Source organism: Lepeophtheirus salmonis, chromosome 4 (assembly GCF_016086655.4).
Source record: "Lepeophtheirus salmonis chromosome 4, UVic_Lsal_1.4, whole genome shotgun sequence".
NCBI lineage: Eukaryota > Metazoa > Arthropoda > Copepoda > Siphonostomatoida > Caligidae > Lepeophtheirus > Lepeophtheirus salmonis.
In genome coordinates, this window is record NC_052134.2 from 37,299,332 (window position 1) to 37,443,510 (window position 144,179).

Here is a 144,179-nt window from a genome sequence, read left to right on the forward strand (position 1 = left end):
AGTCTCATCTATTCGGCATTCGGGTGTAGATGACCTTAGTGCAAATACACTCAAATTTTACGAAGGACCCGGATTTATGGGAATTGAGCAATCTGTTTATAAAGATTCTCCTAAGCTCAACTATGACAAATTTGATAAATCCATCATCATTACTGGATGCAAACCATTTACTCTCTATGAGAAGGAAAACTTTGGAGGAAAAAGGATTTGTGTTTATCCAAATTATATTTCATTCCCATACAAACCGGGCTTCTTGGAAAAACCCTCAGCTTTTGGCCATTTTGCCGATCAAGTCTCAAGTGTCAGACTTGGATGCTTCTCAAAGAGTTCCTTTGTTGCTAGACCATTTATTGAAGGAAAATCAAAATCCATTAATCTCTTTGACAATTAATCATATTATTGGTAAATCCAATATGTGAAATACAAGAAGAACGAAAAAATATATTATTAGTTTTTAGATTCTTAATATCAATTAAATAATGATTGTAAACCATTTAAAGTAACTAAATATTAATCTAAGATTTTAATATATATAGTGCTATTCAGGGTTACCGATTTTATTTGTAATTATTTATAAATATTACACAGTTAAATTTTAATTCCTTCTACAAATTTCAACTTTACAAAATATGGCTCTTATTAAGAAAATTATATAGAATGATACTCGCATGACTGCTAAGGGTGTTCCAGTCAAGTCTGGTCTTTCAATGATTACATTTTTTGTTTCTTTATCACTGCATGCTCCATGAAAGACTGCATGTCAGTAGGATTTGCCTTGTGTGGGCTCGTCTTCAGTGTATTTGCCTCAGATAAATGCAGAATTGTTTAATTATAATAAACCTTCTCCAGGGTCCTTTTTTAATCAACTTTTACCCCCGATCAAGACCACTTGATGTGCGAACCCACTTATATTCATAACAAAATCCATTATAGTTACAACATATAATTTCATTTTAACCACTTAATATGTTGTTTATTGTATGTACATTTTATTTCTTATGTAACTTTGGGCAATTATTTAAATGAATTAATTTTCCCAATTAATATACTAAAATTCCATTGGAAATTCAATCATCTCAAATTATAATTCTCATCAAAAGTGTATTATTATTCATTTAAAGAGCTTCATACTATTTGTTGCGTGGAATTTATACCCCAGTTTCAATAAAAATTCCAACTTCTACTTATCAAATAAATAAACATATGTCATTTAAAAGGGGATATTTTATAGTAGCTGTTGCTTGTATAAGCAAATTGTACAAGTTGCTACCAAAAAAATAAGACGAAGAATATATAAAACATTCATTGAAGATAATGCAAAAAATGAATATTCTCTCTATGGTTGAGAAATTAATAGCATAATTGAAAATTGTAGCTGAAATATGGTACTCAACTGTACGGGTTTTTTCCCCGAGTAATTGTTCTTATTGTGTGTTCATTATGTAAGTTTTGTATAATAATATAAGTCAATTTTCTTACTGTTTTACACTCAATGCTCGATAACTTCTCAAAGAGAAGAGGGCATGTTCTAAGAAAATGTGAAAAATATACCCTCAATACGAAATCAACTGAACAATGAACATAATGGGAGGTGCTTTAATAATAAATTCGAGGAATTATAACGTCAGTAAGTCTTGTTGAATCTGAGTTAAATTGAACTATAAAAAATCTCAGATTTCACCAAAAATTTTCATATTCGTCAATTAAATTTGTGCTAAACTATTTTTTTCGAATGAATAGAATATGGATGTGCCTTCCTCGGAGAGAATCTGTTATCTTGTCCAAAATTTGATTCCAAGTTGTTAAAGGAATGTTTCATATAGCTATTGGCTTTTGCTTCTCAGTATTAGTTATTACCGTATGCTTTTAACTAAAAATAATCCGTAATGATTAATAAATTAGCAATGAATTTCAAAATATTGGACGCAACTTGAGTCATCATATTAATTAAACAGTTGGTATGTTACTTGTAAACTTACAAAAGTATATCTTGTGAACTATTAGAAAATATATTTAATATAAATTTTTTATTAATTGATTATATTAATTTCCTTATCATTTTTTTTTTGGATGACAATGTAATTGAAGTTTAACCACACTTTTGGTATAAAACTAAATTGACCTAGATTAAATCCCCAATAAGGATTACTTATTCACATCTCTTTATAGGTATATTCTTGGAGTATTAAACAAATTTAAAAACAATACAAAAATACAAGTAAATTAATGTTTCGTTTATTAATACAACTAAATATAATATTTTACATGAAAAATAACTTAAATAAGTATAAAAAATTTTGTACTGTTGTATCCCATCAAAAATAATACAGAAAAAATTTCTTGTAAAATTTGTGCTACACAGTTTCTTTATCTAAACTATCGTATCCCGAAAAGATACGATTTCCTTAAAATATTAACCTCACAATAGATTTATGTAAATAAGTAATTCTTAATATAAAATAAATATTAATTTTCTTTGATTAGTGTTATTTTCCTTTCATAATCATATTTGCTGTTAAAAATATAAATTAATCCATTATGGGGTTAATGAGTTAATTAAGATCATAATTATTGTTAGAAGAAAATTTAGGGGTAATTTTTCTATGTATTAATAGTTTCAAATATAACTAGCTTGAACGCTATTTCAATATTCTAAACTACCTCATTTCAAGCAATATTGTCGATATGTCAGTAATCAAGAAACAAATGTTACTATTTTTAACTAAGTTAAATATGACGTACATAAAGATAAAAAAAAACGAAAACACTGATATGGAGGGATAAATGCCATTTGTTGAAAATTTGAAATTTAGAAGTAATTCCTAGAAATAGATTTCAAAGGGAAAATTATTAAAAATTTGGTTCCATAAAAAAAACATGTTTACATAAAATGTACATTAATTCCATCCAGAGGTTATCAGTGGTATTTCGTACATATAAATCTTTTGCAGGATCTTTTTAGATATTTTTTCCTACAATGTATATAAGTTTCACATTTTTTAATCTCCTTTTTCAAATATTTATAGTGCAAATCACACGCTTTGCATAAAAAAACGCATGAAAAACACATTTTATATTGACAGTAATATTGAAGGATTATCAATCAACTAACCAAAAAAAAAAAAAAAAAATTGAAATCGGTCGAAAACTTTTCGAACAGCGGTTCACTTGCACAACCTATGGGCTGGAGTGTATTAAACGATACTGAAAGGGTTCCTTGATGGTCAGGGAAGCGGTGGATAATGATCCAACTTTTGGACCATTGGTTCAATTGTACAATCCGGGGGTGTATTATAATATATTAGAATAGGTCCTTGGTACTCATCATAGTGGTGGCGATAGATTTTTATCCCCATTGTGGACAAGCGGTTCACTAGCGTAACATGTGGGCCGGTGATAGGTTTTGATCCACCTTAGAGTCAGCTTCCCATCTGCACAACCTGTTGGCCGATGTATATTTTGCTATTAAAATTGAGTCTCTTATGATAATTTCTTATTATACTATAGTTTGATTATCTGAATACATTATAAATTTCAATGAAAATGCACTAGATCAGAGATGTCTAACATTTTATAATAATTGTCTGCATTACCACTAAAAATATTTTAATGGTCCCAGAGCCTATTAAGTTAAATTACTCGAAAAATGTCTACAAAAATTACAACTATTAAAAAAATGTATTTCAATTTTAGACCAAATGTAAAAAACTGCAAAATCTAATTCTAACTGCTTAAAAAAGTTAATCTGGTTAGAAAATATTAGATGACGTCAAATATTTTTCAATGTTTCACTGTATTATGAATGTTCTACCCCTTTTGATGATATTGCGACAATTTTGCGTCCATTGTTATGTTTTTGCAAAGGCAGTCAGCATCAAGAAAGGGGAGGGGGTATCAGGCTTAGAAACGTTTCAGAGCAATAACTATAAAATGCAAAATATCATTTGTTATATTTGTAAAGTAAAATATACAAAATCTGATAAATTTTAGTCCCTTCTGAATCATTCATGATTCTGTGAGAAAAAACCATTTTTCCCTTACATACATTCTTATTCTTTGGTCGCAATGTTCTCTTTTCTTTGTATTCGTAGTCGTAATATGTGAATATTTACGTATTTAATTCATTTCTATTAATTCTTTGAAGGCCCAGTTGTTTTGCAATATTGTTATTATGGCCTCATAAAATTTTGATTTACTAACTAGAGAATATTTGGTTAGAGCCTGCATCAGGTATCTTTCATTTAAGTAAATAGGTACTAAATACCCCTCTTCAAGGGGGAGGGGGACTCTGAAGAAAAAGTTGCGAATATAACAATAATTAATCAGAATGAAATTTTTCTGTACTTATTTTTTTTCAAATTTGACATCTCATATAGATTCGAACTCGAAGATGGTGAACTAGGAAAGTGAATTAATTTGTACATATGTAAAGGTTTTTGTATAAACTGCATGTGAGTTCATAATTAGCAGGTGGAAAAATAAAAGGAATATTGCTCACAAATTTTTTCCAATCACTAGCACCGATATTTTTATTGTCTGTTTTTTTTTTTGTAAAAAAAAACCGTCTTAAAAGTTTATGATTAATAAATTATAGAATACCATACAAATTAAATACGTAAATATTTGCCAATTACGACTACAAATACAAAGAAAAGGAACATTGGCCACAGAGAATGAGAATGTTTGTACAAAAAAGAAATAAATATATATAATTTTGAAGTTTTCTATTAAAAGACGCCATCAATAATCATTAGTTAAATGCCTCGCTTAAAAATATACATTAATGTGTACGTTGTTGTCTGTTGTTTATGTTTCTGCTTCTTTTTACAATCAGAAATCCAGACGTTAATTTTTTGAATAAGAGTTAGTTATTTTTAAACTGTGAACAATTTCAAATAATTATAGAATAATAATTCCATACTCGAGGAGAATTGATTTACCACCAACTGATTTTGGGCCTTTTTTATGTTTATTTTCAGAAGCAAGGTTGGATGATAAAATAAAAGCCCTTACATGATTAGTATTGTTCTTTTTCCTTGTCATTATAATACTAAAGATTAAAATAAAAATAAAATGATCCTAGCTGAAATAAAGCTAGCCCAAATAAATTTCGATAAGAAAACTTTGCAATATCGAGCCTCACTGAAAAATATTGCATATCAAAATCAGAGACCGTACTTCCCTTTTCTTCTTTAATATATATAACACACTGAGTAACTACTAGCTACACAAGCTCAATTCTGTACTGTTATTTCTTAATTCATGCAGTTCTAAGAAATTAAGCGCACAATCAAAAATGAGTTTTCCAAAGACAGATGGACAAACTTTGCTCTATTATTTTAAATTATACCTTTCTAAGGAAGATACCTCGTAATAAACACATTATTTACAATGAAGGTAAAAAATAATGCCTATTCCTCCAATGAGTTTTAATATTAAGTGTTAAATTTGAAACTTTTGAATACAAAAAAGTTCGTTGTTATTATAAAGTAAAGGCGAGTTACCACATCAATCGTGCGTATATAAATGATATCTGACGAAGAATTGCTCTTACCATGGTTAATAGAAATATAAAGTTATAGACATAAGTGATTATATTTACCTTGGTTCAACTTTGCCTCATCTCTATTACCCTATTTCCCTTTTTCAATTTTTGTTGCATAAACTCTGCCCTTTTGCCCGATTACGACACTTTTGTGGGTCACTCCCCTAGTGAGACTGAGGATGCTGTCAATCTCTGCTCTATTCATTCACGAAACCTCTTGATCCTTTTTCATACGAAATGCGAATTACTCAGCAGAGGAAGGAAGGTGAGAGAAGAGAAAAAAAATGTCGGAACTGCGTGAAAAGACAAATTCATTCACAGTGATTTGGAACAATCCTAAACAGACGTATAGATCCACATCGATCCACCCTTCCCATTTCCTAGTAAATCATACTTTCCCATTCGGATAACCAATCTACACTCCTTCAGATCCTCTCTTCAACTTCATGTTCCAGGGGATATCCACACTTTAGAACTCACTCGATAAATCTCATCTCCTCTAATAGAAGGATTGTTCACTGTGCAGATGTTCATTGACTTGAAGTGTTAAGGTAGTCATATCCGTACCTCTGACTGACTCCGTCTCCGGAAGAAATATAGTGAGATATCAATACAATTGATTTTTTTCAATATTTGATCCTTTATGAACTATTTGTTCCTCTTTCTAGATTTTTAATCTTAGTCAAGTGGTAATGTCAAGTCGCCAGCGGCGCTCCCCTTCAACTCATCATGTTGTCCGTTAGGGAAATGAAATATCAGCTCCTCTATACTCCTTGCCTCATGATTCCTACGTGACTAAGAAAACTCTTAGGTTTCATCAGATGACGGGCAGTGATTTAATTAATTATTCTACCAAAGGACTTTATATTTGTGAATCCATCCCATTTATTTATGAGAAAAGTACGTTTGTAAAGAGAAATTCACTGATTCGTCTCTTTGTCTAAGATTTCCTGTTTATTCGGAAAGAGTTTTGTCAGGCTCTTATCCTCGTTTAGATGGTAATGTCCAAGAAGTTCAATCCTCAGAATCTGTATCTTTACCAACCAAGGACTGAATAACGAATAAAATGGAAGAGCTGATATCGTTTTGGATCAAGATCTTTCAAGAGAATATGAATATATTTCATTCATAAATGTCTCTTAGGTATGTCGTGACAAATTATCAAGTTAAATAGTGTTCTATGTATGACAGTAATTTCGAAGAGGTTTTAAGAAAGTTACCAAACATTTCTTCCTACGATAGTCAAGATAATTTTATTGAGGAATAATTACTTTATAGCTAAATAAAGGGAACGACAACAGACACCAACATCAATCAAGAATTTCTCTTCATACAATTTATAGAAATATAGATACTATGCTTATCAGAGACCTCTGATCTCTTGTGCAATGGAAGCAACTATCGATGTTTTAATCATTTATTTTAAATTTCTAAGCAATTTTGAATTTCTTACTCTTGACTCATACTTCTGATCAATTTTATGATTATATTTTTCTTCATAGAATTTGAATATTTAATACATATATGATGACATCCAGATGGTATAATACATTATTACAATTTTATATCTTCAAAGATACGTTAGAAACAAATGGGATGATGTATTACTTTAAATTTTGTTGTGTCAGTTTTATTTAATTCTGTTAGTATAAGTATTACTTTTTTTCTGCATTTGGAATATCAGCATGACGCATAAATTTAATCAAAATGACTTTTATAATTTTTTATACACTTTTGCATGAGTTATACAATATACGTACATTATTAATTTTGCACACATTTTTATCGTTGTTTGATTTTTTTCAATGCCCCCAAAGGTACGATAATAAAATAATAATAAAGAAGATGCATTACTTTGTTAAGCTTTCTTCAGTATTATATTATTCTTTTTATTCTTCATTTGAGGGAAAACTTATCAAATCAGTTTCTTTTTAGTTGTGTCATACAACATCTCATTTGTTTCTAACGTATCTTTGAAGATATAAAATTATAACAATTTATTCTGCATATAAAGGATAAGCTAGGGTTTCTCATTTCCTGAAAAATTGTCTTTAAGGGGGCTCCTGGAAAATATCCGGATACTAATAGGTAGCAATAACTTCAGTCAAATTTTTGATGAAGCTGGGGGTTCTATAATTGTGAAATATTCCCCATAGTCTAAAATCCCAGATAACTCTTAACTGGACCTGGGATCTCGGGAGAGAAACCTTAGTACATACCATTCATATGTAATCAGATTTGTCTAGTGACTCGACTTTCCCATATGTAACCCTACAGATTTGCAGAAATTGGTAGCCCTTTTTTTATTTTTATAAAAGTAATTTGAAATCTTCTTTCGAATGGAAATCCTTCCGAAAATTCGATTTTACAAAAAATTTATGCTTGAACATTTATACATTTCAAAGCACCTGGTGTTGCTGCTATCCTTTGTAAAGAAAAAAAGCTACCCTTTCGACATATAAATGATGTTATTATACCCTTGCACCTGATTCAAGTTTTGAGTCAAAAACCACATCGTTGAACTAGAAAATTTTATGAGCTGCCCCAATAAAAGAAGGGAATTAGACAAGTTGTGAATTTATTATTTTCGTTCGAAACAAAATCCACTTCAAAATCCTACTCGAGGAAATACACAACCTCTAACCAACATAAGGGTTCACAATTAAATCAAGAAAAATCTTTTTGTAAATTTTACACAAGACATTAGAAATTGTGGCAAGTCCACCTCAAAGTTATTATTTGTTTCTTTTTAATGACAGAATGTATGATGTATAAAATAACTTCTCAACTTAAGTTTTTTTCCTCTTAATAGAATGCTCTCTGATTATCGGAGACGAAGTAGCTTTATACAAGATATTTGAAATTACTTGTGTGTTACATAAACCGATCCTTTTTTGTAAGTTAATATTTCTCAACTCTGCTAATTTTGTTTATATCAAACTATTAAGGGAAGTGTTCTTAACATTACTCCGTGTCTGCCCCACTCAATCCCAAGATCTTATAAACTTTCTCGTATTATGTAACGTCAAATTTTGGTGTAAGATATAGGAGTCCCCTTACCAAAATTGCTCTTTTATACCTATTGACTGCGTGGCCATACTTTATCTCAAACTTCTCTAAGCAACCCAAGATAATTTCGACACTTCTAATAAGTTGCTTCTCCGATTTAGCCTCTACCATAAGAGTCGCATCATCTACATACAGATAAATTATTTCCTGCTTGCTCCTAGTGGAATACAAAATCCTTCATATTTCCTTTTAATAATAATATATAGTTCTTTAATTGCCGCAACGAAAAGTGAAGGAAATTAAATTTTTTATTAACAGCTGTGGATTATTGATTGTTATTTTAAAAAAATTTAATTTTTTAGAATAATTATGGATTATTGAATTTTTTTCCGAAAAATTTAATATTTGAAATTAAATTTTTGAATTTTTCCCAAAAAATTGTTAATTTATGAATAATTGGGGAGTTTTGAAAAAAAAAAATTTGAAATTAAATTTTTGAAATTTTTTTCCAAAAAATTTAATTCCTTGAGTCCATACTTATGCACATCAAATTCCACTATTAACATGCAAGAAAAAATAAATATATGTTTTTATCCATTTTACATCGCATATACACAAAAAAAGTCAATATCTCTTTATATAATTCAAGTTTTATTATTTATTCATGAAAGTGTTCCTTTATTCTTTTTAAGAGGCAGTGAAAGTTACGTATCCATTAATGTTACATGATGTGAAAACAACAAAACTGTGGGCTGCACAAAAATAATATCTTATTTATTCTCTCGTTAACACATTCTATCCTTTTACAAAACTAACTTTTTGGGCTAAACAAAAATATGTACTAGGATGTACCCGTAATATATATTTTATTTCTAATTGTTTTATTAATAAATACCAAGATAAACTCGCTAATCCTTTCTCTAATTCCCTTTTTGTTTTTCGTATTTAACATATGTAAGTTCTCCTTTTTCGTTTTTTTGGATTTTTAATTATTTTGGGGCATTTTTGAATCGTACTTTAAAAAAACTTTAAGGTACGGAGAATCGATCTTGTTTTATGAAAAAAATCAACTTATGTGCCAAAAAGCAAACTTACCTTCCAGAACCCAGGAATCTGGTATGACTAGAATAAAACATAGTTTTAGATACGTAACTCAGAATTTTGAAAAAGTTTGATCTTATGTCCAATGTCTGTATCTGTTTCAGTTTCGAAATATTTATCCTAACGGACGGACAGACACGCAGTATTATATTATATTATAGTAGATTTTCTTTTGATCCGTTATTTTCAATTGACTTTTTCTAACTGTAATTATTAATTCAATAGGGTATAAATATGTACATCTTCGCTTGCACAAAGATGTATAACAGGCCAAGACTTTACATAGCTGCCATAAGTTTTTATTCTTTTTTTCCTTCTTTTTGAAAGTCGAGATTTGGAGTAGACAAAAAAAAAAGAAAAAAAGAAAGAGCTTATTGTGAATAAATTATGTAATACATTATTTAGAAGCAGTTTAGTTTATAATCAAATAAAATAACAATACATACATCTGCCTCTTATTCTTTCTTTGACTATCAATTATTTATTTATTGATATTGATTGACATATATGAAATCAGATCAGAATATATATAAGAAATAAAATTTAAGATTTATGACTCATAGATAGTCAAAATAATATGTAAATGTTTCTCAAACTGAGATATACAGGATCCCGTTAGTGGTACATGGAGGACAACTCCTGTGTTACAAGTGTGTGTGTGCGTGTGAGGTGAATGTTTTCCTTTTCAAAAATTAAGTAACATACAACTAATATTTTTGGTTGAAATTAAAAATATATTTTTCAAATCAGTACATAGATGAAATTAATTTTGCCAAAGAATGTTTGGTTTAAAATAAACGACTAAAATTGTTGAAACGAAAAATTGTAGTCACTGCCTTGCATTGAGGAACTACAAAAATAGGTTACGCCTCTACTTTTGTAGTTTTAGTTTGATCAAAATGGAGGCACCTAATATATTTTTAATTGGTACACACTCTATAAAGTTTAAGGACCACTTTCATTGTATGTTAAAGAAGATTGTAAAATGTGAGTATGGAGAAAAAATAACTTTTACTGAAAATGTCATCATAAATCATTTAATTGTAGGAATTCTTAATTGTAAGAAAATAAACTATTTTGGATCAATTTATGATTTGGCTAATATCCAATAGCTTTGGGTACTTTTTTTTTAGAAATAGGGTAGGCATAGATAATGGAACTTCAGTCAAAGGTGGAATCGGACATTTTAATACCCTTGAATAATTGGTTGCTACATACATAACGTATGTATATAAAATACGTAGTCTTCAATAAAGGAACCTTCAGAATTATATAATAATGCAACTAATAACGTGATGCGTGGTGAACATAGGGGCCACAACAGGGAGAGTCCTCACTTTTTGAAAGCTAATAAAATTAAAAAGTTGTTTGATTATGACGTCATTTGTATGAAACTACGTATTCTTTATTTTTGTATTGGATCCGATGGGCAGTGACTCAGGTGATGAAAAAAAAAGGGGGAGGGAAGCAAACAATGTATATATTCTACGTGACGTACTCGTAATCTAAACAGATGACTTTATCGTTATTTTTTATTTTCAATTTAAAAATACATTCTAAAATATCTAGTAAATATGTATATAGTTAGTATTAAAAAAAAAAAAAAAAAATCATTTTTAGTCTGATTCATCCTTTCTTGATCAATTATTATAAGAAATTATCTCTTATCATATGTAAACATTATTAAAGTGTATCTTTTTACCAGACTACTAGATTCAACCCCTCTTGGTAACATGAATATATAATAATATACATGTATTAAGAAAGAAAAAAAACTGTTGACCAATTATTTAAAGCAGATAGATAGGTAAGTTTCTAAGAAAATTTATTAAAACATTACATATACCTGTTTAATATATATATATATTATTCATTCTTAAATTTTTCCTTTGAAGAACTGTCAACTCGTCATAGTATTTGCGTTTAGACTTTATCTAATTTAAGAACGTACTAATTAAATTAGTAACCAATTCTTCCAACATAACTGAGAAATTATGTAGCTTATAATGAAGTGAAATTTAATATAAAGGTATCATATACCTATATTTAGTTTATAGACCACTATGTACTAATGAGAAGATATCTTAAATATCATTTACATGGATATCAGTCATGGTGTTATAAACAAACTACAAATAAGTAAACATTGCTCATACCCTTATTGAATCACATTTTTAACGCACCGAATAGTTTTATGGAAGGCATTATAAAAGATTTGGGGGGTCATAAATTATTTGTTCTTTAGTACAGTCGTAGGAAACAATTTATTTAGAGGAGAATGTATGTTTTTTTATGGCGGGGTGTATAAGGCACATCCTATGGGCCATATTTGGCCAAACTCTTGCTTCATAAGAATATCATTCATGGGGTTTGAGCAATTGATAAATAAAGGATGCAATCAAATTTTTCTCCAAAAAATTTCAATTATAAAATTTTTTGAAATTTTTTTTTCAAATATTAAATGGATCGAATAAAAATTTCAAATATTACACTTTTTGGAGAAAAAACTTAAAAATAAAAAAAAAGATCAGATATAAATTTTCTAAGAAAAAACAAAAATTCCTTAATTTTGGGAGCTACAGCTATCTATCTACAAAATCTATAGTACCCCCTGGGGTGCCTCCAAGTACACCAGGGGATACACGTACCACAATTTGAGAACCAGTATTCTAGACTACCACCCTTTAGGACAGTGGTTCCCAACATGGGGGTTGCAACCCCTATAGGGATTGGGGGACACAACGGAGGGATCCTGAGATAATTTCTAAAAAAAAATATAATTAAAATTGACATTACTTTGAGTGGAATCAAAAATTAAATAATAATGAATGTACATATTTTGTACAAGTCTCTTTTGGATCTTTTTAAAAAGTATTTTCAAAAAGTTAGTGCTCCACAAAAAAAATAACCGGATACGCACCTTCTACAACAACAACTAATTATCTTCGTCTTATATGAAAGATGTACTTATTGCAATTTCTTGTGACCAAACACAAAAAACAGATTTAGATTCTAAAACACTTGACAAATTATGAAATTCTGTTATGGATATGCTAAACCAGCTTTAGATTTACTTTCACCATTGGACTCAACTTATTTAAGTGAGAAGACATTTTTCTTATTAAATTATATGAAAAATAAATACAGCTCGCTGCTACACGTGGAGGATGATTGTCGAATTTCTTTGTACACAATTAAACCTAGAATAGACTTACTTTGCTCAATGCACAGTGCACATCTGCCATATTATACCTCGATTTGCTTATAGACCTATTTGCACATGTACGGCCATTAATGTTATTCTCAATTTTGCCTTTATTTACTGCAATAAGACAATCGATAGTATAGAAATGGTTCCAAGTAGAACATAAGTGTATATTGTTTATTTTTATATTTCCAATATATTCGATTATTTCGTTGTTGTGTTTCTTATTTTTCAATATATGTAGAAAATAATCTATAATTTTATTCCAAATAGACAATTAACTTATATTACTTTCCTCTGACTTGAACTTTATAGGTTTGATATGGTATTTAAGTCATATATTTGAATAAAATGTACTCTAAATTTGATATTATTCATATCTCAATGAGATGTGATGGGGTTGCACATTGTCTAGGCACAAATTTTTACTCAGAAAAGTGTGGGAACCACTGCCCTAGGATATTCCCTCTCAGCTCATTTATTTCCTTCTCTCTTCCCCTGATCCGGTTTTATACTTACATAGGTCATATAATATTTAGATTGCTTAGCTTAATCTATAATTTATGATCCGATTAAAAAAATTACCTTAAAATGAATACAAGTAACTAAAACAAGTCATATTCCCAATACAATTACAATATTAATTTCTTAAGTAGGGATTGGAATACCCAGGAGTGACTTTCAGAATTATTTACAAGAATTCCCAGTTTACAAGTCGCAAATCCTACATCTTGAGTTAGATTCCTCGTAATCTTAGATTAAAATACAACGGGTCAGAGTTTTTCATATAAGTCTGACCATACAAAACTATATGGTCAGACTTTTTCATATATTTGTTATGTCATTAAATGAACCTGCTTACTGCTGTCAAATTATAAAAGTCATGAGTGACATAACTTTATCATAGTAGTAGTATCATTGTATGTTCTTTTTTTTTTGCACATGAAAAATAAAAATAAATGAAATTTCAATTTTCACAAATTTCTTTTTTACCCATAATTTTTTTTTTTTTGATTTTGAATTAATTTTGGAAACGTTCTTACTCGTGTAGTATTTTTTTGAGACGCTTGTCACTTTTTATTTTTAACTCAGCATCACATACACCAAAATTCTATTATTTTTGCAGAGAATATAATTATTAGAGTGTAAAATGAGGGCGTTGAATGATTTCATGGCTGCCTTTGCTTTTTTTTATGAGGGGGGGGGGCTGAGATTTTTGAATTCTTGGATAAATATCAAAGATGAAAAAATTTAATCAACCTAAGTATTTCATCAAATGACTTTTACCATTACAATTTTTCATCCAATTCATTAATTTTTTCTTCGTCAAGACAAAAATGATTGAATTTGGAGGGGAGGAGGCTACAGCCTAACTATTCCTTGACTTTGCATGCACAAGTTATAAAGGTATTTTAAAAATTGAATGTAAAAGTATAAATAACTTGAAATAATCGTCACAAGGAGTGATAATTAAATTAGTAATATATCTATATTCAATTTAGGAGAATCAAAATATCTTAAATCTATAGAGCAAATTGTTGCAATCTGTAGTTAAGGGGTAATTTAAGTGTTTCGTTAATCTTAAGTTCTTATTTATATTAGAAACTTATTTTCAAAGATAATGAGTATATTATTGAATAATTAAATCTTACAATTAAAAAGTAAAATGAAACTCTATATCATTGTTGCTTATTTTTATATTAAGATATATTCCAAATGCATGTTTTGTTGGGGATGAATTTTCCTCGTGATGAACTTTCTCCAATTATATTCAAAATTTGATTGAAAATTCGTGTCTGCTCAGAAAAGAAGGAAAGTCACCTTGAAGATTTGTTGTGGAGTTATAATTTTAAGTCCTTGTTGGACTCAGAAAAGAATTGAGGATCTAAATTGGATAAAATCTTGCCAATAATCTTGTTATTTCCTTATCCCTCTCTTCCCTCGATACAACTGATTATAGCTGATCTAATGAAGCGTCTAAGCTACTCTCCTCAAAAACATTCTTCAAATGGTTAGGGTTGCTATGTTGATTTTCGTTTTCTTTTAACATGTTCAAAATACAAGTGATTTTCATCACTAAGATTAATATTATGTACATATATCCTTTTTCCATTTCAGTCCTCTTTATTTGAATTTCTTCTGAGGCAGTGATTATCAAACTATTTTAATTGCATTCTCTTATAAATAAAGATAGATTGCTTGAAGGAGATTTTATCGCACGTTTTCATGTCAGTTGTTGCCGGTTGAGTATTATGTTGGCTATATCGACAAATATAAACGATAAAAATATTACAGTAAGAGAAAACTATTAAAAATAAGACTCAGTACTTAAAATTGCCCATCAATGGTGCCCTTAAGTAAAACTTTGTCACTCTATCTGTTATTCCCGGATAGTGTTTGAGCATGCCTGTTCCTAATTCTAGGATTTTAATATAAATCATTATTAATTAAAATACAACAAGATACTTCCCTAAAATTTTAACGTTTCCAACAACTTTAGAAACACTTACTGAATCAAAAAATTAAAAGTGCAGAATTAAAAATTTATTATTTATTTTATTTTAAATTTAATGTTCAAGCATTGATACACAATCAATACGAACCCAATATTTTTGATTTTCAAATAACTTGAAATAATTTATAACAATGAAAATTAAATTATTTGTCCCTTAATATAACATTTCACAGAGTATTAACTACAGGTACTCTTAAATGCATGATATAAATTGTTTTTCCTAGTTAATTTGGCAACTTTATCTCTTTATAAATATAATATATATTTTAAATAAAATGTTTCATGAGCTAACATTAAAAAAATAGCGTAGATGATAAGAATATTTATTTCTACAAACATTAATGTACAAATCTAAGTTCTTTTATACAAGTACACAAGTTTATCTAAATAAATATTCTTACATTTTCAATTAGTATCAACTTGATGTTGTACTTGAGTGTACATAAATGTACGGGTTTGAATACATATTGAGGGAAAACGTCCATCTCATTCCACTTCTAAAAGATAAAAATATCAATGGAGTAACTTTCATACAACATTTTAATAGCTAATAATTCTTTTGTCTTTTTTACAATTTTTTTTTCGTTTTTACTTACATTCATGTACTGATCTGATGGAAAATTAATTAATCCTTTTCTCTGTAAGCCAATTATTTTATAGTTCGTTTTTTTCCCTGTGCTAGCTCGTACAGCTTATTTGATCTATGTGATCAAAGTAATGGATTACTGTAATACTTTACCACATTTTGGTACCTATACATAAACATGTATTGTTAGTTAATTACTCTCTTTACTGCTCAATGTTCCGTTTGTATAGCACGTTATTACTTTTATTGTATCTCACAAACTTTAATTCAAAAAGAACCAGAAAAAAGGGCCTAGATCGGTTAGTAGTTAGCCAATCCTTCCTTTTTGTGGAAGAAAATTTTTATTGTAATTGTTGAAAATTGTTCACAGCTTAATAAGAATTAATTTAAATTTAATTTATCATTATTCAGAAGAATAATTAGGGAAAACAACGTAGAACAATCGACATCTGATCACATTATACAAGGGATCATTTTTATCTCAGTTTTAACAGTGATTGAAATCAATGACTTGGAAATTTTTTAAGCTAAAATAATTAATACTATATATTTTTATTTAAAAGTTTCTGCCTAAGCTGTTATTATTGTGTAATTTTAGACCTGCGGTTTCGATTTTTGACGCTATCAAATGATAAAACATATAATTTCCTATGCTTATCTCAAATGATAAAGATAATTATAGTGGAATACCCAACAAAAATATTTAGTCAATAGTTGTTTATTATGATGTCTAGTGTTATGTTCGTCCTTATTTAGGATTGAAGACTGCAGTCCTTTCAAGTTCAGCCCTAAAAACTTATAAAGTTCGGTCATTGATGACCTCACTCAACTTTTTTTTTTTAATCAATTACAAGTATTTCCAAAAATAAAGTTTTTGCTTTTTGTTGAAATGATGAATAAAATAGCTAACTCTACATAATTAAATATGAAAGACTGACTTCTAAAAATGCTCAAAAAGTCATCAATCAAGAAAAAACTTGAAAAATGAAAGTTTATTTGGATTTGTTTGTTAAAGAAACAAGTTGAGAAAATGTCATGCATTTATTTTAAACATAACTTATCCGTTCACCATTTAAATATGTATACTACATATACCTACCAACAGCTGTATGACTTCTTCCTTCCACCATAAATAATATCTTCTGTAGAGTAATATTTGAAAAAGACAATATATGTAATTTCCTGAATCATATCCTTCGAGAAAATAACAATGAAACGAACAATATTTTACAATTTACATACATACAAAAAGGTATGTATTAAACTGCATCAAAATGATCTTGTTCTACGGAATTCGGTATTGCAGCATATTTTTTTTTGTATTTTATTCCTATATAAAATAACCTTCTATCGTTGGGAAAAAATGTCTTATATGAACACGTTTTGATTTTAAAAACTTTAATATATATATAATGATTTTTTTTGATGTTGTTCCTTTAAAAATTATAAAGTTGAATCAAGATAAAGGAATCATATCAGCTAAAATATTGTAAGTTCAAATTATATTTTTCAACAGTAAATGAAAAATACTCCTCTAAATTGCCGTAGGTTAATATTTTTTTAAGCCTAAAGATGTTTCGAATAAATATATACACACTTTTCGTAACATGTATTAAACGCACATATTTAGATTTGTTTCTTCATTTTTACTACTAAAATCTACTGTTTTTTGATACCAAACGTCTGATTTATTATTATCAAATATACGTGCAGAGTTTTTAGTCAAATAAAAATTAATATTATACTTATTTATCATTTTAGATATATAAATTATATATTTTAAATTCTTAACAACACGACATTTCATTTATATTCCCTACATTTATTGAAAATGACATATGTACTATGTTGATTTTTGTTGCATTAACGGGTAAAGTAGAACTTTGTCGCATTGCCCTATGGAGTAAGTTAATGTATTTTTTTTTGCTATACAAACACAAGGGCATCAAAATTTGCGTAATTTTAGGAAATATGAAATTATGAAAATAGTAAAAAAAAAAATTTTTTGTATCGTTTGGAGGGCTTTAACGCTCATCAAAGTTTTGTAAAAATTTACATCTTCACAGATTTAAACCGTGTGTCAAAAATAATACAAAAATGAATTGTGGGAGTTGTTTTATGATTAAAATAAGAATGGACATTTGGTGAGGCACAAAATCTCCACGTATAGTCATTTTTTGGTGTGACTTGACCATGGAATTTGACCTTGACCTCTCAAAATGTAATGGTATCTTTCTGTCACCATATATAATCTTACTACAATGTTTGATTTTATTATTCCAGTTTACACGTTTAACATCTCTTTCCACTGATTGTGTGTGACAAGGAAAATCAACAATTTCTTATCTTTGGCCATCATTTGAGGGTCCTAATTATAAATATTTCGAAGAACCGGTGATATTGGAAATTGACATTCGTGCCACACAATAATTTCGGTGTAGTCTCTTGCATAAAAGTTTACTTTTGGTGGTTTAAATATTCTACTATTAGTGTTAATTTCAGTTTGCCTAACTTTTAATATTCTTAACAATGTCAACTCCCAAATGTGGTTCCACTCATCAATCTACATACTGACAAGTAGGTTTTCTGGATGCGCAATTTTTTTTTTTTTTTTTCAATAACGGGGGCCAAGACAGACCTAATAAACAGTCAATCAGTTCAAAAAAAAAAATGCATAAATCCATACTTAAAATACGTTTTTTGCTTGATTAGGAACCACACTGGAGTGTAAACTTTAAGCACGTAGTTGTCAAGCACTTGAATTTTTTTTGATGGATTATGAGTACTTGTGTAAAGTCTGAGTAAACGATTAGCAATAGTAAGCCATCTTGAGGGTGCCAATTTTCCAGACTTATAGCTTGCCAGCTTAGGAGTACAGGAACCAATTGAAATGGCTTGACATATTTTACATAGATATTTTTGATCTGTACTTAGTTGATCGACCACATCGACAAGTTCGACAAATTACTAGTCACCGCAGAAAAATGAACGATAGTTTCATTTTCACAGCCAGTCAATTGTTTTTCAATTAGTCCTGGAATATTCTTTAGGACCCAAAGTGCCCCTATATAAACTCAAAATAAATGACTAAGGGGTAACTCATTGGCATGAAACATACAAATGTACCATTGTAATGGTCTCTCTAAATAGTTTTCTAAATAATGAATCACACCACCTTTAGTTGCAGTTCCGTCACATCCGATTGAAATTATACCAAATAAAATCCAACCTTGTCCCTCTAATAATTTTTGGATCGAAGTAAAAATGGCCCTACTTGTAACACGACTTTTGCTCTGTGTCTTAAATAAAATTATCCAAGTTCTGATGAAACTGAGATGTGATCTTCTATAACTTCTTTGCGATGGTAACGGTCCCCTATTTTCTATTTATCTGAGTTTCGTCTTTTCGCCCATCAATGTGAATACTTCTAAAGACAGCTCCTTCAAAAAGGTTCTGAAGCTTCTGCACGAGCTATAGATACAGCTCTATGAATCTTGTTTTGGAAAAAAAGTTCGAAAATTTAAGAATATTATGTTATTATTTCTGAAGAGGTCTCCAATGGAGACGAAATTTATTAAATGTTACTGATCCTCTTAGCATCTATTTTTTTATTGTGTTGGTTGAGTCAAGCCCGTTTTCTTTAAAATATTGTTTTTATGTATGACCAGAGTTGAAATTTTGACAGAAACTAAGCCAAAATCAGCCAAAACTGCAGCAGCAGATTATTATAGCATAAAATAAAGTATAATAATAAAAGTTACGGATCAATTTTGATCAAACTTGGTACTAAGATTATATATGCTCACAGTAAAAGGGCATTATATTTTTGAGAGGATAAGGTCACCCCAAAGAATGACCATATGCAGAGGTTTTGTGCTCTACCAAATGCCTATTCTTGTTTTAATTATAAAACAACTCTCAAAGTTCATTTTTGTATTATTTTAGACATTCGGTTTAAATCTATGAAGACGTATTTTTTTTTTTCTATTTTCATAATTTGTGTAAAATTTTGATGCCCCTTGTGTTTGCGTAGATCAAAAAATACATTAAAGGGACACCCATCTATGGATCCCTCTCCCTAATGCGGAGTATGATTTCCTGGTTTTACTATGCCCCTTTGCCCAATACTCTTCTAAAATCGACTTAACGGTTAAACGACAAACGATACGAGATATTGGAAAGGGGCCACAGAACAATGTGAGCAATGTTTTACTTTGCCCCTTTCTCCACTAAAAATGACATAATATTTCATTAATAAGGATTTCTATTTTTGACTTTTTTAACCATCACTTATAATGAGGCTTTCATTTCTTCATTTAACACTCAAAATTTTGTGTATGACATTATTTTTTGAAAAGTTGAACCCTTGAAGAGAAAAAACGACAATGTTGACTTTGATGAATGGTTGGCGTGGTACGAGGCTCAGTAGTTTTGTTCCGATTCTAGATATGCTTGATAGAAGTATGGATTCGAGTGATTAGTATGGGTGTACACTTATTTCGTGCACTTTTCTAAAATTTTTGATAATACCAAATTTCCTATCGTTTTTAATCAGAGCTTGTAAGTCAAAGATACTCGAATATGCTCAAAGTGAGCATGCCACGCGTCTTTCACCCCAAGTTTTAATTTTATGAAGATTTTCAACTACATTTAAAAGAAGTTAAATATTTTTGGAAAGCGATAAGTATAAAATCGGTCATAAAACAAATCATCAACGTCACTTTCAGTCTATCTACACAATGGGATAGTTGTATCTATTTTCGGAATTTATAATCCAATTTTAAATCGTGTAAAACAACCGATTTTAGTCTAATAAAGTTCAATGTTTTATCCATTTCATTTTCCCCCGATGCACTCGTCTTCATATATTCATACAGAAAGAAAGACAGAGAGACAAGTTTTGCTTTATCAATAATCAATTTAAACGTTTGTAGCAGTGGGAGGGGCAGCTTGTATGGAAACACAACTTGTTGAAATAAGATAGGATTTTCAATTCGATTTTGATATAATAATTTTTTATGACATAAATGTAATAATTAGAAAAAAAGTTTATTTAATTCCTTCAGACATTCATTATACGATTTTTTTAATGCAATTCCCTATGCCATTTTGTTATGTATCGTTATGTTTGGTAGATCTAGACGGGATCTATGTCCTGGTTTCACATGTGTTCTTTTAAGTGTCTACTTTTTATATTAACGTATTTCATTTGTACATCGTTTTTTAGAGTCAGTTTCTATGATAAGCTATTTTAACATACTCCTAGAATCACCTTTATTTCTACTTTTACTTTCTATTTCTAGTTTTACTACTCCGTGGGGTGTTCTCTAAATACATTAGGAAGTTAAACACGAGACGTGGGGACGAAGATGGTTAAACTTCTACCTATCTTGAAGCTTGCTGAGCACCGTGATGGATGCGTGAGTATGGAACTTGTGGAGAGCATGGAGAAAGTAGAAGAGAAGAAAAGAGTTATTCATGTCTCGTCCTATATACTCACTTGCATGGTTTGTTACCCAAAATGGATCAAAATAACCCCCCCCTAATAAATTTGTTTCATTTATGGATGTATGGGCTAGATGTTTTGGTAAAGGCCGTTCTAAATGGATGCCTGGTCGGCTACATTGACAATTGGGAAAAACAGTATGGATTATGAAAGCAGGCCACAACGAAATGACTGGTTTATAAATCAACGTCGCCCTCGACGGTCTCCTTGATTGGTGAATGATGTGATGTATTATCTAGATCTAGACGGAATTTATGCTCAGTTTTACTTGTGTTTTTTTATGTGTCTACATTGCATTCATGCATAGAAACATTACCCTTAAGTTCGTCAAAAATAAAAAAAGAAGATAATAAAAGAAGAAAGATAGAAAATAGGTTCCATATCTAAATTATTCTTCAGATGTTGTCATATGAATCAATTTTATAACCCTCTATTAGTTTCCTTTTGATCCATAAAAATTATTTATTTATGATGATTTTACGAATTATGGATATTTAAACTAATACTTATCAATAAGCAGGTTTTATCATAACAGTCAAAAGATATATCATTAGGGGGACATCATCTACCAATGGAATATTCAAATATTATATTATCCTCTTGAAGGTACACTAAATTTTTATTTAAAAATATTAATCTCTTCTTTGGTTGTAATTTGTACCAAATTATTTATACAAGTTACAATTTCTATATATCCTTCATTAGGAATGGGCAAAACGTAGAGAAAATAGTTTTAAAAAGAGGAAAAGAATTCACAGTTTGGTCTTATCATTTATTTTCTTCTTTTTTGTTCATCTGTTAATTGCTCGTCTTGGTCTAAACACTTTTCTTGGAAAGATGAATTCTTTCAAAATTTTGATGTTTTTTTTTTAAAATTACATATTAAAAAAATTGGGTTTAATATAATTTTATTATTTTTCCTCTGTCCTAAAAGTTATTTTAAATGTTGAAAGTTTTCTTATTTATAGCAGTAATTTCCTCTAGAGGTCTTAATTCAGTGTTACCCTCAGAATTGCCTCAGCCTTTTCCTCGTGTTCCTCGAAATTTCCATACATTTTGATTTTGTAATATATATACGATATACAGTGATGCGACAATATAACCTTCTTTAATTATAATGCTTGACGATCAGGATGTAGAAGTAGTAGTGGAGTAGGCCTAGTTGCATTGTAGAGACGAAATACCAAAATTTTATTGCAAATAAAGTAAATTGCTATCATACGTTGGAATAGTGAGGAACGAGCGTTTCCCGTGGAAAATAAATATTGGCAAAAAATGGTTGACATAATATCTTATGAGTTTTTATTGGTGCTATTTATGAAAATCAGTTAATTGTTTAAATTTTTTATATGAAAAAACCATTTTTCATATAAAATTTGTCTAGAGATTCGTTTACTTACAAATTTGAAAAATAAAAATTAATGTATAACTGAAATATCTGTCATTTTCAGAATAATTTTTTCCGCTTTTTTTCATCGCCAGTCAATCTTCAATTTTTAACAATGCATTTTGGAGAATAAGTTTCTAACCCAAATAATTTTAGGAATATTTTATGAAATAATTTTTGCAATAGTTGGAAAAATAAACCAGTTATCGAGGATTATTTTTTCGACGACTTTATTCTACATAAATTTTTTGGTTTTGCAACCCAGAAAAAAATTTGTAGGTTTATGTTCCTCTTTACAATATTTTTTACAATATTAAGAAGAAATAACATTGACCATGGTTAAATATATTTCCCGCTCCCACCATACATTTATATACAGATTGCGACAAGGAAATTTTAAGCGATGAAGACGCAAAGCCAAAACCTTAATAACTATTTAATAGAAAAGTATAATAAAAAATGTTATAGAAAAAACTTTTAGCAATCGATGTTGGCAAGAACTATTTAATATGGTTCCTCCAGCCTCTATCACAGCCTCCAAACGAGGTTGGAACTTGGCACAGGTTGCCACAATATAGTCAGCGAACATGTTACTTTTTGATGTTGCTCTTAAAATTTTGCGCATTTCTGTGTGATGGATTCCCAACCTTGCTTTCTAAGACACTACACACATTGAAGTCGAGGGGATTGAGATCAGGACTGGAAGAGGGCCAAAAAGTCTTGTACCAGAAGTCAGCTAAGATCTCATTTCAAAAGTACTGTGTTTTAAGGCCGTATGGCTGGGGGCACCGTCTTGGGTACACACATAGTTGTTCTCAGGATGGTTAACCTTTAGCCGGGGAAGATTTTCCACTTCAGGACCTTATAGTAGGCATCAGCCCTGATTGTCTCATCCGGCTTGAAGAAAAAGGGATTAATTATGTTCCCATCAGAGACCACGACCCTCAATCACATTTTTAGTGTCGGATTGTTTGTCCTGAAGGTGCCCGGACTTCCTCAGGTGATGCTGCCATAAATCTGTCGTTTTTATACTTCAAAACCTGGTCGACTATGAAGATCTTCTCATTCAAGATAATCTTCACAGTCGACGGATGAATCTTAAGTAATTAAAGACTTTTTTTTGTATCATTCAAGCCTTAAGGCCTTCATCCTGTCAGCGAGTATATTTCTTGGAGTCTTAACAAAGCTCTAAAGACCAAGGTCATCATGATCTATAATCCTGATTGCGATTTCGTCCACGTTGAACTTCTCAGCTAAGCGGTGCATTAATGCTGTTTGATCTTCCATGATATTGGCATCCAGGGCATTGAGAAATGTTTCATCTCACTTGAAACCATTTTCTACACTTCCTGCCTTCCTTTTGACTCCTTTCCCATTTTCCTTGGCCACCCTCATGTGCCTGACTGTCCTCACGGTCATGCCGATAAAGTTAGAAATTCTTTTTCGATCAACATCCGCGTTGTGAAGATCCTAAACGCTCTGCCTTTTTTATTCCTGTTCACTTATTTTTCATCTGATTTTGATCAAATTAAAACAATGCACAAGAAAAACAACACATGTATCTGAATATTGCTTGAAATATAACCTGAAACCTTAATTACCGCAAAGAATTAATTTTAATGACGCAAAAAGTTTCCCTGTTGTACTCTGTAAATGATATGATATATTAATCTTATATCATATTATGATAATGTAATATCGTTATCTAAGTATATAAATTAAAAAAAAAATTGAAAATGCCTAATTATATCACTTAAAAAAGAATATGCGCTACACTTAAATATAAATTTCTACCATATACAGATGAAGTTCGAAATACGTAAAGAATAAAAAAGAAATGCAGTTATGATTAATTGAAATGTTTTTTTTTGTATTTTTCTCTTTCTAGCTTCATTTCTTTGCTAATGTGGAAACTTATATAAGAAACATGAGCAAAAATATAATATACGTAGATATTATTTTGTACAAAAATACCAAAATTATTATTATTAGAAGATATTTTTTTTAAATAGTTATATAATATAATATCTGATACTCACTCAGAAATTATTATAATAAATAATCTTTAATGAAGATTATATATTATAAAAAATGACTGTTGGGGTGTTATAGCCTCATTAGGAACGTTCTGACATTTGACACTTAAAAATATGCAATGATTAAATTCTGGAGTATTTTGTGCGTATTAAGAAAAAAGAAACTGAAAATCAATATGGTAACCCTGATAATTTAAAGAATGCTTAAGAGAAGAGCAGTTTATCTTTCATGACATTTTATTAGATCAGCTAAAAGCAGATGTGAAGAGGGGGAGGAGAAAATAAACTAGATAATTAGCTAGAATTACGCGAATGTCGATCCCCAACTATACTCTGAGTCCAGCAAGGACTCACAATTATTACTCCGCAGGACAGCTTCAAGGTTACTCTCCGTCTTTTAATTCAGTTTGAGTAGTAAAAGCTAATAATTAATTCATGTACTAATTTTCATGTAGGGTTTACCCTAAATTTAATATCTTAATGTACTTAAGGAAGATCTTGCTACAAAATCCATAAAGAGTAAGATTGGAATAGATTTTAAGTCTATGGAGGGTGATCACTTGTCAAAACTCATATAGAATAAGAACATGTGTTCTATGGAACAGTGAAACTTGACCTTTCTGTTGTTCAGAGTTGAAGGAATGGAAGAAGTATGATATACTGAGATAAATTCACCAAGGTATATATAACTGAAATTGTTCCCCTCGTTTATGCTGCTCGCCTCTTTTAGCCGAGAAAGCAATTAAGGTGGAAAGTTCATTTAAAGTATCTCCCATCCTTCAAAAGACTAAGAAAACATATATGAGACGTATTTACTCTACTCTCATCAATTATTCCTTAAGATATATTAAAAGAATTTTATTCATGTAACAAAAAAACCTCTTTTGGAATAAAGAGTAAAAGACAGTGTCGGACAGATGTTACTTAAAAGGGAGATTTATTCGTGTTTTATGGTTTGAAACTCCAACGCATTAATTTTATACACAGAACCATAAATATAGCTCATCAAAATGTATTAACAAAACCTTTTTTTTCACGATCCAGAAAATCTGGCAATGTATCATTATATTTTAAGAGTTCACGACCTATAAAAGTATTGTGATTCGGTATTGATAGAGTCTAATTTTTCAAATTCGTTAATTAAATTTGATCCAAGTTATTTTCTTTTGAATTAATAGAATATGGCTGTACCTTCCCCGGGGTGTATCTGTTATCTTGTCCAAAATTTGATTCAAAGTTGTTCAGAGATATTTGATATGGCTAATAGCTTTTGCTTCTCAGTATTAGTTATTACCGTTTCTTCCAAGATTGTATTCTCTTGACAAAAAATAATCTGACCTCTGAACTGCAAAGATCTTGTGTCTAATGTTGTCTGAGCCTCCTTTCTCCCAAAATTATATCATTTCGTGTATATCAATCTTAAATTATATTATAAGGGAAATATAAACTTAGGTCTATGAGTTCCATTAATTAACGTTATTAATGTTATTTTATCCTGGAATATTTAAATTTAGAAAATAATTAACACATAGGTATGAATGAGAATTATCCCTCACTCCTAGATTATACAGATAGACATGAGTAGTGTATATTTCATGATATATTTTTTTGGCTTTTAAAATAAAAATTTACTCATCTGCTAAAGTCACGTTACTACTTAAACATGCATTATGAAGTCAGAAAATATTTTATTTTAAACTTTGGGCATATCTGGAATAAATAGTTTTATACTTTACAATAAAAATAATAATAGAATATATTCAAAGGATAATTTATTTTTAAAATTATCTTAAATACGGTTGCTTCAAAATGTCTAATCCTACAAAATCCAGTAAAATAAGAGATTTTTGTATGGAAGGTAATATTTTTTTCAATTGCTTTATACTTAGTTAAAACTAAAGCTTACATGAGTTTGTTGTTAAATTTAAATATACCCAAGTCAATTATTTGGCTAATTATAATAAGTTATTAATATTTTAAAGGCAAGTAGATTAATCAGAATTTAAATATAATTCATTTCTAATGTATTTTATTAGTGTTTATTGATTAGATGTAAGTGATTTAATCGACTTATTTATAAGAAATGAATATATTAAAGGCAAAAAAGTTTTAAAATTCGGTATTGATGGAGTCTAAATTTTGTTTTCTGCTTCAAACGACGGTAATACACCCAGAAAACTCCATATTTATGACGACAAAAAAATTTATAAACAGTTTCAAATCTAGGTGGATTATTTTTTATGAAGCGTCCTGGAAGAACTGCAGCAATCTTCAATGACGTTAATCATGATTTTATAGATTGAACAATCTTTCGAAATAAAAAAAATATTATTCAAGTAAAAATATAAGATTTGAGAATTCTAAATCAAAATTAAGGAAGACGCTCGTTCTGTATGGACTTTCAAAATAAAAGTTATCGTCGAGAAGAACAAATCACTGTCGGATTCTAAAGCTCTGGAATGTTTGCACAATTAACATTCATGCATATTTATAAGTTAAGGAAGTAAGAACTGTGCTCATTTCATTCTTTGCAAGATACACTGCTTTTTCTTTAACCATCCCTACCCTCTCTGGATTTGAATGAAAATATGATGATGTTATTAACTATGAAACCTCTCAATATCAGCTAAATGTTTGGAACCGTTAAAATGGATTGTAAGAGTCTACACATCTTTTATGAAGAAGCAGTCTTACTTCGGAATATAGGTACTGTTTTTTTTTATAGGTAATTATTAATGTTCTTATTCTTATTTGCTCGTATATTTATCTACTTGTATATCTGTGAAGAGACTACTTTGGTAGTTAAGTTATGTTCTATATATTACACATGAGAATTTTATACTTTTTCTTAATGGTTAATTGAATACGACTCTTCATTTAATTATTTAAAAAAAAAATAGCTTTCAAAATTGAAATTAACATGGATGCTATACCATATGACTAACATAGAGAACCATTAAAATCCCTTTAATTTACAATATAATGATAAAGAACATTCTTTACTTTGTGGCTCAGTAAATTTATTTATTTACAGCTCAATATGACATTTAAAGGTGGATTATTATATAGTCCTTAGCTCTTAGTGGTCATTCGATAGATTGGATAATGTAACATACATTACTTTCGAGTATGCATCTGTGAACTTTATATCAATGGTCGTATTAAATGCCATGTCTAATGAATAAAAGGTAATATTATGTACTTCGGATAAAAACACTTTCATTTTCATCCTTTGAACCCAAGCTATAAATTTATATATACTTTTGGTATTTATATTCACAGGTATGTTCTATACGATATAGTTTGTAAAAATATATGTGATTCATCAAAAGAGTAAACTCTTCTTCTCTGGTTAAGACCAAGTAGGAAAACCCGTTTTTTTAGCCTGATGAAAATTCCTTGGCTACGTGAGAACAAGATGCCACTTTTAACATCCTGATAATGACGTTACTTTATCTTGATTTCGTCCTATATAATATAATACCCTATAATAACGCTATTTAATATTCCCTTTTCAAGGTAGTTTATGAATATTATTATACCTCCTAAAATACCGAGGCCATAACCTTCCCATCTTATTGCTGTACTTTGGCCGCTTTGTGTAAGGGTTACCAGTTGTTTTCAACTCAAATGATGATAATTTTGATTCCAGAGTAACGTGATGGATCCATGTTTCATCTATTATCATATACTGGCACAATAATTTCGGTTTGTTACGTTTAAATATTACTAACCACTGCTCAGAATCATCAGCACGTGTTTGTTTTTGGACAACAGTGAGCAAACATGGCACCCACTTTGAGCAGAGCTTTCTCATGCCCATAATATCATGCAACATAGAGGCAACAAGTTCTTTTGATCTCTATACGATGTCAGCTCCCAACTTCACTTTTCAATCACTCAAAACGTTTTTGTGGATTTAAAAAAAAAATGTTTTGTGTAGTTACTGCCTTATTTAGGCGTCCACTGCGTTCTGCATCATAAGTGTCTCTACTACCACGTTTGAAGTCAGCAAACCAACGTTTAATTGTAGTTTCTGATGGACCAGAGTTCCTAAACACTTTTAAAGCCATAGCTTAGTTTCAATGGTCTTTTTTGCTACCAAAAAACAGTGTAAAATTAAAACACGATATTGTTTTTATCCATTATTTTGGAAATAACAAAATTAGCGTCACACTTAGCACAATAACTCAAAAACAAATAGAAAATTGTCATTTTGAAAGTTGGTAATAACTACAAATTAGGTCAGTTAAAACTGTGCCATCTATGCATCAATCCTGAGACTTTTCAGTTCATGTCTTATTTATTCCTTTGTGCAAATTTTAGGAATCAAATTATTAACAATAAGTTTTGATGGGATTGTGTGTATTATATAGCCCTAATATTAGATTTATTTAGCTACTGTCATACTCTTTAGTCATCTCATTCAAAAAAGAAAAATCAAAAGTAGAAAGAAAGAACAGCTTTTAAGCAAAACATTAAATTAAATTAACTGAAACTCAATTAAAAATGGGCGAACATACGAATAAATCCTCCACAGTGTATTTTTAAAATAAATAAAGAATTAAAAATAAAAGTGATTTAATTATTTAGGCGCATACTGAAAAGTATTGGGGATAAAATGTAGATTCAAAGGAATAAGAATGTTTTTTATAAATTTTGGGGTGTATAATCGCCCAGTTCACTAGGGGAAGGTTAAGAAAAACACTGGCACTTTATAATATATATTTCAATCTATATCTAGGTAAACATGCCGTTTATAGATAGATAAAATTATTTCAAAAATCATATAGAACACAACAATTAATATTCAAAAACAAGGAAGAAAGCAAATAGTCAATTGATAAATTAATTCTTATTAGAAATAGAAGGACCAATTTATTTTTACAAAATAAAACGATATAAAATGAGATATGTGCTACACTTGCCGGTGTATATCTGTCATTTCTTATAAGTCTGCACGTAGAAAATCAGATTTAAATTCCTGAAATTTATATTTTGCTTCATTTTACTAGAATAAATATGACCTTGACATGGATAATTTTTTTTTTCGATTACGATTATGATTCAGTTTGGAGTCTTTGAACAGGTAGTCCGACTTAATTCACATTTGAATCCTTTTGCTAGCTCTGTTAGTTAAATTCACTAGTTTTTTGTTTTTCTTTGCCTGGAGTTCGGGTGGTTTAAAAGACTCTAGGCAAAGAGTGGCCACTCAAGGCAAGGAAGGTAGGATTTAGTAGCTCTCAATTTTGATTAACTTAAAATTAGAAACTGCTACATACTCCTTCAGGCACGCAGCCAGTTTGAACAGGCCGTCTCCCCCCTAGTAAAAAGAAAAAAATAAGGACGGCTTCGTCACAAGAATATTGCAATATTATGGGTCGGTGTTAGGAACATTATTATATATATTAACATTATTATAACATCCTTAGGGCGGTTTATTATCCTCAAAGCAATAATATAAAAGTAACAGCAACATAATTACCTTCTTAAACAAACAAACTTTTAAAATAACCAACATTCAGATATTTAAAACAACATAAGTATTAAAATAAAGTATTTATATTTGTAAAATTAGTTTATACTTTAAAAAAGACCATTCATAGTTACTAAGACTTCCATCCAGATCTTTTGTTTTCTTGTCAATAGATAATAGTCTATAAATTTTCGACACAAATTTGAGTGTAATGATATTAAATCTAATTAAAAACGAAGACATTTAGATATCCCCTTCATCAACAATTCCCAAGTATTGTTTAAGTATCGTTCTTCCATTTTGTGAATAAGGACTCTACAGGAATAAATGAATAGCATCATCTTCTTTCTTTCCACACAGCCTATAAATACTTGTACCGTTCTTTTTTACTCATGTATTTGTAGGCAGTGAATTTATAAAGAGTCCGTAATTTATTCCCATATGTAATGGGAAATCATAGGACTTTGAATGCTTTTTAATATCATCTTGGCACATTTGTTGATTAACCCATCTCTTCCTGAATTTTTTGATAAGCCTCAATCCAGATGAGGGATGTGGAGTAATGTGGTTATTGCCCCTCGCCTTCGAAATACCTTTTAGTAAACGGAAAAATGCATTCGCATAACTTTCAGGACAAACCAACGACGCATTTTAAATTCACAATTGTTGATTTATTGTATATATATTGCATATGTTTACTACTGATAAAGAACTTATCAAATCTTTTTATCTGTTTCAATCAATATTAAGATGATAAGCGAAAATAGATTATTTTTTTATCATCTAATAGTAAGTATATAAGTTCAAACATGAAGAAGAATAAGTTACACAGCGATCCCATCAATTGACAAAATGAAAGTACTTTTATCGTTAACTATTCTGGTTGGAATTTCCCTTGGAGCCCAGGACATCAGACTTTACTCCGAAACAAATCTACAAGGGCCTTCAAAAGTAGTTTCTAGGTATGAAGAGGACTTACAACTCATCGGATTTAATAATAAAGCCAAATCTGTACTTGTTAACGGGATCTGGCTTTTGTATGAAGAAGTTAGTTTTAACAGAGGGAATTACAACAAAATAGTAACCTATATATGGGGCCGAAATTTTCCGCTTAATACATTGGGAGGAATCAACGGAAAAGTCTCATCTATTAGGTATTCGGGTGTAGATGACCATAGTGCAAATACACTCAACTTTTACGAAGGAGCCGGATTTATGGGAATCGAGCAAAATGTTTATAAAGATTCTCCTAAGCTTAACTATGACAACTTTGGTAAATCCATCATCATTACTGGATGCAAGCCATGGACTCTCTATGAGACGGAAAACTTTGGAGGAAGCAGTATTTGTGTGTATCCAAATTCTATGTCCTCCCCATGCAAACCAGGCTTCTTTGTAGAACCTTCAGATTTTGGACATTTTGCCAATCAAGTCTCAAGTGTTAGACTTGGATGCTTCTCAAAGAGTTCCTTTGTTGCTAAACCATTTATTGAAGGAGAATCAAAATCCATTAATCTCTTTGACAATTAATCATATTATTGGTAAATCCAATATGAGAAATAAAAGAAGAATGAAAAAATATATTATTAGTTTTTAGATTCTTAATATCAATTAAATAATGATTGCAAACCATTTATAGTAACTTAATATTAATCGAAGATTTTAATATATATAGTGCTATTCAGGGTTACACATTTCATTTGTAGTTATTTATAAATATTACACAGTTAAATTTTAATTCCTTCTACAAATTTCAACTTTACAAAATATGGGTCTTATTCCAACTTCTACTCATGAAATAAATAAACATATGTCATGTACAAGTTGAACTTTTATACTAGTAGTTAATTCCAACTTCTACTCATCAAATAAATAAATATATGTCATGTGCAAGTTGAAATTTTATACTAGTTGTTGCTTGTATAAGCAAATTGTACAAGTTGCTATCAAAAAATAGGATGAAGAATATATATATAATTCATTGAAGATAATGCAAAAATTGAATATTCTTTGCCAGTCGAGACATTAATAGTGTAATTTAAAATTGTAAGTGAAGTCAAATACATATACAAATCTGACAACCTAATTGGCGGCCAAATGTTGGTATCCTTGCTCAAATGTACGGTTTCTTTTTCCAGAGTAATTTTTCTTAATTTGTTTTGATTATATAAGTTTTGCATAATAATATAAGTCAATTTTCTTACTGTTTTACCACTCAATGCTCGAGAACTTCTCAAAGAGAAGAGGGCATGTTCTAAAAAAATGGTACGTCAATATATATTTTACCTTCAATACAAAATAAACTGAACAATGAACATAATGGGAGGTGCTTTAGTATTAAATGCTATGAATTATAACGTCAACAAGTCTTGTTCGATCTGAGTTAAATTGAATTATAAAAAATTTCAGATTTCACCAAATTTTTTGCAAATTCGACATTTAAATTTGTGCACAGTTCTTTTCTAGAATATGGGTGTGCTTTCCCCGAGGTGTATCTGTTATCTTGTCTAAAAATTATTCAAAGTTGTTCAGAGATATTTGATATGGCTAATAGCTTTTGCTTCTCAGTATTAGTTATTACTGTTTCTTCCAAGATTGTATTCTCTTGACAAAAAAATAATCTGACCTCTGAACTGCAAAGATCTTGTGTCTAATGTTGTCTGAGCCTCCTTTCTCCCAAAATTATATCATTTCGTGTATATCAATCTTAAATTATATTATAAGTGAAATATAAACTTAGGTCTATGAGTTCCATTAATTAACATTATTAATGTTATTTTATCCTGGAATATTTAAATTTAGTAAAATAATTAACACATAGGAATGAATGAGAATTATCCCTCACCCCTAGATTATACAGATATACATGAGTAGTTTATATTTCATGATATATTTTTTTAGCTTTTAAAGTAAAAATTTACTCATCTGCTGAAGTCACATTACTACTTAAACATGCATTATAAAGTCAGGAAATATTTTATTCGAAACTTTGGGAATATCTGGAATAAATGGTTTTATACTTTACAATAAAAATAATAATATTGTATATTCTGATCTACTTTTAGTGATGTTAAACTGTAATCCAGTTTTAACTTATTATGTATGCTTGCTTGTAAAAGATGATGGTTATTACTGATAATTCCTTCATAAGTTAAAAACTAATTTCTCACAATTACATAGATCCAACTATTATATGAGTTATGAATTTAATTAAATATTTGGAATGTTAGATTTAGATTGACAAAATTATACCATATGAACTATTAAAAATGGAATCTTAATTTCCATATATATTTTTTAGTAACCCACTATAATTGAAGGTTAACCCCCTTTAGGGATAAGAATAAATTCACATAGATTAATACTAAATAAGTTTTACTTATTCATATCACTTTATAGGTATATTCTTTAATTATTAAAAAAATATACATAAATACACAAGACAAAAACAAAAATAAATTAATGTTTGCTTTAATTATTAATAACTATATATAACATTTTATATGATAAATAACATAAATATGTAGTATTACAGTTAAATTCCTTAATTTGGAATATCATATCCCGAATGGATAAGATTTCCTTTAAATTTTACACTCCAAATGGATTTAAGTAAATAAATAATTCATAATGTAATGAAAATATTTGCTTGCTTCAATATTCATTACTTAATATTATTAAGTATTAAAAGTATACGTGTAATACGAGAAGAATTAAAAAATATATTATTAGTTTTTACCTTCTTGATATTAATAAAATAACGTTAAAAGTGTTTTTTTTTCGTATAATTTCAATTTAGAGCTATTTTTTGGAATGAAATTTTTATATAAATAAAAATTTAAGCTTATAACAAGTGGTAAACAATAGTTTTAGCATCGAAATGATAACTTATTTTTAAAATGATCTTAAATACGGTTGCTTCAAAATGTCTAATCCTACAAAATCCAGTAAAATGAGAGATTTTTATATGGAAGGTAATATTTTTTTCAATTGCTTTATACTTAGTTAAAACTAAAACTTACATGAGTTTGTTGTTAAATTTAAATATACCCAATATTCTCTAGGAACGAGCAGGGTGCGAACCTACTTACATTGAATTAAAGAAAATAAATTTTCCCGAGCGTTTTGTCCATTCAGGTCCATCTTCCTTTATAGATTTCTTATCTCTTTTATACCGTGCACTCACACTTTGTTGAATGCCATTTGCCGAATTGATACTTTAACAAAAAAGAATAAATACATTTGATGATGATATATGCTGCAATATTATGATTCAAATTCATAGTACTCCAATTTAAAAAATAAAATGTTTAATTATTTGGCACCGATTGCAATAATTAAGTTTTTTGTTATTAATAATACAGGGGAGCAATTGTGGGGAAATTTTGTACAAATGAATTGAATTTATTTATGAATTAAGAATCCTAAGCTGATCTCTGTTTTTCTTTCAGTGATCTGAATTATGAAATATTTGGAATTATAGTAATTCGGGACTATTATGGATCATAGTTATTTTTAACCTTTAAAAATCCCCAAATTAAACGTAGAATTAATTAAACTTATGTATGTAAAGTGTTTTGTTATGATAAAAAAGTGTTTTTATTGATTATGTATCTTGTTTTGAGCTCGATATGTTTTGATTTTTAGGCTGACAAATGATGAAAAACGACACTCTTCTTAAGACCCTTATGACAATTCATAATACATATTGATGATGAGTATCATAGCTTATATTACAGAAAAATATTCAATGTATAATTTAAAAAAAGATCAATATAAAAAATATACATCTTCAAGAATTTTTGTTCCATTTGTATTTGTTAAGTGATTCCATATTTATGGGTGTATGCAAGTAAATATTCAACTTTATCATCATATTTTTTCCGATTTCAATGCCAGTATTATGACGTCATGCATCGTAGAAGGAAGATCGAGGTCATCAAAGGACAATACTTTTAACTTGATCATCCATCTCAAGAGATGTTCGAATTGATATTCCGAATTCCACGTGGGACGACAGGAGGAGAATTAAATATAAGAACACTACAAGACTTCATAAGGTAGTAGAGTGGACTCCTTCTTTGAGAATGAGATACCAGGATCGAAACAATAAAGTGATCCATTTATGATAAGTAGATAACTTTGATATTTCAAAATGGGATCACTTCAAAAATACAAAATGGAACAAAAATCCTTGAGGATGCATGTTTATCAAATAGGTATTTTTTTTAAATATTCATGGAATATTTTACTAGAACCAAAATCAACAAACACCCTTTTACATAAGTTTTATTATCCTACTTTTCATTGGGGGATTGCTTTAAGGGTTAAAAAATGACTCTAAACGATTATAGTTTAAATTATTATAATTCCAGATATTTCAGAATTCAGTTGACTGAGAGAAAAACTGAGATCATTTTTGGATTTTACGCTTAAAGATAAATTCCTTTTTCGGCTTGAATTCGTTTGTATAAAATCCGTCATCCACTATCTAAATGATTTATTTCATTATGAGAATACTTAAACAGTTGGCTTGAACCACTTTTTTCAACCTTATGTCAAAAATCATGACACTGCCCTAAAAATCATAGCCTTAACTCAATAAAACAAAAATATGCATTGCATATAGTTGTCAGCTATCGATGTTTGAATATCTTGGATGAATATTTTTGCTTTACTTTTGGCAAGGACTTGTGCTTTTTGTTCTTCACATCTTGGTGATTATATATTTAGAGACGATATCTAATCAATGAACACTTAATAATTGGAGTTGGTGGAAAGTAATTAATCAGTTTTTCTTATTTATTTGGAGTAACATTAAGGATACTCATAATTAAATGGTATTTGGGCATGTATTATTATCAAATATATTTATTATTTTTTCAGAAAAGTGTCTTAGAACCCTTTTATACATATGAAAATCAGGATTTATGTATATTGAAAGAGTCTATAGTTTATTTTAAATCCCTTATTCACCAATTTCATAGGCCCTCTGGTGCACAATTTGGCTTGCCATATGACGATGAATAATCAATTCCTTAGTTCCTAGATATTTATATATTTAACAGCTCAGATCATTCGAGCTTAGAATAGACTAATAAAAAAACGTTATTAGAAGAAATACTACTCTTTTTTATTTACTCTTTATTCTCTTGTGATGGTAACTATTTGAAAAGCATAGCAGTAGATTTTGATAGTTCCAAGTTTGTTGTATTCTTTGACTTCATACATATATGTAAGAGGGTGTTCTTAAAAGTTTTCTACCTAATAGAGATACAATACATTTCTTTTAGATTCTTATTTTTCAATTTAGTTTTCTTGTAACTCTACATAAGTTTATAATATGTCTGTTATTGTTTGAATCAATTTAATGGTTACACTTTCAAAATATTAGAAAGATCCATTTAGAGTAGGAATGCACCGATGCACAATTTAACTGTCAACAGATGCTAGATAGATGTGACTAGCTTTTATTTACGAGTGAGGTCATCTTCGCGTTGAGGTCGAAAACTTTTTAGACCCCTATCATATATCTAACTTGAGTGTGTAACTATGAGTAGTATAATTCCTCGCTCCTGTAGGCCCTTTGGTCATCTAGGTTATTTTATAGTTCTTTTATTCCTTTAAACATTTGTTTGATATTTCAGTGCTGTAATCACCAGGCCTCAATTTTTTTCTTTATTTCTCGATTCTATTAATGGCGAGTTATCCATAGCCACTTAACTCTGGTACCTATAAAAAGACTGTGATGACGGTTCTATTTAATACATAGTCATTGAGATGAGTTGATTATTCAGGAGGAAGCATGTATGTTTTAAAACGGTTCTTTCAGGCATGTTGGTCTTTCTAGAGTTAATAGTTATTTAAATACCCAATAGATAGTGTTTTAAAATCCCTTCAAATATTACAAAGATCCATTTAGAGTAAGAATTTAAACAATTTAATTGATATCCTAGCCTTGGACAGTCTGTCCCTTAGTTACTTCCTAGCTGTTTCAAAGGAAGAATATATATCACTATATGCATATATGTTACCTATCTCTTTAATTTCGCTATTCTTTTGAGAAGTCTATTCTTACATTTGTTATTAATGTTATCCTTCATAATCTTTAGATTTAGATTGCTCAAAGGTCCGAGCTTTTTTACGGTCCCAAGGTCATAACTATCTTTTTATTTTCTTCACTTCTAGCTAAAACTGAATAATATAAGAACTAATAAAATAATGAATGATAGCTAGAACGTATAATAAAACGCTATAGTCAGACAGTTCCTAATTTAGATTTCAGACATCTGGTTTCTTTAAAATAAGTTATGTTGAACAGCTGACAGGACTTAGTAAGTACGTCATCTCAGCCCTTGTAGTTATCATAAATACCAATAAGGACCGTTCCTAGGACTGACACATTTTATTTTGACTGGACTGAGAAGATTGTAGTCTGTTTATTTTTTTTAGACCGATCTGACACTAATTATCTTATAAATTAATAAATGAATGTTTATCAATTATATTTTCTCATGAAGCTATTTGATTATTAATAACTGATAATCACTCAACTCAATAGGGCGTGAACAAACTAAAAAATATATATGCCCGATGTCGTCGCAACAGTGGACATCAGCAAAGAGAAAAACGAAATATTCTACAGTTTTTCTTCGATAAAGGCGAAAACAGGACACAAGCAGCTAAAAATGTGATTAGTGCTTTTTGGTTCTGATAATGTAATAGTCAATCACGCAATTTTCTGGTTTTGTAAATTCCGTTCCGGTAATTTTCATGTAAAAGATGTAATACACACTGGAAGGCCAATTGTCGAAAATTTGGATAAAATAATGGAAATCATCGAGTCTGACCACCATGTAAGCAATGCCTTGAATGTCAGGGACAATACATTAATGTAAAAAATATTATTTAAAAAATTCAATAAGAAATAATAGATTTCTTTTAAATACACCTGCTATATAAAATCATGGAATTCTAGATACCTATGCAGACTAATCACTCTAAATTTATATTCTGACATGAGGGGAATATGAAAGAAGTGATAGGTTGAAATAAAGGATTTTTTACTCCATTCCTTTTAGAGGCGAAATAAAGAAAAACAGTTGAACTGAATTTGTGATTATATTCCAGATGTCTAGAGCTCAACGATACAATGCCGTCATATCATTTACATTCAAACTTTTGGAAAGTATTTTTACTCAACTAGCTATAAGTAATTAATGAATTCGTTACTTATATGTATGTAGAGTATAAAAAGTAACCACCTATACAAATATTTTCTGAAAATGTATATCTCTAAAATGATTGCATCATTTCCTTAATGGATTTAGATTATAAGGAAGTCCAGTAAGTGTATTATTATTCAAATTTCATGACTATATATTATTGTAAAATTGTATTTCTATTCTATAAAAGAATATTATTTGACAATATTTGTATTTGTTTTATGTGTAATTAAAAAGATTTTACAGACATGGGTAAAAAAAAAGTTCTCATGGAATAATAATAATCCTCATTTTTGGATGTGTTGTTGGTTGGATGGTTGGTAAGCTTCAAGCCAACATAAAGTCATAGTAGTTTTAGTAGGGAATATTTTACTTTTGATGGTTAATAAGAGAGAGATAATGTAATATAACTTGCATTTCACTTAACAAACAAATTAATCATTAATTAAATAGGGGACATTATTATGTAGTTTTGGAACTAATACAACTTTTAGATACTTATACCTACTTTGTAGGTGTGAAAAGAAACGGATTTAACATTAGATATTATAAATCATTTATTATTTTTATTTGATGGTTATAGTAATATGTATGGTTTGCAAAAATTATTAGATACAATTTCTTGCATTTATTTTCTTTTTGGTTATAATATTTTTTGTCTTTTTATTTTTGCATAGAGAAAGTTAAAAAAAAAAAAATTAGGGCGCCAAATATAACAACTTTTTATATAATAAATATGTAATAATATTTCGTGGATATAAAGGATAAATGAATCATCTTAAAAGGATATTTGTTATTTGTTCTCTTTTACTTTCTGTATCCATAAATAGCTCTGAAAAGATTACGTGGATCATATCGGTCTCCTAATCCTCTTTTGCGGCTTGCAAGAGCTAAGGATGTGGGTCCATAGTAATAGGAGCTGACCTCTGATTGTGTTGGTATATTCAATCGCTTTCTGTATCTGAAAAAATAAAATAAATGAATGAAATTATTTTTTCGCAGTTTTGATAAGAATACTTTATATTTTAGAAACATACGAATTGATTCTAATCATTTTACAATATAACGGAACTAATGTATCTGAATGATTCATCAGTTTAAGATGAAACAACAAGGACCTGCATAGTCAAACAGTAATATCATTGCAAGATATACTCCTATAACCTAAAATGCAATTCGTTATTCTAATTTAAATATACTTACACGTAAGAAAAGAGCTTTTGCTCTATCGATCATTTAACGTTCATTGTAAGCGTGTCTCTTAAAAAAATGGGCATGATTTTTTAACTATACAATACATATGTAAGTTTTAATTAAATTTAACAATTAAGAGGTTCAACAGGTTAACTATTCCGAGAAAAACTATTAATTTTAACTTTGGATAGTCATTTGTATTAAAATAAACACTTATCGTTAAGATTTTTATTATACAATATATATTTTCTGTTTCATAAAATTATTCAAAGCATGATTTCTAGCTAAAAAATTATATTATTACATTCTGCGTAATAGATAAAATATTTAAAATCTTTAGTTCATATAATTTGAAACAACAATACTAAATTACCCTTATTTACTTTTGCTCTTTCTTAATGAATATATTATGTTTATTATATATGTATTCAGCATTCTGGAGCCCTAGCATACAGGACCATCTCATGGATTTTTTGGAATAAAGATGTTTACATCTAACACCTCATTTATTTATTTCAATTGCCTCTTGTATTTCATAAAAATCTACTTATAGAAAAATATCTTTAGTTGGTCAAAAAAAAAAAAAAAAGGAAAAAGAAGTGCGCGTTTTCTTTGTTTTCATATATATAACTTTCCTCTTGTCAATATCTTATATGTATTAGTTATGTCGTACTTTAACGTAAGTAAATAAACGTATTTGAGATGGATGAAGTATCAAAGTGACTCCCGTAAGTCAAAACTTATATGGTTAATTATGATCTATGATTTCTATACACTAAATAAATTATATATATTAGTAGTTTAACGGTCAGATTGGGACATAAAGTTTGAAAATTCTTAGTTCTGTGTTATCTATTGTTGTTGTGAAGGAACATAGATCAATAAAATTTATCCTAAAAAACACTTTACCTGAGCTTATGCTTATTGCATTCTTATGTAGTTTTTTGTGGTTTTAAAATAATGGACAACTAGTGTAATTTATCCATATATGTATAGGGTGCGGACACAAATTTGTCCAAAATACGATGATTAAAATTCAGGACTGATAACTTTATATTCTATGAAGTAATTCATTTAATTTTTGATGCTCTCCTTGTAATAGGAAGACCACTCCTTCAAAATGCTGGGGGTCATGGGGGTCTCCACATTCAGATGAAGTTTAGTGTTAGCCGTGACCTCAATAACCCCCCCAGATATAGTCCGATGGGTTCGGGTACGGGGAACTGGGGGTTAGAAGCTGGCCTTGTTGTTGGTACAGAACTTATGATTCTTGTTGGCCGTATGTGTCGGTGCACCGCCTTGCTACAATGAATATTCCCTATTGGGGTAGTTTTCTTTGAGCCAATGCAAGATAGTGAATTTCAGGAAATTGTAGTAAGACTCAGTCCTCAATGACTCTCTAGGCCTAATGAAGTACAGTGGCATTTTTTTCTCGTCCGACCTCACCATCCTAAGGGGCTTAACCTTAACTGAATACTTGGTTCTTCAGACGCCCTGGATCTTTTAAATTGTTTTACAAGCCAATAATCCCTGCAGTGATTGTAGACCAGATCAACAGTGAAAATCTTCTCATACGATTCAGCCATGCCCCTTGAGCCTTTTGTCCTTCACGGTTATGAATACTGTTGCTGGGGTTCTCATTGACTTTGCTTTTTAGATAGTCGAGGAAGACTGCACCACGCAGGAAGGTGGTGGATGGCGTGCAAACTGACCCCAACGATCTTTGTAATATTTTCGTAACTGACATTCCCGAACAGGAAATCATGAACTCGTTGCCTTTTCGCTTGCTGTGCAGTCATTTTTCAAAATAGAACGAAGTTTATTACATGAAACGAGAGCTTAGAGTGTGGCCTTTGCATCAATAAATAAATCAGCTGATAATAATAAGTTGGTATTGAAGTAGTCTTTTTTTTAATAGTGATCCATTGTTTGAGCTAGTTTACAGTCAAATAATTCGGTAGAATGCCCAATAAGTGCATGATATTTGTCCTTTTTGATGCTTTTGTTTCCAAGAAGCATCGACATACCAATATCAACTTTGGAACCGTAACTGGCTAAAAAAAAAATTGGTATTCTGAAAACACCAGTAATACCACAGATCACTTTCCATCTCAGTTATAGAAAATATTTGTTCAGCCTCATGAAAATAGAGTTATATTTTATTTAGTTTAAATCAAATCTAGAAAAAAGCAATATCTCGTTTCAACAAAAATATTGTTTGTATCAGAAGTGCAATTAAAGTTTATCTCTATTTTAGTCAATAAAGTTAATCATTTTCCCCCTTTATTCGACTCTGTGGGGAAATTTGGAAGTTTCTGTCTGTTGCTATAATATATGGCTATTTTAGCTAATACATAACATAAGTTTAGACGGGAAAATATTCTAATAGTTAAATTTTTGAAAGCAAATTTTTTACAGCAGACAGTACAATTATTATGAATTCATTTTGGATTCACTCTCGAAATGGCAAAATTTAGAATATTTTTTCTACAAAAAAATTCGGTACAGAGATCCATGTTCAAATTAAAATTAGTTTTATGAGAACAATAATATTATTTGGAGAAAGACAGAAAGTTTGAGAAAAATAATAATTTCATCAAAAACTTTTCTCGTTCCATATGTTTAGAGCTTATTAAGATTAACGCAATAGATTAAAAAACAGTTATAAATAGATACTTCTTGCAAATGTCAGGTTAAAAGTTTTCTATCGACATAATCTATCATTTCAATTTCTTACAGATGAAAAATTAGTTTTTAAATTAATTTACTGTGTTATCCAACTAAGACAAAAGTATTATTTGGCAAACTGTTTTTACACTCACAACTGTCCTATCCTTTTTTTCTTCCATGTACGTATTTAGGGCTATATCCCCGTATTTCTCAAAGTTTTACACGTACTAGATTTTCCCGTATTAAGTCTTGCATTTAATTACAGAGTGGTTCATGAAAATCTGAGCACATTGAATTTTAAACTTCCACAAGATATAATTCATTGATTAACAACAGAAATTCAACAAAATTAATACTATAAATTAATGTGTGTCTGAGCTCTCTTAATAATTAATTAACTGTCCTTCCCCTTTACATGCACCCAAAAGGTCTAATTGAGGAGTTTGGCATTAGGGCTTTAGGGCGGCCAAAAGTGTCAAAAAAGAGCTCAAAAGAACTCAAAAGAGTATAATAACTTAGGATATATGTTTCTTCGATTATTGGTATCAGAAGTGGCCATTCTTCCACCCTCACAAGGCTTTTTTCATCCACTTTTTTGATGGATCTCTGGACAGTCTGATGTGAAAATCTGAGATATCTAGTATGGATCTTCATGGACTTGAAAGGATTGCTCTTGGCTGTTTTCTTTAACTCATCCGGGTCCAGTTTGGCCTTTTTGACAGATCCCTTATTCCTTCCTAATGTTTTAGTCTTGCTAATAGCGTAGATACGGTCCTGGAAACACACACCTGCTTGAAGTGCACGAATATAATTTAATCAATCACGTTCAGGTGTCATTTTCTCAATTTGTAGGTAAGCGGGAGATTTTTTTATTCTAACTCATTGTTTATGCTTTAATTATAATACAAATTTGAATTAATTTCAATAACTCAACCTTCATTAATTATTAAACTAGTAAGTGTTTACATTTCAATGAACCACTTGGTATATCATAAAATGTATTAGGTTTCTTAATGTAAATCATTAAATGAAATGTTGAATACATATGAAAGATTAATTCTTTTTCATTTTTTTTACAATTTATCCTGTGCTAATGATGCACTATGTGCTTTGTCAAAAATGAAACCCAACAAAACAACTATAAAAAAGCTACAGCTATATAATTAATTATAACTTCAAGTTTTAATGTTGAGCACATGATTTTTTTTTATATATCACAATTGTATTGTGAAAGTTCTATAATAGTTCATATTTTCTCCTTAAAACTTAAAAAAAACTGTTTTCCCCATAATCTAGCACAAAAACAATTTCCTTGGGAATGAGAAACCCTAGTTGTATATAACGCCGAATTAACGAACTTAAGTAATATATTTCAAAAATAGGACTTTAAAAACTGTGAAGCGGTAAAATGAAAGTGGATCAACTACATTTGCCATTCATAAGTTTGCCAAATTAATAAATATAATTTATGTCTTGAATAACGAGCGCTCCTCTATCACATATTTTTTGTTTTGCAAGTTATTGACATATTCAAACGCTCATCATAATTATTATAAACTATTTATTAAGCCCTCTATGAAGAACTCTTTCTCTTCAAATACAAATCCATTAAAATGATACATTCTTTCATAAGAATAAAAGTTTTTACACGCAATGTATGTAAGAAAACTTTTTTCAAAGGATTTCCCCTTACAATATACATAAATAAAAAAATAAATATTCTTTAGAGACATGTTATGAGATTTTCCATGTTTAATATTCATCTTATACTTTGTAGTCCCAAAATATATATGTATGTAGGTACATACTAAATATTATAACGGTGTATCCCTATGGTCTTATTAAAATAAAGGGCTCAAAATAATTTTAGAACTGTTAGCAGATATTAAGAAAAGCATAAAACTTTACGAGAATCATGGAGTCTATTTTAGGTTTGCCTTTATAATATGTATTGCTACCCATATACAGATTGTGTTCATGAAACGCTGAAAAGTTAATAAATTGATTAAATTCTATTAAAAATTGGAATACTTGTACATTTGTATCTCAACCTTTTTTTATGTAAAATATGAGAAAATTTCTTATTCTTAGTTTTTGAGAGTAATTTACTATATGTAATATTTTTTAACAAACACCATATTTTATGAAAACAAAATTAGTGAATTACTGTAGCGTTCAAAAATAGTCTTGAAGAAAGCTACAGAGTTAGGGAAGAAACTATCAACTGAGAACATACTATTTCAATTTATCACTTTTTTTAAAATTCAATAACAAGCTAGAGTTTAATTTCTTTATGCGTTCAACTGAATTTCACGCATTGTAATATTATATATACATTTTTTAGAAATAAAAATTTGAAATTTTTGAATGATACATAGCAATACATGTATGTATATATATATATATGTATGTACATACTATAGTGGAGACCCTTGATGACATTCTTGTTGAATAATATCCTTAATTACTTCCGCCCACAAATTTATGCTAAGTTTTTACCTTTTTTTGTTTATTAATTAGTTTTTTTAGTCAGCAGGATTAGGGCAAAAGTTAGAAATCGATTTTGATACAACTTGGTATAAATACTGTATATGGTCACAGTAAGAAAAACATAGAATTTTGAAAAAATCATGGTAAAAGATCAATGTCACACAAAATATAAAAAAATGCATAATTGACCATAACTTTGGAAGAAATTGAGATGTGAAGGGTGAATATGAACAGTAAAATAAAATAGTCAAGTATACAAAACAAACATATGCAGGGGTGTTACTAGCTTTCATAATTTGGGGGCTTAGGCCTAAAAATTATCAACATCATTACATGATTACTTATATAAATATGATTATTCGAAACATATATATATTTTTTTGGGGTGGGGGAAGGGCTTTAGAAACTGTTAGGGGGCTCAAGCCCCCTCTCCCTAAAGGAAATAACACCACCGTTATACATACGTAATATGCATACATGAAGAAACTAAGAGAAAATACTTTTAGACATTTTTAAATGATATAAATGAACATTAATGTATGTATTTATGTAACTCTTTATAATAATAATTTTGTAACAAGAGCCTTAAAAGTAATCTCAAGGAAGGTATACTTACTTTTATTCATATAAAATTGTTACCAGGTATAACTATATAAATGTATTATTAGTAAGTATTTTTACATATTCTTACGTAAATAATTAAGGCTAGTGTTTATATAATACATAATTTTGACAAGTTTAAAAAAAAATATTTTAAAATATATATGCCCTTTAAAGTCCTTGACATTTCAAATTATAAAAAGATATTTGAATAAAATATGAATGCCCTACAGTGTATGTATGTTTTAGCAAAATAAACACTAGAAGATATCGTTTAACAAAAAAAATTGATTATATGATTTTATGCATACATAATAATTAGATTCTAATAATTAGCTTGTGAGAGTTGAATGTCCAGCAAATAAAACATGAGTGACAATGAGCTGTTTGTAAGTTCAATGGAACATCTTTAACTTTATTGAATTTCACAAGCTTTTTACAAAAAAGAAAAAAAAGCTTCAAAATCAATTGGTTGTTATCCAATTCTTCCCAATTATGAAATTATTATTCAATTATAATTGTTGGGAAACGTTCACAGTACCTTAACAAGATATAATTATAATTATCTCAATGAAGGTTCAGAACAATGATAAGTGGGGAAAAAAGTAGAGGCGAAAACAAAATACATTGTAAATGTTAATATATTTTTGAGGTAACACTTTTTAAATATTAGTGGTTTAATCATTGGTTTTATGATCAAAATTACAATTTGTTATAGATATTTACTCATTAATAGTAGTAGTTTGTTTAAATTTGTTTAACCTTAACAGAACATCTTTAAATAAATTATTATTTATGTTTTGATAAATAGCTTTTTTTTCATGGTTTCGTTTATATTGTAAATTCCTTCATTATCCCTATCAACATAGTCTCCACTCATTTATTGGTTATATTACGCAAGAAATAATTATCTTTAAGATTAATGTTACACCTAATGTACAGTCATATTTAGTGACGAAAATCGTGTGCATTTTGGGGATGTTAAAAAAAGAAAGCGAAAATCAATATGCTTACCTTGACAATTTGAATAATATTTTGGAGGAGAGTAGTTTATATGTATTGATGTTTCATTAGATCAGCTATAATAAGCCGTGAGGAGGGAGGAGAAAGAAAAGGATAAGGAGATTGGGAAGAATTACTACAATGTCGATCCTCAATTCTACTCTGAGTCTAACAAGGACTTACAATAATAACTATGCAAAAATGAGCACACACGAATGTTCAATCAGGTCTAGAATATAATTGAATTTAGTAGAAAAGGAAGTTCACTACTCAGGAGTTATATAACAATGATAACTGGTAAGGAAAAGAAAATTCACTTTTCAGATTACTAATTCCAAAAAAAACAAAAACGGGCCAGCTAAAAAATACATAAATCATATGCCGTATTTGTAATGTAGTTATTTACTCATGTGCAAATTGTTATCAGAAATTGACTTATAAAGTTAGTCTAAGTCGGACATTTTTTAACTACGCCGGTCCTTCCTAGCAAAAATCAATTCTTTTAAAGTTTGCATATTTGGCTATTACTTGACTGAAATGTACAACATTTATCCGATAAATTCATTATTTGCAATTCATGTTGATTTTTAAGAATTTTTTTTCCTCTAGCACTCCCCAAAATAACCACAGACCTCATGAACAAAAATTGACTTACAGCAATGAGAGTGAAAAAACAACAAAATATATTACGAAACTTCATCATTGAAAAAAGGGTAATCTACTAATTTTTGTACTTAATATACTAATATGTAAATTGTAAAATATAATTATGAATTAAATATGCAATTAAATGAAGTTAGTATAAAAAATGAGCTTATTATATATATTTTTTTTATAAACGAAGTAAAATAAACATACCTAGAATAAAAGAAGCATTTTAGTTGTTGCTCATATATGGATTTACCGATATATATTTGTATGTACATATGTATAAAATAATGTATAAATATATGGATAATTTGAAAATAAATTTAGATAGATGTTGGGATCGCAGACAATTTATCTTATTTATATTTGTGTAGCTATGTGTGTTCGGTGCCAAATAACTTCAAAATGGCTGAATACAAAGGTAGATTGAGTTGATTTTTAGCAAATAAATCCTTTGTCCACTTTATGGAACATAGTATACTTTTTTCTGCCTCAAGTGCCAGGGTTAATTTGGGACATCATGAAATATAGGGTTGTTCAGGTAAATCTGTATTACTTTTCTTCCTGATCAATAAGAGAAGAAGAAGTAGAAGTTCGAAATTGTATTTACAAGTTCTAATAATACGAAAAGAAACAAATCAATGAATGTGTTTGTCATTTTCGCAAATCATTCGTTCAATACGAGGCCTAACGGATTTACAGGCTTTCAACACATCAACAGACGATACTTTGTTCCAGTACTTGACTATGGAGGGATGGAAGAAGTTGATACTGTTGCGTGAATTGGCATAGATCTTCCTCTCTAACTCTCTCTAAAATAAGTAATCCATGGGATTCATTTAGGGGGAGATAGAAGGCTAGGTATGGGGGTGTCAAAATGACACTTCTATTCTTAAAACAAGTTTAAGGTCTTTCAGGGCTTGTGAAAAGGGCTTGAGTCGTGTTAAATCGCGAACTCGACACCATTAGCCTCAGCTTTCATCCAAGGTATCATACAGCTAGGCAGGAATTCACAATGCCTGCCTCTAAGGAGATATTGCAGGGGGGTGTATGACAATGCTCCAAATGACCCCGAAAGTAAGTAGTAATAAAGCTTATATAACAATCAAATTTATTTTTTAGTACTATGCAATAAAAAAGCATTTAAAACCAATACAATAAAAACGTATGTTAAGTCAGGGCATAATTTATTTAGTTATGCATGCGTCTATAACATAAATTTATATTTACTTCCGACGACACGAATAGGTTATTCGTGTACCATGTACATGTCGTGAAACATGTACCTATTTCTTAAGAAAGGGTTTATGTAATTCTATTATTATTATTTTTATATATTCTATAGAGTATTAAAAAAAAAAAAATCGGAATGGATCATCTTAAAAAAACAAAACATGCTTTGATGGTTGTTTGATCCATCTATTATCCATTTTTATGAAAAAGAAATGACAATTTATTAGCTACCATATCTAATACAACAAACAATTTACATAATGTAGTTTTTTTTTTTTTTTTAGAGTGATGATAAAAACATTTCATATTATGATTATATAAAAATTCTAAGCCTTCTCATGTCAGTTGCTTTCTTTTCTTCTTTTTTAAAGCATGAATTCTCCCTTTTTTCCCTCAGTGGGTTAGCTATATGTAGACTTTCCTATTGAAGACAAAAAAAAAAATATATATAAAAAGATGTACATTATATAGCAATTTTTCCCCTTTTTCGTGTTTCTCTATGAATGCCTATGTACACTTTTTTTATAAATGATAAAATCAACTCTCTTTTATTTATTTGAATTATATCGCACTATATATAATGTATGTTTATAATGTTTTGAACAAATTCATACGAGGCTTCTGAGGCTTCAAATTTATATATTTTATTCGTGTGTATGAAAACAACTTAATGTAATATTGGATCTCAATATGAAATTAGAATATCGGAGAATTATCTCTATATTTCTTTCTCGATTGGGGAAACCGGGACAAGCTACAACATTTTTTTTTTAACATCAAAAAAGCTATACCCATAAAATTTACAGTATCATTGTGTTATATAATGCAAATCATTGGGGAAAAAATAACTTTTATTCGATAAATTGAATAAAAACTGTTTTTATTTAGATCGGATGTGAATTATTAATTATTTTGCACTCATTTGATATAATTTATTGACTCCTTGAGGATAAATTTCAGATATTTTAATGTTTAGTGCAAAGATGTCCCTTGCAACTTTTTTCGTATTCTACTTTATGGTTTATGTATGGTTACTCTTTACAAATAGTATGTTTGTTAGCCCAGGCAAATATCCATAGTGGGATGTGAGAGTATAATTATCTTATTTATAATACCTACTGATCTATACTATTAATTTTATTACATATATATTAATACATTGAAGTTAATATTCAACACATTGAAAGGTCAAGTTATGTTGAAGTATTTAAAAACAAAGTCATTTATTCGAATAATCTTAATTTCTTAATTAAGCAGCGTCAACAAGGACAAGTGCAAAATTACATTTGAATACAACCTTCAGTCAAATGTAATTGGTAAACAAGTTATTAACTAATAACATGTCAACATATATTCAAACAATGAAAAAATGTTAAATTTTGGCGTGTCTGAGTCAAACCAGGTAATAGTAGTCAGAAGAAAAAGTGTACAACTGTCTCCGGTATCTTCGATATACTTTTTGAATTCATAACAGCAGAGAATATGCGACGACACATCCGTCTCAAGGGTCTCTTGTATATGTATATCTCTAAAATAGATATTTTTATGTGTATGTTTTTTACTTGAGCATTCAACTCCAGGGCATTTAAAAAAATAATTGAAATATCAAATATGCTTCTTTTTATTTTAAATGGGCCGATTTTTAGTTTAAATTGAAAAAAATTAGAGATTAGAAAGATATTTTTTTTTTTTTTTTTTTTTTGGGGGGATGCTAATGAAAATGTCTATTTATCTCAACACTACCTCCAAGACCATATTTACCATTGTTGAATTTTGTACGATCCACAATGTCTTTGATACATATTTAAAAATGTGTGTACAAATTTTAAAATAACTAAAGATACTGAATGAACTAGCTTTGGATGTCGGAGGTCTCTTCTTCTTTAGTCGTCTCGAACTGGTTTAGTCCAAATACATATTTTAAGGTTAAACAAATAAATAAATAATTTTCAAAATCAATACTCAATGTTGGTATTTGAATGCTGAAAAGATGAAAAAATTATGAAAGGAATTTATAAAAATCAGATATTTAATCTGAAATGGGAATTGGAAAATTGAAAGATTTTTTATCTTGGATTACGTCAAATTTGACTCTGTTACCTAATGCCATAAACCTTTGTTTGGAAAATTACTGATCCACCAAGATAAATGGAGAAAAATTATTTGTTCCAAATAATAAACTGTTGATAACCCCTGTATTGAATGATATTTCCTAGAATATTAGGGGTAGGTGCTTTATGTTTCAGCCAATAAAAATAGAGTCTCAGTATTGATAAAAAATATATAAGCTTTAAAAAATGTTTATATGTATCTTGAAGAGATGTAAATATATGGGATTTTAATTTTAGTGAGCCGTAGGCAACACAAAAACAAGTTCACCAATTTTTACAAAATCTCTGTTGTAGAAACTTTTTCCTCTAAAAGAATTTAAAAAATATTAAGCCTGCCTCAACTCGTAAATTTAAAAAAAAATACCAAACAAAATATCCCCCTACTCCTTTGCATTTTATCATTCGAAACTATGAACTAACATAAACATTATTGAATATTAAATATTGGTGGAATATATTGTCATGGGTTTGAAATGTTGTGAATTTCTATATTAAGTCATAATTTTAAAGGATATCAAAATATAAAATCTCTACAAATATTTTTATAGATTTATGTATATATTGTAAATGAAGAGGTTCAATTATGTCATTTTAATTTACTTAATCTAAGCAGAATTATGCTATTGAATAATTATAGTTATATATAATATATAATCTTCCATAATACCTACATTTTTATTATGGCCTTTGTAATAGGGGATTCATATACTAAAAATACTTTTTAATACTTAAATGAAAAACATAAAAGTTTATTGCAAAACATATGGCTCCACTCTTCATCAAACTTTCCATTTTTGAGATACAATCCTGTAGCTTGTGTCATAAAATCACGCCTGTATTTTTAAAAACCGCATATATATGCATCTACCTATAAAAAATATAATCAAATGATCTTAATATCGGCAAATTGTAATGCCATTTGTATTTATGTAATATTTTGCAGATATTGGATGTTCAGTTTAATAGTTCAGATAGGAAAAGTATGTCATTTTATCAAAACTTGAAATACAATATATAATTATAAAATGGCCTCCTTCTTATAGAACACTTCCTCAAGTTGGGTTCTGAACTTGGTATGCATCTACAATGGATTTATTTGGTAAGTATAGCGGACTAGGCTATTCTTTAAATCTATTCTCATAGCAAGTATCTCTTCAATATTGATAATAATTATATGTGCTTAACCCTTTCTCTCATGAATTAAAAATAGGTGAAATATATTTTTTTTATTACTTTTATGCAATGTTTTGAGCTTATGAACCATCCCCCAAGAAAAATAAATATAATTTAAAAAATGTTAAAAATTAACACAATATTAGAATGAATACTAATATAAAACACTAATGATGTATAAAATTAAAGTTCGAAATGCATTTATTACTAGTTAAAAATACTACCAAGAATTTCATTTCATGCAACACAATTTTTCTTATTATTCCAGTATTAAATAATTTACTTACAATTCCCTAGATATGATTATATAAAAGTTATTGAAACTGAAAGGATTAAAACAATCGTAAAACAGGTAAACTCCGGTATTTTCGATGCTAAAATGTAGGTACATTTATCATTACACACATATTAACCCGATGATTCTTGCAGGTTATTCTTTTTTTTTTGTTGATATTTTTTGGATAATATAGACTATTTTCTGAAGTGTTGCTCCTAGGCAACGTTATGAGAGAAAGGGGTAATTAAAGTTTTACTTAGCAAATCCAATTGGGAAGTTGAAGTACTTTTTTATAGTCCTAGTGAAGATAATGCTATGTAGAGAAAGTTTGTTGCAGAACAGTTAGTACTGGAAAGACTGGCCCATTTTATTCCAATATTGAGAACAAATACAATCCTACCAAGTGTAAATTTATTAATAATACTCTTTTTTTACGTTATATTTTTTTAATGAATGAAATGATTTACATATGTATGGTAATACCAGGACTGAATTTACCATATTTAATCATCCATTGAAATAAATTTGTTTTATGTCTCCTTAAATGAAATTTCTTCGTCGATTCAAGCCATTTCACTTTATAAAAAATGTACATGAATTCAATTACAGCAAATGGATTAAATTCTGGAGATAGGTACTATATTAATTAAACTATGCAACAGAAGTAAAATCTTCAATGAAAACTTTCAATTTTCTTTTCTAAAAAATCACGTTTTTATAGTATGGTTACAATTCAGAGCCATATTTTGACGTGTAATAACTATGTAGCTGAAGATTTAAGGTAATAACAATTTATAAAAATTATCTATGATAATTAGTCAAAAAATAACCTTAATGAAATTTAATTTCCAAATATTTTTTATGCAACCTTACATTGCTTAACTATAAAATTTTCCATCAGAAAATTAAAAGCTAAACTGAATAAATCAATCAATATCTAAAAATTTTTGAAAAGAAATCTTTTGAAGTTATTATATAATTATACATTGATCTAAATTACTCAATATTAACGATTTGATAAAATATAAGACTTGGGAAATGATTTGATTGATTTATTTGTTCCAGTTAATGGATATTCAATTTTCAATGTCCAAGATAAAAATATTATCAAACCAAAGTTGCCAATTCATGATAGTTTCAACTTTTTATGACATCACCATCAAATACCTTTGAAATTGTATTTCATAATGCTCAAATTACATTGTCTAAGAAATTATATTTAAATTTCAGAACTTATTTTGGTTAAGTGGGATCAATCTTCTGAAAACTTCAAAATTCAAACGCAAAAAACATATTTCTTTGTTGATATAACTTTTTGGTTACATTAGGAAGAACAATGACTTTTAAATTTCTGTTTAATTTAGTTGAAAGTCTGTCTAGCTAGGGAGACTCTGGGATTTTTTGTTTTCAAATTAAGGTAAAGTTCTTTCATTTTAAGTATAATTTTATTGTATCTACATTCTTGGATTTTGATAATCGTGGGAAACATTCTAATAAATAGACGTCTGACGATACATGTCACTATTAAATAAATTTAGAAAAAATTGATTTCTTCAAATGACAATGAAAGCATGATTTTTTTGTGCCACGCTCATATCTTGAATAAAGGGATCAAATATAAAGTTTAGGTACGTAATCAAGTCAACAGATTAAACCCCCACACAATATTCTCTTCAAATTAAGATGAATTTATTTCATGATTTATAGTTTCAATCAGTATTAATATATTTTTGATACAATAGAGAAACTGTTTTGTAATGCTATAGTGTTGGCTAGTGGCGGTCGTCAAGAACACATTTTTTTTCTTGGGCGGAATTAAAAATTATTTTTTATAGAGTGCTTAGAATATACTCTTGTATTCAAAAACTATGGTTATTTCTCCTCCCTCCTAGCATAAGGCTTATACTTTAGTTTTGGCTGTAATATATAGCAACTGAAAAGAATATTGAAGAAAACTTAGCTTCCAAGTAAGATCCTTCGTTTAAATTGATTTTCGTATAATTAGACCCATTTTGTAGAAACTGTAATCAATATATTTTGAAAACTGGAATGTTTTTTTACGAATTACTATTACCTTTAATTAGAAAATGATTTAATTCAATTGTGAATGAAGATTATAATTGAAATTTTGAAATTATTGTTAATATCAATAATTTATGTGGGTTTTAGTTGGGGGGAGGGGGAGGGGGCAAAAATGCAGTTGCATAATGAGGGTCATGTTGTAAGAATGTACTTACATTTTCGTGAAATTCTATATCATCATTCTCTGTATACTTGCCTTTTTCTATTATCCTCATTATTCATTATCCATGACAGAGAGAGAATCCCTAATGTACGTGTACATAGGTAAATATATCTATTCTTAGATAGACATAAGAAAGCAACTAATACACTTTGTTTAATTTCTCTCAAACGTAAACATAAATATACATACAAATGATGAAGACTACTTCACAGATGAAGGCAAATCTAAATATGTATCTAGTTTTCTCTTGAGAAATACAAAGTTATAAAAAGAATGAGAGAGTAAAATAAAAAAGTTTCCTAACTTATAAAAACAAAAAGAAACGAAATGGATTCGGGTCATTGAATGACAAAGTCATGTACTTAATTCGACTATAAAAAATCAACAAAAGTATTCGACACTTTTGATGCAGTGTTGTGTCGAATAGATTCAAAATGGTGTGTTCTTTACTTGGGGGAGTTTGAATCCATTAGTCTTCTAATTTTAAGCCTTTTATATGAGGTGACTTAAAAAAAAAGAAGATTGGCCTTTCCAATTTTTCCTCAAATAAAAAAATGCTCCTATGATCAATTATTTAGTTATTTTCAATCGAATAACGTTTTTTTAGGAATTAATGTTGTTTTTAATGACTTTATTTTACCTTTTTGAATTTATTTTACTGTCTCGATATTATGTTTAATGACATTTTTTTAACAAGTAATATATCTGTTTATTTCTAACAAAGTCTTATTTCTGGAAAAAGGTATGTTTTATTTTATCAGAATACCTTCATTTCTATTTTTTTATAAATCACAAAAAAATATTACAAAATTCCCAATGAGGTCCTATATTTTCCAACTCAACTCTATTGTCAATTTTTCAAAAATTTCATCGACCTTATCCTAAAGATTATATTCTAATAAAATTGCTCAGTCATATTCATAAGGCCCATACACAATACCAAAAAAAAAAACCTTAGCGTGATTGGTCAAAAATTTAAACATTTAATTTGGCACTGGCTTCACCCTAATCTTCAAAATATGTTTATACATTTTGTGTTAACTAAAATAAGCACTATTTTATATTAATTTATTAGTATTTACAAACTTATAAAAAATTATTTGATTTTCCTGATAGTATTTCCTGTTATGTAACATAAGTAATGGGCAATATTTATGGGGATTCAATATTTTCTAAATATGTACTTACATATATCAAATAAATATTATCGTTTATTTGTATGAAATTAAACTGGGTCATTTTCCTTTTCTTTTATACCTTATTTTGATAGATTATCAAAGTAGGTTTGATTAATATGTATTTATATCTAATGAGTTATAATTGCAAAAGAGAAACTGCACTCCACCATATCTAGAAAATCGATCATCTAATTAGCACAACAATTGATTTTATGTTTACTTTTATAAAAGTAGGAAAAGTTGGTATACGAGGCAAGTAGGTATTTTTCAATGTCTAGAAAGTTTTTTAGGAACTGTGTTCCAGCACTTTTTCAACCGCCCGTTTGATAAAATTATGAATGAAATATGCATATTCTAACCAAAGACATAAACTCGATTCAACACAAAAGAGTGGTACAGATGAATTGGGAAAATTTTAAAAACCTAATAACGAACAAACTAGATGGGTTAGAACCATATTTTTTAATTATTTGAAAGTTACATTTAATTTATTCAATTATTTTTAATGAGATCTGCCTAACTTGAAGCTTTGGCCATACGAAGCTAGAAGCTTTGCAATTGGACAGGTGATGTAATTCTTTATGAGCTCCACAGACAAATAATACTTGGCACTGGTCTCATGCTCCACCAGAGATAGAAATCGCATAGGTTCAGGCATGGGTTGTTTTTAGGCTAAAAATCCGAACTCCAAAAGTGAGGACATTTTATTACCAAGACGTCCTGCACTTTTTGACTTTGTGAAACAGTACATTGTTTTATTAAAAATGATAATTTCTTCTTTAGGCCACTACACCCATCCAGGAAATGTAATTATTAAAAGTCCAAGTTAATTATGAATCTTTTTTCTTAGCTGCTTTGATCAAATAATCAAAAACGAAGCTTTATTGCTTGTAAATAAAGAATTGTATACATATTTACAATTTAGTTTAATACGTATTTTGGCTGCCTAATATCAAAGAATGCAATCGGACATTTTTGTGTGCACTCTGATGCACTCAGTTTATTGATTATAACTGCTGGTATATCAAGGTATATATATAAAATTATTCGAATAATAACAATACAAATTCATTTTTTCCCCATGTCATAAGGGACTATTTAATGATCATGTCATAAAAGCAACATACATATATATATATATATATATATGTAGACTACTCACAAAATGGAGAAAGCCTTTTATGAGAGTAAGTTATAATATTATAATGATTGTTTGAGTAAGTAATTGTTTACTTTTATTGCCTTTTATGTTAAAATATAATTGGTATTATTAAATGTACTTCTACATTTCATTTTGTCTTACTCTATGTATATTAAAATAGGTACTTACATGAAGTATGTACTTGTTTTCAATGCCAGTTTTATTGTTAGTTATTTCTATACGTATGAGTCATAAGAAATTTTGTCTTTTCTTCCAATTGATTTATTTAAATAACATCTAAAATATGTTAATTAAAGATGAAGGATTTTGGTAAATATGTTGCCGGTACGTAAAAATAATAGAACATAAAATCAACGTGGCCAGTCTGACAACTTTAAAATTTTTGAGGGAAAAGCAGTTTACAATATTATTTTAATAAAAGGGCTACTTGTATTTTCTCCTTTTGTATAATATTGTTTCGTGGACCTCATTTTAAATTATATATTAGAGTCATTCGACTAATAACTACAAATCTTTGATTTTAATAAGATAAAAAAATATAATAATTTATTTAATTTATATCTATAAAATTAGTTACTTGTAGTTTATAACGGAATGGAGTAAGTCAATTATTAATATATTTGTAAGTTATTTTAAGTAAGAATTTAAATTTTGAAAAAAAGAAGTTTTTTCGTTCATTCAAAATAACAAGTTAAGATCTGATGTTTGGTTTGTTGTCTGAACACATTCAAGAAAAAATATGTATACCTATTCAAGACATTGATTAAATTTGATGGCAATTAATAGAATTTTATCCAATTTTTAAAACCTGGAGAGGGGGGAGGGGGGCATGACCTCTTCAAACCCAGTGACAATGATCCTTGTTATTCATAAATTTATATCTTTGAAATGATTTAATTTCAACGTCTTTTAAAGACTCCATATGTAAAAGCTCTTAATTGAGTTGTTGCTTTTAGATAAAAGTCAATGAAACATGGAACTAACATTTGTGACCGAAATTAATAATAAGGAAAGCTTTTCATTATATAAATTATTCTTAATTCAGTATTTATCTATCATCAAAACATTCATGAAGAGACTTGGTATACTACTTACCTTATGATTTAACAAATAAATACTTAATTATTCTTACTTTTTAAACATATTACGGATATATATTTGTTGCAGTTAATTTGTTTGATAATTTAATAGTTATTTAACCCCATAGTTGCATAAATACGTGGACTATTTGTGGCAAATAATTAAATGTGTAATAAAATTCGTATGACGTATTTTTTTGAGAATTATATAATAGAGAATTTATTCTGGTATAAAAGGAAGGCCTTACAAACATTGATGATGTAATGGTCTTCCATGGCTGCCCATTGCTCATTGACACTGTCCTTCAATGAGTCCAAACTCGGGTGGTGGGTAGCACATACCTTCTCCTTAATTTACCACCACACACTGTAGTCAAGGGGATTCAAATAAGGTGATTGGGGTGGTCAAATATTTTTGTTCCAAAATGGCATGTTGGCAGCGAGCCAATCCTGAGTCATTCCAGAGGTATGGGCAGGTGGCCCATCCTGCTGGAAGATAAAGGGGCCCATTAGAGACCTTGAGGGCCTATGGAAGGACCTTGTCCTTCAAAATCTCCAAGTAGGCCTCTGATATTAAGTCGGAAACCAGTTTTGAACCAAATTAGATCCATTTTTGCCCCATTTGATGCAATGGTACCAAACATCATCACAAATGCTGGATGTTTGACTGTGGTGATTGTCTGAAGCTCCTCAACCATCCCCCTGTTGTCATTCAAGGCCACCACACGGTCACTTGACCTGTTGAACACTTGATCAACAGTGAAATTCTTTTCATCTGACAAAATGATGATGCAACTAGCTGGGGCATGCTTGATATCCTTCAGCATGACTTTGCAACGTTCTATGCGCTTATCACGTTGAAGTTGAGACAATAAAGGCCTCTCAATCATCCTTAGAGATGGCCACCAACTTCTTTTACAACCCTGGAAATTGTGGCCTTATGAATATTCATGTCTTCAGCCACCTTTGTCATGGAAGTCTTTGGTTTGGCCATGAAGGCCTCCTTTACCTCATCTATATTAATTTTCCTTTGTCTGCCTGTCCGAACACCTTCCTTCAGATTTTTCCCTCCTTGACAAGCTTCTGAACCTTGAACACAGTAGTCCTGGATAGTCCAGTGTCCTTGATTATCTCCTTGACAGACATAACGGCACGGAGGAAAGTGGCAACCATATGACGTTTGGCCTCGTCATTAAACGTAAACGACTTTGTTTGATGCAAGTAAGAAAAACAAAAAAAAAAAAGCCAAAAGATTTACCGAGTTACTTGTGCTAGAATTTTTTATTTCTGGTTACGGAACCTTGAGAAATAAGCGTTTTAAAAATTATTCCGCGTATTTATGCAACTACCGGTATAACCACATAGATTATATTAATTAAACTTTTTCACAATATGTAAATTAAAAATTGTTTCAGATATACATAGTGACGTCTAATACTACTTAAATTAGTATTTTCCTCACAAAAAATGTAAAACGTACTTGAAAAAAAAAATCATACTAAACTGTACAAAAAAAGTGTAAATTTTAATAAAAAACAAAAGTGCAAATTATATTTTTGAAAAAATAAATAGTACGGAGATATAACCATTTAAAATATGATATCCAGTAATTCTCTGCAAAAGATTTCGAAATAAATGTTCTTTAAGAGTAGGGGAGAAAATAAAAAGTATATCTTCGAAAATATAACGTAGCTAAATCATAGTTAAATATTATATGTGGGAGTTGGTCAAGTTACATAGATGTACTATATATATGTATTTTTCAGAAGTAAAATTTTTAAAGTTAAACTGAGATCATAGTTTAATTTCAGTCTCCTTTTAGGGAAATATATTTCATTTTGCAAATTATATTTGAACTTTACGTACCAAATGACTCCAAAAATTTTAATCTAATTTTTAAGGTTGCATAGTTTAATAATAAAAAACTTAAAATCGATCTCGTCTTTGTTATTGGTCCCTAAAAAACGTGCGAAATATATTCAGGGTAGGGTTGTATTGGTCCTTAATATGGAATAAAAAATCAGAACATTCCATGTCTCATCTTGTCGAGTCCTGTCTCTGCTATCGGTACTTGGAAAAGTCTCAAATTTTAAAGCCCCCTCTGGAAGGTATATTTTAGCAATAATATATTTAAGTATCTAAATTTACTAATTGAATTAGTTTGTTAAACTTATGGCAACTCCAATAGAAAAGAATAGTTTGTCCTTTTTCCTAATTTGTTACTATGTTACCCATTAGATCCATGATAGGTGAGATTGATTGTTGATGAAAGTTTGATTTAAAAAGTCAAATTCTATAGATCTGATTTTCCGTCCGATTTAGACGCATCTATGATAATAATATATCTCTAGTTCCAAGAAACGGATTTTTGTGTCTTTTTCGGATGCATCTGGAAGATGTAGGTCCGAAAGAGACTTAAAATTCGTTGACCAAAAGGTCTCTACTAATTGCTGTTTACTTCTGAAAAAAATAAATAGCTAAATCTCAGATATTTGATTGATCTACAAATATGCTTTGTCGTGGAATGATAGTTCAATTATTTTTAGTAGATAAGAAAAAGTTAAAATCTTAATCAAATCCCTTTTGGATCATGTAACAACTTACCTAGAAGTATATCAAAATATATGGATTACAAAACATAAACTTATAAGCAGCTTTTATAAAAAAGATTACAAATTTATTTCGATAAATTAAAATTGAATGAATGCAGTCATAGATTACAAAAAGATTTAATTATCAGCATTAAGTTAGTATGAGCAATTGTAGTGATTTGGAGCAATATGATACAGCAGGGATTACCAATAGGGCATGTACATTATTTACTTATACATATTAATTTGTTAACACAGATACAGTGAGTAGTGCCGCATCACCGAAAAATAATACAACTCCCTAATAATAATTATGAGTATTCGGCCAAGGAATACTAGCTACTAGCTAGAGAAGAACTTCAGACGAATTTAAGTAACCTGTTGAAAAAAGACCTTTAATTTTATTACTCACTATTATTTGTGAGGTTATGAAAATGATATTAAAAATGAATGGATCATTAAATTAAAATTTTTTTTTGTCGTAAAGTGGTTGTTCCAAAGATAAGTTGGACAACCAAAGAAGTTAATTTCAAGAATTTACTCTTTTCAAGAAAAAGAAAACTATGAAAACTTCATGACATATGTATAAATTATAATAATTACTAATTTAAAAATATTTTAATTTGTAAATATGAAATATTATTAAGTAATATTAACATAAGTTTAAGTTATAACTATCAACCATAAATCTTCTAAGTTAAAATAGCTAAACAATGCACCGAGGGAACAATACAGTTGTCGTAATCTTACAGAAGAGTAGCGTCCACTAGCAATCAATACTTATATTAGCCCAAGTGACATTGAGTCACACAAACTTGTGGATATTATATCTTTTTTAGTTTGCTCGTACTCTATTGGTAGACCATAACCTACTTTTGTTGATTCCGATCAATATAACGACTATAATATACGCCTCAAAAAATTTACCTTCACTCATTCGATATGCACAATATGTACTATGGTTGTATTGGTACTTATTATGGTACTTTTATTGGTCCTGGAAAAACATTCCATATTTCAAAAACACACTCTGCATGATATCTGTGTGACAAATATTATATTAAAGTACCTATGTCAGTTTATAAATTGATGTATTGAAATTGTATATTTAATGCAGGTTCATCGTTTTCAATTTTTCTTCATTTAAAGACTTAATTAAATTATTTATAATTTTATAAGCATAGAATGTTGATAGAAGATCCAAGTTAAGGTATATTGAAAAATGACGTCATTACTTACTCATATCTAAGATGACGTCATTTCATGAAGATTGTTCAATTGTTTGTCATTTTTTTTCTCTTTAATATTTATGATAGGACTTCAAAATTTTGGACCGATACGCCCCTATTACGCAGCTGTGAAGTAACCAAGGGTCCGTTCCCCCAGCAAATAATATTTCATAAAACACCAAAAGGAAGGAATTCTATATTTTGGAAAAAGTTAAAAAAAACACAACTGAGTGATAAAAAATAATTGAAATTCTCCATTAAAAAAATTTAAAATCTGTTGAATTGAACAATGATATCATTAGGTAAATATTGTCATAAATTAATGTAGAAAATGTAAATTCGTATAGAAGAAATATATTTTCTTGTATATTAAAATAAGTAACTTATTTATTATTGATACTTAAATACTAAAAAAATATCAATATGTGTTTCTTTACAAAAGTATTTAATTTCTGTAAGAAATCGTATATAATATTTTATATCATATATTTTTGTGTGATGCACTTTACTGAAACTCTTTTTTTAAAATGATTTAATGCTGTAATAGGAAACAATGTAGTATTGTTCTATTAAATATACTAATACAAATATTGAAAATACTATATATCATCTTATAGACATATGGTACGAATTTATCTTTTAAAAAATCCACATCACTAAAGATTTATTTGTTAAATTATCTATGTTTATTGTTCAACCATATATATACAGTGTCGATTAGATAAATCCACACTATTTTAAACCTTATCAAAAACTTGATACAAAGAAAAAAGTCATTTTTTTGGCAGTGGAAGATTAGGTACTTGAAAAAATATTCCTACTTAAACGTCAAAATAAGAAAAAGTGTCAAGCTGAAAAAGGAGAAAAGAAAATACAATGGTTGAGAAAACTCAAAAAAATTATTGTCCTAGTGCAACCAAAAACTTACTAGCTTATACTACATCTTTACATAAAAAAAAAAAATAGAAAAGTCCCAGTGGCAACAAATAGTAAAATATTGTTTTTCAACAAATGAAGTTCAATGTTGGAAGGATAATTGTCTATAGTGATAAAATAAACAGAATTGTCGACAAATGTTCAGAATAATAGCTGAAGTAGGTTCGCATGTTCAATAGAAAAGTATACAGATTCCATTATGACGACTCTGTGTATCATTGGGACTGCCTTATTTATCGTAGACGTAGCAAATAGCTGTAAGTCTTTTTGACCTCGTATTGAGTGAATGATTGCTGTCGAAGGTGATACATTTGAAAAAATTTATAGCTTTTTGTGTCTACAATTTTTTTTTGCTCTAATTTATTCACATGATGTTTCTAGTACTTATACAAAATAGTCCGGGTATATTTTCTATGCAAAAAAGTATTTTTAATTATTATTATTTTTTTAATTAAAACTTCTTAATTATCTCTTAAACAACAAATAATTCTATTTTTATGAACGTTAAAAAAACACATGCTTGCAGTATGTGCTATTGTTTTAAAAGTGTACTTAGTATACACATCTGTTTATTTAAGACAGTTTTTGATAGTGAAGACGTTTTGAAATATATGTAAAAACTCAGTGTTCATTTCGGAAACAGATTGAAACTTATAAATATAAAGTGCATAAATACTTACATATGTATAAGTTTGTACGCCGTATATATTATCTGAAGGATCATCAGTCAATTTTAAGGAAATAATAAATAAAAAATTATATTTTGATGCTATATTTGTGTAAGGGATATTGTGTATTCAGTTAAGTAGTAAGGCAAGAATTAAAAAAACAAAAAAAAAAAACACTTATTAAGTAAGAATAAATTTATAATAAGAGATTATTCTAAAAACAGAAAAACGGTTTTTTTCTAAAAATGAAGGAATCAAAGAATGTCTTTCAAAAAGAAATGTTCTTCACAAATATTTGGACAAAATTTAAATGCACCCCTTTTCTAAAAAAATTTACTTTTGATTAATTTTAGACGACAAACTATAATTTAACAGTAGAAATTCTATAATATATGAAAAACTAGTAATGAATTTAATGTTCTCAAAAAAAGAAATTAAATAATTTTATATACGTTATTGAAAAATGAAATGTCGTTAATGAAAAAAATTTGTCGAAGAAAGTTTTTTCTTAAAAAATGTTGTCCAAAGAGTGCATTTATGTTCTGATAAAACTTCATCAACTTAAAAAAAAATTATATTCATAAATTAATATTAGAGTGGAAAAAAAAATTATTCACTTCTACACCTTTGGCGGAGAAAATATTTTTATCCCCATCACGTCAATTTTCTTCTCTAATTTCCTATGCATGACGTCATACATCAATCTTTTCTACAGAAAACATTCGTTATTTCCGAGTTTTTGATGAATAATATATATGTTTAAAGAAGTAAAACCCATTTTGAATCAGAATACGTCTTTACTCGATACAAATAATTGTATCGTTGTCCCATTTTATACAGTGTGAATAATATAATTTTATTTGCTTGTATTATATAATAAATTGCTTGTTTATTACGTTTGTCATTAAGTAATAAATTGATTTTCTATATATTTTTTTTTTGACCCTAGTCATTTTTATAAATTGAGTTCAAACAAATACTTAGCAATAGAGGTTAAAAAAATTGAAGAGTTTAATAAAATTTTAAATATTTAATTTTTTAGTAAAAAGCAAAAATTTCGTAATTGGTGCGTGTGTGTGGGAGGAGTGCTACAGCCCTTCCAGACCACCCTCTACGGACGCCCCCAACTGTAGTTAGGTATAAGCCAATACAACATATTCTCTCATTTTTTTAAAAGTACATAAATGTTTTATGTTATAAAATTAGGTATTTCTTCAACATACAAACATATCTTTATCGAAATCTTCCATGTTATGTATCTATATTGTATAAATCAAATCTGTTATATGATGTAACTGATATTTTTTATAATCACTATAGTGACATTTATGTAGTAGAACCGTAGAAAGCACTCTCTCAAACAGTGCAACTATACAATAAACGGGATAAATATAATATTTCTTAATCTATTCTTGTAAAAAATAAAGTTATTATTCCTTTTACCATGAGTGAATTTAAATTTTCTCTTACTTAGCAGATTGAGTTAAGTTTCTAAACAGTATAAATAAAAAAGTTTACAGGATTTTCAACTTCGTATAGGGAGACGACTTTTATATAAGTACGTATTTACCTATCTTTTATATAAAATTTACCCATGTAATCAGATATATATATGATAACTTTTTTTGCTTGCTTAATTTTCATTAAACAAATGAACAAATGTCCTGTTTCTATATTTCACTATCTCCGTTCTGTATACTTACAAATTGAACCACATGTAATTTTTTTTATAAAGTAAGGCAATATAATGTCTATCGATGTAAAAGTTGCTGGATTCTCGGCGATTTTTTTTAATAATAGTGTATGTTGCCAACTTGTATAACATTTGTGTTGTTATTGATTAATTCTCCCAAAAAATAAACCATAAAATTAGTAGTGATGGGAGAATTAATCGGAATCGGCATGAAGAAAATAATGTTTAAGTTATGATCCCGATTCTTACTTATTACTTCTCTATGTTATGACAAAAAATATCCCCCTCCCCCAAAGCCCAATTAAGGAATTTTTGCTTTTTATCAGAAAATTTAGCATTTTAATTTTTTTTTAAATTATATTTTTTTAATTTAAAATATTAAAGAATCGGCAGCGGGATTTTTTTTAATCTACCTAAATATTAAAAATCAGGCCATCAATTTTTGTCAAAATGAAGTCAGCTACGAGAATACTTTTTTACACTAGTGGAGGTTGAGTATATCACAGATTTTTCCTTAGTTCACTACCCAACCTTCATAATTCATCCTTTTAATTCGTTGAGCAGAAGAAAATCAGTGAGTACAAATCGAAAATTGGTCGCTCCTAACGAAGGATACATGTTATACATATAATGATTTTAGGACGATTGAGCGATTGTTTTTTGTTTTTTTTGCAGAAGAACAATTTTCCAAACGGGCATTTCGCCGAAAAATTAAATTTAATGTATTGATATATGCAATTTCATATTTTTATCCAATTGAAAATGATAGCATAATGAATAAGTATATATGTCATAAGGTAAATAAATGAGTGCTCTTTTGTAGAAAAAAAAAATATATTTTTTTAAATTATATTCATTTATGATCATTATATAAGCACAACACAATAGTATGTGGTTAGAATATACATAGTTTGAAGGATAATTAATTGATAACTTTTTCCATATCGCGTTTGATTATTTTTTTATTTTTTTGAAAATACAACTACGGTAAAAATTCGAACTACATTAGAACCACATAATATTGTACTGTGTTATAATAATACAATTCGGCAAATTGTCCGTTGGAAAAAATGTTTTCGCCCAAAGGTCCGCTCACGACATAGACAATGTATGTTGACTTGAATTTCTTAGGTAAGATTGAATAGTATTTATTATACTGAAATGTCTACTTACTTCCAATTGTTGCAATTCCATTGGATTTATATTCAAAAACAAAACAAGGTAAGTTTTAAGAAGGGAAGGAAAAATTGCATACATATAGTGGGAAAATGTTATATTGCCGTCGTTTGTATTAGTATCATAAATAAAAAGCGATACTTTGTGGGTGAAAAAGTTTTGTCGTAGTCAAGGAAACCTCCTTAAGCTTACATACGCATTTCTTTCCTTTTTTTATACTACATTTGTTCCTCTTATTGTATAAAATCAAACGTTATCAAAAATGCAAGGAGCATAATAGAGGTAAGTGAATCAATATGAAAGATGGATGGGACTTTTAATCCATACAAAAGTTGAAGCAATATTATTTGGATATAGTTTGGGCCTATGTAAATGTAAATGTATGTATGGTAAAATAAATGATTACTACATTCAACCATGTGGGAGAGGGGGGAGGGAGTTGAAAAACATATTTTGCACCATAACAGCGTCCCTCATTCGATAATGCTGTTTTATAATTTAACTTTATAAAAATGCAATCTTTAATAATATCTTTGGAAATCTAATAGTATTTATAATTAAAATTATGCAAATGTCTTCTTTGAATAAATTTAAACAATGAAATAGGATTTCCGATACTTACTTGGAGAGATAATAATATTATAATAACTGAATGTGTTACAAAATTGAACGTAAAAATCCAATATAATTCTTTGTAATCTTATTATGATTTTATATATTTTATATCAATTATACAAATAAAAAGACAAATTTTCACCTTATCATCAAAGATATCATAACAAAGAAAGGATATCAAATTTTAGTTTCCTAAAATTTACCATTTTGAGAGATATTGCTACTTTATGGAATCCCTTTCAGTCAAGAATTTTATGAGTATTTCACAGAAAAGGAACTGACAGACATTGTTACATTTTTCTGTATAGTGCCAAAACTAATGAAGTTAGTCTCTTGACATGTTATATCTGATAGTTTGAAAGGAACGCATATCTAAGTATGAATTAAATAAAGAAATAAGATATTCCCATGTTAACATTATTCATTTTTTTTTTTTGTTTATCAAACTTCAATTTGATCATATAGAATAATAAAAAAAGTTGCTTAAATTATATTTTTGTAGGACTTTGATTAGTCTGTATATGCATTTATATAGAAATGTCAATTGGTAAATAAAATCCAAAAATATTTTTATCCAACGATGAGGGTGAGCCTTGAGAAATGTAGTTTTATCCTTTCGCTACAAATAAAAAATCAATTAAATAAATTTTTTAACAAACTGATTACATAAATTACGAATGATGTATTGTTACTTTTCAAGCATCTATAGGTCAAGTATGCATGAATGTAAGATAAAATTAGGTGAAGCCCGCTCAAAATACATCCAGTCCTTCTTTGAAGTTTTTACACAAACAAAAAGGGACTCTGTATTTTTTTTTTTTTTTTTTTGTCAATTATCAATATTTATGTTTCCTCTCTTCCTGTGCTTTGAAAATTGATTGGATAAATTTGAATTAGCTCTTGTTAATCTGTGAACTACTTTTAACTAATATTGAATAATCATTCTATAGTTGGAAGAATTACCAACTGCTAGAAATTAAACAAAAGTAAAATTATGAATCAGAAGCTATTTAATAGGGTTATGCATCATACGTTAATATGTAAATTAGAGGGATTACCGATGGCGTCGCTAGCCTTCTATTTTTTTTTGGGAGGGAGGGGGCTGCTCTAGCCCCCTCCCCTCCAAAAAAGTTTCTTAGCCCCAAAATCTTTATTAAATATATATATATAAAATATACCTATTTTTATAAATATGTGATTATATTACGGTGCTTATAAATTTGGGTGGCTGAGCCACACCCAAAAAAAAAAAAAAAAAATCAATCCCAGTTAGTAACGTCTCTGGTGATTACTATTTTTGAATTGAATTAAAATGAATGTGCCCATTTAAAGAGTGAGTGTGGTGTGCCGAAAAATTACAAAAATATTTTTTGCTCCTCGTTAAGCGTTTTCAAAACTCACGAGGGACATTTTTTTGCTAATTTTAGTAGGATATTGCGATAATATACTGATTCTAGATGATATGTCCCAAAGAAAATCTATTTACAAAACAACAACAATCAGTCAAAAACATAAATTCATAAGAATTTACACATTATCAAAAATTCAATCGTAAGTTTTGAGAAATTCCAAAACAAACGAAAACCATTTTTTTTGTAGTTCAAAAAAATTAAAGCCGGATTAGTGACCAAATTTTTCAGATATCATTGCATCTTTGGTAAATTATGCAAACCTTAGACAAATTCTAATTGTAAGTTGTCTTCTCACATCAATATAATGAATTATTTTATAAAATACGGGGGTCGGAGTCGTTGCGTTTTTTGGCGGAGTCGGAAAAAAACTCTTGCTACAAAAATTATTATAATTTATGTAAATAAAACTGATTAATTATTCTAAGATTTATTTTATGTGTTCCTCAAGTTTTTTCCTAAATGGTTAGTATACTAATTTATAAAACTTGATAGTGAACTCATTTTCTCAAATTTTAAACGTGTTCTATAGTCTATAGAATCACAATTCCTGAACATTTCTAAAATCTTAATTATTGTGGTGGGGAGAGCATAGGCATTTTCAATGCTAGCTCATTACTTATTCTTTTGAATAGTCAATATCATCAGAGTAAAAAGTAACGTTGCGGTGAAGAGGTTGTTTGTATTGTTGTTCCTTGATTAAATTAGATACATTATTTATTTATCTTTATTCTAGTTTCCATTGACTCAATAGTACTTATATAGGCTAGAAAATATATTTTTAAAAAATTATGTGTTGTAGTCGAAGTCATGAAGTCAGAGTCAGTGACATTCAAAATACTGGATTCGGAGTCAGGCATTTTATTTAGCCACTCCGCAGCCTTGCTAAAATCTTCTTAAAAATATCGCTAGTAAGTTTTGAAACGACTTAAACTGAAGCCAAATTGATTTTGGTTCTCCTAAAACATGCTGTTCCTATATTACTACATCAAATGAGGACTTTCATAGTGATTACTCCGATGTAAACGCCAGTACGAGTACATCACAGAAAAAAGAGCACAAATTATACATTATACGGGTGGTACATTGAAATCTAAGCACTTACTAATTCAGTAATTAATGAAGATTTAGTTTTTGAAATTAATTTATATTTCGATTTATAAAAGAATAAGCAATTAGTTACAAAGTAAAACCAATTTGAGCTCTCTAATTTACGTACGAGTCGAGGAAATGACACTTGAACGTGAACGACGATTTTACAGTAGCTCAATCCAAGTAGTTGGGCATCTCCAGGACCACTGTCGACGCCCTCAGCAAGTCAGAAAAATTAAAGAAGAAGAAGGGGCTTGCCAAAAAGGCCAAACCGAACTCGGAATAGTTAAAGAAAGTAGCCCAGTCCCATCCAAGAGATCTTGGTGTTTCACACCAGACTGTTTAGGGACCTATAAAAAAGTGAGAGCCTTGTGAGGGTGGAGAGATCATTTTTCAAACCAAAATGAAAGACACCCATCTCTTCAATAGCAAGACTCATTGAAACAGTTTTGTATGAGTATTTTGAGTTCTTTTGAACTCTTTTGGACACTTTTGGCCTCCCTAGAGCCTTAACTAGCCTTTTTGGGTAGATGTCGAGGGGAAGGCCTACAGTGTCCGTAATTCAAACAGCGAGGCCCTTAAAGTCAAGGCTAGCCAGCACTGGCCCGCCATGACTGACACAGCAGGTAAAATGCCTTCCACCGCTTCCTGAAAACTATCATTGGCGCTAAAGGCGGCTACATTAATGATTAAGAGAGCTCAGACACACATGTATTTTTATCATTAATTTTATTTAAATTCAATTGTTTATTAATATATTATATCTTGTTGAAATTTAAAATTCAAAGTGTCCAGATTTTAATAGTAGGTTTGTTGATGGTAAAAAAAAAAATAGTTGTTCTTTATTTATGAAACCTTTATCCGACTCCAGTATATTTCCTAATATATGAAATTTTTTATTTGTAAATCATTGATAAAAAAATCCATATTAAAAAAAAGTACCATGAGAACACCATGAAAAACAGTACATTAAATCATACATGTAAATAATTATTTACGGGTTAGCTATTTCATTTTGTATAACTAACGTGTAACTTTATTTCATTACTGTTATGCAAATTAATGCAATTAGATAAAATTTATTTTCATAAAAATAATTAAGAAAATTGAATAATAATATTTTTTTTTTTTTTGCAAAAATTATATTTTTTTATGCATATTACAAAGAAAAATAAAAAACATGTAGTTACATAATTTATTAAGTATGTAAAAAACGGTGTGTTTTGCTCCATAAGAATATTGCATTAAACATATTTTTTTTCTTGCTGAAGAACAAAAAATTATATAATATAACATCTATAAATTACCCCTTAATAAGAAGCATAAAAGTATAAAGTAAAAGCCTACCCAACGTAATTTCCATAGTTCCCATAGATGTTTGCAAAAAGACTTCTAGGATCCGAAATACCAAAGCCTCTTTTCTCTGCCCGATGTCCAATGTCCGATGCAAGAAGCCATTCCAAATTACTATTCGGTCCTCTATCTCTTTGTCCTTCCTCTTGTATCATATCATAGTGAGCATTGGAGGGCGAAGGAGATCGCTCAGCGGGTAGGGAAAAGGCAACTCCAAGTAAGAAAATCAACGAAATCAGGGATGCAATTTGTGTTGAAGAGTGCATGTTGCTGAGAATATCCTAAGTTGCTTTGTATTTGTTTTTCTGGAGCGTGTGTGTGGTTGTGAATCGGAGCAACAGTTTCTTTGATATGTGAAATACCAAATAGAATTGGTTAACGGGGAAAAAATAATACTATTTTTTTCCTTGGTCCCCTCCTGCCTTGAATTTCTTCTTTTTTTAGCCCTGTGTGCTTACATTTATTTATTATACCTACTTGTTATTTGCCCCCTCTACTATGCTGTATACATAGATATTTGTTCTCGAAGAGAGCGTCGAAAAAAAGCCATGAACGACGTCTCCCTACTTTTTCCTCCTGCTCTTTCTCAACTCACATGGTTCTCGTCTCCGACAACCCCCCCTTCCCCCTCTCTTCTAACTCACTTTCTTCTCTCTTTGTACAACTACCTACAAAGCATTTATGTGTACACCATAGTACATACTTTGAAAAGGTAACAAACAATGAATCCCCTCAGATGTGTGGAAAAAAACAAACCAAGAGTTTATACCTAAAGGCTATTTTTGTTATTTTTACAATTCAATAAGGTTTTTTTTCTTCAACAAAAGGAATTTGAAAGAGTTTTATCGGATTATAATATAAGATTCATGAATCTAATTATTCAGAGTGGTCTGTTTCTTTTTCCTTCAAAGTTTTCTTTCAAAAACAAAGACATGGATATTTGAAAATTAAGTTGGGCTTTTTTATGGATGTTGGCATATGTACATATGTAGATACTTACAACATCAAAGGAGAATAAATATGTTTCTTTCTTAATAAAATAAAAAAGCTCAATTCCTTGAGTTTTTACTAACCTATAAAGCACTACAAAAATGAAAAAAATTATTTAGACCGAATATCTGAAGGGGAAGAGCGGGTGAGTTGATACAGTGGTATAGCAGATAGTTGAATAGAAAAATTTAGTTTTCAATAATTCGAAAATTTTGTGGCATGCAACCAAGATTTGAAAGCCGATCAGCAATGCGAATATTAAGGTCCCATTTTGGTTTTGAAAAGGGAGGACATTTTTTCTGTATATAATTCATAAAAAGATTGAAGCCAAACCCTCCCAATATTTTTGAAAATTATATCTCTTTCTCCAAAGTTATAAGCCATATGGTCAAACAATGATCAAATGATACATTTTTATCCAAATTTAATGCGTGACAAGAATACTCTTTTGTCCATTGAGGGTGTCATGAAGTGACTCGATCACAAACTACGCTTTCTCCATTAATCCACCCTTTTAATCAAATTAACTCAATCTACATTATATATAGGGAAGAAACAAATGTGTTCGTCAGGAGGAAAAATGATGAAGTAATCCCATCTTTCGTATCCCAAGAGTGACATCTTTGCTTACACTTAACCCAGGAAGTGTCATTTAATTAATAAATATGTTTTGCCAATTTCTTTTATAGTTTTTTACTCTTTAGCTCTTTCCACTCGGTTTGAACCTGACATGGATAATTCATTATGTACTCCTTCATCACTAATAACAAATGAAGCAGAGTGGTTTTTTTTTTGGGGTTTTTTTTCAAAACGACTGATTTTAACCAGTGTGAGTGAAATAATCAAAACAGAATAATAATATCTTTTTGGTTAAGTTATTTGATATAAAAAAACAACATGTATTGCATGAGAAAGTACATCGAAAGCACTAAAATTATATACAAATATTTTTTATCATACATTTGTAAACAAGGGAAATATACAAAGAGACAATGAAGAGAAAGTTGATACAAATGAAGAAGGTGGAGTAAAAAAACCCATTAAAGTACGTACTCCTTAGTCTATTCAAAATGAATTTGAATTCAAAGAAGGGTTAGGGATACATTTTGAGTGTTGTTTTATTGCCAAACCTTGTACCGGGAATTATTTTGAATGATTATGTTAACCGTAAATATCTATAGTTATTTTTTGCTTTATTTGTCTCAAGTTAGAGTTGAATATCGTTTTTTGTTTCGGGGGGAATCAATTTTCCCTACCAGCTACTCAATCGGATCGGTTCTAAGACTGTATTCCTAATCCGTTTTTAACTTACTGGTCCAATCTTTTTCTCCCATTCAATAGTTCTAGGACAGATTAATCGTTAATCATAGCTCAATCATATACAAGAGGATTCTATGGCTACCTAAACGCAAAATTAATACAATACCTTATGATGTGTCAATGTTCTTGTCATGGGCGTTGCTAGCTTTCATCATGGAGGAAGAGGACTTAGCTCAAAAATTATTAACACCAAATTATATTTAGTCATACAAATAAGTTTATTTTAATTGTGTGTTGTGGATACGCTCTAACTTGTATAAGCAAATTGTACAAGTAAGAATTAAGAAATGAGATGAATAATTTTAAATGAATAAAATTACATTACTATGGATGAGAATAATGCAATGATTGAATATTCCATGATGGAGGATCGACATATTAATGATGTGATTTTTGACTATTTGAATAAAAATTACTATAATATAATATATTAATTATGTGACACATTATAAAGTTCAAATACCCATAGTTATATACCTCATAAATACATAATAGCCATATAAATTTTAGTAAATCAATATGATACGATAGTAACAATGAATATTTTGCAATTAGAATAAACAACGTTGTAATTAAATAATGAGACCAAGAAATTCCAACTTGTACTGTGTGTATATGCAATTTGCAGCTCGTACAGACATTGCAACTTGTACACAACATATACTTATTTATGATAAAAATTTTGGGGGTGGAGCTTAAGCCCCCCAAAAAGGGGTTAGATGTGCCATTGCTTCTTGTTATGAATGATGATTTATGATCATACCTACTGATGAAATTTCAACAGTTGAATGACGTAGAACTAAAAGATAGATAAAGATCAGTTTTAGGACTGATTAAATTAATCAGGGCTGAACGGAGGGACTACAGTCTTTATAGCTTATTTAGACCGATATAACTCTAGATAATGGGTGAGATGATAGATTTGAGACCTCTATCTTGCACAGTTTGATATACATACATTGCAACGAAATATGGTGATCATTTGTGCGCAAAGTGATTATTTCTAATTTGCAACTCATCAATGGGTGAAAATAATGCATACATTGTATTTAGGGAAGAAAAAGCAAAAAGTGCATCAATCTACCCACTCTTCCATTATTTCATAAGTTCATGTGTATTGAGTAAGTATTGCAATATGCAATGAGCTGATTTTTTTTTTTTTTTTGAAATTATAAAATATATGGCTGCATGTCTTAATAAATTGTGTGTATTCATTATTTATTTTTTTGGGGAGGGGGGCATAACCAAACAAATAACCATTTCCTGAGATGTAGATCGAAAAAGTCACAACTTATATTGAAACATCGATCATATTCCAAATAGTGCCGATATGTAATAGTCAGTTATGGAAAAGTTGACTTTTCTCTTTTCACCCCTACAAAGTTCACATCCCTGTTTTCATCCAAAGGAAAGATCATCCCAGGACAAGTTTGTCCATAAACAAGTTCATCGCGAGGAAAAAGGTTTTTTTTATTTAATGTAATATAATTATTAGAGACAGTTAAATGAGTGTGTTGTATAATTTGCCTCTACAATTTCAAAATATATTTTTTAAATATTAAATAAACGTCTAGATAATTTGAGACAATCGTCGCTAGGAGTTATAATTAAATTAATAATATATCTATAGTCAGTTTAGGAGAATAAAAATATCTTAAATCTATCTGTAGATAATGAGTATATTATTGAATCATTAAATCTTACAATTAAAAATAGAATAAAGTACTTACCTTTTTTCATTAAGATATATTCCAAATATTTGTATTGTTGAGGATGAATTTGTTTTGAGAGGAACTTTTCTCGCGATGAGCTTACTTTGGGATGAACTTACTTAGGGATTAACTTCCCTTGTGATGAATTTGCTTCTGGGTAAGCTTGTCTTGTGGTGAAAAGAGCTCGGTGAACTGTCCGTACACGGAATTAGTTTACAAATAATTTAACTGACACAAAATAACGCGTGAGTCCTTAATTCGTCTTCCAAAGTATCAAATGTATATTATTTTATAAGTTTTGTTTATAATAAATGGTGGTATAAACAGAGAGAAAAAAAAGACTAAGAACGAATAAGATTATTGTGTTGTAAAATTATTTCATTCGATGCATTTATATGCTTTGTGGGACATAATTTAGTGTTGATGCATATACTGCATCAATTGCACAGCATGTAGTCGTAAACACCTCAAAACAAGTGATTCTTCAATATGCATTTAATGATTAAAATGTAAATAAATAAAGCTTATATCATGAAATAATGAAATGCCGGATTTCTTAAAAATTTATTATATGCATAAAACCCCGAGAAATACTGGGGGAGAAACTTTACTCTTTACGTAACCCATGTTTGAAAAATATTTTTTTATACTACTGATATCAACAAATATATACAGAAATAATGTAAAAATTGTTAACTCACTTTCGTGACTTTTGAAATCGTGTCAAATCATGACATTCCAAATTATTTTCAAAAGTTCAACAACATTTAATTTTTCATAATGGATAAAGTTTGAAAAGGCTTATAATTTGATGGTATGACTCTTTTTATCTTACATTCAACATCAAGTTTTGGAAGGAATTGGTTCTTTTATGAGAATTTCATCAAATCCAATTTGTTTGTTTATTTATTTTTAGAATGAATGAAAACATGAGTAAATAAATGTTATCTTAGAAATAAATTATTTAAGTCAACATTGCAACTACATACTAAAAAAATGTTCAAAATTAAAACGTTGTTAGGGATAAAATTATACCTGTGATACGTGGCTCCAGAATCCTTTGAATTCTACAGCCCGCCCCAAAACATTTGATATTATAGAAAAATGGACAAAATACAAAATATTTAATATTTCTTGCCCTACCTACTTATTTACCAATTTAGTTCAATGTATTGGATTGAAATTTAGAAGTTAATTGACGAAAAACCCCAAAAAAACTCACAATTTAGCATATTTTATAATAAAATAATCTTCTTAGTTCTTTTGTTAGTGTAAGGTAACATTTTTAAATAGAGTCTTGCACTCTTCTCCCCACAGTTATATAACAATTTGTCACAGAAATAATAGAACTCAATACTTTGTTCAATGTTCGTTTCCAAAAAAGAAATAAGGTATTTTCATCAAATTCAAGATTACATTTTCTAGGTGTGACAAAATGCGTCCAAAATTTAATGTGTGACGTGTGAAAGTGTGGACTTGCTTTTGCTTTCCAGCCTATAGTGTGAAACATGAGAACCCAGGAATGGCTTAGTACTAAAGAATGAACGAAGTTATTCCAGTGTTTTCTAATTATATTATTTTACGTCACCAGGATGATACACACCAGACGGTGTAAAGAAACGAGGAAAGCGGTGGCGTAGATTATGGATCCAGGTTCACTATTAAGCTTGTCGTGCCCCTAGAGTTTGATACCTATAATATTCCTTATTCCAGGCTTTCCCAAACTTTACTATGGGAAGTTCTTCCTCAACTAATACATTATTCGAAACATTTGTACCATGTATATGCAGCAATCCTCAATTCTCCATCTTCCTGCGTCCCTCCCACAATCTTCCCTCACGGCTCCACTTTGATACCATTGTCTTAAGCAACCTTAGTTTTCGGGGCCCCTCCTGGAACTTGGGGCACTACGCACATTCATATATTTTTTTACCTTCTTGAACAGAGAGTACTTATATTAAAGTAATCATAAGTGCATAATCGATTGAATATATTGAATGACAGAGAGCAGGGGTCAGCAAACTTTTTTTACTGTGGGCCTGATAAGTGAAAGAATGACGAGCCCAGCTTCATAATCATTCTGTTAAGTAACTTTAACAGTGACAGATTCATTTGCAGCAGCCTTTATCGTGAAAAAGTTTCTTTGAGTTTCTAAACTACATTTCATGGACTCATAATTCTCAGAGTGTAACATTCCAGAAAACTTTTGGTAGATGTTTTGCTTCATTGTGAGTACGAAGATTGTATTCTTTCAAAACTGCAAATCTTTCACTGCATATTACGTAACTAGCTTTCCGGTCCTTTGTTTCCACAAGGAACTATTTTACTCATCACTCTTCTTTGAAAACTCCACACTCGGTATCCACTTTTTACTTTTTTAGTAGCCATAATGAAGAGTGAAGGAAACGGGATCAGAAAATGAACAAACGGGAAGGATACATAATTGTGGGATACCCAAACGGAGATGGAGAAAATGAATGTAGCTCCTGCTACTGCTACATGTGGACTGAACATATGTTTATTGAAATGCATAGAACAAGACCAAGAACTTTGTAGTTATTCAAAAGATAATACGCGTAAGATACACTACAACACTAGTAAATGTAAGGCACATAGCAATCAATATCTTATAGTTTTCCCAACAACATATTCCAATTCCAATTTTATCTATAGGTTTCGTGTTCCATAAGTTTTATAAAGCAAATTCAAGTACCGTCGGTGGGCCCGATGAAATGGCGTCGTTTGTCGGATCTCGCCTGCAGGCCCTAATTTGGCGATCCTTGACGTAGAGTAAAACTGATACTTTCTTGGGGAGTTGTAAGTTTGAGTCCTTGTTGGACTCGGAGTAGAATTGATGATCCAGATTTGAATAATTCATCCCTATTTTTTTGCTTGATACGGAGTCGTATTTGTATTTATTGCCTTCTTCTCTGAGCCGATCTTCTTAAAAATGTTGTTCACATTGTCAGGGTGCCCATGTCAATTTTTTGAAAAAATACTAACAAGTCACATTATATATAAATCAAATATAGATCAAAGTCTATTTTATGTCCTTTGTTATTTGATCTATTTCACAATATTTATACTTAAAAAAATAATTTTTAATAAAAAAATATGAATTTAAATAGCAAATGAACTATTAAAACTAATAATTAAGAACCAAATTAGGTATATTCTAGTAATGTAATAGCATGATGATATCCTATTTAAATAGATACCCATTTTTTTTTACATGGGTTTGTCACAAATGTAATTCAAATAATATAACTTTATCTTGCATGTCAAAAAGTTAGTAATTCATAGTATAAAACTTCATTGCCTATTCATTAGTTGTTGTTTTTTTGCTCAATTAGTTGAGTTGTATGTTATTATATATTATTCACTTAATGGCTACATTTATATTTGAACTATTTTTCATTAGAGAGGCTAGTGGACATTAAATTTATTTTTTGGAAAATTAGTCCGGTTGTAAAAGGGATATTGATACGTAATTTTTTTTTTTTTGTAAATTTAGAAGGAATGCAACATTTGCAATCCATTAAATACTACAGTCAATTATTTTTTTACCTAGAACAACTTCCCGAAAAAATTAGGTAAATTGACATTAATTGGTATTATTGATGATTTATAACAGAAAATAATAGTGTATAATTGAAAAAAATTTAATTTAGCAAAATAATATTTATTATTGGCTCCCTTATAATTTTTAATCCTTTCAACATTTAAAGTTTAGGGACTATTTTTACTCACAACATATTAGAAAAATAAAATGTTAACCATATTTTCCCTATATATAGTGTTTCAAGTGGGCTCAACTAGCTTGTGTCACTTGCTCCTAAGTTAGTTTTTGACTTCAAAATCTAATATCTCATTGAATAATTAACCAATTAATTCAATTTTACACATAAATTAACTACAAATAATTATATTTTCATAGAATAAAGTGCCCAAGATTTTAAGATAATGAGTTATCACCATTTAAGAAAATACTCTGAGGTTGTAAATTTAGAACATTTGCCACAGCTCAGAATAAGGATGTGGCCAAGTACATTGGTTCCTCTAACTCAAGTATACTTAAATCTTATAATTTAGTAATTACACTATATTCTAAATTATACTACAATTCATTAATATATATGTAGTGATGATGAGTATCATAGCTTATAATATATAAAAATATTCAATTTATAATATAAAAAAAGATATATTAAAAAATATGTATCTCCCAGGATTTTGGATCCATTTTGTATTTTTTAAGTGATCCTATTTTGAAATATTAAAATTATCTACTCATCGTGAATGGATCCCTTGATTGTTTCGATCATGGTATCTCCATCCCAAGGAAGGAAATCACTCTACTTCCTTATGAGGTCTGGTTGTTTTTCCTGGGATTAATTCTCCTCCAGAGACCCGGAAATCGAACATCTCTTGAGATGGATGATCAAGTTAGAAGTATCTTCCTTCGATTGTCTCGATCTGCCTTTAATGATGCATGACGTCATGAAATTGGCATTCAAAATGAAGAAAATATAATGACAATTTTAACTATTTGCAAGTACACCGCGGTAAAAAATGGGATCACTACAAAATGGAACAATCTATTTGGATATACATATTTTTTAAATCCCCTTTTTAAAATTATAATTGAATATTTTTTTACAAAATATAAACTATGATATTCCTCATCACCTTGTATTATGAATAAGTTATAAAGGTAAAAATAGGAGTGTCGTTTTTCATCATTTTTCAGTCGAAAAATGGAAATATATTGCATTCAGAATAAGATACAGAATCAATTAAAACACTCGTACATATATTTTATAAATCCCACTTTTAATTTGGGGATTGTTCCAAGAGTAAAAATTGACTTTGAACGATAAAAGTTCCGAATTACTATCATCCCAGAAATTTCAGAATTCAGATGACATAGAGAAAAACTGAGATCATTTTTGGATTCTGCACTCATAGATATATTCGATTATTTGTACCAAATTCCCTCTCCCTAATTGTTCCCCAGTGTTATGTGCATATGTTCTCCCATTTCGGACGATTGCAAGGAATTCCGTGGTTTACTTCCAGTAATTTACATCTTATAAAATTATACCATAAAGGTGGGTTTATAATGAGGCGTAAGAAGATTGCGTCGTGTTGTGAAGCTTTACTACGCGCTGTGGAGTTTTACAATTTGTGGACGTAGATAAAGTGAAAACGGAACTCTATTTTGTCATTTCTTTCACCCAATCTTAAGGTGAAGGGTAACCTTTTAGCTTCTGATATAAAACTAATTGATGAGTTCGAAAATCTCCTTCGAGAAGATAGAGGACCAATCTGGAAGATATGAATATTCATATCTAGTTATTTCTATGAATTCAAATATTGAACCCTATATATTGAATTAATTAACCAATGAGAGAAGAGAGTCAAAACGATCCTTTGACATCCTGAGATATCAGAAATGAAGCTGCAGGTTTGACATTTTTATTTCTTGGGGAAGATGATTAAATTCTCTTTGAGCTATGCGATTTTTTAAGATGGATCAAAGCCAGACACTCTTTCTTCGCCTACCACGTCTAAAAATGATCTTTTTTGCCAAAGGAAGCATGACCACCCTAAGTCGATCCGTGTTCCTTCTAGGCGAGAGTTGATAATGTCATAAAAGTTTTTTGATGTCAATCATGATTATAAAATATAAAAACGAATGATTCAACTTTGAAAAAATGACTACCAATTTGAGACATTTGAAAATATGGGCAGATTATATTATATCATGTACAAATGTAAGTGTATGATAAAAAAAAAGGAAAGAGTATTCGTGTGATCACTTAGCTTCAAGAGTCAAGTTGACTTGACTATAGTTTTTACGCACGTTAATGAGTCTCGTGACGCCTGATGAAGCTTCGCAACGCAAAACCTTTTATTATGTCGTTTTGTAAACCCACTTTAAACTCATAAAATGTGGTTGAGAGAAAACAATAAGTAAATATATTCTTCATAGTACTTGAATACATTGCAGGTACACATCCAGCCTGACACTTGTACCTAAAATTTCAATCAAGAACTTGTACTTGCCTTAATTACATTTAAATATACTTGCCCCCATTCCTAATACTCAATATCCCCAAAGAACTGTAGCTAAAGCAGCACTTACAAGTAGTTATTTCACAAAAATGTTGGATTACAACCAATAAAAAACTTTGCAAGAAAATGGAAACGTATTTACTTATCCCCGTGTCAACTAGTTCTATATATGCATTAACAAAGGTACTTTTAGAATATTATTTAATAAGGCTTTATTAAATATTAAAAGAATTACATTTTTTGCTCATTTTTAGTTTAAATAAATATTTAATTTAGATGTCAAAATGTGACTTTTCTACGATGCAATAATGATATTATATAACATTGAAGGAAAAACTCTTTATGAATAAAGATTATTGCCATTTTTAATATATTGAAAGTTCGTGTAAGGAATTATTGTAATACTCCTAATATTATATCATTATGTTTAATAGGGGTTTCCCAAATATTTTAAAAACATTTTATCCATCACAACTTTTACTTATCAAATATTGTGAATAGCCTTTAAAAATATCTTAAAAACTCTAAAACTATACATAAATTATAATTACATCTGAATAATACGCAATATATTTCATTGTATTGACGTAAATGTTACCATTATTGAACCATTACTGATTTTTGATTTTTTTCTTTGCAATAAATTCCTTCGATCTTATTTTCAATTATGTCGTTGATGGATGGACTTTTCCTTCGATTTTTATAGATGTAGCATTGAATAAAGGGGAAAGGTAATCGTTCATATAATATTATGGTAATATATATGCATAAATATATCGATTATGCCTACTCAATCCGATAATATCTTTGTTTCAAATATACACATTCTCCAAGATTTGTTTCAGCCTACACTTTTCATCTATAGTGTTGGTAACATGTATTCAAATATCCAACAATTAATCAAATAAGTAAAGTAGGTTATATGAAAGAATGAAAACTTTATTGGTGCTATAGAATATAAATGAGAAAGGGAAGGCACAGTAAAATAAATTGAAGGAGATAAAGAAAATTTCTTGAATTTTTTTTAATAGTTACTAAAATTATTTGCAGTTAGTAGGTCAAAACTGATACGAAGAATATTTGAGTTCCTTTCTCTTAAAAAAAAACAACATATCTTACCATTTATTTATTTTATGGAAACTGCATTCAAAGTATCTAACGTAGACTATGTTTTATATTTCAAATTAACATATTTTCAGGTTCTTTTGTGGGGAAAATGCAATATCTACAATAAAAACATAGAGTTTGAGTACTTCAGTATTTGGAGTTTGATGCAAAACAGTCAAAAAACGTTGCCTCTAAGCATGAGTAGACATAATTCTTGATTTGAATTATACCGTATAAGGCATATAAAAATATTTGTAATCAGTCAATTTGATTCAGTTTATGAAATGTATAACAGCATAAAACTAGACTTTTTTATAATGCCATTTTTATCGTTAATGTCCTTTTGTTTTGTTCATAGTTTCAAGTATGCACTGAACCGGAGACAAATACAGAATGCTCCTTTTAAGACCGTGACAAGGATGTCTTTTTTTGATAAGGGCAGAGAGGTGGCTCGGTCATAATTTTTTGTATTGAGATGACATTTTTTCAGGAAAAATGAAGAATGTTTAGTTTACGTTAAATTACGGGGCTTAGGACAAGTGCCCATTTTAAACTCTCACTAATTATAAGAATGGACATCGATCATGAGCACTAAGAATGAACCAGGACTACAACCACGGACCATGTACATATTTTCACATGAGATCCTAACATGAGTTGAATTACTTATTTTTTTGGAATTAATCAATATTTAAAAATTTGCAATCAATTAGAAAAATTTTATAATAAGAGAAACTTGATCCCGCATTGTAGCAATATTAATGGAAAATGAGTGTTGTTTACAAGACGATCTATAATGTTCCAATCTTGCAGCAGCATAGTACTAATAATAATATATATATATTAATTGTGAGCCATCGATCTTTCCTTTATCAAAGAAGAAAAAAATAAGTTTTTTAAGTGATTCGATAAACCTGTGAAGTGAATTAAACTGGGTTTATGTCTGTAACTTTCATACCAAAGTGTTATTTATAGGTTTTAAATTTTGATTAAAAATAAGATTAAAAAAAATCAGTCCTGACATAATAGTGATTCAATTATTTATGAATATTTGTACATGTCAATTTTTTACATAACTGTTTTTCATGGTTGGTTAAAAAAATTTAGACTATCTACATTTTTGCTTTTCTTTATCTAAATATTGTTTATATAAGAAATACCAATTACAATTGAAGTATTTTTTTAAAAAATATTGTTGATTTTGAGGTGGAAAGAGAACTTGAGGGGGGAAGCTAATTTTAAATAGTAGAACTTGAAGTAGCAAACAGATTAAAAAAAGGAGAGAAGTTTTTGTTGGTTAACGATGTTCGAGATAGGAGAGGTGCTTGATGTAAGATACAGATTTGAGGTTTAAATAGAGCTCGAAGTAAGATACGGATTTAAGGCTTGGACAGGAAGCTGATGCATTGTAGTAAGAGAGTTTGTGATAGGATAAGTGCATGTTTTAGGAAACATATGTACTTCAGGTAAAAAGAGGTTTTGAAGTAGAAACAGACTTAAAGTTGACTAGAGATAAGAATAGAAAAAAAGCTGGATGTAGAAAACGGATTTAAGGTAGGAGTAGATGTTGAGTTAGAAAATTGATTTAAGATAGTATTCTTTCTTTTTAAAATACAGTCAAAATTATATTTTAAGGAACTATCAATTTTTAATCTTTAATCCTTTAAAAAATATTTTAGAATGGGTTCCCTAAACAACTAGGCCGAATTATTGTAATTTTTATGGGAAACATCACTCCGCTTTCCCATAATTCGTAATTTTTGACATACAGTCTTCCACTGTAGTATTATAGTACGTTTACAGCAATACTTTCATATCCAACGTCCTAGCATGATCGGTAAACGAACAGCAAATAAGAAGGTAATCTTCCAGGAATAAAAAAAACCCACGTGCATTGATGTGGTTTTGGAGGAAAAACTTCACAAATAGATCTATTGTAAGGGTTGTTTGAAGGTTTACCTATTGGTATATGTATACTCAAGTAACACCATTTTCTAGATAATAATGCGTATGTAATGACCAATGGTATTTTTGGATATTCCATTCAAGAAAGAAAAAGTGATTTGGCATGATTCACTTCAATAAATACATCTCCTTATCTTTTTTATAAATTCATGAAAAATGACCAAGGAATATATAACATATATGTATTTCAAGATAATCTTTGGAAATTGTGGCCATTTCCAGGTATTGATCCCTACGATAAGGAACTTTTTGGGGAGAAAACTCGGTGGACCTCTCTTTTCTACACTTTTTTGAGGCTCTAATTTGCAATGTCATCCTATTTCCTAAAAATTACGAACTCTTCCTCGTCGACAAAACCAAGTGTCACATCATGGCGGAAAGTTCGAATATGGACATAAAAGGCAGAATAAACATTTTTGTACATAATTAATAATATATCAAATAACACTTAGAAACTTAATATATTACAAATGGTGTGAAATAGTAAGGTTTTATGAATTATTGATAAAGAATATTGAAAAAGATAAAAATAATATAGTTTCTCGGTGAGTAAAGTTCTGCTGTGTCGACTGTGCTTAGGATTTAAAATAAATAAATATTGGACACTATATGATAAGTTATATTTAATAGGTCACACCGTAGCCAATCAAAGTCATATTCATCGATTGAAGTCTCTAAATTATAGCTTATATTCATTAGTATATCATCCCATCCCACAAATTTGAACATAAATCCCATAATGGACCAAATATCTATATAAACTATTTCGATATTTACAATGAAAATATTTAAATGGGAATTTTTCAATAACTTGAATTTTATTCAAGTGAAATTTTGTACAAATGAATTGAACCCAATAATCCAATATATCTTTGAGCGCAAAATTCAAAACGGATCTCAGTTTTTCTCGCAGCCGTCTGATTTTTAAAATATCTGGGAATATAGTGATTCGAGACCATTATTGTTTAGAGTCATTTTTTACCCTTACAACAAATCAATAAATTAAAAGAAGGATTAATAAAACTTATTTAAAGTGTTTTATATGATTACAAAAGTTTTTATTAATACCGCATATTGTCCTGAAATCAACATATTTCCTTTTTTAGGTTGAAAAATGATAAAAAACGACACTCTTCTTTAGATCCTTTAAATTTAAATTGATGAACGAAAACTATTAATGCAAAATCAAAAGACTTGGCCTCATCATTCTGTATCATAGATGTGTTTTAAGGAGGATATTACGCTCCACTGAATTTTAAACTAACAGAGGTACCTTATCTCCCCTACCCTGGATCCTAAGTAAAGGCTGTCTCTTTCACGAAACGAGACCCTTTGCTCAAAACTCCATTTACCTTCCAAAACCAAATATAAGTATTTTTAAGCATAGTTTTTAGTATAAGTGGACTAGTTTTTGGAATTATATACCATTATGCTTTCACCAGGAAAGTGAGGCTGACTTCAAGCAATCTTTAGTGAATTCTTTTTTGTGGGCCATATATTTATATATATTATTTACATGTGAGGTTTATTTTATGACGTTAAATTTTGTTTTTGCAATTTTACATTATTTTGAAAACTTTAATATTCGTATCTTAGATCCATATCTTTTACTAAGAATGATAATTTATATATTTTGTCTATACTAAATATGAGTCGATCTTTATAGGGTTTGATTAACGCCGCTGGTGAAAATAAATAAATATATTGATCGAATTAAGCATTATCAAAACAATTAATTTTGATATTTGTATTACAATTTAATGAAGTTGTAGCCAAATGCTCCTTCTAAATTGAATTGAATGAATAAGTAGTGTTGTAATATTTATATTCTTAGAAAAATATAACAGAAGACCATTATGACAAACGTAGTTACTTTTCAAATGTCATTGTATCATACTTGAAAAATATATATACAACTTTGTTGAAAGTGCCTACAAATCCCTTGTTAATGTTCTCATAGCTTGGTTTGTTATCTATTGAAAGTATGGATTCACAGTCCCAGATATGCACATTTGAGGATTTGAGTAACCACGTAATCCAGTCTGTTTGTTAATCTTTGGACAAGAAAGAAGGTTTATGAAAAGACAAAGACCATCTTTCTATAGCAATTTCAGATTGTTCCAACTGAACTAAGCTTTATAGGTTTCCTCGAGCTCTCCAACGATCTGAGTTTTGACTTCCTCCCCAAATCTTCTATGGTTGGTATCGTCACATCCAATTGCTTCTTCTTTTGCCACATCGTGGATCATAACAAAGTGGAAATCACGGATCTTGTCTGATATTATGCTAATGCTTAATCATTAATCCATGAATCTTGTCCAATATGAATAATCCATCATGTCTAATGATATTATAATTGATAACCGATAATTAAGTGATGAACACTTCTTCAATTCGAACCACTGTTGAGTTTATTTTTCTTTTTCTTTCATCTAAATATTTTATTATATTGATGATAAGGGTTGTTTCCCTGAAATAATTTTGCCATTTTTTCCCACTTTTTCTGCTTCTTTCCCTTTCCATTTTTTTCTTTTACCATTTTTCATAAATTTAATTAGTCAAATGTTTTCCCGTTTTCATAATTTTGAGTTTGTTAAAAATCAAGAACATTATTATACAAATTTTTAAAGATTTTTTTTCAGCTAATTAATGTATTACTTTCCAATTAAAGGAAGATGAAAAGAAATTATTACTTTTAATATATTATTACTCATTGATTAATGTGTTATAATACATTAAACGTAAGATATCTTAAGGTATATTTTTTTAATGTTCCTTTAATTGGTCAGATGGAGCTTTACTGATTAATTATAAGTAAACATTTTAGTATAAATAGAGTTGACATGTTTGTAATGATTACACTACCTTAAAAAATAAGAAAAGGAAAAACGGATGTTGCGTGGCTCTTTTTTTTTTTTTTTTTTGTTCATTATTGAATAAGTCGTGGTATGTTAACTTATACCTTTAAAGTAAGCATTATTGTCTATCTGTAGTGTAAATTGTTTTAAAGAGGCATAATAAAATAAATATATATAAATTTAAATAGGATTGCAATATTTTCCTTTCACAAATGCTACTTTAAATGTAGAAGGTTCTCCTGTTTGTAGCAGTAATGTATTTTGCCTTCTCCTCCCCTTCAATCATATAACAGGTAAGGGTCTTATTTCAATAGTACGTATGGAATAGAAGTAAACAAAAAGCCCTATATCATCTGTTAGTTAGCCAAATAAGTAAATCATACCAACTATTACATATCGCTTATGTACTCCCAAACTATCACTGTCACATTACTTCTTCGCTATTTTCAAAATGAGCTTTATATACATATATTTCGTAATGTTAAAAACTACGTAGTATTTTATTCGATACTGTACTATAATATTGCTTTTGTAATATTGTCTTGAAAGTGTATAGCTTTAAATTTGTTTTTCTATATGATAGCCAAAATTTATTTATAAAAATAATAAAATGGCTAACTTATATATTAAATAAACGAAGAGGGATCAACAAGAAATTGTATTCATGTTCTTTTGAAACGAAACATAAGCATAGAATAACTTATTTCTTTGTTCTATATCAAAACGAAGAAATTCTGAAATAGCCATGACGTATCAAGGGAGATGAGGGAATGGACATCTGACAATAAAATACATGGGATATTACTATGTTAGCGAGGTAACGCCATAATGTGTCTCTCCCTTCTCCTCGCGGTCTTTTTTTTTTAATCATACAAGCTATGTATTGTAATTCGACTCTGTCTCTCCTACATCAATATATTTGACAATAACAAAATCAATTGCAACGGTTATGCGTTAAATTTGCACAGAATTGTCGATTCCTCCAATCAATATTGGTGAGCTTACAACAAAGCCAATTTCAAACAAATATAAGCCATGTTTTTCAAAGGTGCTTACAAATTATGCTGTATCTAATTTTGCTCCTTTTTTGTGTCTACGAAAATGCTTCAAATATATTTAAGGATAACATAAACCTTTTTGGAATTTTTGATCTGTAAAAAGTGATATACATGTTAATGTAAAATACTCTTTTTTTTTATTTCCGATAGTTTACTTTTTGAATTGAAGTTTGTTTAAAGTGCTGATATATATTTTGGAATAATTACATAATTTTTTGTTGATTTATGAATGAGTTACAAGTCATATTACAAAATATCAAAACTACATACATATATACCTACATTTCAACCATAAAACACTAAAAAAATGTGTCGAGTAAAAAAAAAAATCAATGAATTAGGAGTGATGGTGTGAATTTTCAATATAATAACTTCATTTATTTTGTAAAATAATATAACACAGTTACATAATTACTCAAAATTCCATGAATTTACAACTTAACACTTTTTTTAAATATTTAGTTAGTTAGTTAAATATTTATTACCGCTTACCATACATACATAAAATAAAAGTTCCCAAATATAAGGCAACAAACACGACCACACAGCAGAGTATTTGTGCTACTACAGCTAATTCTAAAACCTAGTTTACATTAAAATTTTGTCGATAATATTTTTTATTTTTTCACATTTTATAAATTTTAAAATACAATTGTCTTCGTTTTCTTCATTCATTGCTTGATGTCCCTTGTAAGATAGAGCGGGGCATCTATTGATGAGATAGTTTACACTTTGCAATTCTTCCATACATATATTACACGTTGAGCTTGTGTCCTTCCACTTGCTTAGATGGCTAGAAATGGGCCAAGTCCAGTGTAGGTATGTACAATGAGTCTCAATTTTTCTCTTCCGAGCTTGATTCACTTCGACTTCGACTTATTAAGCATAGTATGTGTATGTTTCATACCTTGGTCTTTTTATATCGGTCACACCAATATTTAAAGAAGAAGTCATGAATTACCTTCTTTGTGTAGCTTGGAGGCGTCCCAATAGTAAATTGGGGTTCGCTCTCAGTTCCCTTCTTCACAAGATGGTCTGCAAATTCATTTCCTTTTATATCAGAATGTCCTTTACACCATTCTAGATATATATTTTTCTCACTCATTCCTTTGATGATGGTTTATTTACATTTTAAAACTTCTTTACTATTAGTTAGTTGATTAAAGATTGCAGCAATTGCTGATTGGGAGTTTGATCTGATTATTACATTGTTCAGTGTTTTTTGTACTTGAGAAGAGCTTCTACACCTTGTGTTCTGGCGAAAATCTCTGCTTGAAACACAAAAGCCTCTTTATTCAATAAAACCATTGAATGCCAAACTGATGCATCACCTTTGGCAATGGCCCATCTAGCCCCACTGTTTTTGTCTTCGTCCTTAGACCCGTCTGTGTAGATGATTGCGTCATGATTCTCAATCTGACTATTATTTATCCAAATACAATTACTTTTGTGGTCACTTGGTTGATCCATTCCGACTTGTATAAGTATTTTATCACCATGGAACCAATGCCCACGACATTTTGAATGATTACATATTCCATCCCATGTATCAAGTAAGAGATGTTTCGTTCTCCATCTTGATTTCGTTGCCTGTTCATTAATGTATATGTCCAGGGGAGCAATGCCCAAAACTGTCTCCATTCCTGCGGTTGATGTCCATCGAAATTTATGAGTCATTCCTAAGAGTTCTTTCCTCAGAATGTTGTTTAATATTTTCTTTGCACTTTTCTTTGTAGTAATTGTATATCCCCATACTAGACACCCATATGAGATAACAGGTCTGATCATAGCTCCATACAACCAGAGAACCTTGTTTTAGGTAAGTTCCCATTTTTGTCCTATGATTGCCTTGGAAATATTCTATATCCGAGAACACTTGAAGGTTTTATTTTTCAAATGCTCTGTGCAGTTGAGTCCTTGATCAAAAGTCAAATCTAGGTACTTCATATGTGTGGCATATTCCATCACTTTGCCATCCATTTCTAATTGTGGAAATAATTTTAATCTAAGTTTATAAGCTTTCGAAAAGACTATTGCGCTTGATTTTAATGGGTTAAAGGTAAGGCCATTTTTTTCCAATAACAGTATTGACTGCCCTTTGCATTACATTGACAAGGGTGTGGGGATGTTTTCCACTAATTAAAAGGAGGATGTCGTCTGCATAGCTAACCACCTTGATTGCTCCTTTTTTAAATTTAATAAGTAAGATATCCATAATCAAATTCCAAACGACCGGCGATAGAACACTCCAACGGGTTTGATTGAAACAAACTTCTTCGCCTTTAAGCTTGGCTGTGACCGTCCGACTACTTAGTAAATTTTTATACCAGGATCTGATACACTCTGGAATACCGAGTTTTTCCATTCCTGCATCAGCTGAATGAAATTGTATATAATCAAATGCGCTTATGCAATCAAAACGGACAAAAAGTGTGCGTTATTGTTGATAGATGGATTTTTCTATGGTATCAGTCACTTGTGAAAGGGTCGTCTCAGTTGATAAGACCCTTGTATAGGCATGTTGTGAGTGGAGTGTTGTAATGACTTCTTCAACTTCCCAATGTAAAATTTGCTCAAGTCCATTAAGTATAAAGTTGGAAAGAGTTGTTGGTCTGAAGGAGTAGGTGAGGCTGTAATCTTTTTTACCTGGTTTTGGCTGAAAACTTACTTTCATTTCTCCCCAGTATCTTGGTGTATGACCAGTGAAGAGGATACCTTTATCAAGATTTTTAAAGGATTTATAAGTGCTTCATCTTGATATGGCTAAAACAAACAAAAAACAACAACAACCATAAATCTTTAAAAATGTCAAGACAAAAACCAACATCATGGTTTTTTTGTTTTTTTTAATGTTTAAATGTACATGACTATACATGACACAAGTTTTTTTAAATCTATTTGATAGCTTTTCAATGATGTATTATTACACTTGCCTATCATTGCTTTTCTTAACGAAATATGGATTTTCAAAAATTCATCAAAATGCTAATTTCTTCATCTTTAGGACCTTAAAAATCAGAGTTGGATTGAGTTATAGATCAAAAATATCATTTATTAAGTGGTCTACTGTCAATAATACCGCATATTGATTTGAAATCAAATTTGTTTCCACGTGAAAATTTCTCACTTACTGATCCAATTACATATTGCATTAAAATTAAAGGAAATTTAAATAAATGAAGTATTGAAAACCAGTGTTGGAGTGGCAGAGAATAGACAATAATATACGTGGCCTTCTCTGTAATGAATACTTGATGAGTCTACAAAAGTCAGAGGTCAGCAATTTATTAAGCAAAATAATTAAACTAAAATGTCTCATAGAATAACAATAATTGAAATCACTTTTCTAAAAACCCAGATTGTAGAAAGAAAATAATATAAAAAAGAAATTAAAACCAGTAGCTTAAGGGTCACGAAATATATTTTGAATCGCATACTATGGTCTATTAGACGCTTAATCCAAACAAGATCCAAAATTGACCAAACAACAAGCTATTTTTTTTTTTGTGAATTTGTAGGGTAGGAGTCCTAAATCTACAAATGCCCTTCCCTTTGAAATTTGTACCATTCTGCTACTGTGAAGGGCATTGTTTTTAGTATATGCTTTTACATTTTTTAATACCATCTTTTAAGATTGTGGCATTTCCTATTAATTGGGTTATATTCTTTGCATTGTAGTTACGAGAAACGTTGTGTATAATTGTGTTGGAATAAAAAATTTTTTAGTGTTGTGTGTTTATTTAGAATCTAAAAATAACAAAACATGTTAGTTCTTCCTTCTTCTTTTTAAAGATATAAATCAATTTTCTACCATACCATCTTTGCAATGCTCCTAATTTTCTATTATAAAAGAAAAAAAGTAATTAGATTATTCTTTAATTAAGTATATATCTGATAAACTGTACGATTAATCAAATAAGAATTTTTTTTTACTTAAAATTGTAATAAAACATTTATTCCATCCACGAAGAAACATATTGCTATGTTGATTATGTCAAGGAATTCTATATAAATAGAACAAACACTCTTTTTTTGACCAACTAATGGCTACTTTTCGTTCCTACGACTATTAATATATTAGTTTTGAAATGAAACTGACAATTGAATTAAAATAATCGTGTAATATTTCAAATAATTAAAAGAATTTTATTATTATTCTGATAACTTGAAATAAAAATATATATTAGGATTAATTTAATAGCTATGTTCCATATGCAGGACGGCGCTAAGTACTTTTGCCTTAGGATATTTTGCCGTAAACAATTTTGCCTTAAAACGTTTCATTTCAAGGATATTACGCCTTAATATATAAATTAATGAAATTTATACGTCGTTTTTGTATATTTTTGGATTGAAATTAATGTTCCTTTAGAATTTTTTAATCAAAATTTGTATTATTTGTTTTTATAAATTGTATTAACTGGTTGTATTATGTCAGAATAATGTTAAAACTTCTATTTATTCTATCGAAATTTCACTATGTAATGAATTCGTATCAGATACAAAAGACATAATATAATTATTAGTGTTGGGTTTCGGTTTGGAAATCCTAGACTTGTCTCAGACCGTTAAATTTTATGTTAGACCATTCCAACAAAAAAGCTCGATCTTATATAAAAATTCGTGTAGATATGTCTAAAGAAAAAGTTCGGTCTAGTTCGGTCCCAAAAAAATGGGTCTAGACCGATTTTACAGATAATTTGTTTATAACAGGACATTATATGTTTTTCAAGTAAAATTACGTTATACGAAGTTTAAACTGAGATAGCTAAGATTAATTTTGATCCCGCCGTCTCTGATATGTGTACAGTATTTTATCGAGAACTTACTTACCTTTGAGATTTAAAACAAAAAATGAATCACAATTTATCTAGAAAAAAAATGGTCTCTCATAAAATATGACACCGAAAAAAAATCGGTCCATACAGTGAGACCGAATCAAAAACGGTCTACACAGTGTGATCGAATCAAAATTGATTTAGACAGTGTGATCGAATCAAAATTGATCTTCACAGTGAGGCCGAAAAAAAATCAGTCCAGGCACTGATACTTCGGCAAAACCAAAAAATCGGTCTAGAAAAAAATCATTGAACCGAAAAAAAAAGTTGGTGGTGGAACGAGTCTCAACACTAATAATTATTAATTAATATAAATAATACGAAAAAATGGACAAACACGACAACGAATCCATTGGAAGAAGTGATAATCACTTCTCCGTGATCAATTATCATTGGATATGATGGATAATTCATATTGGAAAAAACTCATGGATTATCAAACAATCATAATATGAAGCAAAAACAGTAATTTTCACTTTTTTATGATTCTACATGTGTCAGAAGAAGAGACTCTTATGAAATTCATGGAGGGACTCAACCATCAATTCATAGGGAAAAACAAGGAAATTAGAGACATATGCAAGAAAACTGTAAAGCTCAGTACAGTAGGAGCTATCTGGAAATAAAATAGAAAAATGAGAACGATGCTTTTCATGAACCTTCTTTCATACACAAAGATTACATCATAATATATCTTTTGATTAAAAAATTGAAGAGTAACACCAATTTCAACCAAAAATAAACAATAACGATTGTTTATTTATTAAGGCGAAATATGCTTGAGGCAAAACTGAATTTGGCCGAAATGCCCTAAGACAAAACAGTTTAAGGCAAAATTTCATGTATCCAAATAGTTTAAGGCGAAACTACTGGACATCATAAGGAACAAAGTATATTTCTGGACCGAGTGGTACATTAAAATCTTAACACATTGAATTTTAAACTTCAACAAGATATAATTTATTGATAAACAATATTATTTCAACAAAACTGATACCATAAATATATGTGTGTCTGAGCTTTTAGTAATTAATGTAGCCACCCTTAGCGGCAATGAGAGCTTCCATGTGGTAGAGGGTCGGGCACCCACTACGGTTATGTAGTCCTCAATCATGGCGTCCCAGAGCTGACTGACAGTGGCTTTGAGGGCCTTGGTGTTTGGATTAAAGATACTGCAGACTTTTACCTAAAAATGCACATAAAAGGTTTTGTCAAGGGGATTAGCATCAGGGATGTAGGGGGCCAAAAGTGTCAAAAAAGAGTTCAAAAGAGACTTGTAACGGAGGAAATGTGTATTTTTCATTGCTGTTTTCAAAAGTGGTCTCTCCACTCTCACAAGGCTATTTCAATCTACTTTTTTTGTTGCTCTATGGACAGTCTGGTGTCAAATCTAGAGATCTTTTGCATGGACTTTCATGGAATTTTAAGGATTGCCCTGTGGTGTTTTATTTAACTCATCCAAGTCCAGTTTGGCCTTTAAAAATAAAATATTGGGTTATAAACTGCAAGTAAGATTCAAAAATATTGTTTGTGGTAAAAAATTATTTACTAGAAATTCGCGAATAAAATCGCCAATATTTTTTTCCCCACTAATTTTGTTAAAAAAAGTTCGAAGAATTCATTGGCATTGTAAAAGAAACAAAAACCTACCAATATTTCTTCCGTACTTGCAAAAATAAAAAAGTCATGGGGAAAAATGTTCGTTGGAATTTCATATTTTTGCACTTGAAAAACAAAGAAATTGTAATTTTCACCGATTTCTTTTTTTTAGGGAATATTTTTTTTGATTTTGAATAAATTTAGAAAGCGAAGTTATTTGTTTAGTTGTTTTTTGCGACGCCAATCACTTATTGATTTAAACCTTACCCCTATATTTAGCCGTCTTGAGCTCCAAAAATCAGTTTTTGTATTTAGGGTATAGTTTAAGCCCCCTTATATGACCTCCCCAATCGTCACCCACTCATAAGGCTGACCAAGCTCGAAAGATGTACCCATGCAAAATTTTAGCTTCCTAGTTTTAATGGCATAAGCACGCAAATAGGACATACACATACACAATCTATTTTATATACGAGTATATACAGATTATATTTTAGATATAGGGATGCACACGTAAATTGGGACATCTTTCAATGTGCGATAACTCCTGAAATTTTAATTTTACATAATTTTTTGTGTACAAAAGTTGTTTGCCACTCGATGGAGAAAAGGATTATTCGATGTGTTCGTCGTTAGCGTGATGATCTGATCCAGTCTGGAATCAACAGTACTTCACGATTGATTTCTTATGGTCAACCAAACTAATATGGGACCTCGAGTAGACTTCCGTCTCAAACTCCCCCTAAAAGAAGTTATCAATAGGATTCAAATCGGGACAATTAAAGGGCCAAGTCTGCGGATACCAGAAGTCGATGTTTTCCCCCATGAGCAAGTTGAGGGTCTTTTTGCCCTTATGAGTTGGGGCTGAGTCCTGCTAGAAGGAGAACCCGTTGCGCCATCTTTGACTTTCATCCACTTGATGCTTTTGTCCTTCAGCACCTCAAAGTACTGTTCAGCATCGACACACTCTTTTTGCTTGAAGAAGATCGGCGGCATCACCGTCTTGTTGAACCAGATGATCCCCAACATCATGACCGATGCCAAAAACTTGTTTGTGTGGACAATAGGGGCTTTCTCCTTTCTGTCAGCTAAGATGAGGGCCTTGGGGCTGTTGTATACTATGTTTCTGGTACACTTCTTTGTGTCGCTGAAGATAAGTTATACGACAGGGCTTACCCTTGGAAGGTTCAATAATTTCTTACTCCTGATCAACTGGAATTCCTTCATCTTCGATGTCAAGATGTCTTCGAGTGCTTGTAGGAGGTGCATCATGCAGCTTAACTTTTCATCTTTCCATTATGGTTAGTGATGAAATTAATATATTATTAGATTTAAAATAGAACCTTTTGCAATTGGTACTCTTTATCAAACATTTTAGAGACGTTTGGATATAATAAAGTCAATCATATAAGAAATAACAATGTATCAGCAAGTGGGTGTTTCTAGTACTTAGCGAATCATATCTTCTTACAAAAAAAGTAAATTAAATAAAGAGTACAAATCTATTTGGGCTGGTACGGTACGGGTTGTACCTAGGTTTGGTTTGTTGTTTTTTTACCTTCAGCGTGGTACGATGGTACGTATATATATTATCACTTTTTAAATATTTGAATGTTTTAAAGTTTTGGGTTTTTTTTTATTTATAGATTTAGATAGTGAAGTAAGATTTTAATCAATAAACATGCAATTATATAAGAACTAATTTATGCATTTACTTATACAAAAAAGAGATAAGGACTTGCAAATTGGTAACATAAATCTAGGTTGACAAAAACCTAGTAGTATGGTGAAGGGATAATTTAAATAAATTTTCCATTGTTTCCAATTTAGCTGGTCGATACATCGCAACTACAGGTTCATCTGTATTAAGCGAAATTATTTTTCAACAGCTGGCGATATTGTAACTGCTAATTGGTATTGTTTATTACTGGGGAATGTAGACAAGCTCATCCTTTTCAAAAAAAAAAAAAAAAATATATTCATGAATAATAGTATTATATAGCCCTTGTATATTTTGTATCCAGCTTTGATTTTTAGAGAACTGAAGTTTATGTCTACAGACAAGAAATTATTAAAGAATAAAATATAAAAAAAACTTGAAAAACTACATTAATTATATATAAAATAAATTCAAAATGCTGTACTGAACCGTATACCGAAACGTGTGTTTAGTGAACCGCCCAGCCCTAATATCTATATTATGAAAGGAAAGTTCATCGACGTCTAATAACTCCGAACAGTGTCTAATATACATAAGCATAAGAGCCGTAAGTACAATTTATGAGATTGCTTCTTAATTGTTTTACGGGCTAGGTGACTATCCATTATATCAGCACCTCTCACATGCTAGCTATAATTTAATGTAATATAGGAAAGCTAATTTTTATGTTATCTTTCTTGATTAGATCAAACTTTTTATCTTCAGTAATGGGATGTTCTCCTGAAAATATAAAAATTAAGGTTATTAACTTATTGTCCTTCCAGAATAAGAGAGCTAATTAAATACATTATCAATAAAAGTGTCGTATTCTTAACATTCTTTTCTCAGTATTGATTAAATATTTATATTTATCCTAATCGTATTTGACCTAATGAATAAATGTCATTTTGTACCAGACATGTCAGTAATGGGAGAGTTGTAAAATATAGTTGCTGAAATATACTTGATACTAAACATTTTTTTCAACAGCAAATTCTTTCTACTATGGTGGTATAAACTCCTCAATCTGGTATGTCAATTTAGTATTGTTGGATTATTTTTACTTTCATAAGATAATCTTGAACCTCCAGAAAGGCATAACTTATAAAAATCCAAAGTTGTGGTACTTCGAGGGTAGATATTGCTTTAAAAAACTCTGACCATGTAGAACAAACTTGTTTGTCAAAAGATAATACTTATCACAGGGCGCAGTTTGAATAATTAATCTTAATTATCGGTACGTATAAAAATTTTATTATAAAATAAATGGAAATATAAGTTTGAAGAGTGATATGGTTTCTTGAATTATAAGTTTGCCAATACTTTTGTTCCAGTTGTATCTAGTATTTGCTAAATGAATATAAGACATAAACACGCATTTTCTGATGCCACTACAATCTATTTTAAACCCTTTATTGGAATTAACTTGGGAACTATACATTTGGCTTTCTTTGAGAATCAGATAAATAAGTTCATCTAAAATAAGGACTCTCGAGTTGTACTAGCTCAATCGGAATGTCAATGCAGCCTTTGAATTGTAATTGACTCAAGTTCAAGTACAAATTCTTCCAGATTACATTTAGCCAAGAGTTGATCCTTTTCTTGCCTGTTAGTGCAGATGGATTGGAAGATGAACTATTTTCAGGAACATTCAATGCTGCTCGTATATCTCACAAAAAGGCCTGTTTCTACATTTATTTCATTTTAGAAGTTCTAAGGGTACAAAACCATTATAAAATTTATGCTTGCCGTTTATATCTTCAGAAGTGGAATTGCTAAAAGTTGTAGGATTATATAATAACTGAATTATCTCTTTTTCGAAATGCATGTATACGCATAAAATATATGTTTATAAAATTAATAATGATTAAATTTGCCAAACTCAGTTTACAAATAAGAATGGTTTCCTATATCAGAGATAAAAAGAAGCAAAAAAAGTGCCCTAAACTCCTGTGGTATTGTAAATAGAACATAAATGAAATATGAAATTAACCAAATCTAAATATTTTTTTCCCTACTCTTCCTATGATATCTATAAAGGTTCAAATTTATTGACTGTCAATATGTTAAAAAAGAAAATTAAAGTGGTGGACCTGACAATTTAAAGAATTTTTGGGAGGAGTGCAGCTTAGTTCATAACGTTTCATTAGAGTAGATGCTAGCAGCTATGAGACAAAATTCCCATTCCTTATCTTGCAATGATAGAGGCAGGAATTACAAGAATATTACAAATATAGGAGTCTATACCAAGAAGGAGTTAAAATATTTTTTGGCTCATCCATATATTTTATATCGTCAAAATGATCATTAATATATAAAGTTCTTTTAATTTCTTAAGGCTTTCAACACACAATTGTTTTAATTATATGATTTCCTTCATTTCATGCCTATAATAATATTAAAAAAACAAAAAACATAGCCTTTAGTTGTTAAAAAAGGGAAGGAGAAAAAAAATACGCTTTTCATATATAAAGTATTGCTTGATTAAATAAGCCAGGAAGAAGAAAAAAGTTTGTATATATTAAGAGCACAATTTTTAAAAGTTTGGATAATTAATTATACTTAATTCTTTGTTATTGTTTGGAGGAGAGAGGAGATACCCATCTAAAATATATTAGGTAAAGTCATCATTCATTTAGCTTATACTGTTGTTAGAAGTTTTTTTAAATATATATTTTGAACGAATTGGTTATAATCTCCTAGATGTTATATATGCATATTATGCATATATATATATATATTATTTATAAGATGTTACATATTCGGGGAGAAAAATAGCCTATAATATACACTTGTCTTCGTTATATTCGAAACCATCCCGTTTGACATTCATTGAGAGAAGTCATTATATATGAAGTGAAGAAAAAATATAATTGCAGCATTTTAGAAGCAGCCAATACTTCAGAATGGGTTTCTTCAATTACCATATACATTAAACCTTATAACAAGGTCGGATTTTACCCACACTATCTCTCCCAATAATAAAAAAGTTCCAAAAGTATTCGCCCAAAATCATTTTCGCCCTAGATATAATAAATTAAAATCAACCTATTATAGATCACAGATTTTTCTTGTATTGCAAGTTATTGGCATATTCAAATCCTCATTTTTATGATTTTAAACTATTTAATAAAACCTCTTTGAAGATACTCTTTCTTTTAAAATACAAATCGGAGAGTCAAGGTAGGTTATCTGATTTGGCACACATAATTTCTCCCTTTTCATTATTATTTTCCACTTCACTTCATTTTTTTTACAAATTTTAAAGTTACTTAAAAAAACAATAGTAATAAAAAGGAAAAATATATGCGAACTGAATTGTTTGTAAGCAATTCGATGAACCCAGCTTCACACTGAGGATTTCTTGAGGAGTTATTTGAGTTATTTTTCATATTATTAATGCAAAATTTGTCTTTTAGCGTGTTTATTTACTCTGGGCAATGCAGGGCACTGCAGCTAGTAATCTCTAAATGTAAGCAAACAATAACAACCGAACTTAATGGGTGTACCTTTGCGCCCAAGTGATTCCTAGAGAAAGAAATATACTTAATGTAAATGAATTTCAGCAAAAGATTCCTAGGCTTGATGGAGTAAATGTAATACTATGATGTTTACTTCTACTTAATCAGTGTAACTCCATCTAACCAATTATAGGAACATTTAAAAAACAAAAAAAATTAACAGACTTATTTTGTTTCTAATTTTGGCGTGTCTGAGTCAAAGCAGCTCCGTGTTGTCGACCAGAAGCAGAATAATTAATTGTATTTTGAAGCAAAAGTAATATTATTATGCGAGAAGTAATATACATTAAATTATTTCATTTTTATTTTCTTTGATGAAATAATTAAATAATTTAAAATTGCATGAACTAAAAATATCTTTATGACTCTGTCAAAAGTAATTTAACAATACATTACTTATAACTTTTTTTTTATCAAGTAGATTTGTTACTCATTAAAATATACTGTGTGGTCCATTAAAATCTTAACACTTTGAATTTTAAACTTCAACAAGATATAATTCATTAATTGACAATATAATTTCAACAAGGGGGCTTGTGTTAGGGATGTAAGGGGCAAAAAGTGTCAAAAAAGAGTTCAAAAGAGTCTTGCAAAGGAGAAGTGGGCCTTTCATGGTTGGTATCAAAAGTGGCCTCTCCACCCTCACAAGGCTCTTTCCACACACTTGTTTTGTTGCTCTCTGGGCAGTCTGGTGTGAAAACTCGAGATCTCGTATGGGCCTCATGGAGTAGGGAAGATTGCACTGGGGTGATAAATTTTACTAATCTAGGTCCAGTTTGACCTTTTTGAAAAAGAAACCATTATCCTCTACAACTCTTCAGACTTGCTGACGGGATAGACATTGCTCCTTGAGGGGCCCAACTGCTTGGAGTGCGCGATTGGAAATTCGTCGATCACGTTAATTATCGGTTTCTCGACTTGTACGTAAGCCAGAGGACTCAAATGTGTTTTGTTTTGTAAGTAATTGTTATTAGTTTTCAGATTCTAATGGTAGAGTAATTATATTATGATAATATATTATAAAGTAACGTATACTTAGTAATCCTCCCTTTTAGTGATATGGTATCAAGTTTCAAACAAGAAATAGTGTTTATAAACTATCTTCAAAGGGTCAAATATATCTTTTCTCGGCGCTCAGGGAAAAATATATGTGACTTTTGAAACAAGGAAAACTTATTGTACTTTTAAAAAAATAAGTATACAATTGCGGAATGAACGTTTAAAAAATATCTTGGAAATCCTTTTGATGTATACAAATTGAGATATTTGAAGTTTAAAAAAAAATTGTATTTTACCTTATTTATTTTATAAGCCATAATAGAAAGTTTTCTTATGGGAGGCTTCAACATGAAATCAGTCTTAAATGAAAATTTTAACAAATGAGCTACAAAATTCAGATGACCTTAACCCTTTCGGCACAATATGGACATGGGCGTCCCAACTATTTAATTGTCTATAACTTTTCTTATGATCATTCAAAAATGTTCTTCATTACTTTAAAATGATTAAATACATTTGTTCTTTCATTTATTTTATTGTCATATTGATCAGTTTAAATAAATATCCTATTTAAACTGATTTTAATTCTGCTAATTTTTGACAATTTCCACGCTTAAGTTAAATTATTTATATTCAGACTGTTTTTACTAATTTAGAAGTTATAGTACATTTTTTAATTGCATTATATCTATTTGATCTACTGTGAAACTTTCAAGGTCATAGGTAATTTTGTATTTAATTTTTTTATTTTTAAACAAAGGGAAATGGGTGTGCCTATTGTCCTGAAGGGTAAAATCCGTTAGGAGTAACTAAATTTATTAATTACGTTATATTTTTCTTTGTCCTTTTGAAACGTAGTAGAAATTTGTGATTTTTCTTTGTCTTTGGAAGCGTAGTAAAAATTTGTGATATTATTAATATTGTCAAACTAGCGAAGATGTAAAGGAGTACAGTATCAACCAATGAAAAAAAAAATTATATTTATATAGATCTTGAAAAAGGCAGTGATGAGTTATTTACATTGCTCGATCACATTGACAGTGAAACGGAAAGTGCAATGGGGAATCTTTTGGAAGATTCTGATGCAGAATATCTGGCAGAAGAACTTATGGCCCCAGAAGCAACCATCCGTGTGGAAAGCAGTATTAATAAAGATGAACATAAGGAAAATACGGCAAAAACTTCAAAAACGACAATGAAATAGGTAACTAGACTGAATTAGTTCCACAAAAAGATTGTAACGTGAGGGCTCAAGTTTTGCTGTATCTTCCTGAAGATCCAAACCCATTGCTCAATTTTGAATCAACTACAAATTTCCTAGCTCTTTCGAATGATATCTGTCAACAAACAAACATTTATGCTTTCCAAAATGGTAGAAAGTTTGTAACAAATGTAGATGAAATCCCCGCCTTTTTGGGAACTTATCTTATGATGTCAGTGATGAAGCTTCCTCATTTGAAATCATATTGGAGCGTTGATAATTTTATATCATTTGAGGATATCAAAAATGGCATGATCAGAACTCGATTTATGTCCCTTCTTCAAAACCTTCACTTCGCTAATAACTTAGAGGCAAATAAATCTGACAAAGCTTACAAAATAAGAGCGATTGTTGACCATTAAAATGAAGCCTTTCAATCTGCCATGTCTGATGCTCCAGAACAGTCGATTGACAAACACATGACTAAATTCGAAGGAAAAATGTGCTGCAAGCAATAAATGAAGAATAAATCTATAAAATGGGGGATCATATGTTAGTGTAGGTGCTGCAGCAAGAAGAGTATTCTTTATGATAGAAGAAAGATAGATTGGGAAGAAAGAAAATAGGGATTATTGACTTGGAGAAAGTTTTGTGCTTGGACTGTCTCAAAGCTCGAGAATACTTATTGTACATATATACAAATAATATAGTAGGAGTCAAGTGGTTTGAAAATTGTGGAGTAACTTTAATTGGTATGAGTTTGGATGGCAACAATCAAGATTCATCGGTTCTAATAAAAGTAGCAGGGAAAAATTCTAAAATAGTCCTCCCATGTCCATCCTTGATAAAAAAAAATACAACTCTGGTAAGGGGGGTGGTGATATTCTGGATCAAAAGACTACTACTTATAGATTGGATCGAAAATCATAGGGGGTCGTTATTATTTGATGCTTTTTTATTATCTCTGGGATGTTTTTGTAGTTAATTCGCACCTTGTTTACAAAAAAATAATCAAAATGGAATGGAATTATTGGATTTCAAAGTTTCTTTTATTGGTAAATACAATAGTTGAGTTCCAAGTTAACAAGCTAGTCATACATCACACCGAGAAATTATTCCTCAATCTATTCCCCTCCACCTACCAACAATTATATCGACGAGAGGGAAATGTAGAAATTGTAATAATAAAAAATATATAATAAAATTCATATTGAATGAAATACATGCAAAGTATTTTTATATATTGTTTCTGGACAAAAATCAAGAAATTGTTTTATTGATTATCATGCCCAAAAAGAATAGTTTTTTTTCTTTTTTTCTAAACTTTTTTAGACAGAAAATAATTTATAAAAATTAAAATTATCTAAAATTTTCTGGTGAAGATGCATTTATAAAAATATCACTAAACATTATAGTTTCAAATTTATTCAACAGATTAAGGCCTTCAAACATAAAATATTCATATATCTAAATTTAAAACATTAGCATTTAAAATCAATAAAATACAAACATAAAATATTACTAGCAAATTTGTTTCAAACCAACAACTAATTCGTTTTTTTTTAAAGTTTGAGTATCTTCTGCAAAGTCCGAAAATGTCTTGATGCTTTTGATAAATGATATCTAATGATACTATAGGCACAGTCCCATGTACCCTAGATCACCCTAGGTATCTTCAACTCGAACACTCCATATCTTGCCACCTAATAAATTAAAATAGCACGAATATTATCCGCAACCACGGGTTCTCCTACAGGTATATTCTTTGCTAGGTAACTCTTTACATTTAATAAAGCATTCCTATAGACCTTGCTTTAGGAGTACTTTCATTCCTTTTTGATGACATGCCGAATAGAATTATCGCCGTTATTATTCTACTTTCTTATCTTCTATACCCTTCAGGTTTAAACTAATAAATGATCTCAGAATATGTAATTCTGGACATTCCGAAAAAGCGTGTCTAATGGTATTGACTACTTTACCACAATCTTTACATGGCGTATTGAAAAACAAAACTCCTGTGGCTATCTGAAATTGAGCTCTGAATTTTCTTCCATCAGCAATTCGGGAAGTCGAAGACATAATCCTATGCATGCAATTACGAGATAAATTATCCATAATCCATCCATCCCACCTTGACGACGCAGAGTCTTCTTCTGAATTAGAAATTTTTTATTTCAAATGCCAAGGAACGGGCATATTGTCTAGCATGGCATGCCTAATGAGAGGAAATTTAAACTTCCCGGTAAAAAAACAAAACAGAGTGAACACCAATATCATGTAATGTTAGCTGATTTTTTTGTGAGTGCCTCCCATTCCAAAGACACAAGGTCACGTAAATTCTTAAAATAAGTTTTTTTTCCAAGATTCTTATGAATTATATCCACAGTCGTTCCACAATCGTAAATGGGAGTCGCTTCCCAAAGAACCCTTTGTGTTGCAGCAAGCATATGGAAAATTCGTCGATACATTCATTTATAAGATCAGTTCCAGGTACAACATATTCATAATATGGATTTGATGTTATAATATATCTCCGCTTCATTTTGGGATTCTTCGTTATAACAACAAAAACTTTCTAACAAATTTTTTTGATTATGTCCACAAAAGATTTGAGCCCACCACCAAATCGATTTCTTGGTATATTTAAAGCAGAAATGTAATTCCGATCAATAAGATTATCTAACCAAAAATTTTCCTCCAATATGGCATCCTCCGCCAATATTGGTAAAGAGATAGCCTTATACAAAACTTTTGGAATAAAAAAAGTGTTATAAAGTTCTATTCTTTTTTTAAGGTTAAAATTGCGCCAGCCTTTGATAAAAATATTAACACTAGTTTTTAGTTCGAGCCAATTTAATTCTGAGGGATGAGAGCCTACCCATTTATTTCCTAAAACAGTTATCATTTCTTTGGTAGAACAATTTGGAATTTTCAAACCTTTTCCCAGATGACATAAGCCAATTGGGTTGATTTATTGATTTTCAATCCCAACCTTTTTTCGAACGTTGTAAAATAAGATAAGATAATTTATATTCTTTTTGCAATTGAGATTCCGAGTTCGCTTCTATCATCATGGTCACATCATTGGCATAAATATCTATAAGATGTTTAATATATCCAAAATTTACACCGAATCCTAGATATTTTTTTGTCATGCCTGTTATGTGCTCTTCTATTGCGGCTACAAAGAGCAGGAGGGCCGAAGGACAACCCCGCCCACAACTTTTACTCAAGTAAATCGGTCTGCTCTTTTTACTTCCAACATTAACTGTCGATGATCTTGTGGCTAGCAATGCCCTGGCAGGGTTAAAAAACCGGCTTGAAGAAGAAATGAATAAGAAGCAAAGAGAGAGAGAAAAAAAGGGCTTGCTACGAGGACTCCCTGGAATGTCCGTTTTTTGGAATCCCTTACTCACTACGGATGCGCAACGAGTCCTCTTGTGTCTATGAATCTTCAATTAATTTATATATACAGTTTGAGATACGAGGCTTAATGTTATAACTGTTATGTATTTAATATTTCCTTACATGTTCTTAACTTCTTGTATATTCGTCTATGTATTATAAGTACTGTGTTTTACGTATTATAAATAGTCTCGTATTGTGTAAATAAATTAGAGTATAGTTAGAATACACATGATCTTATAAACAGTGTTACATTATTCCTCCACGTGAATTCTTCTCCTCGTGTCTCTCGGTCATCCTGGATCTCTCCACCTTATAAATAAGCTTGTGTCTCTCCCTCGTCAAGACGCAACAATAACAAATTGTATAATATATCTTTTTTTTTTCTCTCTCTTTGTTTCTATTTATTTCTTCTTCGTTCTCTTTGTTTCTATCTATTTGTTCTTCTTTCTCTTTGTTTCTATCTCTTGTAGTTGGGGCATACGAATACTCATTGACTTTTATTATGAGATCAATTCAAAAATGAGTTTTATTTTTTAAATTTTGTCGTGGCCTTATTTTAAATTTACAACGATATAGAGTGTTTTTGGAGAAGCTTTTATTTTTTTAAATAAAAGTTCATATTTTGAGTTATCAAATGCAATACTTTCAAACTTTTTGAATAAATTCGTATTGAAACTATGAGCCACTGAATAAAAAGCATCTATTTTCCACTTTACACGATAACACGAATTAAAACTATGATGCAGACATTTTAAAATGGTTTTAAAATTTTTTAACATTCGGCTTTAAAATATATTTATATAATTTATCCCTATCTTCAACAATGAGGGCTCAAAACTGTTTTGTATCTTAAAAATAGACAAATATAACAAAAAATGTATGGCCTTTTTCTGAAGGCCACGAGGCTATGAGAGAAAAAATAAGGCCATATTTGGAATCATGGGATTAAACTGTACTAAGTTAAGGATACGCTGTTCTTGTGCATTAAAATAAGTGCTATTTTGTTGGATAAAGCTATTAGTGATGGAACAACTAATCGGAATCGGAGAATCATGAAAAAAAAAAATTGAAAAATTAAATATTTATCCAAAATTCATAATTATTTGCAGAAAATACTGTTAGAAAATATAATAAGATTCACAATGAACTTTTCTACCATGAAATATTCGATTACATAAAGTCGTATGAAGCACCAGGTTTGTCTATCATCTCCTTCGTATGTTATGAGGCATTTGCTGAAGAAATTTCACTCATACTAGTCTTAGCTTATCAAGAGATCTTCCAAGAAGAGATATGTCCCAGAGTTTAAGAACAGAGACATCGTCATTTTAATCAACAAGAAAAAAAATGACATATTGTACATAAAAAATTATAGACCAATCACATTATTGAATACATCATATAAAATATTAGTGGGGATCTTAAACCAAAGTTTGTTCAGATTCCTTCCAACTTTTATATCAAAAAACCAAAAAAGGTTTATATGTAAAAGGCCATAATATAGATGACATCCATAGATTCATACAAGACCCTACAGAAGAGACAAACACGAGTAAAATAGAACAGACAACTCTAATCTATCGAATCATACAATAAGATATACTTCCCTGAATTCAAAAATCGTAGAAAGGTCCAAGCTCCTCGGGATTTTCATTGCTACGAGTTCAAAAATAAGTGAAGAGGTCAACCAAGTTGAGTTTATCAATAGATTACCAAAGTCTTCATCACATTTCTAAAAATGATTCACATTAAGCTTGATAAGACCAACGCGTGAAGAATCAATATCATCACAATGGAAGTCTACTTGGTGCGAATCATGCCGTACTAGAGAAATACCTGTGAAGAAATAGAGAAAATCTGGGGTACAATAAACCCTATATATCTCAAAAGATAATGAACTCCCCCATTAGTGACTGGGCAGTGGATTTACTACAACTGAGGCACTCAGGAAATCACTCATTTTCTCCTGGTTCAAACGTCTACGTCTTAGCAAATATATATAGGCGTCACGAATGAAAATGAAACACACACAACAAAAGATTGTCAAAAATAGTGAAAGTGCCTTCATGGGGCCAACCGAAATTATTCAAGTCGTCAAGAACATAGAAGGTACATGGTCGAACTCGGTTAGATCTTGGTCCTCCATAATGTCTTCAGTCGTCCCTCTTCCGGCTACAAACGAACCGATAAATTATAATTCATGTTTCATCAGTACCAAGAGATATATAAATCGATCGGATTTACCTCAGTGAGACAGCTATGGATAAGGGGTTTCCCCCCCTAGTTCGAGAGATTTTCTAAAGTTTAAAGCAAAAACACATTCCCATACCGTCCATTTATTCCTTCAACTATGATCTTGGAATGCTTTACGAATAGTGATATTAGGAATGCAATTCTGTCAAGGATTAAATTTTCAAGTTCTCACATGGTAGTTATGGAGCGAATCAAAAAACTTGGCGGATCTTCGGGGGAAAATTTGTGAATACGCGCCCAAAATAAATTTGATGAATCCATTCAGTGATTCCGGCAAAAAATGGTTCCAGTATCAAATGTCCACCTCCTCATTATTTTTATTTAAATCATTCTCAGATGCAACGAATAGGAGTTGCCCCTTGTGGAGATTAGAAGCCGAGACTATATTGAAATATATATACAAAAATTCAGAAAAAATGTTTTGTATTTTTTGTTATGTCGTAAAATTTTCAGACCACCCTCATATGTAGCACAACATATATAAAACAATAATTGAAATTAATATTCCTTCATAAATAGTCAAAAATTAAGAGTAACTATTTCAGATGATACTTTTTTCACTTAAATACAATATACATTCTTTTGTATATTTACTATTTTCTTTAAGTGAATATAGATAAATGTATTTTTTTTTTTGTGGAAGATAAGATCTACATAGAACAAGGCTATGTTTTACAAACATATATCAATGAACAAGTATCTCAATTTCATTTATATTTACGAATGAATAATTATCTCTCTGAAATAGAAAAAATAAGAAACTCTTAATTCTAAGGATTTTTTTAACAGCTCATTGATTAAATTCTTTTATTTATCTGAAATTTGCATATTTATTTCTATTGGTTATATTGTAGAGAGAGAATAAACATTATTTTGCTCATACCCAGTAGTGTAACAACGAATGCGCAAAAAGGGTCCTCAAACTTTCTTTGTCCTCCCTAAATAAAATATGAACATGTTATAAAACTTAATTTACAAAACTGCATAAATTTTTTACCCCATTCAAAAAATTTTATTCTTTAAATTTGTTTATTATAAAATGATACCCCATCACCGACATGTTAATACTGAGGGGTGTCATAATGAAATAATAAATTAAATTGTCTTACCTCATAAAATGATAATTTAAAATTTTGGCATTTTATTTATTATATAAAAAAGATCACTGTAAGTTAATCAACCCTCAAACAAAAATATTTGTCATGGTCCTAATATTTTCTAGAATTTGGAGTGCTTATCGTCGGGTATAGGTCTAGTTACTCATAAAATTAGAGGAGTTCTCTTCTTTGAAGTTTAGGAGATTTTTTTGGAAATCTTTGTTCCTAATATAAAAAGACAAGTATATATTTTTGTTCCTTCAAGGTAAATTAGATAGCAAATATCCCCATATCTAGTCAGCTGACATATTACATCAATGTCTTTTAAAGTGAGATTATTTAGACGGAAAATTTATAGTGCTCTAAGAATGCATTTAAAAAAAATGAAATGGGTACATAAGTTCCATATGTTTTGCATTTTTTGCAAGTAACTTTCATCCGGCTATAAAACAATAGAAGTATATTATGTCAAACATTATACAACGATATTTTTGTTCCATGTTTGTAATCGTTGTTTTATATCTGATTATATGTCGGAAAGCGTGAAACTTTAAATTATTTTCTTAAATTTTTGTGGTTCACGGATTTATATTTTTTCTATACATATTAACCATAATAAAGCAAAGTTTGACAGCGGAGACCTCATTTTTGAGTGTTTGTATAATATCTTAAGACTTCGTAACTGCTAGATCTAAAAATATGGCAAAATACTAATGTACATTGCAAATAATAACTCATCTTTAGTAATTTAAAAAAAAAGAGATTTTGAAATGGTTTTTTTTTTTTTTGAATAAAGTTTTTGTTACCAATCTCATTTAAAAGAAATTATGATAAGCATTATAAGAAATTATAATTACTGAACGAAAAAAAATCATCATTTTTTAATCAATTTAAGTTGTTTGTGTACAATTTTTTGGAGTGCAAAGCAAAATACAAAAATGCAGAAGACATTTGTTACAAATTAAGAAGCTTTTTTCAAAGTATTTTTTTTTTTATTTACTTCTATTTTCATATCAACAAATGAATTTCGAATCTTCAATACGCCCTAAAATAAATATTATAAAAATCGAAATGTAAGTGTAGACAATGGGCAATGCGGGGACCCGAGTTCTTTGTGAATATCCAAATACCTATTTTGGTGGACTGAGTTCGTCAGATCTGGATGTATTTCTCCATTCCAGGAGTGATGAGCAAAATGAAGCCTAGTTATTAGATTTTTGAGAGTTAACTGCATGGATTTGATAGTAGCCTCTGCATGCCCGTTGGATTGGGTGAGTACGGGGATGCGAGCTCACGTTTAATGCCATATCCTTGCAGAAGTCCCCAAATTCCGTTTAGAATTGTGGTACACCGTCCGTTCGAATATGCATTGTAAACCCCATTTCTTCAAACCACGTCAACATGATATAAGTGACAGACTTAGTTGAAGTTATTTGTGAATGACTTATGAGGTAAATCACTTAATGTACGGAACGGATATTTCCTTGTATTCATCATTTTTAGGACAACGTGATAAGGCATCAACTATTTGGTGCTCTTTCCCTGGGACCCTTTTAATTTCATAACAATATCTTACCACCTTCTTCAAAATACGTTTGATCCTTGATTTTTCCGTTAAGTCTATATAAGAGCCGCGAAACATTCCTATGAGAGTTTTATGGTCTGTAACTATTTTAACCTTAGTATCCAATAACTAAGTTCTACATTTGAGGATATCCTATTGAATGGCCAAGTTTTAATTTCGCAAACTGCATATCTTGTTTCAGCCTCTTTTAAATATCGTGAACCACTTTGAATTTATCTAGTAGAGCAATCCCTGTGGATTTGTATAAGAGCAAAACCAATGCCCCAAGGACGTAAAACATCCACTAGGAGTGTGATGGGTAGGTTTTGATCGAAGTGAGCGAGAACAGAGTCTTTTGGATCGGTGAGAATCTTTGCATATATTTTCTCAAATGCCTTTTCATGTGGCCACTGAAAATTAATATTGTTCTTTAGTAGACCGCAAAGCTATTGTGTAATATGTGATTAACAAGGTCAACAAATGATCTGAGATTAGTCAAATTGCTTGGTGAAGGAAATTGGGCGATGGCTGCGACTTCTTCTGGGTCCGGTGATATGCCGTTGAATGAAACAATATATCTCGCAAACATAACAGATTCACCTATTTGATTTAGTTTTGGTAGTGTGATATTATTCTCCTTACATCGAACAAGAAATAGTTTGACTATTTATAAGCGAATATAAGGATGTCATCGACAATTTTCTTTAATCCTTTCAAACCTTCTAATGTTTTGTCACCTCTCAAACAAAGTTCATCTCTGGAAGCGTTCAGCCCCATTTGAAGCTCTACAGTATAATAAATATCAAGAGGATGTAAGGAATGTGGTCAGGTTTCGAAACTTTCATGGAGTTCAACCTGCCAATATCCGGTAGTGGTATCTAAGATAACAAAACATAATCAAATTCACCAATAATACTTTTTCTTCCGCTTTCATATTTTTGAAAGATGTATCCCCTTCGTCGATACTATCTTACAGATGATATATTTAATTGGAGATACTTGAATGACTTAAGGAGAAGATTCAGGTATAGTTTTTAGTTTTTGTAGACCATGCAATGAAACAATTAATTCATCTTGCAGATCTGGAGTAACGTAAGCCGTGATATCTGTTTCTGGGATTTCTCCAATTTTTATACGAAGACGGACTTTTTGAATTGTTCGCTGTTGTGATGGATAGTTTTTTAGTTGAGTCTATTTCGATGTTGTACTCCAATACAAAGTCGTGAGATAAGAGACTCAGTGAATCCTATGTCAAGCAGAGCTTTCATCGTAAAAGGTTGACTTGACCTTGGACAAAATTTACATCGAGATATGGAGTGACATGATCGATGGGTAACCCATTCACTCGGATTCGTCGACGTTTTGATTGCCTCTGCACTAGAGATTTTCAGTTATAGAAGCATATTTTCTATAAATGGGCCTACTTTTGCATTTCTTACATGTATAAGGAAAATAAGGATAGGGAAAATGTATCTTTTTATTATGGCATTTACGTGTTACTTTTTGTTTGTTTATTGTTTTTTAAAATTTTAATATATATTAATGCCAAATAAAGGGGGACACCCCAAATTACAAAAAAAAAAATCACATTTTGTTGCATAATTTAATGATATTTAGACTAATTAAAGAAAACTCAATTCTTTTGACAGAATAAAAGTGTGGCTTAAGTTTTAATTCTAAAAAGGGCTTTCAACGGAGTGCTTGCACTATCTCATGAAATTTAGGTTCAATCTATTTGGAAATAATGTACATATGTTTTTATATCAGTACTCCGAAACAAAAACTTTCTTTCTATAAAATATAAATTGAAAATTAAATTCATTTATTGTAACAAATTAAATAACTTTGAGTACTTTACAGTAAATTTTTAGTTTGAATAAATTTACCAAGGAAAAGTTTTTTACTTGGCTAAAAAAACAAATTGATATACTTTTATAATAAGTTATTCTAAAATTTATTTGTGAGTCTTATTTTCAACTTTATTCATAATGGATTTTTTGGGGTTACTACTTAATTGAAAAAGTTATTAATGTTTGTTTATTTTCAATTATTGAAGGTTGTGTATTAGAGAATAAGCGTTCTAATTGAATAAATATTTTTTTCTTCCATTTTTTCACATACAATTAATGCTAATTTTTATAATATCGATGTTAAGAAAATAATCGATACTAAAATTTGTTATAGTTTAACTTTCATTTTGCACATTTTAAGTTGCACATTTTCTCTTACCGATAATTTTTTTCTATTTTAAAGTGATTTATTATTAGTTTTATCTCATTATTAAAATTCTGAGCATCCGGTACATTTTTGGACGTATTAATAATACTAGTCATTAATAACTCATAACAGGCACTAGGTTAATTAATTTACCAGTACATATAAGTATATGTTTGCAACAGTTATTAATTTATTAATGTTTATCTCTCGTCTTGTTAAACTCTAATTAATAGTATATAAAAAAGAAAAGTATACATTATTTAAGAGTCTAGCTAGAATAGAGAGTATTGTTCATTTCGAAATTATGGCTTCTAGGAAAATATCTCGTTACATATTAAATTTTCATTATAAATATTTTGGTATTCCTTGATGTTTCCCAAGATCAATTTTTAATTAATTCTATTCAATTTTAAAATTTATATTTCATTTTAACTTGAGTGTTTAAAAACTAAATATCTTGCCAATTGGGTGATTTATTAGAATATATTGTTATCATAAAAATATCTCAATATTAACAAAATTTTAGAGATAGTTTCAAAGATATTGGATTTTCTAATGCAAAAGGATAGAATAGAGTTTAAATTTAGTATTTGAACCTTACATTTCCTTATTGGTAGTGCTTCTAAATATAACAAGAGCATAAGAACAGTTTGTCGCTTGGGATGCAATAAGAGCTTTAATAATTAATTAACCGACTCCTATCGGGGTCCAAATCACCTTTAGATTTTTTTTTATATATTTGCAATCTTATTTGAGTCATAGATAGATAAACTATATCCTCATTTTGTCCAACTGTTATCAATAATTATCCCCTGTATTGGGTTATATTAAAATTAAACTTAACATGATACAAACTTTTAACTTTTCGATTTCAGTAATTAATTAGTACTTAAGCAGTCATTATACTATTGAAACTCTTTTTAGTTACTAAATATTCCAATAATATATTTTTTTGTTACTGTTTGACAGTTTTTAAATTAAAATAATTTATATTTGTTGTGAACTAGAGAATGCAAGTAATAATTTGCCCCAAAAAGTGCACATAGGACAAATGTAATTGGTGCTCATTTCTGAAAGAAGGCATTGCTACTCAATCAACATATAGATTGCAGTTAATGAAGGAGAAGAAGCTACTGGATTACAATTCACCGGTGCCCACAAGAAGGATTATATGAAAACACAAATAATTGAAAAGGTGACTCCAAATATGAAACTGATGAAATTGACCAGAGAAGGAGAATAGAGCCGGAAATTCAAGACCAAGAGAGCAGGATTAAATAAGAAATCCATAGGAAACTACAACTACTAATAGGCCATAGTTTCCTTTAAAAAATAATTAAAATATTTAATTGTCAAATTATGTATTTCTTTTATTTATAATTATTATAATCAGTTACAATTGAAAAGGCTCCCAAGAAGGAGTGAAATATATTTTTGTATACTGAAATAATTGTGTTTTTTTCTCTTTCGTCGAACTGGAATTGTTGGTTCTCTTACTCCAAGGTTGATCTTCAAAAAAATCATTGTAAAAGTAGGAACCCATTTAGAGATGAATATTAACCAGAACTTGTGATGGTGATAATGAAATAATTGAATTTTCTTTATGCCATCGATACAATGATGGTAAAATACTTAACTTTTTCGATGAAAATTACTAATTGATCCAAAATTATAGGCCACATTATAAAGTTCAAATACCTATAGCTATATTAGTCCTAAATAATATGTCATTCAAATTATAACAGATTTATAATGCAAGTTACAATGATACAACTTGTACACAAAATTTATACAAACAACTTGTTAACAAAATGACAATTTAACAACATAAATAAATTGCTAAGATAAATTATTATTATGTATGTATATAGTATTTTTAAGACAGTTCCATGTGATTTAATTAATTTTACAACTGTGATTAATATAAATTAATTGAATATAATTTGTTTCTTGTAAACTCCAATTAATTAGAAGATTTATGTATGAAAAGATTTATATGTTCGATCAATATTATTGAGTTAAAAGAATATTAAATATATAAAATGTATAATAAATTACATATTTTATGAAGATATGATAAGAGTTTACTTCATATGCAACCATTATAAATGCAAAAAGGATTATGCAAAATATACTTTGTACTAACCAATATATCGGGTTTTATGAACATGAGAGGTTAAACTTCGATATTTTGAATGATAACGATTTCTCCAACAAAAACATAGATTTTGCAGCAATAAATGAATGCCAGTTACTTTTTGAGTTGATAATGGGTTTGCAACAAAATAGTAATAATGTCCAAGCTTGAAATCTTGCATCTTTTTTCTGTTCATTTGTTAATATATGAAAATTTTTTCTTCAGGCGCTCATTCATTAATTTCTGTCGTTTTATTTTTTTATAAACATATGACTATTTTTTTTCCAAATGTAGCTCGCTATAAAAAACTTTTTTCCTCTTATGATATACATACATTGTGTGGTATCATAGTTGACGTCACTTAATCATGATGTAACTAGACAATTTAATGTTCCTTTCACAGAGCTCATCCAGTGAATTCAATGGGACATGAGGGTTGTTTACTTGTATTTTTTTTGTAAACAAAGCAAAATCAATTCCTTTACAATAAAATACAACTTCACAAATTATAATACTATAGAATAAAAAATATCATAAACATGCTACTCACATACCCGGCATTGTAAAGATGCATACTTTTGAACAACAAACTACAGAATGTCATTCCTAGTGTTGTCTCAGTTCTGATTTATTCGATGCAATTCAGTCTTATGACCATTTTTATTCGTACTTAGTACGTTCATTCCTTGGGACCAGTCTTTTAAACTGTCACGCCTTGATGCCGTGATCTTACAGACAGTCGGCCCTTGGGAACGATCCTTAACTGTCGGTTCATATAATCTTCCTAAAAAAATCCCTGATTTCAATATAGGTATAATACAATATTATATACATATATGTTTATTTGGTTAAATAATTCATTATATTTTATAACAGAATAACTATAAAAAAAAGGAAAAACACCCCCAATGATGTCGGCATGAGGGATCGATTTTACCTTATTGGCTTTTTGGTCAAATAAATTACTGTTTTGAGATTAGAAAAGGAAAATAGTTGGTAGAGTTTCCATTATTTTATTATTTATAGCTTCTTTATCGAATTATTGTTGAGCTAACATCTCGTCAAAGAATCTATTGTTCACCGAGTTCCTTTGAGTTTTTAAGCTAAAATTCGTGAAATACCAAAAAAAATTATCACTACGCCTGGATTGAAATTAATGGAGGCCATGAAATTTGGAGCTCTACTGGACAACAAAAAAGTATTTTCGAATATGCCGATGTAAGTACTATTACCCCCCGCCATCCAGAGTCAAACGACACTTAATGTTCTCGTCCCATGTCAAGAATATGAATGCATGCAAACAACTCTTGACTCATGATGACTGACAACTTTAACACTGACCTCTTTAAGATGCTAGTTTCCTTTTTTCACCGTAGAGAACCCCATTTTCTTAAAGTTTATTGAGAAATATGCCAATGGAACCGTCCCTAGTAGAAGGACTCTACATAGATTAATGGAGGTTGTCAGCAAGGATATAATCTCCAAAATTAAAGCAAAAATTGGAGACAAGGATATTTTCATAGCTGTTGATGAGACTAAAGACAACTGGGACTGATCAATGACTGCTATATTGATACGGTCCTTTGGAAGGGCGTTTCTTGGGTTGTCCTTATCTAATCTACATGATATACATAAAAGTTGCTAATGCCGTTAATGTAGAAAATTGTGTTGTTTAGAGTATTAAAATAACCCTTGGCTTGGACTCTGATGAAAATAAGTTAAAAGTTTTCAGCACGGATGGAGCGTCCTACTGTAAAAAAAAAAAAAAAAAAATGCCGAAGACCTTAAAAGAAGCTACCACCAATTGAAACATATCATTTGTGTAGCTCATGGACTCCATGACGTGGCTGAGCTTGCACGTAAAGAATTCCCAAAGACAAATGTGCTCATTTCAGAAATAAAAAAAATGTTTGTGAATGCCTGGCTAAGAAAAGGGAACTTTACTGCTTCTTACCCGATTCCCTTACCTGCAGGACCTATCGTCACACTCTAGAAAACTGGGTTGAAAGTAGTTGATTACTATTTCAATAACTTCGAATAATCAGGTATATTTAAACAACCTTAATGAAAAAGTACCAACGGTCGTTAAACCTTAGAAATTTATAAATGATGAGTTTTTTTATGAAAAATTGTCAATAACTAATCATAATCTCAACCCGATTACCGAGGTCATTACTGCGTTAGAAGGAAGACTCACTTACTTGTTAGCTTGACTATTGTCGAACATTTAAGCGTCGATATCAAGCTGGAGCCATTCAAAACAAAATTAAATACATCTTTAGATGAAAATCACGCGTACAACGATTTGCAAGACCTACCAAATTCTGCAGAAACAATTTACAGAAACCCACCTATCGTAAATGGTGACTTAGAGAGGATTTTCGGCATATTGGGAGCCATTCAACAAAAACTAGGTCCTGTGTATCAGTAAAAAGTGTCAAGAGCAAGCTAATTATAAAATGGAATATTGAAATATTAGATTAAAAGATTAAATATTTACCAAAATTAATTTCCTAAATTGATTCCTAAATACAGTAATATGGTCAATAAAAACAGTATGAATGGTCTTAAAGGGGGTGTTAGTTTCAAATGGTGTGCAAATATATTGTATAACATCAGTTTCTTTGTGTAAAGACTTGGGTAAGTTATTATTGATGTATTTAAATATTCAAACATTGATTAAACAAATACCTCTTCAAATTTAGAATTAGCTATAGCTAAATGTTCCTAAGGGAGATAAGGTGTTACAGAACTACGGTAATATGGTCAAAAACAACAGCATGAATGGTGTCAAATGGGTCTTAGCTTCAAATGGCGTTCAAATAGTTTGTCTAACATCAGTTTCTTCGGGTTAAGAATTGGGTATGCTCCATGGATTCCAACATGTTGAAGTACAATTTATTAAGATAAGTACATATAAGTACTTTTAAATACTGAGCATATTAATTTACTTTTTATTTTCTTAGCTTTACAAATTACTTAAATGACGAAAAATGAGGACTTTACATGGAATTTGAAGTATGATAGGAAAAAGACAGACTTTATATCTACTCATAATTTGTATACTTTTTTTCTGTATAAAAATGTTTCATTTTTTTGTATTTTTATCATTTACATTCGTCCCTAATAATTTGTTGAATTCATTCGTAATATTTAATTTTAATGACTTCAATTTTGTTGAATTTGTCCCTAATAATTTGTTGAATCCATTTGTAATATTTAGTGTTAATAATTTCAATTTCGTATCATTTGTCCCTAATAATTTGTTGAATCCATTTATAATATTTAGTATCGTTTGTTATTATTAATTTCATTCACTTTTTTTTGTGTATAGCTACAATTAAAAATTCTAATTACTATTTTTCGTTATAATTAATTATTTTTTATATGTGTGTTTTTATTTTACCCATACTTCTTTAACTTAATATCAGAAATATACGTCATAATACTTTTTTTTAATTTTTTAAATTTACTATTAATGAAAAAAATATCTTTATGGCTATACTTCATATAAAACATACAAACAGTATGGGCACATGTAAAAATGACTTTAAATTTTGCTGCCCTCACAGTAACTTGCCGGATTAAGTATTCTACTGCAGGCCGTCTTGAAGGTGTCCTAGGGCTGGTGCATTGTTTAGCCAACTCTCGATACCAGAATTCATTAAAAGACTGGAGAGGCTGGAGACAGAATGTCTAAATTTACTAGCAATCTACTGCAACGGGTTAAGTGAAAATCATCATTTTTGACTTCTCATTGTATGACACATCATATTAGCGACTTTTGTTAATATTTGTTAATAAATCTTTCATTTAGAAATTTGGAAGTTCTTCATGATTTTCAGGGAGTAAATCAGGTATTCCTGAATTTTCAAATTTCAACAACTTTTTATTTTCACTCTTTTAGTGTAATATGAAATATAGAAGATTCTCATTTTTATACCAGCATCATGTGATATTCTATCCTCCAAAACCGTAACTTTTAATCAATAGTACCATATGTCTCGCTCCCGCTTTTTATACACACTCGCTTGATGCCCAGCCCTACTTAAAGTGGGACAGGACTGAGTGACACGAAACAAACTGAAGTTATTAACAAAAAATTAAATATTTTGAAAAATTAATTTATAAAAAGAAAATTTAATAATTTAATATTAAAAAAAAAATTCAAATATTAATTTTTTTTTGAAAAAAATTCCAAAAATCTACAGTTGTTTACAATAAATGAAATTACATAGGTTAAATTTTTTGGAGAAAACATTTACAAAATTAACAACTTTGCACAAAAAATCAATTTTTTGTAAAAAATATTCAAAAATTCACAACGTCATACAAAAAAATTCAAGAATTAAATTTCAAATATTAAATTTTTTGAAAAAAAAAAATCAAAAATTAAATTTTCAAGTAAAAAGCAAAACATTCTTAATTTGGAAGGGAAGTACAGCCCCTTTAGCTCACCTCTTGAGGACGCCTCTGTAAATAAGGACCAATACAACAGTAGTCTCACCATCTTGCAGATAATATATATATTTTTTTATTTTGCTCATGCCCAATTAAAAGAGTAAATTCATTGACGCTGTTGCTTAATAGAGCTTACAGTAATTCATGATATCCTCAGTAGCCCTTAAATATATTCGTAGCCAACTGAATGTTGAATAAAACTGATCATGTGAATGCAGTTTCCCCATGGTTTTAGCTTGTATCCTGGAATAAAATATGTCTATGGGAAACAACACAAATTGATCTAAACAAATTAACAGTTAAATAGAAGCCAATCAAAAATTTTCAATCATTCATAAATGAACGGAAAGTGTGAGAATCGCATATTTTTTGCTCAATATTCAAGTCTGATTAAAACAATCAAACTAATTTACATGTAATATTATTTATTCTCTTTTCTATTCATGGATACTGGGTTACTTTCATATTCAACGAATAAGGAGTAACAACAAATATAGTTTGTACGTATATATATATAAGACACAAGTCCTGCCCTAACCAATTTGGTACCAACAGACGAAATTTTTGAAGGCATTCACTTCAAATTACAATAAATTTCAAATTTAATATATTTGTAATAAAATTCCAAAATATAGTTGGGGTCAATAAATCTGCCAATTTTAGAGACTTTTAGACTACTTTTTAATTGGGCGCATATTATTACCGGTATTTTATATCTTTAAAAATTAGATACAATTTTTAAATACAAATATGGAATGGACAATTTTTTTATATAAAAATAAGACTAAAAGTGTCAAAATACCTATTTAATCATTGAAAAACCGACCAGTTAACCATTCTACTATAAGATATTACTATCAACTGTTGTAATATTGATAACGAAAGTCAAACAAATTTACTTTTCAAAATCTTTTAAATTTCATTTTCGTAGCAATACTTGATGCGCTGATAACGAACCACATATAATATTTTTCTTATCAAATCTAGTTTTTATGAATTTTTGATCTAATGGTTAATGATTATTCTAGCGCTTTTTATAGGGTTGAGCCAATTATTGAAAATAAAAAAAACAACAATAATAATTGTTATAATAATAATTAAGAAATTAAATAAAAATAATAATTGTGGGAATTTGGTCCTGTATCTGAAGCATCACAGGGTTATATTTGTATTATATACCTTAAATTTACTTTAAATAAAAGTATGTAGTTATATATGTTATTTTGCAATACTGAAAAAAATCAATTATTAGCTTTAAATACAACTATATTTCAAAGTTTTTTTTTTAATTTGAAAATTTTTTTGACTTTTAAATTGTTTTTACGTCCAAAAACTTGATTTGAGATTAAAAACACAATAAAATTTTAATTACAAAAGAATGTTTGGTTCTAAAAATATAGTTTAGCAACAATATTGTTTTGAATTTTGGATCAAAAATGCAGAAATTTATCGAGGTTAAGAGTCTACATTTTCAAAATTCCGTGATAATAAACTGTACTCTATAAAAAAAGGAATGATATAAATCCAATTATATTTAAATAACAATACTAATAAAATAATTCAATTTGATTCTACAGCAGAATTATACCTTCTAGAAGCAAATACTCTACTGTAAAAGATACTTTAACTATTCATGCTTGAAGTAAGTTCCTTTGGCGTTAAACCAATTCAAACACTGATTCCCGAAAAAATTTGAAGAGGATCTGTAATAGTAAAGTTGAGAAAATATAGATATGTTTTTTATGTATACTACATCTTGTTGGTTTGATTCAAACTTAGCCCAACTGTAAAAAAATTTGGAGCTACAGCTCTAACAGGTGATGAATAAAATTAGTTCTATTTTTTTTATTCTTCATGATTTCCCTATATGAATGTCAACTGCACACATGTACCAGCCATATTTATTCACAAACAGAGCATGAGCGCCTTTTATTTGTTAGTATTTTGCTTGCATACCTAAAGATAGCAGAGGAGTCCGTAGGATATTATTTTGGGAAGGGGCTATTTTTTATGAGGGATTTTTTTTAGATTTAAAACTAAAAAAAGTACATGGAAATGAAAATAGTTAGAATTGAATACTTTGGCTTTTGAAAGAATGAAATCGTATTGAATTGAAGGAACGCAAAAATTATATTCTTTACTTATTAAAACGAAATAAAAGAAGACCCCATTTTTCAGTTCGCTGTCAATGTACAATGTATACGAGTATACTCAATTACTATTATCGGGTATACTGTGTAAGTTTGCCCGCACGTCATATTTTCTCTTTCTATCTCGAAATTGGAGACAGTGACAGAGGATAGTTGAAATTCAATTATTGCAATCTTTTAAGCATAAGGAAATTACTTCTGACCGTCAAGCGAAGTAAGGCAAAGTTCAGAGAATAATTTTTTGATTCATGAAGAGAAGGATCTCGACTTTTTCGATTTATTTGGATAATTAGCAATTTTAAATGAAATAAAAGGTATAAATATGTGGAAAAGTTGTGAATTTGGATCTAATAGAGTATTCGAAGGAGGTTAGGGATGAGTTCTCTCGGAGTCAATCTGCTGACTGAGGGATGAGGCCGGAGGAGATCATATCTAATTGTGTAAGATATTACGAGTTTTTCTCATATCTAACATGAGCAATGACAGTAGAATTACTTTCAGGAATACTTTGCATGGAAACCATAGTTTGCAAATACGTAGTAGCGTTTTTCTTCTTGGACATCGATGAAATCGGATAAGAATAAATTCAAAGCCTAATTGAAGTACTTTTACCCTTAGTTTACAGTCTATAATCATGATCCTTAATCAAACTTAATTATTTGGTACCTTATAGTAAGTCTTAATAATATATTACATTAATTATCATTTGATTTTGTAATGATTTTATCGGTCATAATTGTTGGAATAAGTTTAGAGGTAGGATTTTCTAATCATAGGAGCTTTTACTGTATATTTTTATACCAAAGAACAACTACAATGATAGTAAATAAGCAGTTGCTAAAAAAAACGTATATCATTAACAAAGTAATTTAAATTAAGTTACTTTTTTAAAGGATATGAACAAATCAAATTTTATCATGTAGACGACGGAGCCTATAATTATGTACCCTATTCAAACTCAATTATTTGTTTGTTACCTTTGTTTTTCTTATTTTTCTTTCGTTGTGTTAAGACGTGTGTATGTAACTCCTTGTTATAAATATTTAATTCTTATTTGGTGCTTATTACTCCAATACAGATTGGATCTTCTCATCTTATATACTGTCAAGACTCACTCTTTTACGTAAGCATTTTAATATTCTGGTGTGTGTCATCGTTGACGAGAAATTAGTGGAAATCCTCCTCAGATTCTAATAATTGTCGGGCTCCTCTCTTTCTCCCTTTACCCTGACTTCGAAGGTAAATCCTGTTTATCCCTCTTCAATGAAATCAATACTCTGTTCGTTGTCTTTTCCTTTGTATTATCTTATCCTCGTTCGTCATGGGCAAGCACGGGAGGAAAAGTAGTGTTCATAACAACACTGATAGTAATCTTTATGATTATCTGTCTTCTCTATCTCCCAATAAACGTGATTCCTTTATATCTCACATAAAACATATACTATCGGATGCTATCATGGAGAGCACTTCCTAGTTATCAGGGATATCTCTCAACTACGAGCTGAAATTGAAACACTCACTTACAAATTTTTTGCGTTAGAATCGTCTATCTGATCTTTAACTGAGAACCAAATAAAATAGAAAATGAAATGATTAAACACTCTGCAGATCTCAAGGATCTAAAGATTTGGTCTATGGACGAAATGAACGAGAGGGAGAATAATAGACGGAAAGTCATCATATATGGTCTTTATAAGGATTCCGAGATTAAAAAACTTATGTTTGACAAATTTTAAATTCAGACAAATGATATTCAATTTGCTTTCAGAATCAAAAATTATAACTCTAATCTTACTAATCCACCAGTCATTACCGGTTTTTATGATGAATGTATTAAAAATATTTTGTTGAATCATAAGTCGGATGAGATAGGTGTTTTCCCCCTCCTCACAAAAGCTCAAAGAGAATGGAAAATATCATAAAAGAAGACTTCCTTAAGAAAACGAAGAGTCTCCTGGCCTTTTTCAATTAATGAGAATTATTTTCCACATTGTCCCAAAAAAAAAAATAAACTGTATTTATATAAACATACGAAGTATTTTTATTAAATTAGAACTTTTAAGATGTATTATTGACTACTTAAAGCCTGCGATTGTATGTATAACAGAAACATGGCTTGATGATCATAGCAACGGCGAAATTGTTTTGACTAGTTACCTTATCTCCCGTGCAGATCGCTTAATGGGTTTCAAGAAAAGAGGAGGTGGTGTGGTGGTATTTTGCTCTGAAGATCTCAGCTGTTCTTCAGTTAGGGATCTCTGAAGTAAACTTCCAAATATGCTAAGTCCAATGTGATAATCATAGGATCCTTTCTATGTATCACTCTCCTAGTACCAAGCACAATGAAGACAAATTAATTTCTACTTATCTAAGATCAACTCGTTCTGACACAATCATCTTTGGGGACTTCAATCTTCCAAATATTGATTGGGCATCTTGGGTCCCCTGCTCGTCTACTGGTAGGCTGTATATAGAAGTCTTTCAAGATATTTTCCTGGAACAAAAAGTCAGGGAAGCTACTCACTCTCGGGGCAATATTTTGGATCTGGTGATCCCCTCTCCAATTCTACAGTTAACACTAAAGTGTTGAATGATATTAATTTATCCAATCTTAATTTCCACCACTAAAACTATTAATTTTTTTAAATTTTTTTTTGTCTTTTATATCTTAATATTTGTATTATAAATGTATCACTTTTATTAAAGACGATAATTTTTATATTTTATAAAATAAGTCGACCTTTATAGGCTTTGTTTATAGCCGCTGTTCGAAATAAATAAGTAAATATGATGTTGTGTGATAATTTCATCGATCACAATTTTTCGAATAAGTTTTTACTTTTTAATGGAACAACTGTCATTTCTGATGATTGAGCAGCCTATTGCAACCTTGGGAATGAGTTAGATATGGCACACTTTACTCTTATAAATAACTATAACTTGGTAAATCCATTAACTAGAGCTAATATTCTGACAATTGAGTCATCTGAAGTCATTTCAAGGGTATAACCAGACGGTTAGGAGTAATGAGTCCCTGAAGAGAGATTTTTTGACATATTTCAACGAGTATATGTGGAGGAAGTGCTTCAAGGATATTAGTTCTTTTTATAGAATTCTTGACGACATTATGAGTCAATATACAATATGAGGTTATTTCATATTTTTTTTTTTTAAATTATCCAATAAAATAACGCGAAAAAGTCGTCGAGATCATTCTTTTTATCCGTAATATACTCTTCACTTCGCATTCCTTTGCTTGACGTTCTGTAGTTATTTCCTTATTATTGAAAGGTTGCGATAATTTAATTTCAACTTTCCTCTGTCGCTGTCTCCAAATTTTGAGATAGAAAGAGAAAGTATGACGTGCGGGCTTTTACAAGATATCACTATTATCTATAATATCAAAAGATCAGGTAAGAAATCAAAGGTTTGAAAAGTATCTTAAATTAGTTTAATTGTTGGAGTGGTATTTTCACATGTTATAAATACTTTTGGAAAGATAATCAAAATATTCCCTTTTGTGACGTGAAGTTTTGGGGAAAACATCTAAAAGAATTTGTTTTCCAAAATACTTGCGACAAAAGCGCCCTTTAGCAGTCTAAGTATAAATTATATTGCGTCCATGTACATCTATTTAACATTAACGTTATAAAATTTGTGAAATAACTAGGATGATGTCTGATTGCCTTAGTAATTATTAGTAGTTATTTAGTGTGATAAGTCTTCAGGCGGTCCAATAATTTTATATTGTCACCTGCATGAAATTTTAAAAAGCCTTTATATGAATATATTAAGTAAATGGTAATTTTAGATTTTTAAACAAATATATGACAATTTTATTCACTATTAAGAGATGATGTTTTAGGAATATTTATGTATTATATTGGAAACACATGAGTAGTAATTCGACATAAGTACTTATATATATTTTATCGGTATTATTGAACAAATATTAGATGTATTACTATTTGGAAGTTTGATTAGGATATTTGTAAATTTATTGTAAATATGTGTATAATCATATGTTCCTTCATATGTATAGGGGATGTTAATTCACAACTATAACATGTACTCACTTAGACTATCAAATAATAATGTAATGGGAAAAATATATTTATAATACAATTGTAATACAAATGACAATTTCTGCATGTATTCTTATAAGGGTTAAAAAGGATAGCTCATATAAATGTTCGCAAGCCAAGAAAAAAAAAGTAAAACGCTGATGAGACTTTGTTTCTTAATTTATGTTATTTTAATTTTCTCAAAAATCAACATTATAACATAAATTGGACATTCAATCATTAAAATTACTATTAGCTCAAACATCAAGTTCACTACTTGTCCAAAAACGTCCTACTCCTTTCTTGACAGTCCCACTGGCTAAAGTTTGTAGTGATCTCCTTATCTCTGCATAAAATGATCTTGTAGCGGTCTTGGAACCTTTATTGGAACCCCTTTCAACATTTCTTCAGGTTTAAAAGATTCAATTCCGGCGAGTTAAGAACTCGGCAGAACGTACATCTAATCTTCAGAATCAAGAGAAAAGAGTGTTATTTAGCTGGTGTGACAGGTTGTTCCATCTTGCTACCCATATCCAATGTCTGTTTTTTATGATGCCGTGAATCCAGGGCGTGCAGAACACTGATGTAGATTTTGTGTTGACCTTCAGACTCTGATTGAAGATGAAGGGCGGCTTAACATTCCTTTCGGTACTAACAATGCCTAGAACAATTACGTGATACTACTGTAAACTTGTAGTAAATGGGTTCTTCCTCAGTAAGGTTCTTCCAGAGTTTTGCCGCCAACAAAGTTGGTGATGATTTTTTTTACCTTTCCACTGAACCAATTACTACAAAGAAGGGGATCAGCAGTTCTTGTTGTAGGAAATTAGCAGTACCAGTTAAGGAAGTGACCCCTTCATAAAAAATTCCAAATTTCCTGTGAATCTTTTTAGCTCGCTTGTTGATGTTTGGGTATGCTCTTTATAGTCCTGATCAGCATTTCTAAGGCGGGGTTATAGTTGAGTGGTTCATCAGGGCCTAAGGCAATGAGAGTATCAACAATTGAACTTTCCCAAGGAACTGGGATTCTATACCAATAATTACTGAAATTCTTTATTTCTTTAAAAACTTCATGGTCTGACATTTAGTTTAGCAATCGTTTTTATCACTTTAAATATTGTAATAAACAAACACTAGCTCTAAGAGAATACCCAAAAAGGACTCATATGCTTGAAATTCAACTGGAAACTGAGGAAACTCCATTATTTACTTTTAGAAAAACATGGAAACCAAGCTCACGTAACTTAAATCTCAAACAGACTTTTGTTTTATATGGCCGTTTGATAACAAATCAACTTCCAACATACTATAGTTATCCCGATATATTCACTTTATTCAAAAGTCCTCTTCGGACGCCGTATCTATATATTCAACAAACTTGGAGTTATAAAAATACAGTAGAAAAATAAATATATGTCCAAATTCAATAGATTAATAATATTCTTGCACGAATATATTAGTCTTCTGTTTAGCAAGATACCAAATAGTTCTACAAGACAGGATGATGAAGTTTTTATAGTGTCCATGATGCTAATGTCCCCCCATACTAGGTAAAACAGCAATAAAAACTTCCAGTGCGAACGTGCTTAAATTCTCCCAGTTGAGATAAATAATAACACAACTTTTAAATTACTAGCCCTTGAGATACATAACCTAAGAAAATAACAAAAAGTACATAGATGATCGAGGAACATATTTGTTAAAGCAAATATATAGTATTTATCTCTGAAAACGTTTCCTTAATGTAATCTTCACACTATAAACTTCAGAACAATGCTCTATTTTCTTATGTGTATGATTTGCTTAAGTAACATCATATGTAAAGTACTTTTACTTTTAAAGTAGCACTGGCAACAAAATTTCATTTTATTTCTTAAACTAAAGTGTGAATACCTCATTTCAAAGGTTTTTTAACGATGTTTCAGAAATTTATGGAACTGAAAATCCAATTTTGGATAAAAAATAATACATTTACATATAATTTTTACATAAAAACATAATTGTTTAACACTTTAACTTTAAATTAGGATTAGTAAGTAAGATCTTGGCTTTGACTTATTCCTATAGATAAGAAGAATGGGCTTACTATCAACTGATTTTGAACATGTAAACTCTTTTCTTTATTGAAGAAAAGTTGTGCAATACAATAAAGATAACAAACTAATATTGCTCTCTATATTTATTTTAATTAGAAATATAAGAATATTAAACAGAATGCATGATTAAAGTATTGGTTTTGTACTGCACGAGTGGTTCATTCTTCTTATCTATAGGAATATTATCTGATATGGTAGTCCTCTATTATAGTGCCTAGTGCTGGCTGAAAGTGGAATTGAAGGTCTTGGTGTTTTGATAACGGACACTGCAGGTCTTCCCTCGACATGCATCTAAAAGGTGGAGTCGAGGGGTTGGCATCAGGGATGTAGGGGGGCCAAAAGTGTAACAAAAGAGTTCAGAAGAACTTAAAAGATTAATTCAAAAGAGTCTTGCAACAGAAGAGATGTGTTTCATTCATTGCTGGTGCCAAAAGTGGCCTCTTCATCCTGATAATGCTCTTTCTACCCACTTTTTGATAGCTCTCCACACAGTCTTTTGTGAAACCCCGAGATCTCTTTTGCATGGGACTCATGTGCTTGAGGGATTGGCCTGGACTTTTTTCTTTAACTCCTCCAGGTCCAGTCTGGCCTTTTTGACAACCCCCTTTTTATTCTTTAACCTTTAGTACTTGCAGACGGCGTAGATGGTGGTCTTGGAGACGCTCAACTGCTTGGAGTGCCCGAATAGAACGTTCAAGTATCATTATTTCGACTTATACCTAAACTAGAGAGCTAATATTTGTTTCCTTTTGTAATTAACTTTATATACGTTACTATGTCGAAATCAGAATTAATTTCAATCAGTCAACCTTCATTAATTATTTAATTAGTAAGTGTTCAGATTTCAATGTACCTCCCGGTACTGTTTTTATGACTTAAAAAAAACCTAAAATAGATACCAATCATCTAAGTTAATGTAGAGTGACGTTATTTTTGATCATATATAGAGTGTGCTAGTAAAATTGTTACATTTGATCCTAGAAACCTTGAAAATCACATAATTAGAGAAAAATAAGTCTGACTACTCAAATACTTTTTTTTAGATTTATTATCAAACTATTAATTATATCTAATACTCAAAATGTGATCCTCCAGCAGCAACCATTGCCTCCACACAAGGCTTTGCAGACATTGACAACATAGTCATATGATATAATTGTCCGCTCACTGTACACAGCAGCTTTGAGGTCGTCTACATTAATATAAGGAGTAGCAAAGGACTTGCCTTCCACGAAGCCTCATATTCTAGATTCCTTTCCTTTGGCCTCCTCCATCCTTGTCCTCAGCCAATTTTTTTTTTTTTTTTTTTTTTTTTTTGAGAGGCTTAAAGAGTCTCTGCATGAAATACCTAATAAAGTGTTCGTATAAACAATCTTGGTGGTCAGATTAAATATACTTTTTGTTTGTTACAATTTTGCTCGCATGTACTCTATAATAGTTTAAGATTCATAACCTTTGTAAGGTAAAACATAGTATTTTGAAGAATTGCATCCCTGCAAGACAATAGTTAAATATGCTATTAAATATTATCGTATGTGTAATCCTATTATATATTCTCTATTCCCGATAAGGAGCTTTAACAAGGTAATTGAAAATGCATAAACATTTTTTCCTTTCTAACATCGCTCAAGTTATTATTCCCTCTTGAGTATTTTTGTACAACAAAATCAATTAATTATTTATTAAAATCTCCTTAAAGGAGACTTTACGATAAACATTTTGAACTTTTTTAAGATAAAAATTATTTTTAAAATAAATATAAGAAAATCTAACATTCTATGTACAATTAAAACGAAATCTATTTTATTTTAAGGAACATATAGTTATAACTTTACTAAGTTTACTTTTCTAGTATAATTAAGTATAACAACTTTGGTTAACTTGTATTGAACGTTATGAGTGTTATATGATAATAAAAGACACAACATATATGTTTTTTAACCAAATTTTATGAAAAAATTATATATTTTAAATGTTGATTTTTTTCAATAAAAGCTATATTCAAAAAGAAAGTAAAAGTATTTTAGGAAACAAAAAACTCTGATTGTAACAAAAAACTTTATCATCAAAAATGTTCCAATAAGTTTTTTTTTTAATTTATTATATTATTTATATGGTTCTAGGACTATTCTCCAAAGGACAATTTAGAACATTTGGCTGATCAGTAATATTTAGTTTATTTATGTATATGATACTATGTTATAACTCAATTTAAAATAATAATAAAATAAAATAAGACGTACCCGTATTATATATTTCGAATTATTTTATAAATACATAGTAAGACAAACTCGCTAATCATCTTCCTAATTTCCTTTTTTAAATCTTATTTAATATATTTACGGTCACTCTTTTTTGCTTTTTTGATTTTAATTTTTTTGGTGCATTTTCGAATCTACACCCCATACCTTATAAAAACTTTGAGGCATGGGGAATCGATCTTGTTTTATCAAAAAAATCACCTTATTAGCGAAAAAAAAAATTGCCCTCCAGAGCACAAGAATTTGGTGTGATCAGAATGAAACATGGCCCTAAATACGTAAATAAAAATTCTGAACACCTTCTTATTTTATGTCTCCGTTTTGGAATAAATACCCTGGTTATGTGTTTTAATGAACAGAAAAACATACAAACACCTACTATATGTAATACTATATCATAGTTGATAGATATTTATCTTAATCACTTTGCTTTATTAATTTACTATAAAACAATAAATATGTTTCATGTTGTATAGCACAGCTTTACTTCGCCAACACGAAAATATACAAGGAATTTGTTGTCAAGCTATTGTTGCTTATGCAACACCCAAAACAAAAACCGTTTCTGGCAGCTCAAGGAGACTAAATAGGAGGTTGATTTATAAATCAAAAAGTAATTTATGTTTCAAAAAACAACTATTACGTTTTCTACATTTATTCTAATTAGAAAAAGGTAAGGGCAAAAAAAGAAAGTGGGAAAATTGCAATTTCGTTTTTTCAGGAAATTTCAATGAAATATTGGATTAGTAAATAAAATAAAGTTTGTACAAATTTGTCTGTAGATATATTTGCATATAAATTTGACCAATAAAAAATGATTTTTAACTGAGATATCTGTCATTTTCAGAATATTTTTCTATATTTTTTCATCAAACATGAATTTTGATTTTTTTTAAACGCCACATAAAGACATATTTTGGACATAATTATTTAGACTCTAACTGTATAAAGTGCTTTTTTGAAATTTCCAGAACATTTTATTACATAACTTTTTAGAATATCTACAAAAATGAACCAGTTATCGAGGATTATTTTTTCGAAGTTCATAACACATTATTTTTTTTATATTCATAGTAATAATACTAAGGTTATAAGAGGCAATAATGTTTTAATATACATATATATATATTTATTTATTTTATGGTTGGGGAGGGGGGCAGTTGCTATTTGACCCTAAAGATTTTAAAAACGCCATTTAAGATGATTTTGGGTTCATTTTAGACAAAAAGTATGAATGAAACACGCGATTGAATACTTAACCGGATTGATATACTATGAAGAATCCAAAAGAACTAGAATTATCAGGATCAATTCGTCAACAACAAATCATCTATATAACAATTATTACTATATGTAGCATATATAATTTTTTTCTATAATTTTTTTTTGATTTTCTTAATTAATTTGACCATTTTCAAAGAGATTTCTCTCTCCCTCCTTGTCCCGGACAATGCCGGTTAAACCTTTGCTAGCTATACATATAAAGCCAACACAGTTGTAAGAGGTTCGAATGTAGTTTGAATCCTTTACCAATGTAGTACTTTAAATACATTAGAAATCACATTACTTTATCTCCACTTTGACGTTCGCTACTGTCCAATTACTAGCCTCTTCATTTTTATCAACAGTGCCATAGGGGCTTAATTTTTTTAGACCGAGTATAACAGTTATGTATAAAATTGTAAATTTTCATCACTATGACGTCACAGTTATATAATTTGTCTTCTGAAAATAGACCCGGAACAAGGATGCAGGATATTCTACTTCTAAAAATTGGAAAACCGGTCCATCTGACATGATCAAAAAAATTGACTTTTTACATAAATGATATGTAATTAGAGAATGTATATTTTTATGTTGAAGATGATTTTTATAAATTTTACAATTACTTTATAATATTTATAATGTTAGAAAGAAGTCTATAATTTCAATACAAACACACAAATATAAATTGAAAAAATGAATGATAGGTTCACTAATTTTCTATTACATAATCCTTAGTGAAGAGAGTATTAGTAATTAACAATTTTGTGGATAAACAAACATTTTTTGGCTATATATGACTCCAACTTATTTTAAGTTAGGTATCAATAGTGATTACACTCCCAATAAGAATCATCTATGCTAAAGTCTTTAGGATCGTTACTGTAATTTTCATTTACCTCAATATCCCAGCTTCGATAAAATGTGAGGTAGAGCAGTTTTCCAATTTAGGGTAGTATAGTATGAGATTAATTAAATGAAGAGTGATAATCACTGGCAGAAAACATCATCCCCCCCCCGCCACCTATTCAAACTGTTATTTTAAGTAGAAAAAATAGATAAACTACTGTGTTGTGTTTATTTAATGTCCTCAATGTATATAATTAAAAAAAATATCATTCTAAAAATTACAACTATTAATTTACACATATGACATTCAAGGCGGACTTTAACTCAGTTTCTTATTCATATAATTAGACACCTAAAATTTTACAAATTATTGTTAAAAAACATTATTCCAAATTATCCTTTTTTTTAAATTATAGACTTGAGTCTGTTTGGAAAGGCATCACAGCGGGCATCTTTCATATTTATGGAAATGTTGTCCCATTTTCAAATTAGGGAGGCTTTCAGTGAATCCAAATTTGGATGATGTTTCTTGTAAGCGTTGTCTTTTAAATTGTACCAGATCCCAAAATCCATCGTATTTTAATCCAAACTAAACGGAGGCTAAAAATAACGACTACAAAATCCATGGAAATTAGTCTTGAACCACCCCTCCCTTATTGGACGTATAAGAAAGATCACTAACTTTTTGAAAGGTTTAAGGTTTTTCTTTGAATTGGGAGTTTGACAATGAAAGAAGACCTTAGCTGTCAAATTTGACTTCAGATTCTAATTAATCTTCAACAGAAAAAACAACAACTTTATCATCACTAAAGGGGATGTTGGGAATCATGGGCGACTTCAACAAACTAAGGACTTTCTTACTTCTGTTGATTTTCTTTTCTTCGGGTTTGATCGAAAGGAGCTCTTTCTTCAGATGACTGTAATGGAAATCATCTTGGTATCAGCTAGAAGTGCAACAGTCTAAAAAAAAGGACATCCCGTGATGTCTCTTCCTAAATCTTAAAGAGGCAGGTCCAACCAGGTGCAAATTTAGTCGTCCATATAACAATTTTTGTTAAATCACGTCATCATGAATCTATATTATGTATATCAGAATCATTATCATCCAATTCTAGATTCAACACTTATTGTTTTTATGAATCTATGATTTTTCCATATATATCGAATTTCAGGACGTTTTGAAACATGGCATAATGATGCATGCTGCTTAGCTCATTTTTCTTTTTCCCCTCTCTTAAAGGAACTTAAACTAGGTTGAATATTTTTTCATTTTTTTTCGACCAATCCCCTCTTTTATTTTCATCTCCTATTGGAATAAAAAGTGTGGTATTATTCCAGGTCTCTAGAATTCCATGACATAACTCTATAGTGGTGGTGATCTACAAGATATTAGTGCTTTTATTATTATTAATTTGAAATTCAAACATATTTGTGAGCAAGAAGCACAATCGTTTTTATGGTGATCTCGGTCAGACAATTTTCAAATCCATATCAATAATTGCATATTTTTCTGAAATATGTCGTTGATAATTTTTCAAAAAGTAGAAGGGCCATGGCCCTGCCCTTCTTCAGAATGGCCCATGACATGAGAAAGTACCAATGTTAAGTCCCAAATGTAGTGTCCGTACCATATGTTTAGAAAAAAAATACAAAATTATTGAGATGTTATTTGAGTACAATGACTATGCAGCCATTATTGTGTGCATCCGTACCAGATGCACGGTCAAGGACACAAAAAACTCAATAGATAATGATGATAAGAGGCTTTTTTGATTTCAACAGTTTTGATGTCATCCTAGAATTTTAATTGGATGAAATTTTTCTCAATCAGGTAATTGAATCTGTTTATTTAAAAAATATTAACATTTTAAGACATTTATGTTTTGGCCAAAGAAGTTTGGCTTCCTAAGTAGACAGATCTGATCCATTTTGATCATTCTTTGGGGATTTTCTTGGAGAGAGAGTCCAATAAACGTGCACATAAACTGTTGACTCCTTGCAAGCTTCCATTCTCTATGCAGTGGCCAGCATGAGGTGGAGGTTATTAACTTTATTATGGACGTCTACATTTAAGAGCAAAAGATTTATGAATCGTTGAATTAATTTTGAGAAATAAATTGTACATCTGGCAATTATATAATTTTTTTACATACACAACACATATTAAAGAATAATTATACTATATTTTATCATTATTTTCTCTACCAAAGCATTTATCAGATAAATGTGGATATTAAAATGTAAATGAGGCTATTTAAAATTATTTCTTATATAATAATTCCATGGGGTCGAGCAAAAAGTATACAATACAATCAATTATGATGCAATAGCAATGCAATTTTTGTTATTGTATAATTATCAAATATTTTATTTCTTCATTATAAAGGTTTAATCAAATTTAAAGATCAAAAATCTAGAGGACTAACAGGAGGAATCAAAAACTGTAATGTCAAGATGATCATTGAATCAGTGCAAAAATCATATTAAATCTCTGCTGAAGGATGGTTTAAATATACAGTCCTTTTTGGTACTCTAGAAGTATCCAGTGTATTTTCTCCCAAATAATGTACTGATTCTGCAAAGTTTCTCCTGAGAGGATAGTACATCTTTTGTATGAATTTTTGAAAATACTAAGAACTATTGACTCTACTATAGTTACCCGAAAGACACTTAATTATGATGCTGAAAAAGAAGATTTTTCTTCTTCAAAAACCCCATTAAAATATGTTTATTTCTTATAATAAATAACAATAAAAGTCAAACATTAAAAAGGGGTTAAAGTAATTTGGTTTGTATAACTTTTTAATTTAATTCGTTAATTTATGAAAAAAGAAAAAATATATATAGGTTTAATCATATATTACTATTAAAAATCTAGGATTTATACTTTATTATACAAATGTATGTAGGTATTATATATAACTGTATCAAGTTTTTTCATTTTTGATTTTTTTTGTACAATTCACATCGATTTAGAAAACAAAATAGTTAGAAATTTTTTTTTATAAAAAGTTGTTTAATGTTATTGAGTAAATATAAATAATTGACTCATACACATTTCTAAGAATCTAAAAAAAGCTGGAATTAAAAACTATAATGTCAAAATGATCGTTGAATCAGTACAAAAACCATTTTAAAACTCTGCTGAAAGATGGTTTAACTCTAGAATCATTTTTGGCACTCTAGAATTGTCGAGTGTATTTTTTCCTAAATAATAATCCTAAAAAAATACTAAGAACTATGGAATCTACTTTAGTTACCCTAAAAACACTTAATTATGATGCTGAAAAAGCAGATTTTTTGACAGCATGTCAGCAAGAAAATAGAATGAAAATGGACCTACAATTTCATAAATTGGTGTTTTATAGAATTATTCTGAATGTAATGGGTAATGATTTAATTATTGAGGAATTTATTTTTTGGACTGTTTTGTTTGTTTTATTTTTTGTTGACAATATAATTGCTGTGAATAATAAAAATGAAATATATGAGCTCGTTTAGAGTAATCAAAAGACAATTAACTCATTCAAGTATTTTCTTTAATACTACCAACTTTTATCATGTCATAAGAATGAGTACATAATTATATAGTATTTTGGCACATTTTTCAAGTTAAAAACTATTTCTAAATACTGAGAGGAGTTAAGTACACTTTTTAGGAATGCTTGTTTTTTATATATCTAATACTAATTTTAAACAAGGATTTAAAAATGTAATGTATAAAACAGGTATGCTAAAAAGTTCATAGGATAAAATAGTAAAATACGTTTCGTAGGAAAAATTCTATTAATTAACTTCATACTGTTACTTTTGCAGGCAATACAGAGATTATAACAGTTGTACAATTTTTGAATATCATTTTTATATTAGAATTTCACTTTAGTCTCAAAATAGGTCTTTGTTTCGGTGATTACCTCTTTATTACCTCTGATTCTTTTCCAGTGAGTATTCGTTTGAAGTTTGCAAACAAGGAAAAGTTAGTAAGGGTCATATCTGGAGAATATAGTAGATGGGGAAGCAATTCGTTGTCTAATGATGCAATTTTGTCATAATTTTCAGTTATATATGACGGCACTATTTTCTACTTTTTCTTGATTTCATTCATCAAACGCTCCAACAGTACAGTGTAATAATTGTGGTTTGGCCATTTTTGAGGAAACCAATAGATATTATGCAATGGACATTCCAGAATACTGATGAAATAACCTCACTGTTGCGCCTTTCTACACTTTTTTTCAACACATTCGTTATATATCTGTAGAGTCTCAGCTATGTCAATCATCTTAACTTTAAGATCATTCAAAATTGTTGAATGAAATTTTTGATGTTTTCATCTATAATTGTCTCTTTCGGTCGTCCATTACGTGCGTCGTCTTCAACGGTAATTTTACCTCATTTAAATTTAGCAACCCATTATTAAATAGTAGAGAGTGGGAATAATGTTAATGAAGCCAATCTTTATCTTCAATAGTATTTTTTTTTTCATCAAAAAACAATACCTTATCTATACACAAAATATTTTTTTCTCAATTTTTTATCAATAGCAAAAGTTGCTTCATTAACAATGCTATACCTCACAAACCAATTGTTGGACATCTGACAAAGTTGTACAAGTATCGTTGAAGGTTGCTACTAAATAAAATTTTATGATTTCATTCTAATGGTGCCATCTATGTGTTAGCATATGAACTTTTCAACCTACTTAATATATTGTTGAGGCCAATTTTTTGGGGAAAAGTAAATAATTTGCATTTTCTATCTTAATCATAGTCTATTTGGGAAATGAAACTCTAAACCAGTAGTTCCCAAAAAGTTCCTGGGATTCTGCGAAAAAGATTGACTTTTCCTTTTTAAACATATAAAATTATTATAACCTTGTGTATGGAAGGAATGTTTCTGAAGGAAAGAAGGTTCTGTGTTACATAAACTTTGGCAAACTCTACTCTAGACTCTTGTCAATGGATCATGCAGCTTAGCATGCATCCCTAAAATCATTTAAGACACAATAATAATAAAATATGGACTGCAACTATTTTGAATTTGTCTCAAAACTACAGAAAATCATACTGAATCATAGAAAATTGGAAAAAAGTGATAGGACTCTGTCCTCATTAACTATAGGGAAAGATTTAATATTCATTAGATATTTTATATATCTATTTATTAAATACAAATTTTAATTTATAAGCAAATTGTACAAGTTACTATTCCTTCGTCTTAGAATGACTTATTCAATTACCAACTATTCATTGATAGTATCATTTCATTTTGATCTGTTAAAATTTCGCATATATGTATATATTTCAAAGTAACGGAATTTGGGTAATTGGATTATTTAATTTGCTAGGGAAAGCTTATCCACTAGTAATTTTATAAGATTATAAAAACTTACACCTGTTATTTATTCTTAAATTGTCTACAGAATTTTCAATTATCTCATTTTTCTAATCACATGTACTGTAAATTTCTCATTTTAAAGTGTTGATCACATTTGTTAGTTGCAACTTGTACAATTTGCTTAAACAAGATACAACTTATACACAATAACGAAGAACGCAAAAAATGAATACCAGGTGCGATATTGAAATCTGAACAACCAATATTTGTATAATAATATATAATAAAATATATTTATGTAGCCACTACATATGTACAAAAAATATTTGGAAACCAGCTGTAACGCTATATTGTCTCCTCTAATCTTTGATGTAGACTCCCCCCCCCTCCCCTTGCGTTCACGAGGGCCTCAAGACGACTCCTGGAAAGCTTAACACGTCTTTCTTTTGTATTCTTTAGCCATATCGGCCCAGTATACAATGTCCTTCATGGCCATGCTGTTTTCGTGCCAAAGGACACAGGTCCTCAACTCTACATACTATCTACTATTAGTCTTCCTAATAATTTAAAAATATCTTAAATATCATGAAAAATAATGCAATGACAAATGAATGAAAATATGGGATCCCCGTGTCCCGTCAATGCGAAAGGGAACGGTGCTGTATTTATTTTTAAAAAATACGTCATGAGCAAGAAATCTACTTCATTCAGAATGTTGATGCATTTCAAAGGAATATTACTAGTATTTGTTCATATAAACTTATTATTATTATAAAACTAGGTATTTCCACACGCGTAACTGGAGTTGTTAGATTTTTCAACTTTAGAAAGCCGTTTTCAAGAAATATAATTTTATATTTCGTTTTCCTATGAAAACATTGCCATTTGAAGGGGCTTAAAGGTCAAATGCAATTTACATGAGAGAAGCACCCATTGTTCTTTGATTTCTCTACATTTAATATGTATAAATCGAGTTTATTATCCGTCAGTATTTTTTGGATTTTAAATTTGCTAATTTTTTTAATACCTAATTGAGTAAATTAAATGAGATCTATTAAATACTTAGGTTTTGATAAAAAGATTGTAATACTCATTTTAAGAATTAAGTCTTATAATCATACATAATGACTGTATTTAAAGGATCAATATTTGATCATTTCAAAAAAGTAAAATGGTGCGTGTATTTTATGAAATTAATCTTTGTTTAAGATTAAGTTATTTAAATTTCAACCAATATTCTAAAACAAAAAATTTGTTTACGTAGTCCCCGTTTCATTCCGGATTTCAATTTTTTAATGCTTGATAAATTGATAGTTGAAAAATCAATGCCTGATTTTGGATGATACAAAGAGTCATCACCATCATTCATAACTCCCTTTTACATTGAGTAATGACTAAAATCAGTTATATATTTCTTCCCTTATTTGATAACCTTAAACTCCAATTCCAACTCCAATCATATGACAACTTCTTTAAAGTGATGCTATGTTTAATGTCCACATGAGAAAGAAATCTGTTTTGTCCGAGCCGGTTCAAAATATTGATTTATCTTATTAGTAAGGGGAAATATATTTATATCCATATCTAAGTCATTACATTCAGTTCAAAATTTGGATGAACAATTATTAAACTTCTATAGATTAATTTATTCTTAAATGTCTGGAATCTTGATTTTCTGCATGAGAGCTCCACATAGTAGTGTATTGTTGGATTCTGCCACTTTAGAACCTTCTTTAAAAAAAAAAATCTTGAAGTTCAAATGGAACGCTGGCCCGTGTTGTTGTAAGCTCAAAATGAAAAAAAAATATATCTTTTTTCTTAGAAGACGCTGCTTTTGAAAGGAGCATGATTGTTATGCCGAAACACATATTTATATCAGCAATGCTTGGATGTTTTAACAAATGGACAAAAAAAAAGAAAGAAGGACAACCGTTTAATTATAAAATAAAGATGATGTAAAAGTGTGGAGTGATTATTGAAGCAATACTTGTCTCTTTAAAATAGTTATACATATGGTAGGAATACACTTCTTAAAAAGTAATAAAATTAACGTTATAAATTATGAACATGAAAGGTATAAGTAAAATTAAATAATGACTAATATATTTTTTAGGGTGATGTAGGTACCTACAAAGGTAAGCTCCTAATAGGATTATGTTTTTAAATAAATTCATACATTTTTAAGTAAGTTCTATTTACTTACATGTATTCCCATTAGACTACTACTTTGATATTGTTTTTTTGGGGCTTCCCTCTTTCTTTTAGTATAAGCGTTTTGAATATTGAGCTTACTAGCAATATTTTGTAAATATATATCTGTTTTTAAATATTTGATAACTCATCCAGTCATAGAGAAGGATGTCTATTACTAGAAAAATATTATATTCTCTTTTTGGAGCTAAAAGGTAGTTCTTTTAAACGTTTGCAATATTCTCTGGTCTCATCTCATTCCCCTACCAATCGCTTTTGATACATCCATACAATAACAGAAAGTAAGTACAGTACAAATTTCTCTCCACAACGTCAGTAGCTTATTATGTTTTCTTACCTCCACTGTCTTCTTGCAATCAGGAACAAAAACGTTTTGTATATTTTGAGCAAATTATATATGTATAATAGACGATGCGTTTTTGACTAAATCAGTAGGGTACACTACTCGATTTGTCTAAGAATTCAGAAAACCTGTCAAGTAGGATTGTGACAATCTACTGATAATTATTTCTCAGAAACTTTGGGACATAGAAGTGGCCAAAATCGTCCAAAATCATTTTTCTAGAGAAAAATAAACCAAAAAATTGAGAAGAATTCCACATAATCAATGAATACGATCACTGACAGCATTGACGTAATATACAGTACAATTGTACAAATTGTGTCATTAATGAAAACCTAAGGTACTATAGTCAAACAGGGAGGAAAGAGTCACCTGAACCAAGTCTATGATCAAGTTAAAACAGAAACCTCCTGTGAAAGAACTATTTTGGTTCTTCTAAGATGAAAACTTATTTTTTTCAAATCCAGAAGAATAACTTGAGGAACAATAGATGATGGGTAGAAAGTCCTAGTAACGTCCTTAAGATCATGAAGGACAATTACCAGAGCAAATAATGGTGTTCTTTGCAGTGATGACAAATTTATACCATCATTTATCTTCAAGCAGGGCCTCAACGTAAATGCCAAGGTCTACATCAGTGTTCTGTGCACCAAAGTTTTCAACCATATCTGCAGTATAATGAAAAATAGACTTTGGATCTGGTAGCAAAATGGGACAACCTGTTATAACAGCAAAACAACACACCATTTTATTGATTCAGATTTTATTGTGTACGTTTCCGCGAGTTGTTGTCCTACTAACTCGCCAGAATAGAACCCTTCAAATATTTTTTCTGGGGCAATGTTGAAGGAGTTTACACTCCATAGCACCATAAGATCCATGATAGCTGAAAAGAGAGCATGCTGGATTTTAACCATTGGGACGGTCAATTATTCGTGATCAGGCAAAAAAATTAAAGTAAAAAAAAAAAAAAGTTAAATTCCTTCAGAAATGCATTTAATAAGTTACAATTTTTTTTTTTAAACTTATAAATTTCAATAAATAACACATGGGAACATTAATTTTGTACTAATTAATTAAAGCTAAAAAAGGAATTTATCTTTAAGTGCAAAATCCAAAAATGATCTCAATTTTTCTCTCAATTCTGAAATATCTTATAAAATATTATAGCAATTTGGAACAATTATCGATTAGAATAATTTTTTATCATTCAAACAATACCAAAATTAAAAGTAGTATTTATAAAACTTATGTAAAAGTGTTTTGATGATAAAAAAGTGTTTTTATTGATTCTGTAATGTTTTTTGAACTCGATTTATTTCCATTTTTAGCCTGAAAAATGATGAGAAACGACATTCTTCTTTAGAACCTCATAGCTTATGCTTAATAAATAGTGATGAAGAATATCATAGCTTATTTTATGGAAAAATAATCAATGTAATTTAAAGAAAGGAAAAAAAGATCTATTCAAAAATATCAATTTCCAAGGATTTCTGCTTCATTTGGTCTTTAAGTGATCCCATTTTTAAATATTAAAATTCTCTTCTCATCGTGAATTAATCAATTTATTATTTCGATACTGCTATTTCATTCCAAAGGAAGGAATCTAATCTACTCTCCTATGACGTCTGATAGTTTTCTACCAATGAATTATCCTCGCCGTCCTTGTGGAATTTGGAAGATGAATTCGAACATCTCTTGAGTTGGATGATCAAGTTAAAAGTAAATTTCTTCGTTTGTCTCGACCTTTTTTTGAAATGGACATTAAAATGTCAAAAAATATGATGATAATTTTAATATTTGCTTGTACACTCCTCATAAAAATGGAATCAATTTAAAAATACAAAATGAACCAAATATTTTTGGAGATGCATATTATTTAAATAGATTTTTTTAAAATTATAAATCTAATATTTTTCTATAATATAAGCTATGATACTGATCATCACTATATATTATGAATAAGTTGTAAGGATCTAAAGGAGAATGTAGTTTTTCATCATTTTCCCCCTAAAAATGAAAATAGATCTGCTCAAAACAAGATACAGAATCAATGAAAACAAAATATAATTAAATAAAAACATTTTTGAAAAAGTTTAATTAATCTAACTTTTTAATTGGTGATTGTTTCAAGGTTAAAAAATGACTCTCACCGATAATAGTCCCGAATACTAATAGTTACTATAATCCTAGATATTTCAGAATTCAGATGACTGAGAGAAAAACTTGAGATCCGTTTTGTATTCTGAGCTCAAACATAAATTCGATTTTGGTCTTCAATTCATCTCCACAAAGTTGCCCGTTCCTTATTGTTCCCCTGTGTAATTAATTATTTATGACTAACTAGGAAAAATATATATATATATATTAATCAAAAACAATTACCTAATTAATCTAAAAGCACCTATGTATTCACACGTAAATTAAAGTATAAATACCTAACTATTGAATTTGTTTTACATTAGTACTCCATCTTAGACAAAATAAAATGTATCTTAATACATAGATGGATAAATGTCTATTTGTATGTGGATTCGATAACACTGTGCTTGGGTTTTTACAGTTATTTTCTATTTGCTTTTCTGTAAAAAATATGGAAATATATCTACTACTCATCATTAAAGCCTTTTTATGCTTAAAGCAATAGTTGCATAGCATTTAAAGTTGAAACAGTCTTAAGGTCACGTTAAAGGTCAAAGATAACAAAAAGTTCAACTTCTTATAAAAAAATTAACTTGTGTACACTAGGGTGACCTATTAATTCGATTTTTTGATGTATTTTGATGAAAAAGTTATGTTTGTTAAGTTTCAGTCTTCTAAAAGAGTTTTTTTTTTTACTTATATAGTAATTTAAAAATGACTTTTTTAACGACATTCTCTATTTGTAAAGGGATTCAAAAGTTCGAATTTTAAAGTTATTTTGCTGAATTTCAAAGTTATTTTGCTGAACTTCAAAGTTATTTTGCTGAATTTCAGAAGTTTGAATTTCTAAGTACCTTTTCTCAAGTGATACATAATTATATAATCCTTAATTTTCATTTTCAAGAAAAAAAATTGTAGGCCAATGAATTTTTTTTTTCTTCAGTGCTTAAAAGTTGTTCATGCTTCTGAAAAGTTGGGATAAAATTGACTTTGATTTTTTTTTGTTGATATAACGAAGAATCCCAAGATGGAGTAGAGATATGTGATAACATCAAATCCATACTATGAATATGTTATACCTGGAACTGATCTTACAAATGAATATATCGACGACTTTTCCCCTATGCTTGCTCCAACACAAAGGGTTCTTTAGAAAGCGACTCCCACTTACGATTGTGGAACGGTTGTGGATATAATTCATAAGGCTCTTGGAAAAAAACCTTTTTTTAAGAATTTACGTGACCTTGTGCCTTTGGAATGGGACGCACTTACAAAAAATCAGCTACCATTACATAATATTGGTGTTCACTCTGTTTGTTTTTTACCGGGAAGTTTAAATTTCCGCTCTTTAGACATTCCAAGCTACACAATGCGCCCGTTCCTTGGCATTTGAAAATTAATTTTTCTAATTTAAAAGAGGTCTATGCGTCGTCAAGGTGTGATAGATGGATTAGGGAACTAAATCTATTTCTTAATTGCATGCATAGGATTATGTAAAGTATTGTAAAGATTGTGGTAAACTAGTCCAGAGTTACATATTCTGATATCATTTATTAGTTTAAGCCTGAAGGGCCTAGATGACAATAAAGTAATATAATAACGGCGATAATTCTATTCGGCATGTCATCAAAAAGAAAGAAAGTACTCCTAAAGCAAGGTCTATAGGAATGCTTTATTAAATGTAAAAAGTTACATAGCTAAGAATATAAATGTAGGTGAACCCGTGGTTGGGGAGGATATTTGTGCTATTTTAATTTCGGCGGTGGCAAGATATGGAGCGTTCGAGTTGAAGATGCCCAGGGTGATCGAGTGTACTGGGACCTCTAATATCGTTCATCAAAAGCGTCAAGACATTTTCGGACAATGCAGAAGATAATCAAACTTTTTAGAAGGAGCAAAAAAAAAACAAGCTAGTAGTTGGTTTGAAAGCAACTTTGCTATTAATATTTTATGTTTGTATTTTACTGATTTTAGATGGTAATGTTTGTAATTTAGATATATGAATATTTTATGTTTGAACCCCTTAATCTGACGAAAAAATTTTAAACTATAATCTTTTATGATATTTTTGTAAATGCATTTTCACCAGAAAATTATAGATAATTTTAATTTTTCATAAATTATTTTCTGTCTAAATGAAGGTAAAAATAAAATGGGTCGATGTATTTTGATACTATTTCATTAAAAATTTAAAACTATAAATGTCTTTAATTTGTCTATTCACTGATGCCTAAATTATCTGACTTTGGTGTACATTTTGGAAACTTCAGACACCTTATAGAGATTTATGCAGATGATATCACTTTTTAGGTAGAAGGAAATTCAGAAATCCAATTGAGGAGGAGGATTTGTGTTCTTTTATCTTTCATTTCAAAATTTGACAAAACATGGGGGTTTTAATAGGAAATAATATATAATAATAGGAAAACTGTACGCCTTCCTCTTGGCCTATCGAAACCTGAAGACAAGCTCCAAAATAGAGGACTCCTTCATCAAGGACAAAAAAATTTTTTTGGGTGTAGAATGGGACAGAAATGGAGAATCAGTTTTGAATATAAAAAGTTTACATGTATTTATTAAGTTTCGTTTACTTCAATGGATTAAATTATGTTTACAGACGCGTATATATCTCTACTCTTCCCATTTAATTACTTCTTTATTATATATTGCGACTGCATCACCAGGAATGGTTATATGGGCATTGGAGAAAGAAGAAGAATGAGTCCGGCCTTGTTTTCATTCCAAATATATTACCGCACTCAGGTAAGCCTGTATTGCCAAAAATATACAAGAAGGTTATTATAGATATGTCCTGCAACCCAGAAAAGGTGTGGCTATCAGTAATCTTTAATAGCTCAGTTTATAACTACATCATGATTGGAACGCATCTATCGAATCCTACATCATATGCGTTGTCCTCCTCTCGGAGGCTTCTCAAAGAATAATAAGCATCTCTAACGTTT

General features: G+C 29.6%; 1 protein-coding gene and 2 long non-coding RNA genes across 3 annotated transcripts; 2 read left to right on the top strand and 1 right to left on the bottom strand.

The window, feature by feature from the left end:
- The first annotated feature begins 5,642 nt into the window (after nt 1–5,642).
- Nucleotides 5,643–7,324, top strand: LOC121115875 (uncharacterized). The gene is made up of 2 exons (XR_005863703.2): nt 5,643–6,144; nt 6,214–7,324. It is a non-coding gene; the product is annotated as an uncharacterized lncRNA (long non-coding RNA).
- A 31,422-nt stretch (nt 7,325–38,746) lies between these two features.
- LOC121115878 (uncharacterized) lies at nt 38,747–71,023 on the bottom strand. The gene is made up of 2 exons (XM_040710046.2): nt 70,410–71,023; nt 38,747–39,552 (listed from the first exon to the last, which is right to left on the bottom strand). The coding sequence occupies exons 1-2, from the start codon at nt 70,679–70,681 to the stop codon at nt 39,399–39,401; spliced, it is 426 nt and encodes a 141-aa protein (XP_040565980.1). The 5' UTR covers nt 70,682–71,023; the 3' UTR covers nt 38,747–39,398.
- Nucleotides 71,024–109,035: 38,012 nt separating this feature from the next.
- LOC121116424 (uncharacterized) lies at nt 109,036–111,226 on the top strand. Its single transcript, XR_011779546.1, has 3 exons — nt 109,036–109,572; nt 109,625–110,710; nt 110,766–111,226. It is a non-coding gene; the product is annotated as an uncharacterized lncRNA (long non-coding RNA).
- The last annotated feature ends 32,953 nt before the right edge of the window (nt 111,227–144,179 follow it).

Excerpts from the sequence above, each read along its gene's own strand:
- LOC121115878 (XM_040710046.2), bottom strand. The coding sequence starts at position 70,681 with ATGCACTCTTCAACACAAATTGCATCCCTGATTTCGTTGATTTTCTTA. Across the intron at positions 39,553-70,409 it reads AACTATGGAAATTACGTTGG|ATACAGAAAGCGATTGAATA; the intron begins GTAGGCTTTTAC and ends TTATTTTTTCAG.